At 45.4% G+C, this 144,179-nt stretch overlaps 1 protein-coding gene across 1 annotated transcript; it reads right to left on the bottom strand.

Annotated features, from left to right (window-relative positions):
• Positions 1–56,900: 56,900 nt before the first annotated feature.
• On the bottom strand, positions 56,901–125,601 carry Prrx1 (paired related homeobox 1). The gene is made up of 4 exons (XM_042674664.1): positions 125,358–125,601; positions 74,597–74,772; positions 70,057–70,238; positions 56,901–60,180 (listed from the first exon to the last, which is right to left on the bottom strand). Exons 1-4 carry the CDS (start codon positions 125,596–125,598, stop codon positions 60,042–60,044), a joined length of 738 nt encoding a protein of 245 aa, XP_042530598.1. The 5' UTR covers positions 125,599–125,601; the 3' UTR covers positions 56,901–60,041.
• Between the last annotated feature and the right edge of the window lie 18,578 nt (positions 125,602–144,179).

The following is a 144,179-nucleotide window of genomic DNA, read 5'->3' as shown; positions in this document are numbered from 1 at the left end:
GTTATGCACACATATGAAAATACAACAATGAAGCTCACCGAAGCCTGAATGTAGAATGCGTATGACTGGAAGGATTCACTGGTAGGAGGAGAAGACATAAATATTTCTGAAGTACATTATATGTATGCAGGAAAAAATAGCATAATGTTATGAGGAAAATATTGTGTTATCTGTAAGCAGAAAGAGAAGATGATAAAAACAGCATAATGGAATTATTAAAAAGAAATCAGAAGGAGAAATAAGAATGAGTGACAGAGTGAATTTTGTCAATATGGATTATACGCACGAGAAAATAATCATATGTTACGTGTGCAATAATAAATACATATTGTGGAGGGCTTGAAGTTGTTTAAATAATAATATGAGGGCTAGAAGAAAGTGAAAATGTGGAAGGAGGGAGAGGAGACATTTTCAATGGAACGAAGTCAATGAGAATTGAGGAGAAAAGTTATGTCACCTGGGTTGGGTGAAATGAGGTGTCTTGGGAAGAAGGAAGATTCCCACTTTTCTCCTCACATCAAGAGAAGAAAAAAAGAGATACAGAGAACTTTCTAGTGTAAACATAAAATGCTAGGCAAGTTTGTTTTCTGATCATTCCATTTTTTTTCTGTGAAATTGTGGGGAGGAAAGGCCCACGGAGGTCAATCGAATGTATTGGGGAAATTCTTAAAAACTCCTAGGAGCTATCCAGATAAAAGGCGCTGTGCTTAATGTGTGTCTACTGGGCTAGAACCAGCTGACCGGATTCCCACCTGTTGAATAGAACGAGCCTTTTCATGTTAAAATAGAGTGGCCTGTCTTGAACAAGGTACACTTGTCCCTTCCAGAGCCTTCCACAGAGATGGAAGTCTGAGTTGGGATGGTCATCATGGCTGTTGAGAAGTGAACAAATCTGAGCAGTGACGGTTTTAAGTCCATTTTCGCATAGCTTTCCTCTCAACCCTCTTGTCTGAGCTTTAATAATCAAATGTTTGGAAATCGTTAAGTAGCTGCCTTGGCTTGTTTAACGTGATGGCCGCAGACATTTCATTGAGCTGACACAGGATTTATGTCTCAATAACACAACAACATTGAGTGAGCACTGTGGTTTCAAAACGATGTATGCCTAATCTGCCATTGGAGAATGATTTCTACCCAGTGCGGGGCAGAGTTACGAGAGACTGCTGACCGGGAGGACAGATGGCAGTATTCACTCTGACATGTTTCTTTGATAGCTTTTTCATTAGAAAGAAATCAGACGTCTGAGCTAGCTCCCCTCTCCTCTGCGAGGTGTTTCCCATCACTCTGGTTCCCATGAGTTACTTCGCTGAACTCCAGCTCGATGCTGGGCAGTACCAGGATGCAAACAGGGACAGGAACTAGCAGCAGACAAAGCCTTTTCAGCTTTCCCGCCACCAATCTGGCCTTCGTGAGAGCACGGGGCAAGGGCCAGCGTTTGCTCATCCATCTGCCCTGTAGCTTGTCTCAGAGCCAAGATCACTAGGTGCTTTCCTCAAGCCTCTGTTGATTCCCACACCGACTCCTCAGCCCTCATCATTCCAGAGAGGTCACAGTGCACACAGGATGGCCCTCTGGAGACCTAGACGCAGAGGAAGTCCCTAGTCGTTCTGCGGATGAACTCTGGAGTAGATGCGCTTGAGCGTGCATCTTGGCCGCTCGGTTATCTACTTCTGCAACCCAGGATCCTCGTCTCATCTCTCATCAGCTTGATCATTGCTTTGTCTAACCACTGACAATAGTGTACTCCACAGAGATAGTCTAACTGCAAAGAGCTTCCACAGTGTCAATAGTGGACTAATTGAATGACAGAGAGGAGAAAAGGCCCGGAGTCTTGGCGAGAAGTAAGTGGATTCTTTAAATAGCAAAAGGAGAACTGGACTGGAGTTAGCCGTGGAAGGGTTTCAATCTGATTTTCCCCCAGTCTGGAAATGTGGGCTTGCTGTGTGCTGACAGGAGGAATGCGTAAGAAATCATTGGGCGTTTTCTCTCCTCTTTCAAGCAAGTAGAAAGCGTGGCTGAGCTGAGGTCTCGACCGTGCGTTTCACGGGCCCGAGGCAGCCCCTGCACACACCTGCACAATGACCGCAGATGTCCGCTTTTCCTTTTCTAGCTCAGGGAGGACCTACCTCCTGCCTCCACACACAGGTTTCTTTTGAACTAGTATCACAAGTGAAAAGCCGTGCTTAGCGAAGAGGCTACCTACTAATGATGCCCACGGTTATGAAAAGCCACAGGTATTAGAATGTTGACGCAGGACTCTAAAAGTAAGAAAAGAAGCAAACCTTGAAGAAGCCCAGGCCCAGCCCTGCTCAGATGAGAACAGACTTGTAGAAAGGCTTTGGCCCAGGCCTTTCCCCGCGTTTCTCTCCATGGTGGCATGGGGCCGGTAGCTGGAGGCTCTACCCTTCCACAGGTCACGCCATTTCTCATCAGCTGGTTCTCGCGTGACCCACAGGCACTGGTCCCTTCCTAAGAAATCTCTGGTCCTCCCTTGCATCTGTCAGTAGGTCATTCAGGACAAGGAGATCTATGTTGTCATTTTCTTTCCCCCTTTTACCTCTACCACACGCTCATCAAGTGCCCACACAGAGTCCAGTTTCTTGTACTGTGAAGATTCTCAGTGCTTTCAACTGATTTATTGGATTGAAATTCCTTTTTACACCTAGTTCTAGATAATAGCTTTTTTAAAAAAAGGTTATTAAAACAGTTGGCAGCTTGGAGTACTAGCTACTCAGGAGGTTGAGCTGTGATGATCGGGGTTCAAAGCCAGCCTGGGCAGCTCTCACTTAACTCTCAGCCACCAAAAAAGCCAACAATGGAGCTGCGGCTCAAGTGGCAGAGGGTTAGCCTTGAGCACAAAAGCTCAGGGACAGTGCCCAGGCCCCAAGTTCAAGCTTCAGGATTGTCACGAAAGAAAGAAAAAAAAGAAAGAAAGAAAGAGGAGAGAGAGGGGGAGGAGAAACGAAGAAAGGGAGAGAAAGAGAAAGAGAGAGAGAGGGGGAGAGAAAGAAAAGAAAGAAAGAACGAAAGACTTAGTGCTTTCTACTTTAAGAGAAAACAACATAAATCACTGAATTTAAATTTTGCTCAAGTATTTATTTTTCCAAACAAGGAAATAGAAAGTTGAAAAAAACATATGGTTTAAAAAAAGTGCTTCAAGGTTACCCAGTCTTTTTTTTTTCAAGAATATTTCATTTCCTTTAGATCTGCTGGAATGTCAGTAAGATTAGAATTGGTTTACCTTAGGCAAAAAACTTTTAGGATGAGAAAAATGGATCAGAGTTCCTTATATGCATGTAATGAAAGTAGAATGGAATCTGTTAACATTTTCTATTATTGTTTTTTCCTGTCAAGGTGATATGCAGAGAGGTTACAGTTACACAAGTAAGGTTATGAGTACATTGCTCATAACCTTAGGGAAAAGAAATGCAGGGGTGAATTGGATTAGGTTCATTGTATACAAGGATGGACATGTCACAAGAAACCCCTCCCCTAGCACAACTAAGACATGCTATTAAAAATCATACGTAAATGCAGAGTTACAAAGCTTCTTAGTTATTACATACCTGGTACACATGTCTGGGACTCAGCCTAGACTTGGTGTCTACTCTGAGAGAATGACCTCTCTACATGCGCCTAGAATGCGAGTTTCACCAGATTGTATTCAACTGACTCCCTTAGCCCGTCCAGTTCCTCTAGACAGGCTGCTCTGAAGCAGGTACAGGACTTAGCTCTCCTTGGGGCTTGGCCATGCCCTTGTCTTCTCTAAACACTTCAAGTCAATGTTGATGTAGATTTCAATTCCCAGCCCTCAAAAGCATGATCAAACAACAGAGACTCTGCTGTTCTTGTAAGAGAGATTAATTTGGGTGTTTAAGTCATAAACCCCACAGCAAACTTTTCAAAGCTTTCATAAGGCATTGGGTTCTTTTTTGTTTAGTTCTGTTTTGGTTTGGTTTGCTTTGTTTGCTTTGTGTTTTGTTTTTTGTTTTGTTTGTTCTCCCCGCCCCCAAATTCTTGGTATTGCCTTTCTGTCAATGTAGGACTTAGCTCTGAGAGTACTGCATTGTGCCAATTCAGCACTTAGGGCAAAGAAGGCCCGAAACCCAGCTCTTGCTGCCCTTTTACGAGCTGAACGTTCAGGCCTGCGCTAGAACTAGCTCTTTTCCCCTGTGCACAGGCTCTGCCGGCTTCATTCACTCTTTGCTCCGAAGAGCAGTCTCACCTCATGAAAAGATTTTCCTACTTGGCCTCCAGCAGATGAGTTACAGGCACCGGCGATTCTCACACCGCCCCTTTCGTGGTGCTCAGCTTCTTCCTTATGCTGACACTTCTGACTGCCTCCTTGCTAGGCACAGAGGGCTGGCCAGGAGAACACGCTTTTGTTACATTTGATTCTCTCCCTGAAACTACATCAGTCTACAGAATAGGCACTCAGTGGGTGCCGTGTGAGGACGAACCTCCCAGAACACAAGTTTTATAAGAAGCAAGTATAAAACATTACCAAACCAATACCAAAATAGCCTCAGTGACAAAGTGTATAGATAAAGATATAGATGTAGATATACACACACACACACCCAATATACAATAAATATCTCAATGGGAAAAATGCATCTTGACAAAAGTTGCAGCATTAACATGATTTGTGTGGAAGACCCTTTTTTTAAAATCACAAATAGCTTATCTTTTGTATAAACTCATAAAAATACTTGCATTGTGTCTCTTTTGTTGCTAATGTAATTACATTTAGAGCACTTGAAATGTGGATTGATACAGCTTTCCAGTTTGTTCTCTGTGAGCAACTGGTATGAATTATAAACTGTGTTTGGAGAAAGAGAATTTTTTTAAACCTCCTATTACTAAGCAAATTCTAGTTAGGATGACAGAGTTTCTCCAAGTAGAGAAACATTGGCAAACTGTTTTAGTGACTACATGAAAGTTTGTAACTAAAACACGAATTGCTAAATTGCAAAGAGGTCTTATTAAATTGTGGAGGTTTTCTCTCTCATCTTTCTTTATGTTTTCATTGAAAGCTAAAATTGTACAACTTGCTCATAAGCAATTTAGGAGTACATTTTATTTTCAGTCCTGTATAAATGATCATTTTTCTCACTTTCTGAGGCTGGCAATATCAGTATTTTCCAGCTTTTATTTTTCAGTATGGTTGTCTATGTAAGATGGCTATTCCTCTTACTACATCCTCTGGTCTGTTGCTCTCTCTGCCTCAGATACACACACACACACACACACACACACAAACACACACACACACAAACACACACACAAACACACACATATACACACATACACACATATACACGCATACACAAACACACACACACACACACACACACACACGCTATTTCCCCTTCTAAGAAATCTTCCAGAGAGGAGACTGTGGAAGTACTACTATTGGACATAGTCAAGGTTCATAAACAAGAGTTAAATTTCAGTTACCTGGAAATGCCCACATCCTGCCAGGGCTATACTCATTCTTTTGTTTATAAATTCGAAGTTGAAATTAAACCAAATCCCAGTCTTTCTTCATTCCAAATTTTCCCTTTTGGCAAAGCTTGTATTCTCAGTTCAAAGCAAAGAGAGGCATTTCTTTTTGTTTTTGTTTTTCTTGTTTTTTTTTTTTTCCTTTTTCAGGGGCTCAAGGCTCTTGGACACTGAATGTCTTTACAAAGTACCATTTTGTTGAGTGCAAAAAATAAAAGTAAGAAACAGCTGGGTTACATTTCCTTTGAAATGCACACTTAGTTAAAATTAAGGACAAAAAAAAATAAAAAATAAAAATACACTAGCGAAAAACACTTTTTGTTTTGCCAAGACCCAAAATCCGTTTAAGTAAAGGAGGCTGTAAGGAAAGAAAAGCGATTCGTGTAAAATGTTTTTGCCAAACCAATTCCCCCTTCCGAGGCACTGAACTTCGTTAAACCCAAAATCAAATGGTGCAAGACACAGAATTAGTTTGAACTGGTTTTGGAAACAGTTATGGGTCTGGCCAGCATAGAGGTATTAAATAAATATTTCCTCTCTCTGCTCCCTTCCACCCTAAGAATAGTTGAGGACAGTCTCTTTTTGTTCTTCCTACTTTCTCCATGATAGAAGATTCTCAAGCAGAGGGATTGAATTTAAGTAGAAAACTACATTTTAGTTACTGAAGTTCCTGGAAACATGTTTGTGCTACAAATAGTAAATAAATAATAAAAGTGATTCCATGGAATGAAATGTTGCGGATTCCTGCCAACTGGCTTTCGTCACACAACAGAAAAACAAAAGCCCATCTTGCCCTAGAATTGCTGGTAAAGTGGGCCCATGTGTTGACTTCAATGCGATTGATCAAATACCAGTCAGCACCAACCGTGTTTGAGTTAGGAAACCAGGTGCTACAAAAACGTTAAAAATGAACGAGGATGTCGATAAACGGATGTAGGGAAAAACTACAGAAAAAGGGCCAAAAAAACCATCCCATAAAACAACTCCCATTGATTAATATGGAAATTATTCAAGAGTTCTCAAGATGCAACACTTCATGAAATTGTTTCTCCTAAAGTAGCTTAAAATCTGGGTATAGAAATGTTCACCAACAAATTGCTTGAAAGGGATTATGTGATTATTCAGTTGTACCAATCGAGAACGATGTCAGAATGGCCGAATTGGCAGTGATTGTGTATTTTAAAATCTCCCCTTAGAATTTCCAGAACCAAGCTAAGTAAGAAGAATATCATTATGGTGTTATACATTTGTTAAGCAGCGATTTACTGCCTCATGCCAGTGTTGACAAAAATTGAGAAACAATAATTTGTCCTTGCAAATCTTCATCTTTTCAGATGTCTTTCTACCCCAACCCCAACCCACAGACATAACATTTGTCTTTGTTTTTGTTTTCTGGCCAGTACCAGTGTTTTTATGCAGGTCCTCGCACTTCGGTGGTTACTTGGTTACTTGGCTAGTGCTCAACCCCTTGAGCCACCCTCTAGCCTGGCTTTTTTTTGCTGGTTATGTGGGAGAAGGAGTTTGTTGGACTTTTCTGCCCAGGCCAGCCTCAAATTTGCATCCTCTGAATCTCAGTCTCCTAAGTAGGATTGAAGAAGCCAGCCACCAGCACTGGACTCTAGCTTTTATACCTATGCTGCCTGTGTTTTTTTTTCACTGAGGGAAAAGACTCTAATAACACTAGAAATCTAATTAACACTACAGCACGGCTTCCTGCCCCCCCCCCCCCCACTTGCTATATAGAACAGGGTGACCTTGTGTTCTTGATTCTCCTCCCTTAACCTCTAAGGACTGTGAAAACAGACAGGAGTGTTCAGCTAGAGCTCGGCTCTTGTTATTGTTAAGAATGTGCTTGACACAGAGCTTCATAACGCAGAAGGCTTATTTCTCGCCAGGGTTTTGGGATGGAAGTCATCAGTAAGATATGGACTCCAAGGACAAAGGTGGCCAAACACAGGTGGCATTCTGCCAACAGCAGGAGCTAAAAAGCATGGCTCTTCATGCATAGAAGATATGAGCATTACTACAGAATTCTAGGCAAATGGTTGGCGCCAAAGACACAGCATGCTGCTGCAGGGGAACAGGACCCCACAGCGAAGGACTTGGGTGTGATCATGTTCACATTCCACAGGCCCCAAACATCCCTGAGGCTCTCCCAACACTACCCAAGGTCCAGTCTTTGGGCTGGGTTTAGGGGACGAACACTATCATCTGGAGAAGTGAGGACAAGCAAGCCCTGGGAAAACGATGTTCCCAGAGTAGAATCTCCAGTGTGACTGGGAACCACCAGTAGGTGGGTCCCATGGTGTGTGTGTGTGGGGGGGGGGGGATCGGAAGAGTCATACCATGCTAGGAGAGACTCAAGCTCAACAGGAAGCATCTGGGGCTTCCAATCTCCCATCACCTGTACTCATCGCCGGGGAAGGAACAGGAAACAGAACACGGAAGAAAGCCTTCTAGCCATTTTTGAAACACACTAGATCAATTTAGACCAAGAATCAAACCTCTGGCCAGAGGAAGGCCAAATCAAGAAGAGAAGGCAGGAGCTAGGACAAACAGATTTCAGAAACAGTGGGAGAAACAGACCAGGATGGAGAGGCTGGGCTGCCTCTGTGGGCCAGAGGTACTCTTGGCTAAGTGGACGTTTATCTTGGGGACATACTGACTTTCACGTTGATTACAGTCCTGCCCTTCCTCCCTTCAGCAGAAACCTCTGCTCTCCAACTTCCAGAAGGGCAGGGAGTGATCTACATAGTCTGATAGAGTAGGATTTCCATGTTTCCTAACGAGGGCAAAGCAACTGTTTTCAAACACAAGGAGAGCTCAAAAACTTTAGAGTAGAAAAAGAGTTCATCGTTGCACAAGTTCCTGCGAGTTGATCAGAGCATCCCAGGAACGGAGGAGGTCTTGGGTTCGCTTGGGCTGGTGAAAGCCTCTCCGCGTGTGCCCCTCAGCCTGGCTGCGGAGGCTCCTTAAGCTCGGGCAGATGGAGTCATGGCGCCCAGGAAGACACTGCTCAAGGGTCGGTAGGGACTGTCCCATGACGGGCCTTGCTTGCCTCTCAGTTTGTCTTGCTAAAGACTCCAGTCTACCTTGCCCGCACTCTGCCCGCCAGCCCTGGCACCTTCTCTCCCTGCTTAGCCTTCCTGGCAAAGACCCGCCTTCCTTCTAGTCTCTAGCCAAGTCCGGTAACATCCTAGTTGCAAGATCGACCTCGTTCTAGAGTTTCCTTCTCTAGAAGTTCAGCATCCTTCTCTTGTTCTTTGGAGAGTTCTTGGCACTTAACAAAAATGCCAAATGAATCAATTTAATTTGAATCTGGCTGTACCGATATTAAATACAGCCACACAGAGCAAGTCTGACTTCAAGTGGGATTAGTGACATCGCTCGGTTGTTGTGAGGACCAAAATGTTCTAGCGAGGATGGGTGCAACAGCGATGTCGAGATTTATGCGGTCAGTCCTTATGCAGGCCCACTCTCATCTGAAAGCGTGCATGTGTGTGCGGGAAGTGTGCATGTGTGTGCACAGCCCGTGTGTGGAAGCGTGCATGTGTGTGCCCGGCCCGTGTGTGGAAGCATGCATGTGTGTGCACAGCCCATGTGTGGAAGTGTGCATGTGTGTGCACAGCCTGTGCATGGAAGTGTGCATGTGTGTGTACAGCCTGTGTGTGGAAGTGTGCATGTGTGTGCACAGCCCATGCGTAGAAGTGTGCATGTGTGTGCACGGCCTGTGTGTGGAAGTGTGCATGTGTGTGCACAGCCCATGTGTGGAAGTGTGCATGTATGTGCACAGCCCATGTGTGGAAGTGTGCATGTGTGTGCACGGCCCGTGTGTGGAAGCGTGCATGTGTGTGCATGGCGCATGCGTGGAAGTGTGCATGTGTGTGCACAGCCCATGCGTGGAAGCATGCATGTGTGTACACTGCCTGTGTGTGGAAGTGTGCATGTGTGTGCATGGCCTGTGTGTGGAAGTGTGCATGTGTGTGCACAGCCCGTGTGTGGAAGTGTGCATGTGTGTGCACAGCCCATGCGTGGAAGCATGCATGTGTGTACACGGCCTGTGTGTGGAAGTGTGCATGTGTGTGCACGGCCCGTGTGTGGAAGTGTGCATGTGTGTGCATGGCCTGTGTGTGGAAGTGTGCATGTGTGTGCACAGCCCATGCGTGGAAGCGTGCATGTGTGTACACGGCCTATGTGTGGAAGTGTGCATGTGTGTGCACGGCCTGTGTGTGGAAGTGTGCATGTGTGTGCATGGCCTGTGTGTGGAAGTGTGCATGTGTGTGCACAGCCCATGCGTGGAAGCGTGCATGTGTGTACACGGCCTATGTGTGGAAGTGTGCATGTGTGTGCATGGCCCGTGTGTGGAAGTGTGCATGTGTGTGCATGGCCCGTGTGTGGAAGTGTGCATGTGTGTGCACAGCCCATGTGTGGAAGCATGCATGTGTGTACACTGCCTGTGTGTGGAAGTGTGCATGTGTGTACACTGCCTGTGTGTGTAAGTGTGCATGTGTGTGCACAGCCCGTGTGTGGAAATGTGCATGTGTGTGCACAGCCCATGCATGGAAGTGTGCATGTGTGTGCATAGCCTGTGTGTGGCGCCGCTGCTGTTCGCATCGCTGTGTTTGATTCTGGCTTTTCATAGAACAACAAACTAAGTGAGACTCTGAGTCCTCTGGGCATGGGTAGCCGGGGGAGCGTGGCCTCCAGACCCTCCTCCTCAGACTAGAGCACGAGAAGCCTCCTCCATGGCCACCGTTCCGCTTTGTGGCAGAAGCCGAGGCCAGCTGTCTTTGGGACAGCTCATGGCTATTGCTGTGGCTGCTGCTTGATTCAGAATCTCCCCAATGGAACCGTCTCTTACTTTCCACGCCGGGCGGTGGAGCCTCGGCTTCCCTGTGCCACGAGAGGAGCCCCTCTCCTGCCCGGTGCGCGTGTCCGCGGGGCCCTGTCTCTTAGAGCAGTCCATTAGGACAGCACACGCTGCCGGTGGCCTGGCATGACACAGTCAATGCAAGGCTGGAAAAGCATCTTCCAAGTGAAAGTCAATCTTTGTTTTCAAAGATCCAGACCACTGCTCTTCCAGACTGACTCCCGAGCGTGTCTGCAGTGGAAATCTCTCTGGGGAAGCTTCCTACTGCCTGAGTAGCAACACCTAACTCTTTCCCGGGGCCTCAGGAAAAATGGACTCCAATTCTTCCGGCAGCCTATAGTAAGGCAGCCTACTGCTACGACTACTATTGTTGTTATTGAGATTTCTGCCTGGCATCCTCTAGAGAGTATAACTTACTTGAAGTACTCAGGGGCTATAAAATTAGAATCCTCTTTTCCCCCTCCAGTCCTGGGGCTTGAACTCAGGGCCTGGGCACTGTCCCTGAGCCTCTTTGTGTTCTAGATTAGCACTCTACCACAGGAGCCACAGCGCCACTTCCGGCTTTTCCTGAGTGGTTTATTGGAGATAGAGTCTCACAGATTTTCCTGCCTGCCTGGCTTCCTGCCGCACTCCTCAGATCTCAGCCTCCTGAGTAGGTAGCATTACAGGTGTGAGCCTCCAGCATCTGGCTTAAGATCAAATTTTTAAAAAGCGACTTGTATACTAAGTATCCCACGTCCAGCCCTTTCCCAACTATAGGAAAATGGGCGTCTTGGCAAGTTTGATATTGCCCTGGGGACTCAGGCCTGGCAGACTCACACCTGAGAGATCTAGAAGACAAGACATGGCAGCCACCTCGCTAATTTACAACAGGGCTGACACGTAGGCCTTGGGAATGACGGAGGCCTCCATTCAGTCCTAACCCGCGCACCGGCCTTCCTGACATCAGACCTAGAACCTTCTCTCTCTGCATTTGAGTTGTCTCACCGCCTTCTCTCCTTGATGATGAGTCTCATAGATTTGTGGTCCCTCCACAGTGTCTAACCCAGCCTACAGGGGCCTCCAACAGCTAGGCATCGTCTTCCAGAGCACCTCCCTGTGAACATTTCCCTCCATTTTGCTTTAGGATTCCATGTGTGTCAAAGCAAAGTAAGATACCCGTGAGAGAAGTAACACTTAAGTTATTGCCTTTCTTTTGCATTTCCATGTTAATAAGTTTCAGACCTTTCTTCAGAGACGATGTCCAGGAGAGTTGGAGAACTAAGTAGCATGGAGCCACGACACTCTCCTAAGAAAGGAAACGAGACTTTGGGAGGCACAGTGTGAAACCATTCATTTTTTTTCCTGTTCCTCACTTTTGCTTTGCACCCACATTAAACTGCAGCATCTAAACCTTAGTAAAGAAGAGGATTTCCTAAAGAGCACCATGGATCACGCCTGTAGTACTAGCTACTTAGGAGACTGAGATCTGAGAATCACAGTTCAAAGCCAGCCCAGGCAGGTAAGTCCAGGAGACCCTTAGGTACAAAAAAGCTGGAGTGGAGCTGTGACTCAAGTGGTAGAGCAGTAGCCTTGAGCACAAAAGCTCAGAAGTAGGGTTTAGGCCCTCTGGGTTCAAGCCCCAGGATCAGCACAAATAAAAGGGGGTGGGGGAGGAGGAGGAAAGAACAGAAGGAATGAATAAATTCAATAAGGGAAGAAAGGAAAGTGTTTCCCAACAGAAAACACTTGCGTTGCTGCTGAATATTTGGGAGATGGTGTGGCATGCCACCAGCCTGTGGCATTTATTAGTCTCACTCCCTGAAAGTGTGTTCCCAGAGTTGCTGGGCGCCATGTTGAGACAGAGCCTGGCCATAGTGTTCTACGCCTGCCTCTCAGACATGAGCGAGACATAGCTCAGCCCCAGAGCTTCAGCCCCAAGCACATCTGTAATAAGCTCAGGTCAACGTCCCAATCAAAGCAGACAGCCTGACTTGTTCTTCCCCGACGAAAACGTGAATCTATAAAACGTATTCACTTCTCATCATTTAGGGATTTATGCCCGCAAGTCCTCTGTCGTTAAAGAGTTTCGTGCATACATTCTCCTTCCCGGGGCAGGGATTACAAGCTCCTAACGATAGTAAATTATTCTCTTCTGTGCTGTAGACTACGATTACCCTGTGGAATTTTCTAGACGGTTCTGCAAAGCACCACAGCACTAATGATGTGTTATTTATACTGCACACTGATTTTCTGCTTTGTTTTTCTTGAAGTTTCTCCTCGGTCCATCTTTTTTGATTTATCATACATTTAGCAGACCTAAGTATGAAAGTCATTTTTCTGTCACTCTTCGAACTTTCAATGAACAAGACTTTATGGAGTGTAATTTTTCAATAACAATGAAACATTAGAAGTCCTACTAGGAGTTCCTGATTTGCTTTCGGCCTGCATTTTTCTCTCTCCTCCACTTCCCTCTCTCCCCTCCCCTCCTCCTCTCCCCTCCACCTCTCCCTCCCTTTTCTTCCTCTTCCTTCTCTTCTGTCTTCTGCTCTCCTCCCCTCTCCCCTATACTCCCCTCCCCTCCCCTCTCTTCCTTCTCTCCTCTTCCTTTCCCTCCCCTCTCCTCTCCATTCCTCTCTTCTCTTCTCTTTTTTTCCTGTTTTTTCTTTCCTCCTGTCTTTTCCTCCTCCCTCTTTTTCCTGGCTTCCCATCGCGCCACCTGCAATTTCCATTGCCTCTGATCTATGAAAGTACATATCTAGCAGGTCGGAAGCCTTGGCTTGTAAACCATTGCACAGCCTTAAAGGAGTGAAAGATGGATACAACAGGCTGTGCGCACTAGAAGATCAACAGCGTTTTACTGTTGGACTTAGCGTGTTGGGGAAGTTGGGGGCATAAGGAGGCACAGGAGAAGCTTTCTAAAACACGGCACCTTCCCGCTTTTCCTTTGATGCTCATCTCTTTTATATTTGTATCTAAGACGTGCACCCTCCTACCATTTTCCCCTAAGAATGAACAAAGATATACTTTCTAAGTAATCAATTCGGATTCAAATAATCACTGCCGTGTTTGGGCTCTGTGATTGAAAAGTCTCAAGGTTTTCTAGAAAATGGGTACATTTCCACGTAGTTTCTTCAACATTCCAGTTGAAGAGCATTTGGCAAAGGATGCACACGGCGTGAGTTATTTATGTCCTGGGTGCATTCTCCTGCATCTCCTCTGTGTCTGCTTCTCTCCTCTCCAATCATTTCATCCCATCGTTCTAGAAGCCAATGAGTCCCTTCAATAAGAAGCTGGTGCGGCCCTCATGACAGCCGAATTGATTCCTTCCAAGAACCATGGCGGCAGCCCCTCGCCTTGCTTGCTGAAGGAGGCTGACTCCTCTTTCAGACTCAGAGAGGAATCATTATTGATCTCAGCCAGTCCTAGTACTTCTCTAAAAGTCTGAAATGTGATTTACCTTTATGCCTAAAAATGTGACTTAAAACTAGCCAGTGACACATGGGGAGAAAGCCCCTGGGAATACTGAAGCCAAGATGATTTTCTGTCATGAGGGATTCAGGATTGAAGAGACTTTCGTCCAGGATCTATGGCAGAGCTCAGATACTTGCCCTAATGTCCCGTAGTTCCCAGTTTAAGTCCCAGCTCTGTGTGGATGTCAGTTGGGCCGCAGGTCCCCTGGTCATTTTCCCCACCTCTGAGGCTGGCATCCCGTAGGACAATGGGAGTCTTCGATAAGGGATCCCTAGAGCAATTCTAAACATCTCTGCAATTCACACGCAGATACCCTGGACATGCTCTTAGTCACAGATGGCAGCTGGTGCAGAGTGGTTTGGCTGAAAATCTCAGTGGCCTCTGTATTCGACAGTGCTACTCCGAATGGCTGCCTGACTGTTCTCGCCAGCTTCTGTGTGTCTCCAGGCCCAAAAGATGATGGCTGCCCATGACAAATCCTCAGACAGCAAAGGAAACGTGCATGTGACCTGGGTCAAGAACCTGTGGCCTGGCTTTGAACATGCAAAGCCTGAGCAGGATTTTTCATCAGGGGAGAGGGGCAAAGAACTGGAACTCTTCATTTCCGTTTATAATAACTCTTTTTGACACAGTGCCCCAAAGTCCCCTCTTCTACTCTTCGTGTAACTAACCCTATTATTCCTCTTCTCTGTGAATCAGAATTGCCAACCTTACGAGGCATTGGTTCCTGGGTTTTCTTATTCCTGAGCACTATACGAAACTAAATATTGTTTTCTCATGAAGTTTCTTTCCTAGACATCTTATTTCTCAGACAAGAGTCTCACTTGCTTGCCCCGGCTCCGCTGGAGCTTTCAAACCTCTGCCCGTGGCCTCCTGCGCGCTGGCTGCCCAGTGAGTGCCACCATGCCTGGCAAGAAGTTTTTGTTGGCCGGGTTTAAAACTAGAACTTCATGTTTGCAAGGCAGGCGCTTTCCTGCTTGAGACAGGCCTGTGGCCCTTTTTGTGAGACATCATCTCACATTTTGCTGGTCAAACAATGCTGCAAGCCTCCTATGTTATGCTTCTCACGATAGCTACTGTGAGAGGCATGCGTCGCCCATGTCCAGCATTTTCTGTGAGATGGGGTCTCGTGAACTTCTTTGCTTAGCTAGGCCTGAAGCTACCATCCTCTCAAGGAAGCCCTGGGAGGGGCTGGGATTACAGGTGTGAGACTTAGCACCTGGCTAGATTTTGAATACTTGAGGGTTATGCCCCTTTCTTCTTCATTTTTCTAATTCTTGAGATTTTCCCCAAGTTCTTTACCTGGAAGCTGTCATGCCGTTCTTCTCCATTACCCAGGAAGCTGCACAGATAGATCCCAAAGTTGAATACTTTGTTTCCGTTCTTACACTGGTAAGTTGCTTTGGGTCTGAGCGCAGCCAATCAGAACAGGGGGCACGGCATCCCCTTTTCTTAGCTTCTAAAAGTGCATTTGCTTGGCAAAGCCTGGCGGTCTAGGTTTGAGGGCCATCCTTGGCGCCACACCTGGTCATACAGCTGCGTCTACGCCTAAAACTGCAGCGTTGTCACCAAATGGCCAGGCCTGCCTGGCCTCTGCTTTGACGATGGGATTCGGCGTCCAGCCGGCCGGGGAGGTGCAGCGGTGCTAGTGGGGGCCTGGCATCCCTTCCAGCCAAGACTCCATGGATGGAGGAGCTGCAGGTGCCCTTCCAGCCCTCCCGCCAAGGCTCCGTGGATGGAGGAGCTGCAGGTGCCCTTCCAGCCCTCTAGCCAAGACTCCGTGGATGGAGGAGCTGCAGGTGCCCTTCCAGCCCTCCCGCCAAGACTCCGTGGATGGAGGAGCTGCAGGTGCCCTTCCAGCCCTCCAGCCAAGACTCCGTGGATGGAGGAGCTGCAGGTGCCCTTCCAGCCCTCCAGCCAAGACTCCGTGGATGGAGGAGCTGCAGGTGCCCTTCCAGCCCTCCAGCCAAGACTCCGTGGATGGAGGAGCTGCAGGTGCCCTTCCAGCCCTCCAGCCAAGACTCCGTGGATGGAGGAGCTGCAGGTGCCCTTCCAGCCCTCCAGCCAAGACTCCGTGGATGGAGGAGCTGCAGGTGCCCTTCCAGCCCTTCCCGGGGCCTCGTTAGCCAGCCGTTTCTGTTTCTCTTGCTTGCATCTCCTATCTCATGGTGTTCTATACACGATGGGGTCTTTACAGTGCGAGGCATGGGATCGAATCCCGCCACCCATGTACTGGTAACCTTGGCAATGAGGTCAACACATCGGGGCCTCGGCCACCTCCTGGGGAGCAAAGGGGAAAGACTATCCAATGCATGACGCTGGTATCATGGAAGGAATAGTACTTCGTATTACTGAAGGAATGAAATTTTATGTGTAAACTTTCTCTCACCTGGGTTGAAGTTAAAACCTGACTCAGTCGGCCAGGAATTCAGTTTAGTTGGGTAACTGGAATGTGCACTTATTACCAATAGGTCCCATTTATATTCATGCAGAATAGCATCGTGTGGGCTGTTCTACATCCATGGCAACTGCATTTATTAGTGGACTTAACCTTTGCAATAACCCGAGAAAGGAGATATTATTCCTCATATTTTATAGATGAAGAAACTAAAACTTCTAAAGGGGTCGAATGTGAAAGATCACACAGCTGGAACTGAAGCCCCAGGCCTCGGACACCGGAACCTGGGATTGTAAGCAGCTCACGCATATGAGAAACAGGCTTGGAGGAGAAGCTGGGGGTACAGAGGAGAGGCTGGGGCTCAGAGGAGAGGCTGGGGCTCAGAGGAGAGGCTGGGGCTTGGAGGAGAGGCTGGGGGTACAGAGGGGAGGCTGGGGCTCAGAGGAGAGGCTGGGGCTTGGAGGAGAGGCTGGGGCTTGGAGGAGAGGCTGGGGGTACAGAGGAGAGGCTGGGGCTTGGAGGAGAGGCTGGGGCTCGGAGGAGATGCTGGGGCATGGAGGAGAGGCTGGGGCTCAGAGGAGAGGCTGGGGTACAGAGGAGAGGCTGGGGGTACAGAGGAGAGGCTGGGGCTCAGAGGAGAGGCTGGGGCTCAGAGGAGAGGCTGGGGGTACAGAGGAGAGGCTGGGGCTCGGAGGAGAGGCTGGGGGTACAGAGGGGAGGCTGGGGCTTGGAGGAGAGGCTGGGGCTCAGAGGAGAGGCTGGGGCTCAGAGGAGAGGCTGGGGGTACAGAGGAGAGGCTGGGGCTCAGAGGAGAGGCTGGGGTACAGAGGAGAGGCTGGGGTACAGAGGAGAGGCTGGGGGTACAGAGGAGAGGCTGGGGGTACAGAGGAGAGGCTGGGGCTCGGAGGAGAGGCTGGGGGTACAGAGGGGAGGCTGGGGCTTGGAGGAGAGGCTGGGGTACAGAGGAGAGGCTGGGGGTACAGAGGGGAGGCTGGGGGTACAGAGGAGAGGCTGGGGGTACAGAGGAGAGGCTGGGGCTCAGAGGAGAGGCTGGGGCTCAGAGGAGAGGCTGGGGCTTGGAGGAGAGGCTGGGGGTACAGAGGGGAGGCTGGGGCTCAGAGGAGAGGCTGGGGGTACAGAGGGGAGGCTGGGGCTTGGAGGAGAGGCTGGGGTACAGAGGAGAGGCTGGGGGTACAGAGGGGAGGCTGGGGGTACAGAGGAGAGGCTGGGGCTCAGAGGAGAGGCTGGGGCTCAGAGGAGAGGCTGGGGCTCAGAGGAGAGGCTGGGGGTACAGAGGAGAGGCTGGGGGTACAGAGGAGAGGCTGGGGGTACAGAGGAGAGGCTGGGGCTCAGAGGAGAGGCTGGGGCTTGGAGGAGAGGCTGGGGGTACAGAGGGGAGGCTGGGGGTACAGAGGAGAGGCTGGGGCTCGGAGGAGAGGCTGGGGGTACAGAGGGGAGGCTGGGGGTACAGAGGAGAGGCTGGGGCTCGGAGGAGAGGCTGGGGTACAGAGGAGAGGCTGGGGGTACAGAGGAGAGGCTGGGGGTACAGAGGAGAGGCTGGGGGTACAGAGGAGAGGCTGGGGGTACAGAGGAGAGGCTGGGCCTTGGAGGAGATGCTGGGGTTTGGAGGAGAGGCTGGGGCTTGGAGGAGAGGCTGGGGTTTGGAGGAGAGGCTGGGGTACAGAGGAGAGGCTGGGGTACAGAGGAGAGGCTGGGGTACAGAGGAGAGGCTGGGGCTTGGAGGAGAGGCTGGGGTACAGAGGAGAGGCTGGGGCTTGGAGGAGAGGCTGGGGTACAGAGGAGAGGCTGGGGGTACAGAGGGGAGGCTGGGGGTACAGAGGAGAGGCTGGAGATATGTGCAGCACATTCTGCTGAGACCGCAGGACGGTGTTGAGGGGACCACAGAAGCGTTTGGAGAAGCGGCCGCTCTTCTAAGACATCAGGCCACAGCACCACTAGAAACCCACTTCACATAATGTTCTCATGACTTTCGTCCTCTGCCATGCCCTCATCAGCCAGAGCCTAACTAGATCTTCCTCATTCTGAAATGCAGCAGACGTCATCGCTCTAGAAACACTTCTCTGCCTTTCCTTGGCTGAGTCGCAGGGCCTTCTATCTCCCCGACACAAGCCCTGAACCTATGGGCTCCTGTGTCTCCCAGTTACTTGCTTGTGGACCCTGTGGACACAGGAGCATCAGGGGCCTTATTCTTACCCACTGTTTGTGTTTTCGTTATGGAGCACGTGCGTTCTTACCCAGTGTTATACTCACAACTTCGACCACCGTGCCTGGCACATGGTAAGTGCTCGACCAGTGTTTATTGGGTGAACGTGGCACAAGGACCTCCAGAAGAGAAAGCCACGAATCTGGCCAACAACCGAATGTCTGGAGGAGGAAAACGTTTGCCCGTGTCAAAACTTTGCCAGCGTCAAAATATTCTGGCCCCTTCCAGACCTTGATTGTGAAATGACACGTGAAGAAGGGTTATGAGGGCATTAAATTGAAGAGGGACGGGGGATATTCTAATTAAATGAGGAGAGAGGGTGTATATGAAAGAGACACATGGATTACCAACCTGAAGAAGGGAAACTACCTGCGTGAGCTCATCGCCAGCCACGAGCTTTGAATCAGCGGCGATTGGGAGCCCAAGGCCTGTGCCTGTGTGTGGCTGAGTACGTGTGTGTGTTTTATGTGCAGTCCAGTCTTCCATGAAGTTTTGCGATGAATCATTCTGTAGACGATGGAATTCCACACGCACTGGTATTTTGTCCCAAGCGATCCTCCCCAAAGTCTCACACTCAGAAAAATATTGGATCTTTTTCCAACATAACATTTTGATTACACCGGCTCCAGAGAGTCTGGGTTTGTTCTCTATCTGCATGCCTTTTGAGGGAAAGAGAAAAAAAAAAAACCACATTTTGGTTGTGACAGACCAATGCATGCACCTGAAACATTGTCTGGGTAATCTAAGTGTGTTAGGGTATGTGCCAAGAAGAGGAATGTGTGGAGGGGTGCAGGAGTCAGGGCAAGGCAGGCAGAGCGGGGCAGAATCAAAAGCAGGTCCTCAAGGGTAGGAGAACAAAGGTCATGAAGGCCTTTCAGGGGCAATTCCTGTGAAACAGAATAGTTTTCCTGAATTGTGCAGTGCAGACTGAGAGGTGGAGAGGATCACTTTGGAAAAGGAAGACGGTGGTCAATAGAATGCAAGAGCAGGAGGAGTCATTAGTGCCACAAATAAATCTGAGGTTTTATTATGGATCAGCATACAGTAAGACAACTTATTCATGTGCACATGAATTAGCACATGTTCGGATTCATGCGTGGCATGGAATTGTTCTATCATCCCTAAGGACTCTTTGTGAGTCCCTCAGCAGCTCGCCTTCCTCCTTCCTGGGTGGTTGCCCACCTGCTACCAGCAGGGTGCTGTCTTTTGAAGAATACCATCTTGCCAGTAGAATTATGCAGTATGGAAAACATTGACACTGCTTCCTCAGTCAGCATAATACCAATGAGATTCCACCAACAGTTTATTCTTTTTTATTGCTAAATACTATATCATTTCACACCTTACTGGCCCCCAGAAGTGAAATAGGCTACATTAAATGGTGGCTGGTTCTGGAGAAGTCATATATTCACGCAGTTGCTCACAAAAGATCATTAGCGGAAATCTAAAAGAAATTGCACGATAAACACCAAACTTACCTCTTCCGTCTAATGCTGTTAGATCCAGACAGGAGTGGACTAGGTTTGATGCAGGTTTCTGGTTGAGACCACTGATTTTCTACACAAGACCTGAATCATTGAAACCCTGAAAGACAGAGAGAAATCGAGCTACTTTCATGAGTGATGTTGGGACCCAGGTCCACACAACATTCTTACGATTAAAATTTAATTTTTGCATATGTGTATATGTTACAAATCAGTCAGGGAAAAGAATTTCTTTGTATAGCGACTATAGATTGGGTTAGCTGGTCTTAGAAATAATGGGAGAAAGAAATTCCTTTTACTAACAAAATTACTGAAAACACAATTGGTGTCGTTTCATTATCATAGAAGGGTATCACTATTTAATTATCTGTGAAATATTTTGCCTTTCACATACTTTTGTGCTGATCTACCACCTTGCCTGGTTTAACGATTTCTTACGGACTCAATGGTATTATTAGGAACCTTAATGGCTGGATTTTTGTTTGGCATATGTGATATCGTGTGACAGAAAGTGTAATGCAGAAGCTGTGGTTTATTCCCTCAAACCAGGGTGACAGGCAATGCTGCCACACTCACACATGGGCTGAAATGGGTTCTTGCAAACTTTTTGACGAGGCTGGCCTTGAACGGCAATTCTGACCTCCTCAGTAGCTGGGACTACAAGCATGAGTCACTGTACCCGGCACACCTGACCTTGTCCCCCAGTCCCCATAGATCCCTAAGGGTGTGTCAGCCAGTCAGTATTAACGGGATGCTACTGGGATTTGCCTTTTGTCACCACTCAGACTCCTACTCGTACTTCATAGGCTTCTCAATGCTACCTTCATGACTCTGGGCGTCTAACACGTAAGCCAGCCTATGGAAGACACTTGGTGTGTGTGTGTGTGTGTGTGTGCGTGTACATGTGTGTGTGCACACACGTGTGTCCCTCGTCAGAGTAATCCAAAGCAGCTTTTACTCGTGCCATAAAGTTCTAAAAATACTCGAGTAAACAACTCTTTCAGTTTTTATGCTCTACTTAAGATTTGGTCTTAAGTTCAGTGGAAACAAAATTGGGAGACAATTTCCACTAACAGACAAACGACTATCGTTTTTCCTCCTTTCAATAATTAAGACTTTTCCCATTTCTTCTTCGCTGAGCCTGAGCTTTCTTCCTGAAGACCCCCCATTCTCCCATTCCCTTGGGAAAAGATGTGCATCGAAGTTGTCTCATCCGTGAGAACAGAAGATTCCAAAGGCGCCCTGTGAACCCGCGCCGGGGAAACCTAACTTCCAATTAGACTCCTGCCCAAGTGCAATTTCTTATAACCCAATGCCTCAAGCATCGCAAGGAAGATGATATCGATGGCATCAAAGCTAGGGCTCAAACCCATTAAGCAACTTCCAAGGGATTTCTGGAGCCAAGATTTAAATCTCGATCTTCTAACTCCAAATACTATTCCTATTTGTTCCAAACTACACACAGAGGAACAGAAATCATCTCCGTGACAACTGCCAACCTGTTTACCAACACCAATTGGACTCAGCTAATCTTTCAGTTCCTGCCTCATGCTTATCATGGAAAAACCAAAGCAGGATCTGAATACACATCTGCTAACCACAATGTCATAAAACTTGACAGAGCAATGAGATATTATAGTCACATAGATCGCTATTTGAGTTCCACCTCTACCCCTTACGTGAATATGTTTCTTCGACTCTCTAAGGCTCCGTTTCTCATGGACCAAATGCAAGGAGTCAAAACTACCCGTGAGGGTCGCTGAGAGGAGGGAAGGAACGCATCTTTAGTCCACTTCCTAGAATGAGGCACTTCCTCACTGAATGGCGGTGGTAAATTATCACTGCTGTTGACGTACTCATTATCATCTTGGTACAAACATATTAGCTAATGAATTACATGTACATTTGTGAATATAGTAAGTGGTCTCCAGTACCTCTTCTTTCCATGCATAAGAACATCCAATCATGGGTAACAAGTTCCCACAGTTTAAGTGGGCCCCTCATTTACAATTAGATTAATTTTGGAAACAGCACACAGGGTAGCACCGCACTGGATTACAGAGCAGGTCTCAGGAAATGAGATGTAAAGAAGGTTTCCTCAAAGCAATGAATTGAAATCTTGGTAGGATTTGTGCTATTCAGAGTGTATTGAAATGGTAGGGGATTATATTTCTTCCAACCTTCTGCTAAAGAAATACATTAAATAAAAAGTTAATTAGAGATGCAATTTCCAGAGATTTTTTTAATTTCAAAATTAACATTCTCATTCTGTTTACTTCTGAGAAGTAAAATGAAACCATCAACCTTTTCCATTATAACCAGTTATTTATTCTATTTTGGTAAAAACTCCGAATGGAGGGTTCTCCCGAGGCACATTTTCTTTTCCCTTTCTATTTTTTTTAAATAAGACAACAGATTAAGAAACAAAAATAACACTTTTGCCACAGTCATATTTAGAGACTATAACTATTTTAAGAAGATAATGTTGGGAAACAAATCTAACATAACTTATCAGATGCTTCTTTTATGTGGAGCAATATGGTGAATTTAGATAAATAATTACAAAACATTAAATTGTGTCATTAAGACAGAAATGAAACACATGGGCAATAATCAACAACCAATTTCAAAATTAAACACTGATGGTAATTACATAAATGTAACACAGAATGACAGCATTGGGTCTCCATGAAAATAACGAAGCAACTGAGGAACTACTTAATGAATTATTATAAAATATATCCATGTTGTTATGTTTCTTAAAGAATAAAATGTAAATTCAGAAGTCTATTATAACCTAGGAAGGAGTCTAGAAGGAAATAGTAGGCTGCATCAGTGTATGTATCAGGCAATAGTACCAAATTTCAGTGGCAGATGCATTGTCAATGATGATGTTTTCTTATTCATTTCTGTATCTTCTTTATCTATCTATATAATGTTTTGCTTGCTCTGTTCAGATGTCTTTTTCCTGAAGAGATAGATAGATATTAGATGAGGTGATAGAATATTAGATATATCAGAAGAATACATCATAGATACTATCAAGGATGGACTTAAATCCTTCCTGAGAAACAGTGATGAAGTACATATTCCTAAAGACTGAATCTAATTAAACTAAGAAGATGGAAATGGTTTGTTATTATAAATATGATGGTAATAAATATAGTAGACAGATGAGAGATAAACACCAAGCACTCAGAGAACTTTTAAGAATAAAAGAATATATCCAGTAGTGATGACACCTATAAAAGGCTGTATAGGAGAGAGAGACAGAGAGACAGAGAGACAGACACAGAGAGACAGAGACTGAGAATGTGTAGGCACACCTTATCTGAGTAGTTGAATGATTATTTTGAGAAACACCCGAATGGCAGAAAAGCCAGCCAAATAAAGGTCTGGAGAAGCATTATAGCCAGAGCAGCCAGCTAAAGCAAAAACAGGCAACAAGTGTAGTGTGGTGGAGAACAGAAGACAAAACTCTCTGAATTGAATGCACTGGACAAGAAGCGATATGAAATGAAAGATACATCACAGAGTCTCAGTCCATTTGAAGTGCTATAACAAAATACCACAGTAATTTATAGAGAGCTGGATCATTTTTCCTACTTCTCGAGATTGGGAAGTTCAAGACAAAGGGACCTTTATTTGGAGAGGATCTTCATCATCGATCGCATGAGGAGAAAGAAATAATAGTATCAGTGCATTCATGAAGGCAGAGCCCTCTCGGCTTAAGCGGCTCTCTGATACCATTCTTGAAACTTCTTCTGGATTAAGATGACAATTTTGAACATGAGTTTGGGAGGAGTCAAGCGGACACCATCTAGGTCTTTACAAGAGGAAGTCAATTACATGGGCAGTGCTCTGAGGTGACTGTTTCTAAACTATTGCTCCAGCTAATGTGTGGGAAGAGGTTCACAAATGTGCAAAGGAAGAGGAAGGTTCCGTTGTGAAAGGGAAAACATGGTCACGGAGACAAGAATAATGGTTTGTTGAGTAAGCGTGGTACTTAACACTTATTGGTAGCTAGTATAGAGAAGAAGAGAATCAAAAATTAAAAGGTAAGTGGCACGTGGGAGAGCGAAGCGTGGAGACGCCGTGAGGTCGTGAGATCTGAGTAGAAACTGGCCTTGGAGGCGTTGAGACAGGAGAGGTGATGATCGATCTGCCTAAGGAGTCGTCAAGGACACAAAACTGGAAGTAAGAAAACCTAAGAAAATGCAGAAGCGTTAAATTCCAACAAATGTGATGGAAAAATCTGAATGCGAGGAAACTTAAAGGGACAAAGCGAACTATTTTCAGAATGTGTTGGACCCCTCAATCAAGGATGTTAATTAACACGCCAACTTGCAATCGCGGCTTTTCTTCTAGGTGAGCCCTGTAGCTGGATGACCGGGAGGGCCGCACTGGCCCGGGAAACAGGGCTGGTCATTTTTCCCTTGTCCTTCATTCATACCCTCAATTTACCTCAGGGCTGGGATGTGTCCAGTTGTCCTCTCACAAAACACTAATTCTTTAGTATGTAGATTTATAGTTCATTCATTCGTATAGTCTCTGAAGTGTCTAGCCACACGGCTATTCTGATAGGAACAAATAATAAATATTGGTTGACTTCAGTGGACGCAGATGACTCATCTGTCTATCGTACATTTCTATTTCATATTGCATTCTAAAAAATGCCTGTCTTCTATCTTCTTATATCCCTAAGTATTTGGCATTCTTTGTATGGCTAGCTTTTATTCTGTATATTGTTACTCGAGTTAAACTACAATAGTCACGTGTCACTTGTGTTTCAGCCAGTGAATATTTGGCTTTATGCTCTCCATTTCTTCACGCCGGGAGCACTTTGTCCACACATAAAACAAATAATGCTGTCTGAGAGTTTATCCTAATAATTAACTTGAATTTATTACTCTGAAAGCACTGAATCCTTCATAGGCACTGGAAAGTGTAAAACGTTTGTGCATCATTACGCACAGCCCTCTTGAATTATGTATAATTGGGAAGAGTCGAATCTCTCATTATTCACGACATTCCTGTTTTTCTATTTATTCTCTAGCAGTTGCTCACATTGAGGTTGCACTGAACTGTTTCAACTTGTTCAACCAGTGCTGCACGTAGACCCCTATTCCTTTCCTAAAGCTCATCACCGCTCTTCCTGTTCTACCACATTGTGACCTAACGTTCCATCTGCTACATGCTATAGATGGTTTCCATAATCCAGATTTCTTGGTGGATCTCAGGATGAAAGGGACCACATTGTTTTGCTGTAGACAATGAACTCTAATGTACCCATCTACCTTCCTTTTCAGGTCTGCCACATTTATTTTTTCAAGGGATTATATGTATTTGTACATATAGCTTGGAGATATTCCTGAAACTCTTCCCTGAACGATGAAGTTAATGTGGTTTAGTTCTTGAACCCAGTTCCAGGCTGTATCAATAGACATGGTCAAGTTAACTGCATCTCAAATAAGATTAAGCCCTACTTGACATGACTTATCAATTCGCTAGTAGGGTTGGGATTCCATTTAAATGTATCCTTTAATACTGGCGAGCTTATTCAATTGAGTTGGCCTCATGCCTCATTGCAACATTATCTCTTGGTCTTGCTTTTCTTGGCAGAAGCTCTCACCTTGTGACACTGTAAGAGCACTAATCTTTTAAAGTACAGTCAGATGACACACCAGGGTTTGAATTCTGTCGCAGTGACTACAGTCGCATGCTTAGATCTTTGTTTCTCTTGGAAATTCATCCTGTTCCAAATATTCTGACTAAAACTTAAAAACTAAGAAATTTTTTTTTTCTCAGCCTTCTGTCCTGACCCACAGATAAATTTGAAAAGTGTAAGTTGACTGATGGCCACAAAGTCACTGGTAGAATGCAATCTAAACACTTCAAGGAGAATAAAATCTGTGGATGATCAGCTTGTTACTCGAGACTGTGAGACCTAGCCGGTGCCAAGTGCGAGGCGCTCACAAACGCTCGCCACATACCTGACATCAGAATAAGTCACTCAGAAGGCGTTTGGCCAACACCACAACTTTCTCTAAACATTTCCCCCAAAGCGTCCTTCGGTGGAAGTTTAAATTTCACATCTTCAGGCTAAAATGAAATTCCTTAAATCTTTCCTTGCATGACTTGTTTTGAAACAGAGTAAGCTTTCTCCTTGATTGACCAAAATAATTATGCCTGTGTGCAGTTTCCAAGATTCAAATTGGAAATAAATCTTAGCAGGATAAAATGTCTGGCATGGTTCTCTGCTGGGTATGAAGAAGTGGGGGTCGGGAGCGTACTCTGAGAAGATTTGGGGGAGAATTCGGTGTTTTAGACTCGGAATGCAGCTAAGCGCATCTAAATACATCGATTCCCATTCACACCACAGCTTCTGTGCTTGGGTAGTACCTGAGCTGCCCTGTGCCCTGGACAGAAGGGAGATCTCATTGCCATCACATCGATGTCACCAACGACATTGATGACTCTGAAAGGCTTTTCCCACCCTCGGGTTTCTCCTGAGAATTTCCTTCCAGATTTATTTCTTATGATTCCTACTGTGTATTAACTTTGAATGTATTTCGAATGTGCTTTGCCTGTGGTAGGGGGAGGAATGGAGTTGGAACGCAAGGCCTTGTATTTGCAAGGCAGGCACTCTACCATTTGAACCACATCTCCAGACTTTCTGCACACCATTTTTCTGGTCATGTGTCAGGGTCCTGCCCAAAGACAGCGTCAGACCTTGCTCTTCCTCCCTACAGCCTCCTGCGTGGCCAGGGGGATAGGAATGTATCATCATGACTAGTTGGTTTGTTGAGCTAGCTCTTGCTAATATTTTGTCCCAATTGTTTCTTTCAGCTTCAAACCAAGACTCTCCTATCTCCACCTTCAAGTGGCTGGATTCCAGACACAGAGCACTCACTACCCCGGCCTTACCTGCCTTTTGATGTAAGGTAAGAATCCAATACGCTTTCCTGAAATAGTCAAGTTCAACACCATTCAACCTTTCATTGAGTGATGTTTTTACTTTATAGATATCAAGGTTAAAACCTATCAGTACTAGACTAATCTCAGGGTCATGTGACCTACTAACCTATCAATTGAAGCCTTTACTAATAGCATAGGCTAAACAACTACCTCTCAGGATAAAGATGGTTGAACAATAGTCATCTGTGCATATGAAGGGTTGCATTACTGGGAAATAGTTTTAAGGTGAAAACTTCTGAATATTACATATCCAGAGGCTAGAATGAAAAAACAAAAAACAAAACCTGTCTACCTTCCCTGCGTCTTGGATTTCTGGAGAAATCCTCGTTTCTGCGCTTCCTAGTAAACAACTGTCTTCTGATTCATGGATTGCACCACATTTTCCTCCTGAATTCCTGTTCTCAAGTTAGCCAAAGTCAGTTTCTATTACTTGCAACCAAAGAATCTGAACTAATAGAATCCTCACTCGATTGAAGTGAAGCTTCCGAGACCAAGTAACTTGAACAAGATTCCACAGCAAGCATACACAGAATGTGAGCCCAGACCGATGCGGCACCAGAACACACACGCCACTTTTGGTCTCCTGAGGTCCCTATGCTTAAAGGTAATGTATCGGTGCCAACATTTAGGGAAACAAATGTGACCTCAGTAGCAAGCAAGAAAGCAAATGATGCTCATTGGAGAATTCTCTCTCCAATAGACCGATGTCTGGCTATTGTATATATTTTCTTACATCTGTGTACAGATGAGTAGACTGAGTTTGAGGAGTTTGGGTTTGATATTTAACTACAGTATTTATCCCTTTGGCTTAAAATTGCTTTTGAAAATTGAAGGTAAAAGCCATAAAGCCGAGCAAACACTTTGATGATGTACCCTTGAGTTTCATTTTCACACTTATCAATGGGATATTAAAAAAAAAAAAGACCATCTCCTCTCTCGATCAAATCCTGCACACTTCACCTTCCTTCCTTTAGTTAGTTAACCCTTTTGCAATTAATTAACTTGTTGCTAAGGGATGCTCTAACTTTTGTCTGTATCTGTAGATGCTTTTTCTATTGTTATTGTTGTTGTTGGCAGTACTGGTGTCCAGACTCAGAGTTTCATACTTGCTAGACAGGAGCTCAGCTGCTTCAGCTATACCCCCAGCCTCTACTAAGTGATTCTTTGGGATGTTCTGATTTATCCTATTGTTAAAAACTCAAGTTTCCCACAAAACAACTCCATCTATTGATTTTTGTCTTTCTTCCCACCACAACATTTTTCAGACTTTTGTTTCTGGATCTATCGAATTGATTCCTGTAAGTGGTTTGAGACAGAGCTCCAATTTCATTTTCTCCCTCATGAATTAACCCTGTTTCAGCACCAACTATTAGTCTCTTCTTTCCTCAATGATTTGTCACAGTACTTAGATCATGCATCAGAATGCCATATGTGGACACCATGTTTTGTGAGTATTTTCCTAGCTAACCACAATATTATCATTGCCCTAGAAAAATTCAAATGTAAACTATCTGTATAATATAATCCTAGTTCATATCTAAATATCTCCACCTTGTCAACAAAGTATCTTTTTTTGCTTTTTTCATAAGCAAAAATTCCATCATTTAACTCTAATATTTACTTATTAAGGTATTTTAGTGTTTACTAATTGAGAATGGCATTGCCATCTTTTTCCTTTTTCTTTTTGAAAGTCATTTTCGTTATCTTTATGTCGCTGCACAAAGTGTTCCAATCCCACATGTCAGTTTGCAAGTACAATGCGATGCCTCCCCCTCCGCCTCTCCAGCAAGCTAGCCCGGTCCAGTGTCGCATGTGCACATTGAGCATTAGGACTGTTTTTCCCACCCTTCCTCTCTCTACTTGTGGTTCTGCTCCTTTTCACCTCCCTGCCGTCTGACAAACATGTTTCAGCTTTTCTGAAAGCTATAATTCCACCCCAGCTTTTTAACTGTTTATTTTGGAGATGGAGTTTCACGGTCTTTTCTGCCTGGGCTGGATTCAAACCTCAACCCTCCAGGTTAGTAGCTAGGATTCCAGGTGCTAGCCACTGGTACCCACTCAATATATTTTTCTTTTTGATCACTCTGGCTCTTTAAAGAAACGGAACCAGTCATCTCATTGAAATCCTACAATCAAAATTTGGCTGGCCGAGGGTTTCCATCTAAATGTCATCCTTCTTGCTTCTTTTATCTCTTATATTGATATAAACTGAAAGTTTGGTTTACTGGGAAAATGAGTTTCAGGTTAAATATGTCCAAGACAAACACATTATAGAGGATGTGGTGTGCTTTGAATTATATTGCATCGAGCGACCCATAAAATCAGACTCTCTTGTTTCTGATAATAGCAAATTTCAGGACTTAAAATTGTAGGAGTTAGATATTTCCATTGTTAGGTTTTAAAAATCCTTGTAATTAGAAATTTTATGTTTTGGCTCCAAGTACATCATATATCATTCCCAAATATTTCTTCTAATGGTCTTAGTACATTTGATCGTCATTACAACACCCAATAATTTCATTATGGAGTTAAAAATGGTAGAAATGTCTCTCTATATAAAATTTATGTTGTGTTTTTTTTTTTTTTTGTCAGTTGTGGGGCTTGAACTCTGGGCCTGGGCGTTGACCCTCAGCTCTTCAACTCAAGGCAAGTGCTCTACCACTTGAGCTACAGCACCACTTCCTGTTTTCTGGTGGGTTTATTGGAGATAGGAGTCTCACGGTCTCTCCTGCCCAGGCTGGCTTTGAACTGCGATCCTCAGATCTCAGCCTCCTGAGTAGCTAGGATTATAGGCATGAGCCACCAGCGCCCGGCATAAAATTTATGTTTATTAGTGGTCATTTATCTAAAAAGAAAAGTTTTCTTTCACGAATTAGAAGAAAACTATAGTCCTTTCTAAAATGATTATAGGCTCGTTTCCTTTATTTACCAATTTTCACAATATCCGTTGCTATAGAAAGATCATTTCCAAAGATGATTTGATCCATAAAAATGCCTTCCTCCTGACACATCCCAACTAGAAGACTTTGAACTCTCGTTTTCCATTTTGACAAAATGCCCCCAGATAACCTTACTTTTTCTTTCTAATCCAAACCATCAACTCAATTATTTAACTAAACCATTATGATTCCCTTAGTCAAAATTTGTAGTGGAGACAGAAATCAACCCAGTTGCTTGTTTACTGGGAAAGTATATTTTTTAGTCATCATAACTGAACAGAGCAAAGAAATAACCTTTAAAAGAAAGTCTAAATTCCACACTTGTCTTTTGGGCCAAGGTAGACTAATGAGGACCAGACTTTCACCCTCTTCCTTGAAACAACCAAAAGCACATTGGACACTCCACATGGAATGATTTTCAAGACAATGACTGCAGAGTGACCAAAGACAGTGTTCCCTATAAACAAGATGAATTTTAGGATTATTTAAATTTATTCCCTTAAAAGTTTTTAGGGAAATAGCCCAAACAGCAATGTCTCGAGCACTTCCTAAGGTGAGAGATGAAGGCAGCCAGAATTTTCAAGTCAAATGACTAGAGTTGAAAGGCTGCACAGAAAGGAGACTGTAGTCGAAGTGGCACACCGAAGACAGGGGTGTAAGATTACCACTTAGCTGGCACTAGCGAAGATCGACACGCAGGATTAACAATATCAGTCCACGGGACACAGAGGAACTGACAATCGTACCTGTTCTCACCAGGAAGATGACAAAACCTCAGAACTTACAGGTCACTGAGTGAAGTATTCAGAGAAGGCTTGTCTCAGCCTTACAGAAGCAGAATCATTAGTCTTCTTCTGCACCAACCTAAACAAACAATACTCCAAAATTTTAAGTCACTTCCACTGAACTTAGCAGTATCTCAGGATAAATTTCAAGGCTCTCGATAGGAATGTAAAGATTTCTAGCACCCAATAAGTTGAAATTCAGACTGTGATGTAAAAAAAAAAGCAAGAATATATGACCTCTCATGAACTCTTAAATAAAAAATGATCCCAAACAAATATATGTTGAAGATTTTTAGGAAAGTGTAAAATAATAGTTATCACAAGTACATTCCACATATCCAAAAAAGTAACTAGAAATACTGAAGGGATGATACTGACAATAATCAACTTCTAGAAATGCAAGGTATGCTGAAATGAAAAAGACACTGGGTGAAATAAGACACAGTGAAAGATGCAACCTCACAGAAGAAATATCAGTGAGGTTGAAGACATAAAAATAACAACTGTGCAATATTAACTACAAGGGAAAATAATTACAAAGATTAAAATGACACCAATGGGGCATTAAATCACACAGATGCATATGTGTGTATGTGGGGGGTGTATTTGGAACACTAAAAAGGCTACAGAGAAAGTATTTGAGGAAATGATGTGTAACACTGGGAGTTAAATGACAGTCTCGTGCACTTCCCTCCCGGGGCTGCCTTCTAACCACCATCCTCAGACCTCAGCTTCCTGAGTAGCTAGGAAGACAGGTGTGAGCCACTGAAGCTGTGCTACAACTTCTACTTTATACCTTCTCTGTTGCTCATTACCATCCAGCCCCATTGCCACTCCCTCATTTCCACGCTTATTATTTTTTAATTTTGTGCTTGGCCTGGGGCTTGAACTCAGGGTGTGGGCACTATCCTTAAAATTCTTTTTTTAAATTAAGTTTTGTGTTGTGAAAATACTGTATAAATGGGTTACAGTTACATGAGCAAGGTAGTGAGTATGTTTCTTTTGCTCAAGGCTAGCACTCTACCACTTGAGCCACATCAGTGAGTTCACAAAGATACTTTTAAGCAAAACCTCCCAACTCATTTTTGGCCTTTACAGATTGCAGTTGATTGGAGTTAATTGCAGTTCATTCTTCCTGGAGGAAGAACAGGAGCATTAATTCATCTCTTCTGAGAGAACTCTACCTCAGGTAGAGTGTGAGGAAGGAAATATTCCTTTATTTAAATGAAAACAGTTGTTTTTATTCAACACATGGGAGGTAGACCAACGTGTGGGCACCCTGATGAACTAATGACGCTATGGGCTCTCTGATCTTAGGCAAAGTTGCCAGGGACTTGGCAGTACTTGGAATACTATCACGTTAACACTGGGAAAAGGGACACAATCAAATGTTGTCTTCTGATGCTACTCAATACAAAAATGCCACAAATCAAACAAAATAGAAAATGAAACTGTCCCGTCCACATTCCAAGTCCTTCCCGGCCTCCCAGGCTTTGAGTCACCAGATCTGATTTGCTTCCGGAGTCCCCGTCAGGGCCGGTCCCTCCGCTCGGCTGGGCTCTCCTCTGTGCTGCGCCACTCCCGGAATGACTCAGAGCACCACTGTGACAATGCCCAGTGTGTCTCTCCATTTACATGCCAGTTAGACTTCCTATCTCCTCTCCTGCCTTAGGACAGAGTAGGTATGGGACAGGGGTGATTTTGACTCTCTCTCTTGCGAGAATATCCATCATTCTTATTAGCGTGTGTAGTCAGATGAAGTTTGAGTTGCCACTATCTACATGAGTCCTTCTGGTCTACCTCGCTTTCCATTTATTATTCAACGATACGCCAGGTAGCTTTGAAGCTTTCTAGTGCAACTGTCTTAGCAACGTCATCGGTGTCTTTCTCGCAGACTTTAAGGGACATGTGGCAAGGCTTTCCTTACTTGATGCTTCTGTGTGTTTGGATATTTTAAGTTGTTCCCCAATTCTTATATAACATTCTTCTGGTTTTCTTTACTTTCTCCTTGCTTCTTGGTCTTGTGAGTTCTTCTACTTATCTTTGTCTGATTCCAGGTCTGGGCTAGATTGTAACCACTTTTTACACTAAACCTATTTTCTTCTATGACTTCCCTTTTCATCCCTCTACTAATGATTCTCAAAATACTTTCCTAAACAAGATCTCTCACCCCACATTCAAACTAGGAACTTGCCTACTGAATATTTCTATTTTATTCTATAAAGTTGCTTCAACATAATCATGTCCCAGGTTAAATTCTGTACGACCTAATTCTACCCAATTCATTCCTACCTAATCCTTCACTTCCCAACTCTACTCTTCTTAAACCGTGTAACAATGATTCATGACCAGCCTACAGTTCATCCGAACCATCATTCCCACCCTTCTCTCTCCCTCTTCTTCAGTGTCTTGACGAGTCTCCCTCTTCATTAACAAACCTATTATAATTACTGTTATCGCAACCTTAGTTCTAGTCTTATCATCTCTTACCTGGATTATTCCATAGACTTCCATCTTCCTGCACAGAGTAATGTCCCTCATCCGATCAACTACTCATGGCAGTCAGAAAACATTTTCTAAACTCTGAACCCTATCTCCGATTCCTTAAAATTCAGTGGCTCGGTCTGCCCCTCCGACAACGTCGTAACTGCCAGCATGCCTTACAAACACAGCCCTTCAGCCGTTCTTCTGACTCTGTCCTTTTGCGTCCACATTCCAGGCATATGCAACTCTGCTTCACTTGGAATCAATCCCAGACTTCCTGCTCACTGTCCCCACCTCTTAGGTGGAATCACAAATCCCACTTCTTCTTTGAAGGCCTCTCTTACCCTCTTGTGCCTCGAGAATGAATTAAGAATATCTTCCTTTGGCTTTGTGACACCAAGCACTCATCCCTCACACACATGTTCAGACTGTAACAATAACTTCTTATTCCCAGGTCTATAGCTCTAATAGATGATGAGTCATTTAGGAAAAAAAAATCTTCACTTGAACTAGAAACTGACATATGACAAGTACTCAATAGGTAACAGTTGAAGGACTACATAGTTTATGCATACAAACACAAATGAATGATTTCTATGGCAATGCTTATTCTCATTTGTTAACGTATCTATTAAAATTCATTTTATGGGATTAAAATGTGCAAACATTGCTCTCAGGTGGATATGATTCTAGTATTTGTAAAATAATACCCATAAAATTCAAAGTTATCTGTATTATTTTAGGCTGAATGGTTTTCAGATCCCTTGAGAACGGCAAGTGGATAGTAGTTCCAAGAATTTTTCTGGATTTCACATTTTTAAATGATAACAGATTATACTTAACAAGCACTCCATGTGTGTCAAACAGTGATCTGCGAGTTGTGTATTCGATAAATTAGCGATTCGCCCTAATAACCCAGTAAGATTACTACCACCCCCTTTTGTGCTTTTTGTGTGCACGGTGCGTTACTAACTCTTCCCAACAGCCCATTTGCTGCTATCCCATGTTACAGCTGACAAACGAGACGTTGTGTAGTTTAGTAACTTCCTGGAATAGTCAGAGCTGAGATGCAGCCCAGAAAGTCTAGTTGCACAGCATGCTCAACTACCAGGCTTCCCTGCCCCTTGCTCGTTGTGGTCAGGGAACTCTTTCATACGAGAATTCTGGCTATCCTTTGACCTAAAAACTAACTTTCTATGTTGACACATGTAAATAAGCCATCTGTTCATTTGTATTCCACAAAATCACTACAAATTAACTTTATCTTTTGAAATCAAAAGCCCCAAAGTGAATATCTATGTCCTTCTTTCCTCCTTCCTTCCCTTCCTTCCCTTCCTTCCTTCCTTCCTTCCTTCCCTTCCTTCCTTCCTTCCTTCCTTCCCTTCCTTCCTTCCTTTCCTTCCTTCCTTCCTTCCTTCCTTCCTTCCTTCCCTCCTTCCTTCCTTCCTTCCTTCCTTCCTTCCCTCCTTCCTTTCTGATACAGGGCTTTGCACTCAAGGCTTGCATGCTTGCTAGGCAGGCATTTGACCTCTTCAGCCACTCTCTCAGCTATACCTACTCTTATTATAACATAAAATAATGCCTCCCTTTAGGTGCTTTTGTTTTCCCATAAATTTGAACAAGCAAGCACGTAGCACTGAATTTCCTTTCTAAGTCTCGGAAGTAAGTGTTTTGCAGGACTAAGTACAAAATGAAAATGTAAGGCCCTGACTCAAAAGTTATTAAGCTTCTCGGGGCGTTGACAGCGTAACAGTAATCTAAGCATGAAACCCTTCTAAGCACCAAGCCCTCTGAGACTGCTCAGGAAACGCATCAGGAAGCTGGTCCCTCTGACTCCTCCAAAGAACACCTACACGTTGCGTGTACTTGATGCTCACTTGAGAACGGTGTTGCTTAGCTTTGTATTCTTAGGTTTAAAACACCACCTTTCAGGTCATCCTCAACATCGTATCACAGCCATGGACTCTTTATAAAATCAAAGGAGAAGCTATTAAGCACAAAGTGTCTTACATGTTTTATCCACCCTGATACCCACTGCTTCATAACTCTGTGCAGTAGAATTAAGTTCTTATTTTACAGAAGAATAAACACACTGAAAGATAGCTAAGCAACTCCCATAAAACCACTTAGCTGGTAAACTAAGGAGCTACTAGTTAAGCTAAGAGCCACCTGCCTCTAAATCCCCTGGTTTTCCATTATGCTAGGTCATTTCTTTTGCAGCAATGGAAAAATATCTTAATCAGTCGTGGACTAATCATTTGAATCCGAGGCAGTGAGTGTTGCTTCAAGAAAATGCAAACTTGCTCATCTTTTCCCTGTGTCTCTCTGTGACTCCCGGATTCCTCACCCATGGGCGCAATTACGGGTAGGCCCAGGACGATGTACGATTTTCTTTGAAGGAATGAAGCTATCTTTTGAGGCTTGGTCACCTCCCCCTGGGAATGCTGTCATGGTCCTTCTCAAATATCAGGGCAGATGTAGTCTATTAGGAATTACAAGGCCAGCTGTTGTTTTACATCATTAGACTTTTGCAACCAACTGGGAAAAATCCACTTCTGCCAGGAGGCAAGTCTCCAGGCTCTGCAACAAATATCAATTCTAATTTGGTTGAAGTTGTGCAGGGTCATTTTTTTCCCTATTTCTCAGGGTTTCAGAATTGATTCCCTGCACACTCGTTGGAGGTCAACCTGAAGTATGTCACATTTTCCATATAGGTTTAAGAAGATGTGCATTTTTCTGACCCCCTGAAATGAGCTGGGTACACGTTTTCCATCTAGATGGAGACATATACCCTCCGAGTGAAACTGTCTGAGACTTTAGCTAAGAGCAGCGCATGGTTTGCAAAACCAATCATCTGGCCTTGGAAAAAGAAAAGAAGAATTCTAATTTGTTCTTCTCTCTCGTGAACAGTTATATTGTCCAGTCAGGGTTATTAGCCATCTAGCAATTCACAAGTGGCCTTCCTTGGCAAAGCTGATTTGAGGCTGACGGCAACCTGATGATTTCATAGCATTTTAGAATCATGAAGTGTTAGCATTGGAAAGGACGTCGGCCATCCCCTCATGTAAATACCTCATTTTCCAGATGAGGACACTGATATGCAGAGATGTTTCAAGGTGGCTGAAGTCATGAAGCCAGCCAGTGAGTTTGTCCATGAAATTGGAGCTTCTGGTTCCAGGCTAGTTCTCTTTACTTTACCTCATAACTGCCTCATTTTATCTCGCTGATGTCAAAATCCACTTGCTTTTATTCTGCAAACAGTTACCAGTCTGGCAGGGGTGTTATTGGAATAAGACCACTTAAATGAATCATTAAAATAAGCACATACTTAGCTTATAAAAAATATTGTAGGACGCATCCCGTGTGGCCTTCATTCTCCTCTTCACTTACTCAATCAATTAATATTTATTAAGCATTTAAAAAGGCATAGTAGACTATGCGGTAGAATTCACTGCTTATTTTTGCTAAGACAAGTGATGTTTAATTTTTGACTGAAAGGACATGCAAACAAAGAATTAATCATTTTAACACTATGTAATTTTAAATCTAACCTTATAGAGTTTAAATTTCACATTTTAACTTAAATGAAACTAGTAGGACAGATGTACAAACAATTTTTTGTTTTAGTTAATAATCATATATATCTCTCTCTATATATATGAAGACATGAAAACACCATGGGAAACAGGATACACTTTTATTGAATATGTTATCTGTAATGTCATTGGATTGATTCAATTGGGAGAAAGCAGCAGCACAGGCTGGGGGAGGAGCATGAAGAAGGCTTTGCGCAGAAGCAGGAGGGTCGCGCTTTGTCTGCAGTTGTGGAGAAAAGGCTGCTCGGCGGGGGAGGAAGGTATGGAAGTAGAGCAAAAATATTACCTCTGTTATTGGAGGGTTCTGAACATCAGGGGATGTTCTTGGGTAGCAATATTAAGGTAAAGGCATGGAGATGAGTTAATCTGTATTTGTGGATGGTGTGAAAGTTGTGCTGAAAAAGCAAGAGAGCAGAAGTAGCTAATCACCACAAATGTGTAAACGAGATGATCCATTACCAATTACGGTGGGTGACGCTGCTTCAAAATCGTTCCTTGCTGTCACTCACGTAGAATCTGCATTTCACTATCTGAACTCAAACTGTCCCAAACCAAACCCCTAAATTTCTTGGCTGATACCCTCAAATCCGTCCCTCTAAATGTGCTGCGTGGCTCTGTGCGGGGCAATTCCATCCTTTCCCAACTCTGGAGCCATGCCTGGCCCTTTTCTCATGTCCTCCATCCAGTATCTCAGGAAGTCTGTTTTTCTTTCCCTCCACAGTCTCTCCAGAATCAAACCACTGCTCCTCGTCTTTGCCGCCACCCTAGTCTAAGCCCTAGGATCTCCATGCTGGATCATCACTGTAGCTTCCAAAACTCTTACCCCATTCTATTCATGTCTCGTTAGCCTGTCCAAGGAGTGAGGGATGGCTGAACTTTTACACTCCCATCCAGGGATATTTGGCAATATCCGAAGGTATTTCTTATTTGATGATCACAACTGAAAGAGATGGAGCTACTGATCTCTAGCAAGGAGAGGGCAGGGATGCGCTGACTGACCATGCGTACCTGCAAAATACAGGACTGTTTGATGGAAAATGTCAACAATTCTGAGCTTAAGAAGTTCTTATCTCCAGCATCACCGCTACGCTGGGAAACAAACTAGGTTGGGACACAAAGCTAATGTGGAGCCCACTTCTATTTGAAATGACTAGAGATTATCTATTGCACTTGGAGTAAACCTGAATGCCTCAGGAGGACCTCGAAGGTGGCGCCTTGGCGTAGCATCCTGATGTCACCTTCTGTCACCATCTGCCACACTCCCTTTGCTCCAGAGACACGGCCTCCTGTAAGCTCTCAGACTGGCAGTGCTGCCGCTGGAGGTTTTTGTGTTCCTTTCCTTCAGTCATTCACAATGCCTGGGTGGTTCCTAAGGCAGTTCACTAAGTCTTTACCTCCCCTGACTCTCATACACTCTTCTAGTTAGCATTACAATCTGCTCCCTCCCGGGCAGTTTCTGACTCTCCTTGTTCTGTTTTCCATAGTCATGATTTACCTTCTGTTGTACTTCTTTATTGTGAGTACCGTTTGTTGTCTGTCTCTGGAAAAGCTCCATAGGGGCAGAGTTCATCAGTGTACCTGACCGTGGAGTTTATCAGTGTACCTGACCGTGGAGTTCATCAGTGTACCTGACTGGGGAGTTCATCAGTGTGCCTGACCGTGGAGTTCATTATTGCACTTGAATGTGGAGTTCATCAGTGTGCCTGACCATGGAGTTTACCAGTGTACCTGACTGTGGAGTTCATCAGTGTACCTGATCGAGGAGTTCATCAGTGTACCTGACTGGGGAGTTCATCAGTGTACCTGACTGGGGAGTTCATCAGTGTACCTGATCGTGGAGTTCATCAGTATACCTTACTGTGGAGTTCGTCAGTGTACCTGATCGAGGAGTTCATCAGTGTACCTGACCGTGGAGTTCATCAGTGTACCTGACTGTGGAGTTTATCGGTGTACCTGACTGGGGAGTTCATCAGTGTACCTGACTGGGGAGTTCATCAGTGTACCTGATCGAGGAGTTCATCAGTGTACCTGACCGTGGAGTTTATCAGTGTACCTGACTGGGGAGTTCATCAGTGTACCTGACTGGGGAGTTCATCAGTGTACCTTACTGGGGAGTTCATCAGTGTACCTGACTGGGGAGTTCATCAGTGTACCTGACTGTGGAGTTCATCAGTGTGCTTGATCGAGGAGTTCATCAGTGTGCCTGACCGAGGAGATGTGTTTGCACCAAGGAATCAGTGGAACCAAGGACTGTGAACTGAAATCTTCAAAGCTATGAACTCAGATAGATCTTTCTTCTTTTTATAGTTTTTTCCCCTGCCATTTTGGCAGTGCTGAAAAGTCTAATACTTGCTGGCTAAATACTGATGCTGCATCTGTTTTAAGGAGACTAGTTTCGATGTGTGTCGTTGGTGGATACATGTTTAAAGAACACACTCGAGCAGAGCTGTTCTTTCTACAGCAACTCAAAAGTGTTTTCTCTAACCCCTGAGCATCTCCCCTGCTGCTCCCCGGCTTTAATAGAGCAAATAGGCATGTATTCGGGCACTTGATCCTATTACACACGCACATGCGTGTATTTACCCCTCCCCCCCCCCCCCCCCCGCATGCCAGGGACGTGTGCTCATGCCCCAGATTGGACTCCACTCCACCCATGGGTATTCATAGCCTTCAGAAACGGGCGGACTCTCCAAGTCTCAGTGGGCAGCAACTTTTGCCAGCCAGATTCTCTTCTCAGTGGCCAGCATGTCCCTGGCACCACAGAGCCATTCCATCTAGCTGCGTGACGAATAGCCATGGCAGCTACAAAATAGACAAAGGGGCCCGTGAAGAACTCTCCGTTGGGTTAAGTTTTTTTGGATTAAATTATAAATAGATTACTAAAAATATGAGTGTCTAAAATTAATTTTCAATATAATAAATCAGAAACTGCTTTTTTTTCCCTTGAGGGGCCAAACTTCTTGATATATTACACGAATTCCCACTAGTTCTTTTTTCTTTTTGCCAGCATTTTTACCAGCGCACACTGATGGTACAAGTTCATTGTGAGAGTTCCATATACACATATGACATAATTTGATCACACATTTCCTCTTATCTACTCTCTTGTCTCTTCCCCCAGCCCTTTTTTCTTTATGATCTTTTCGTACCTGTACACAGTGCGTTACATTTTCTGAAATGATGCCATAGCCACAAAAGTCAAGATGAAAAGCAGAAGCAGATGTTAGTTGATTAGATGTTAGTTTCAGTTAGTTGAATTGTTCACAACAGAAAATATGAATTGTTGTATATTGAGAATGGTTGGCCCCCAGCTTATCTTCCTGGTCATGACTGTTTGAAGCAGTTATTCTCACCCCCTTTCCAGATCAGGAAAATGAGCTTCATATGTAAGGAGCTCAGATCTGCATTTCACAGACACCCCCCCCCCCCCCCGTGACCTGTGACCTCAAGGGTCACCAGCACTGGGTGAGAAAATCAAGTGAGCTGGCGATAAGTCTTTGAAGCATTTAGGAAACAATTTCTGATATTCAATTTTTTTTCTTTTCCCATGTGTGTTTTTTATTGTAAAGATACTGTACAGAGGGGTTACAGTTACATGCGTAAGACGTTGAGTCCATTTCCTATGGAGCATTGTTGCCTCCTCCTTTGTTTTTCCCCTTCCCTCCCTTCCCTCCCCACCTCCCCACCTCCTCCACCCCCACCAAGTTGTAAAGTTCCTGTTCAACATAGTGTCTTGTACGTCTCATTGTTGCAATGGGTCATCCTGCATCCTTGCTTCAGCATCTGATTTTTAACTTCACCTGTTTAGTGAAATTCACACAGCTCCCTGGAGAGGGTAGCTGCACACAGAAAAATCTAGTCCTGGAGCTTTTCTCTTCTTAATGCAGTTATTCCCGGAGCCACCCTGTGGTTTTGTTGTGCAATGAAAAACTCTGCTCGGCTTAGCAAGCTAGTCTGTCCCTTGAGTGGTTTTCATGAAGGAGCGTCTTTTCTGTATATTACTCTGTCAGCTAGCCTGTAGGTGCTGACGCTTCCCTTTTCAATGCGTGGAGCTCACATTTCTCCAGAAGCTGAGAGAAATGACTGGTTCAATATGCCCACGTTTCACGATCTGATCACATTCACTGTTAACTATGTTGGTATATTTTCTTGTATTAAAATGTGTTCGAGCACATATTTTTACTTTGTAGTCAGTGCATATTTTTCAACTGGATTGTATTGTCCTGATGTCTATTATAAACATGTAAATGGCTTATGAAAGAAAAAGGCCACCAAGGTATATTTGCACGTGCCATCGGCCCAAGGAAGAGCAAGTCTCTGTTTGTTGCCTGGCTAACTTTGATGTCAGCACCCAGGGACAGGAACCTTGCCGGGCTTGGGAGAGTGCTGTACAGGACTGCATTGCCAGGACACACTGCGTGAGCCTGGGTCTTTGATGCTGCCCAGCTCCTCCATCCTGACAGCCACATAAGAGCACATGGAAAATTGAGTCTCGCTTTAGAATTCCCTGCGGGAAAGCGGTCGCCGGGGGAAGGAGCACTGAGGAGCACACTGAGCTGTGGATTTACACCTGCAAGCTCTGGCATCACCGGGAAAAGCTGTGGGAGGTGTCAGCCCTCCGATGGTGCATCTGTGCTTTAAAATAACATCTTCGTCCTTACACCATTCGTGTATGTGAGGCTTTTTTTTGTTTTAATCTTTTGCTATTTTTCCTCATACCCAAAGGTCAATTTCTTAACACTCCAACTAAGATGGTTCATCTAAAGATGAATGTGAGGCAAATGAGTAGATGTTAGTCATGCTCCGAATACTTTTTCACACGTTATCTGATGTCATTTCACAACTTCTCTGTAAGGCAGATATTGATAATCACAAGTCGCCAAACCGAGTGTGTGTGTGTGTGTGTGTGTGCATGTGTGAGCGCGTGTGTGTAGAGGGGTGCATGTGCACATGTGTGCATGCTCATATGCCAATACTGGGGCTTGAACTTACAGCTTCACATTTTCCCTTATCTTTTTCATTCAAGACTGGTTCTGTCACTTGAGTCACACCTTAACTTTTGACATTTTGCTAGTTAAGTGGAGATATGAGTCTCAGATCTTTTTCTGCCCAGGCTTAGTTCAAACCCAATCCTCAATCCTCAGATCTCAGCCTTCCATGTAGCTGAGTGTACAGGCGTGAGCCGCCGGCGCCTGGCTATGAGGCTGAGATTCCCAGAGGCCAAACGACTCCCTTAAGTCACCGAATGATGGAAGGGGGTGGAGCGCAGATTTGGAGTTGTGGAACGTCACCACCAGGTGCACACACAGGGAAGAGAACGTGAGATAAAAGGCAGACAAGTCAAGTCATGGCAAGTAACTGGAAATTAAGGAAACACGACTTCCACGAAGCGAGAGGATGTCCAGTGACCCAAGGATAGTACGTGCTTTAAACTCCCCCAGGCAGAACGTCTTTAAAATAATTTAGTAGGTGTCCAGAAAGTTGATTCCATGGTGTAAAAAAAAAATTAAGGAAGGGAAAAAAGCACGTCTTATCAGCTAATGTGTGTCAGGGTATCTTTCACTAGAAAATGTGCTGTGCACATGTGAGGACTAATAATCATAATGACAATGAAACTGATGAGTTGAAGTCACCTTTGGCACTGCACTTGCCAGTGCTCACATAAGTAGCGTATGATGAGGAACGCTCTGCCCCATTACCAGTGTGCTGAGCATTTGGGTCTATAATAAGAGCTTTTTGAACCCAACACCCCTTTGGTGGGGGTCCAAGGGCTAATAGCACACAAGGCCATGCACACATCATGGCCATCATTCCAATGAAAACTGAAAAATTGCATCAATCATCTAGGGATTTATCCACAGGAGACCAAACATCTGGATGACGGCGTGCTTCCCGGTTTTCAATGAGAAGATGCTTGCATCTGCGCGTCACGCTGCAAGGTGAGTAAGCGTCTCTGGAGCTTGCCACTCAATGGGTCACCAGAATGCCTGTCATGCATTCACTCCGGTGACATCGGTGGGAGGGAGTACTGTGCGTGGCCAGCCACTCCTTTGGTATCAGACTCCAACTTGCAGCCTAATGGAGGCGGACAGTGAGGTCGGTGCAGAGGAAAGCAGTTTGTCCTGTGTAAGGTAAGTTGAAGAGGTAGCTGGTGAAGAGAGCACTGTGCAGTGTTCAGGCAGGAAGACAAGTTTATCGCATTACCGAACTGCTGCGCGTGGTGGACAGGCGCATGGCTGAGGGGACAGAGGTCCCACCTGGACTTGAGTATGATCCCAAACGCCGGGAGAATAGGGAGCAGCAGTGAACTCTGCCCGAGAGGCTTGCAAGAGTGCAAAGAGGAGGTGCCATTCAATAAGCATCTCATTCTTTATTTACTTTTTGTCAGTCGTGGGGCCTGAACTCTGGGCCTGGGCGCTGTCCCTCAGCTCTTCAGCTCAAGGCGAGTGCTCTACCACTTGAGCTATGGCACCACTTCCAGTTTTCTGGTGGTTTATTGGAGATAAGAGTCTCATGGACTTTCCTGCCTGGGCTGGCTTTGAACCATGATCCTCAGATCTCAGCCTCCTGAGTAGCTAGGATGACAGGCGTGAGCCACCAGTGTTGGGCAGCATCTCATTCTTAATATATGCATGCTGTAAGTAGAAGAGAAGTTTCAAGGGAATAACATAGGTGAAGACAAAGAGACACTGACATCAATGGTGCACGAGAAAGGAGAAGTCAGGAGGAGCTGGAATGTGATGCTATGCCAGCTCAGCTCTCTTGCAGCCGCAGCCTTCCAAGACACAGGGAGAAGACCGTAGGCCAGAGGAAGAGCTCCACCCAGAACCAGCCCCTACCCTTTGCCTCCACCATGTAGTTTCCTGGGGTCCAAAGTGCCCCACCCCTGTGGCCCCATGTGAGTGCCGGCACCGGCCTTGCTCCCCAAGGCAGATGCTGTGGCTGATGTGGGCACTGGTAGCTGGAGAGCAGCCATCTCCACCTTCCGTGCCTGAGAAGAAACTCCTGGAGTCCAAGAACCCTCCATAGGATCTTCGTTTCTTCAGGGTGTTATACATGGAGGATGTCAACACAAGGTAGTGTGATTGTCCATTTCACAGCTTGCAGCCTGGCTTTATAACTTTAGCCCGTGTAAATGCATGCTATGCATGTCTCCATGGATACTGTGACCCAGGTATTGTAAAGTTAGGGACAATTCTTATCAGATATGAAGCTGGAAGAAGGCTGGAACTAGGCTCTGAAGAGTTAGTTGTCCGTGACAGGTTTGGCCGAGGTCCACTGAGAACGTTTTTATTATCTGTGGTTGCACAGAGGAGCCATCATTCAAGAAAGCCATTTGAGTCCAGACCCCGTGACCCATACCCCCCCCCCCCCCACCCCGGGACATTCCCACCCAGCCCCCAGCCCAGCCCTTCTCTCACGTTCCTTAATCTTTTAGGATGTGTATTTATTGAATGTTTTCGCCATTCAGCAAAGCAGCGTATGCGTACAGTGCAGCCTGATTCCGCCAGCGTCTCGTCCGCATTTCGCCTGCCCTCTGCCCACCCTGTCCCTTATTTTTCTTAATTTTGTGTCACACAGTGCATTCTTCACTGCATGGTCCCTCTTTGCCCTGTTCTTTTGTCTCCCCCTCTCCCCTCTCGCAAGCACCCCGCCACTCACGAGCATCCATTTCTTGTTACATTCACTTATTTTGTTGGACTTTGGCTCCATTTTGCCAGAGAACTATACTATTTGAGCTCTCCATTCGCAGAGATAGTTCTTCAATGGACACAGGTGGCTGTAATCCTAGCTACTTAGGAGGCTGAGCTCTGAGGGTCACAGTGCAAAGCCAGTCTGGGAAGGAAAGTCCGTGAGACTCTGGTCTCCAGTTAACCAGCAAAAAGCTGGAAGTGGAGGCTCACGCGATAGAGTGCGAGGCTTCAGAACAAAAGTGCCCAGGCCTTAAGTTCTGGCCTTCATACCCACATACATACTCGAAAATAAATATCTTTAAAAAGCTCAAGTCCTTCCCTTTCATACCCTCTCCAACTATCCCAACCCTCAAGATGCCATTGCTTTAAAATGAACATTTTAATTACCCACAATATCCTGTTTATCTTTTATGCCTAGAATGTATCACATTACATTAATGAAGATAAACTACAGTAGGTAATTAGAAATACTAGATAAAATGCCTAGCATTTCCTTTTTCATCTTGCATAGGTATCTTACACAAAAGATAAACTACAGTAGGTAATTAGAAATACTAGATAAAATGCCTAGCATTTCCTTTTTCATCTTGCATAGGTATCTTACACAGCATTTGAACGCGCATTTTCCTAAAACTACTTAATGATTCATCAGAAAGGAACTGTTGATGAAAACCAAATTTTGGTGTCACAACTGAACCATGTGCTGTTGCCAACCTTTTATATGTCTGTGTGCCTTCAGGGCTGGCCACGTCATTTTCAAGAATTGATTAAAATTAAAATGTGGAATCTCCTGTCCAAAAATTATTCAGACTTTCAGGAAGGTAACAGCAGAGTATTCAATGAGGGCTGGGGCCTCTGAATTCAGGGCATGCGTGTCTGCAGGGTCCGTGTCTCTGAATTCAGGGCATGCGTGTCTGCAGGGTCCGTGTCTCTGAATTCAGGGCATGCGTGTCTGTAGGGTCCGTGTCTCTGAATTCAGGGCATGCGTGTCTGTAGGGTCCGTGTCTTTGAACTTGCTTGGGACAGGGTGCTTCTCCTTCAGGCTTAGTCACCCAGTGACAGAGTCTTTTTTCATCTCCAGAAGGGCAGTGCAGCAGTAAACGAGATGGTGCCCAGATGGTCACTTGTTTAGGGTCATAGTTATGTACCATTGTGTTATGATATATGTAATAGCTATGTAAATGTGCTTTAGGGAAATACAATTTGTACATCAATCAATAATTTATTGTTTATTATATTTAGGGACAAGGCTAAGTTTAAAAATGGGACAAATGAACAGAAAACTATTAAGTAAATAAGGGTGCAGGTGGTATACAGATGTGGAATGAAGGATAACATAAGAACTTAAGGGACTAAGATTCGAAGACAGTGGAAAAGCTGGAAGATTCAGATGTCCTAATGACTTTATATGTTTGGTAACTTCTTGGGCCCTACCTGACCTTTGATTTTCTGTTCTGGTTGATCCCAATTTCATGTTTTCCATTAGGCTGGTGATATGTTTTGCTTTGTTTTGAACCAAGGCTGCTAAAGATGGAGCCTAGAGAGAGGCAGTCACAGACCATTTCCTGCGTCTCCTAGTCCAACTTGAAGACTGGGAAGACATATACAAAAGCTGTTTCTACAGTTTGCCAGTCAGCTTTAAAGTACTTCCAGTGTTCTTCACTGATTATGGTAGATATCTAAAAATGTTTGCTCCATGGATAATAGTTACTGTTTATACCAGTTGTTGGCCTTCCCAAATGTATACATGGACACATAAAATTGAGCAGAGATTGTATGTGATATAATTGGTTGAATTTATACTATTTCTCTAGAGTACATTAAATGGTATAAAGTACAATTCCTAACTTTACATGATGTTTTCAACAATCCGTACATATGTGCCTATGAGAGATGAGTCCCAGAAGGCCAGGCAGACAGCGTATTTCTGGCTCTTCTCATTCTGAAGTTCAAGACATTTTCACCTTTCATTTGCTTGGGTGCTTAAGACCAGGGGCCCAATATCCCATTCTAGAATGCCTTTTCTTCCTGCATTCATGGAGGACTATTGCTTCATTGCTGAGAGGTGTTAATCTTAGAGATGTAGGGAACAAGAAATAAGAAATTCTGGGAATTCCCAGGAATTCCAATAACCTTAACTTAGTCTTAAAGTACTTTTAACCTTGGCTAGAGTCTTTGCCCATTATTATAAATACCTAAAAAAGTTAAACAAATTATGTTTATGTTTATATCAATATTAATAACTAGTAAAGAATAAGTATTTGGTACTACTAAAAGGAACTAGAGCCTATGGCTATTATTGAAGTATTGGAAAGCACCAGAAGACCTTATTAGAGAGATAGTGTTAAATAATGGAGCATTCAAATCATCCAACGAGATGCATAGCAGTTTAGAGGATCACATGTTGGCATTACTAATTTAAGTATGTATTCTGCTCTCAATCCCATTATTTCTTGAAACACTACTCAGAGACTCTGTATAAAATATTTCATGCCATTAAACTTAACAATCTTTATTTTATTTTCAAGAATGACTCACCCTGAGCCTCCTACTGGGACAGGCTCATGGGGCAAAACCATGGTAGCATCCACAAGCAGTACTGACCAATTAGAGCCTGGTCCCTTCTCACTGTATGGGCTCCTAGTCTGGGCTCGTTAAGTGCCAGCCTCAAACCTTTGACTGAGGGCATCGTTTCCTGAGACGTTGGTGATTTAGCAACTTCTCTTTGTTAAGTTGAACTCTCCCAGAAGATGATATTTTTTTTAGGTTTTCCCAGTTTCTCAGCTGATTTTGTTTGACATTCGGGATTAGAAAAAGCGAATTAAATGTAAAAGAAATGCTAGGGGGAAAAGTTTCCACATGGCAACATAACACAGAGCAGGGCGCAGCCGGATCATGCGCATTTGGGTGGGGAGCAGTTACACTATTTGTATTCCAAGAAAGAGAAGGGCAACAAATGAGATTTTTAACGACATTTCCTTTTTGAAACAATGAACCTTCTCGAAACTTGCATTAGGTCAGGAGTGTTCTATATGGAATTAAAATCCATTCTCTTCCTGGGAAGAACTATTAGTTAGGAGTTAATTGCTATTGCTTGTTTAGACTTTGTGTGGCTGTCAGATTCTTGCTGAGTGGAGACCTTATGAACAAGCAGCTCCCTAGCATGTCCTAGCTAGACCAAAAGGACATGTGTTTCCCATTTAAACTTTTCATTGCCCCAACTGAAAACAAATCAGCTGTGTCTTTGAGATCTTAAGGGGAGAAGGTTGGGATTTATTCCTGGACAAGCCTGAGGAAAACATTAATGAATGAAATATGTTTGTACAAAAGACTTCTTAAAAGTATTGCATTAGTCTTTCCTAACTTGATCTCCTGTTCCTTAAAGAGAGAAAAAGAAATGCAGGAGGGAAAGAAAAAAAGTTCATGGGTATTAACCTGGCTTTGTCCTCAGCTGAGAAGTAATGGAGAAACCTGGCTTTGGTGCAGCTAAGCTTCAAAAAGTAGTGTCTGTCTCTGGGGATTACCCACACACCTTCAACAATGTGGCCTCAAAAATCTCATTCTCTTGGCTTTATATAGCAGTAGAAACCCACTTCCTGTTTTCTTAAGCCAAATTCCTCCACCAATGCAATTTTTCCCAAGAAAGTATTCACTGATTTCTCAATGCTCAATGTGGTCAGCAAGAAAATTGGTTCTGGAAAAAAATATTTGCTTTTCTGCATTCAAAATAATAGTCTACTTAAGACTGCAAGCCCACTGAGGAGGAATTTTGGCTTATTTTATGTTTTGAACCCTGATGGAGCTCAGGAAATTGGAAAATGAATTTATTTGCCTTGGCAAAACTGGGGAATGCTTGGTTTAGTAATTTGACAGTTTTTAAGAGTTCAAGGTGGCAGCACATGAAACCACTCTCAAAGCTGCCTGTCTGTCAGAAGATGAAACCACTCTCAACGCTGCCCGTCAGAAGCACCACGCAGACCTGCACGTCAGATTCTCACTTGTAGTCAGGAAAATTCATCAACACTAATGGTCTTATTCTGAATTCTGTGTGAGAAAACTGCCCTGAAAATACGATCTGTCGTCCTCCCTCCTTCCCTTCTTTTTTCCTTCCTTTCCCTCCTTCCTTTTCTTCCTTCCTTCCTTCCTTCTTTCTTTCTTTTCTTTCTTTCTTTCTTTCTTTCCCTCTCTCTTCCTCTTCTCTCTTCCTCTCCTTCCTTCCTTTTTTCTTTCTCTCCTTCCTTCTTTCTCTCTCTTTCTTCCTTCATTTCTTCCTCTCTTCTTTTTTTTTCTTTTCTAAGTTTGATTTTGCCATAAGAACATTTCAAAACTTGCATGTTGCAAGGTTTGTGAACCTTGTATACCAGAGCTGGCCACTGTATTAGCTCACAAGAAGCTGGCAACCTACTTGTTCTGGTACACACCACTCAGAGTAGAAAAAAATTGAGAATAGTATCTACAAGGCATATGATAATTTTCCATATATAGTGATATATATGCTAATATATAATTTTCATATTTATTATAGTTTTTCATATATGTATATATGTCTGAATCTATAAATGACACATTTATATATACATTTTGTATATTTATGTATATTTGAATCTTATATATATATATTTATACATATTTTTCACATATAAGTTAGAGTCAAGTTTAGAGTGAGCTGTAGAAGTCATTGTTCCATTACTCAGATTGGTGGTTTACCACATGGAAAAGTCTGAAATATAGTGCTTTTTCTTTTATGTTTCCCTCCTACAACCAGCCAGACTGGTACCTCTTAGTGAAGAAAATTTTAGTAGAATTATCTGAGCTACCTCTGTGATTTTTTTTCCCAGTCCTGGGACTTGAATCTAGGCCTGGGCGCTGACACTGAGCTTCTTTTGCTCACGACCCTACCACTTGAGCCACAGCACCACTTCTGGCTTTTTCTGAATAGTTTATTGGAGATCAGAGACTCACAACCCTTCCTGCCAGGCCTGGCTCACACAGCAGTCCTCAGATCTCAGCCCTCTGAATAGCTGGGATTACAGGCGTGAGCCACTGGTGCCCGGCTGACATCTACGATTTTACCTAAATTACCTTCTGGCTTTCATAGTTCATGTACAGAGTCTCCCTTTTTAATGTTGACTTTTTAAAGACTCCAAGGTTTTCACCTGATTGTCATTCTTTTTTCTTTGGTATATATTTTCTTTAATTTACAAATGAAGAAAAGACTTGGGATAGGCAACTTGCTCAATAAGGCACTAAAAGCAAATAACAATGCGAGGTCTTCAGGCAGAGTCCATGTTTATCCTGTTACATCATCATTCCCTCAAAGTTCCCTCCATAGTTCCCATTTTTCCCCTAATTCTTTAGTGAGAGTCTCGTACCCCATTCATGGACTTCTCTCCTGCATCCATCCCAGGCCTCTTGTGGATCAGAACTATGCACTGTTCCTTTAAGACCATGTAGCCCTGAAAACAGCTCCTTACCACGTCAGGGCAGGGTTGGGGCCAGGCTTCTGGAATGGAAGACCCTGAAACAAGCAATAGAGGCAGAAGAAACCCCAGCCCCGCCAGTGGGGATTTAGACAGGAGGACAGACTAAGAGAGAAAGAGTTGGTAGGAATCTTTCAGACATCAATCCCTCTTTGTAGAAAGCTTTGATTGGATGAGTAGAGTTATATATAGAACTTTCCTTGGCTTCTTAAAAAAATGTAATATAGCATCCCTCTTCTCTGTTTGGCTAGAGCAAAGCTGATAACTACATAAACACATCTCCTCCATCTCCAGCCCACATGTGGCCCTGCCAAAGTCGGAAGAGTAGCACGCCCAGCATTTTTCTATGATTAAACCTTGAAATATAACAAGCACAAAAGCACACAGATAAATGCGATGAATGTGCTATTCTCACGACCCAGATATCTATCTCTATATAAGTAGACACAAACATACATAAAGCCTACATATATAGATATATGTAGATAGATAGATCTCTATATGTAGATATCGTCTCTATAGATCTATAGATCTCTATATAGAGACTATATACAGAGATCATCTATCATCTATCTATCGGTCTATTTATTTATTATATTGGGCAGTCCTGGGGCTTGAACTCTGGGCCTATACCCTGTTCTTGAGCTCCTTTTGCTCAAGGCTGGCACTCTACCCATTGAGCCACAGCTCCACTTCCAGCTTTTTCTGTGATTAATTGGAGATAAGAGTCTCACGGACTTTCCTGCCCAAGCTGCCTTTGAATCTTCATATCTCAGCCTCCGGAGTACATAGGATTACAGGTGTGAACCACTGGCACCCAGCTGAACTCATATTTTAATTAATAAAGTATTTCAGATGTATTTCATTCACCCAGAATGCCTATCTCAATTTTATATACTTTCTCAGAAGTTGAAACAATTCAGGGGTTTTCTAAGGTTAAAGTTACTTCTCATTATTATGCATCCTATTGTATTTTCCTACATGTATTTCCTACATGTGATGCTGGCTGCATTTTGAATTTATATACTGTGGAATACTTCTGAGACATATCCAAGTGGATGCATGTAGTAGTGGTTCATTCATTACTTATTTCTGATTAATATTCAAGTGCATAAACATATCATATTCTATTTCTCTGACCATTGATGGACATTTTGTTTATTTCCAATATTTTGCTGTTGTGAGCCATGCTGCCATAGAGTTTCTGTTCATGTTTTCCTGTACACATATGCGAGTTTTTCTAGCTCTCCAGGATTGCTAGGCTTATTTTACCTCCACTAATCTGGGTGACATTAAGCAAATAAATACATAGCTCTGAGAGATCATTTTCAGATGCCTTCAATTTGTAGATGACCTAGATAGCTTCCTCTTAGGGATGCTGCCTTGTTATCGCTAGAATAACATGAAGGGATATTTTCCAGGAATCCCAGAAAGTCAGGCATTACTCTTAGGGGCATATTATTTAGTGAATTCATTTACTATAAAGTTCAATTATTTTACTAGGTTATGATTTAAAAGGCAGGATGTGCCATGTAACTATGCACCGTATATTTCAATGGTCACTCTGAAGGGATAGTCTCATCTGGTGGTTGAACCTCTAAGTTTATAAGCAGGGAGCCTGGAAGGTAGATATTGAGATGTGGAAGCAATGTGTTTACGCCTCACATACTAATTGCAGATCTGGTGAGGTTTGGTAATGTGGAGAACCTAGAGGGCCACAGTGCGTGCATGGTTAGCTCTTCAGTACCAGAGGCGAGACTGAAGGTCAGAATCTGCCCAATTACAAACGCATTTTCCCTTTTAGAGAAAAGGCACGACGTTTAAAATTGAGTAGAAAGTACTGAGGCTTAGGATACATTAGAGAGGCCAGGTGTAGTGGTTCACATCTTTAATCTCAGTGCTCGGGAGGCTGAGCCAGGAGGATCTTGAGTTCCTGGCCAGCCTGGGCTGTAAGGCAAGACCCTGGAGAGAGAGAGAGAGAGAGAGAGAGAGAGACAGACAGACAGACAGACAGACAGACAGACAGACAGACAGACAGACAGACAGAGACAGACAGAGACAGACAGACAGAGACAGACAGAGACAGAGACAGAGAGACAGAGAGAGACAGAGAAAGAGACAGTGAGACAGAGAGAGACAGATGGAGAGACAGAGAGAGGGAGGGAGGGAGGGAGGGAGAGATCCCATGGACCTGTTAAAAGGTAACACAACACTACCACCACTACCCACTGTAGATCCTGACTTGCCAGGGTGCTGGGGGAGAACACAGTCATCATATCTTCTCTGCCCAAAACCACTATCTCACTCTGTGCACAGCAGAAGACTGGGATGATGCCTTGAAACCAAGGTCCCAAGGGTAAGCAGAACTCTTGAATACCATCCTGACAGGTGAAAAATGAACTGAGAGCCAGGCGCCGGTGGCTCACACCTGTCATCCTAGCTATTCAGGAGGCTGAGATCTGAGGATCACGGTTCAAAGCCAGCCTGGGCAGGAAAGTTCTTGAGACTAAATTTGAATTAATCACCAGAAAACCAGAAATGGAGCTGTGGCTCAAGTGGTAGAGCGCTCACCTTGAACTGAAGAGCTCAGGGACAGCACCTAGGCCCAGAGTTCAAGCCCCACAGCTGACCAAAAAAAAAAAAATACGATTTATCTAGACTTTTGGCATTGTTTATTAGCAACAGAGTCAGAAAGTTGAGGCAAAATGCAGTTGAGCCATGCCTTGAAGAGGCACACGTCGGTCTTGCACTCACTGTCATTCGCGGGTCAGCTCTCGGGGGGACTTACGGGCAAAAGTTGAAAGCGAAGGCCAACACAGGCAGAAGCTGAGGAACTTCCGTCCGTGGAGTGAGTCCCCCACGCTTCCCGTCCCCTGCTATCCACAAGTGAACGCCGCATACCATTTTCTCTCTGCGTCGCCCTCAGTCGGAATTTTACTGCTGCTCATTTCTCTTCTCCGTACTCACCAGGGATGGTTAATCAAGCCATTTGGCTATAAGGTGCAGAGTCATCAGAAACTACCTACAAATGTGCTTGAAAAATCATGTTTTTAATGTATTTATAAAGTACCCTGTGATTTTTGTTTCTTTTGTATGTTCTTCCCCCATGGTAGATCCCCTGTTGTCACTGTATTTGATTCCGGTGCCCTGCATTGTGTATATACATTTTTCTAATTTGGGGAGGAGAAGGGAAATAACAAAACCCTGAAATAAGGATCTAGGTTGACCCGTTGTAACAATGAGATGAACTTTATAACTTTGGGGCTAGGGGAGGGGAGAGTCGGGAGGTGGAGAAGGAAGGGATGGTAGGGGAAAAACAAAGGAGGAGGTAACAATGCTTGATAGGAAATGGACTCATGACCTTGCTCATGGAACTGTCGCCCCTTGGTACAGCATCTTTACAATAAAAAATATATACAAAACAGTTAAACAGTCATGTGCCTCCCAGCCCCCGGTAAGTGCTTGGGGCGTTGCTGGTACAGGTCCGGCAGGGCATGGTGAGGGTGCCGGGAACTGGACCTGTGTCATCTACCAGCCTATTGTCCCTTTCCAGCTGATCACAGCAGTCCCTTCTTTTAGAGACTTTTCCCAACGCATAACCAAGTATCCTGCAAGTGGCAATCTGGCCAATCAGAGGATGCCACTTTCCTGACTTCCAGACTGTTTCAAAAAGGCCACAATAACCCAAGCCAGGCCACATTCGTTCCCTGGGATTATTCTGCTTAGAACCAGTGCAGAAAATTCTTTCTTTGCCTCTTGCCAGAATGCAAATCAGCTAAAGCTGTTACTAGCCCTGTTTTCTGTCTGCCCAAAACTAATGAAAACAAGAGAGAAAATGGGGGTTGGGGCGGGGAGGGAGATAAAAGCTCAGTCCTTATCTGTTCCCGGGCTCAGCACAAAAGTACCCATGAAACATCTGGATATTCATTTCTATTTTTTTATGTTACAAACCATGCTAATCAATCGTAAAATTGCATTCTACTCTCCTCCTTTAGCAAATACACCTCCATCCCAACACCTGAAAAGCCAAGTTTGTGTTAGAATGCTCAGACTTGGAAAAACATGGGAGTACAGGGAGGGTCAGGTCCCAGGAGTCTACTTCTCCTCATCCAGCACCACGTGTCCACCAAAAAAGGACATGTAAAAACATGTACAAACATGCATGGCGATTGTGGAATGCATAACCCAGGTCTGTGAGCACCCCAGACCCCCAGGCTTGGGATAATTTGGTCAAGGGTCTCGAAAGCTCAGATGCTCGTGGTGTGGTCCAGGACTGGAGGTAGAGCCTCCAGGTGGGCGTCTGGAGGAGTGCAGGGCATCTCGGAGAGGGAAAGGCAGGAAGACTGTATCTGGCCAAAAGGTATGTCTGCATGTTTGCACCCACCTAAAATTTGCATATTGAATCAGCATCCCCGCCAGCTGGCTCTGAGGAAGGTGGGGATACTGGGAAATCATCATGCTTAGATGAGGTCAGGAGGGTGGAGTCCTCAAGACTGTGGCCCTATCAGTGGTAGAGCGCTTGCCTTGCATGCTCGAGGCCCTGGGTTCGATTCCTCAGCACCACATAAGCAAAAAAAGAAAAAAAAAGAAAAGAAAAGAAAAGGAAGTGAGCTCACGCTCTCCAGCTTGTGGGCTGTGACAAGCAGAGAGCCGTCCGAGACTCCGAACCTGATGTTATTCTGATCTGGGACTCTTAGCCTCTAGGTCTACAAGAAATATTTCTCAGCTACCCGCTTTAGAGTCTCTTATTAGGACAAAGTATGGGCTTCATTCCAAGATCTAAAATTCCTAGTGATGGTGTCCTGACTCTGGCAAAACTTGGAGACTGAGTAAACCACCCTTGGAGCCAAGCCTTTTTGACAACTAGTTTGATAAGCTTAGAACGTGATCTCCAACTTCCATCCGTATTCTTGGTCAAGTCCCATTTTCGCGTCTTCACAGCCTGGATGATTGTATTTGATTTTTCAGGTTTAATAATGTATCTAAAACTTCAATTGCCATCCCCTGTGACTGGACCATTCTGTTTCTATTGTTTTTTTTTTTGTCATTCTTTAAAATCAGGGATGTGTTCTTCTACTTATCAGTTTTCATTGGTTTTGACTCTGTTCCTTCTACTACGTCCTGTTAACGCTTTCCTTACAAGATCTCTCCCCTCTTGCTCTTTGTTTTTTGTTTCCCAGGTAACAAGTTTGATCTATTTCCCATTCTTGTGCTGCTCTAGTTTACCTTCATTCTTTAAAGGACAGCCTTACTAAAACAGTAGATTTTGCATGGCTTTTTTTCTGCTTAATAACCTTGACTAGATCTCCGTGGCCTGAGGAAACGCTCAAACTCCTTTCTCCCAGGATGAAGATTCAGCCTCAGCCTTCAGAACTTTGCTCAGCTCCGCTTTAAAATGAACTTTCCATCCCATCAGCAATCATCCTGCCATGGTTCCCTGGGCCAAATTCCTCGCATCTGTATCGCTGCCCTTATTCTGTTCTTTCTATTTCCCACTCCCCGGCCAAATAAAAGCTTGTTGATGACTCCCAGTTTGGCTATAAAATGCTTCTCCCACTCTCGCTCATGTTGTCTTTCTCTTTCTGGAATCCTTCTGTCTGGTTTATTTGTTTTGCTATTTATTAATTTATTGTCCTGAACTGTTCTGTAAACTTGTTCAGGCTTGAGTTGTCTTTTGCACCAGATATTGTGTGCAAACAGAACTTGTGTCTCACAACGTGGCTTTACTCTTTCCGTCATTACACCCCATGCTATGCACAAGGGGCACTTACTATACTGCATGTTGCTACGTACATGCTCCAACATGCTTTATTGTCTTTTGTTGGTCATAAAGTATCTACTCTTACTGTTACTTACGATGTTGATTTTAAAAACACTAAGCTTTCATAAAAATCCTGCCATACATTTACCCATGATTCTAAAATCCCCTTGTGATCACCACTGTCATTACTTTTAAAAAAATAATTATTTTCCTTTTGTAACAGGAAATATCGTATTCTGATAAAATTCTTTTTCTCACAAGTCCTTCTTACCTTCACTCATATGAATGTCATCCTGTGTTCTAGCAGATGTCTTTAAAGTTCAAAGAGTTTACATTGATCCAGAAGAATATGAGTCATGGTATAGCAAAGACACTTGCAAAGATACTACCATAAAAGACACTATCTAGGGCCCGGTGCTGGTGGCTCATGCCTGTAATCCTAGCTACTCAGCAGGCTGAGATCTGAGGATCTCAGTTCAAAGCCAGCCTGGGCAGGAAAGTCTGTGAGACTCTTACCTCCAATTAACCACCAGAAAACCAGAAGTGGCACTGTGGCTCAAGTGGTTGAATCCTAGCCTTGAGATAAAGAGATCAGGGACAGTGCCCAGGCCCAGACTTCAAGCCCCACGACCTCCCCCCCTCCCCCAACAAAAAGACAGACAGATAATGAAATTTTGCTCATTAATCAGGAAGAATGTATTATGTAACTTGCAGGAACAAGTCTGGACTTTTAAAAAGTATGTTAAGTGAAATAAGTCAGGCTCAGAGAGAAAAAGGATGCGCGTCTCCTCTCATATCTGGATGTTAGATCTAAATTACATATTTGTCTATATACATATAAACATATACAGGGTTATATGTGTTCATACACAAATTAGCTAAAATATGGTATATGAAGTGTAGGATTCCAATGGTGTAACTCCTTTGAGCAATTAACTTCTCCTTCAACAAAATGAATGCCAAGAACCTGGAATGCGTGCGGTCGGGGACGTGCGGTCCAGGGGCTCAGGGGAGGTGAAGGGCGAGGAAAAGCGTTGGTGAATGCAGTCATAATATTCAACATCTGCATGTGAAACTGGGATTAGGAAAATTGAGGGCATGACGGGTGGCAGGAGGGAGAATGGTTTGCCATTTGTTCCCACAAACTGGCGTGTTGAATGGAAACCCCTTTGTACAGCTATTTAAGGATAACAAAAAGCTAGCTCAAAAAGAATGAATCAGCCGACTCCAATGTGTATAACAAAAGACATGACTGCATTGTTCTTTCATTTTATTGAAAAGGAATCATTTCTACTCTAGCGCAAACAATGTATATTTTACATCATAAAGCAAGATATAATTTACATATTACATTTCTTACGAGATCTTTATTCATTCCATTTTTCTTTTAATTAGGTCACCTCTTCTGGCTTAATCTGCCAAGTGCCCTACAAATCAGCATGTTTAGGGAGCAACTGGGGGCACAGATCGTTCATAGGTATTCATCTGCATCTGGGAATGCTGCTGGTGAAGAATAGGGCTGTGCCTGCAGTCTGGGGCACTGGGACCCTCTTCTGCTGCCTGGCTGCAGGGACAGAAGTCGACTCCTCCAAATCACTTATCCAACTTGTTTCTAGATCAATAATAAGCAGACCAAAGTGAATGCTAGGACGCCATGTGTACTTCTTGATCACATGCTCAGATAATAGATGCTCGTGCGCTGACCTACCAGCAGTGAGCATTCTCGTGACTAGCCAGCACCATTGCTCTGAGAAATTTCCAGACATTGCTTGTCCAAGGCACGAGATGAAGGTTTTCCCGACTGTTAGGGTTTATAGGCACAAACTTTTCTGTTGGCCACTGGACATGGGTGTCATTGTGACGGTTTCAAATGACTTGTTTCACATGACCCTCTACCTTTCCTCTCCTGCTTCTAAGAGTCACCTCTTCTGAGCAAACCCTTTGCACGTGTGATTTGTGCCTGCTCTCCAGAACCCAAAGCCTCTCTTTAAACTCCAACCCCCTAAAGTTTGGATTACACTCACTTCTCAAGTCAAAGAATGTTTTGATCTTCAAGGATATACTGTTCCTTCCAAACCTGATAAGCCACAGTGATCAATGGGACAAAAGAACAACAAATGGGAGATTTCTTAGAAGCAAATAGTGCATGCTGCACAGTGTTTTACATGAACCTCCATAAAAAATGTTTTCATTAAAATAAGAGTCAGTGGTGAAAGCTAAATGCAAAAGATGGATGCCCTTCTTATTACTGAAAGAAGTTCAGAATCGTTAGAAATACATACTCAGACTGGTAGCTGTTAGATTGAAAACAAAGTTACTGTCAGCTCCATCTGATCAGAAATACTAATAGTCATTAAAAGTGCATCTTACACCCCAAATTCCTTGCCTGTCACTCAGAGTTCAAAGCTGGTATATTTAGCCAAAATCAACCTAAAGCTTTCTAGCAACTAATAATTGAAATGACTAGAACCAAGCTGGTCAGGATGAGAATAAGCTAAAAATGTGTCTATTCTGTGTGTCCTTAGTTATTCTTTAATCAGATGGCATACTTTATGAGACATCTAAAAATATAAACCTATTTCTCATTTCCAAATACAAGATTGTGAGTTTGTACAACATTGTAGCATTCCCTTGCTAGAAGACAAGCCTTCCAGATACCCTATCATTCCATTGGTTAGCACTGTACACCTTTACAGTCCCTTCTTCCCATGGCTACAAAGTGCTGGCCACACCGAGAACACAGGAAAGCAAAGATGAATACAGCCTCACAACAGCCCTGTGAGGTAGGTAAGAATTGCCAAGCCCTTCTTTTATGAACAGGTAAACTAAGGCACAGCATGCTCCAATGCACCTGGCAAGTAAGTTAGGAAAGCAGGTCTGGGAACAGAGAGAAGAAGCAAAGAAGTCTCAGCTGGCTCTCTCACCCCAGAGGCTAAATTTTATTTCAAAATACTAAGTATATGTGTGTGTGTGTGTGTGTGTGTGTGTGTCCATAATTGTATTTAAAATGTTGGGAATTACAGCCAACTGTTAAGTACTCCACTTGAACATGTTTAGTATGTTTTGTCTGTTACAGTTCCAGGGAGTGGAGAAAGAGCAGATGACTGGACATCTTTTCCTCTTCTTAAGTGGAATTCCCTGGCCAGGTCGGAATGGATCAGCATTTCATCAGCGTTCTGACACCAACCTCCAGGACATCTTAATAGTCAGACCTAACTTCTAGTGACTGAACTCTCTAAGGTGAGGAGTCCTAGTTCTCAAACAACACCCTTGCCAACTGCTCTACCACCTTAATGAGAACATCTGTGTAGAAAAAGAAAACAAGCAAGATGCCTAATTAATGTCCCACCGCTGTGGCAGTGGGGACGGGGAAGTGTGAGCTTTGCTTTTTTGCTATGTTTGAGAAACTGCAAACCCCAGCTTGCAATATTATATATATAAAATATATAAATATATACAGTATATATATAAATGTGCGTCTGACTACACTGAAGGCACCAAAGAGATGTAGGCCATGCATTTCACAATTCAGTCTTCATTTTCCTGAAGAAATTTCTGTCCCTCTCAAGTGAAAAAAAAAAAAAAGGATTTTCTCCATCAAATAGCCCTTAACAGCAAATCCTTGAAAGACAACCAACAGTCTTTTCACGTAAGACTGCTGATTGTTTGCAGGAAGGTGTGAAGTATATCTACAGTTTAGAGCTTAACTCTGTGGTCGAGATGTAGAGTTTACAGCTTAGAATTAGCCAGATTGAGCCAATTGGGTTGATCAGTCCATCCAATAATAGGCCAATGATCAGAACTTGTCCACAATTATTTTTTCTAGTAGCTGATTGGAAAACCTTCTCATAACCCACAGACGTGGAGACCACGAGAAAGACAATCATGTCCGGCATAGATTCTTCAGAAAGACTTTGGCTTTTCCAACGTTCTGAGGGGGAACTGGGAAGATGATGGAGTAAGGCACTGAGGTCAAACAGGTTGATGAGAAATTACAGGTTAATCGCTTTGAATATGGATATATGTATATATAGGATTTCTTTGGCTACTGCACATTGTTTTAAACCTCATACAAATTATGAGAGTGGGTGGGCTAGACCTAACTGATGAAGCTTGGAGTATATGAAGCAAAGCATAAATAGAAAGAAAAAATGAAATAAACACACAGAGAAACAAATGGTGGTAGTGTTCCAGAGAGAAGAGGTACATTTGTTAACTAATTTTCATTTTGTTCCTCTCCTGCTTTTCTCTGCCATGGTCCCAATATTTTAGTTCTGTCTTTTGTTTGTTTATACTTGTTTTCCTCCAGCGGATGAAGAAATGACAGAGCAGGACAGGTGTCTCGTGGTTTGTGCTCTCTTCTTAGGCCTGTTAAATCATTGTGTTTTCCTCAGTTGACTGTTGACACTTGGTTCCTCTGTAAACTATATTCCTTGGCCTTCAGTCTCAGGTTGGCAATGCTGTTGGCCATGTTGATGCCCTGTGCAGGGCTATTGTTGGCACATGTGGCAGAATAAGTAGCCATGGCGCTGTAGGGACAAAGGAGAGAGCAGGGGGAATAACAGACATTAGTTTCACAAAGCTGCAGGTCTGTGTTCCAGGCGGATGTCCTTGCAGGATGGGGGCAGGCAGGGACAGGCAGGCTGGACCGGGGTCTGGAGGCTCTTACAGCCCCAGCTCTCCATGCGTCTATGGCGTTTGGAGAGAGGGTGGTCCTGTTGTGCAATGCCAGGGAAGGCGGAGGAGAATGAGACAGAGGGAGGGAGAGGCATCTGCTGCGCTGGATACAATGAGTCATGATTTATTTCTGGGGTGAGAGAAAAAGTTGCCTAGTAGGTTTGTCATCAGCTGACTAATTAAAGCAGTCTTTAATCTCATTTTCTGCCTACATCACCCAGCCTGAAGAGGGTGGGGAAGTGAAGAAGGAAAGCAAGCCATTTGACAGAAAATTGAAGCAAATATCGCTTCTGTACTCGAGATGGCTGTACTTTTGATGATCAGTTAAATACCATCACCAGCAATGTGTTTGGAGAATCAAATAATCCAACATAACTTATTTGCTTCTCTTGATACACTTATTGATAGCATCAAGTACTGCAAAATCAAGAGGCTCCTACCCACTTGCTTTGATTTTCCATAGCCTCTTCTCCAAAGAATGTGAGCAGTAGCTACCTGCCTTCTGGATCCGTTATCGTGGGAATGGTTAAGTTTCCTAAATCAGCGACACAGGGCTCTAGCTTCACACGCTTGGCCCTCAGCGGTAACACTATCTCACTCTACATTGCTGAGAAAAACATGAAGTTGATTTTCATTGTCAGGAACACTGCTGGGCTAAAATTCATCAACGGTGGACTTTCTTTATTATTAATTGCATCCATGGATCTCTTATAAAGGAAAAAAAGAAATGGTGTGTTGACATTGGATGCAAATTCTCCTTTACTTTATCCTAAATCATTAAAAGGAGTCACATTTTAACGAAATGAAAACATTTCTGGATGTCTCTAAGATTAGCAAAATCCCTTTCAACCGAGGGCTGGAAGGAGATAGACTTATAAATGGAAGGGCATGTGCTTTTCTGCCGCCTGCCTTCCAGTGGAATTCTGTCACCCACACAGGACTTTGTGGTTCGGGGGATCAAGTGACAAGATCAGAAAGAGAGAACACTGAAGCTGTTCTACAAATAGAGAGACCGTATCACTGATACTTATCAGAGGTACCACATCGTCAAGACTCACAGTCAAAACTCTTAATAGTCTATTTAACCTCCGAGACTAGCAATTAGGAAAAATCAAGTTAAGAAGGTATAATTTGTTCCAGATCACTTGATCTTTCCAGATACACTCATCTTTAAAAGCCTTAGAGCATTGGTACAAGTGTGTGAGGGAATGTGTGCACTCCCATATGGACCTGAGTTACTACAGAAGGGTGGAGAGGTGAAAGGGTTATAAAAAGAATCTGGGGCACCAGTGGCTCATGCCTATGATCCCCACTACTCAGGAAGCTGGGATACGAAGACGCCATTCCCTTGCCCAAAAAATTCAGCCGAAAAGCAAGGAGAGAGGCATGGCCCCAGTGGTAGAGAGAGAACTTTACTTTTTTCTTTTCTTTTTATTTGCCAGCTTTACCTCTTATGGCTAATTTCTGAGTCAATGAGCTAAACAAGTGGAGGTTCTCCTGAACTTTTGGTTTTGTCATATGATTCAATTTTAATTAACAACTTGTGTATCACTTTAATTAGTAACTTGTACACTATGTATCACTGACCTAAAGCATAAGCTTTATCAGTCTGATGTCACACCTGCCTGTTCACTATGTCTTCAGGTAGAGCCGATGAAATACCTAACGTATGTTTGGTGCTCAATAAACCAGCGATCTATAGCTAGAGTATGATTAAAATGGGTTCTACGCAAGTGCATTTATCACTATGCTCTGAGAATGACTTCTGTAACCTATCTGACCAGTATTCTTTCATTGTTAAGAAGTAGTTCTGTAAATTTCACTATCTTAGTAGAAAGAACAAAAAAGGCCATAGCAAAAGAAGAGCTGATGGTTACATAGTTTGGGGTTCATAGTAAGTCATTTCAAAATAAAAGAAAAGCATACCAGCAGAGGTAAGTTATGAAGTAGGCTATCACTTTTTACCATTGTCCACCAAAGACAGAAGTGGTAGGTTTAGATTAGGAGTGAGATGAATGACCAGAATGGCACACTAAGACAAAATCTTTTTCACCCCCCAGAATGTACCAACAAATATCATTTGATTCAGAAATTCATATGCATATAGTCACTTAGATGCTTCCATCCAAGAACCCTAATATTTAAGAAAAGGTATCTTTAGTGCTTGGGAATCCGACTGGTAGATTATTATAAAAAGCAATCAAATCAGCCTTTCTTAACCACATGCTGGTGAGAGAATTAAGTTGTAAGAGTGGTCATTTCAAACACAGACGAGCAAAGTGAGGTATATTGTCTGTTGGGGGCTTATAATAAAGTGGGGCGATTTCTCTATACACAAAGTGAAAAGTGTGAGAACATTAAAAAAAAACCTCTGGTGGAAAATTGCAGATTGTCATGGAATTTGTGTTGGGTTCTTGGCTGAGTTTCTGAGAATTGTGTTTTCCGTCATTTAAGAATCAGGACCACCAAAAAGTCCTATTTCATAGAACCCCACACTGCCTTTGGTCATCAGAGATGGGCTCTCTTTCCTTAGCAGACAAAAGGAAATGGAACCGTGGGGATTATTTTGGTTTACTGAAGCTGTTGTAACTGTTTTCCAGAAATGTCTACCGTACTAGTGACCACACTTCTCTCTCCTCTGCACCAGTTACTTCCGGCTTGACTAACTGCACCATCTGTTAGTCTAGTCTGGGGACTTACTATGGTAAGAGCTGCCTTAAAAATATTGAGTGCATCTCCCTATGTAGGCCAGAGAGTAATATCTGAAGTGAGATGAATGCTTATCACCTTTATTACACAAAAATTAACGGACATTTGTATTCCCTATTGCACAAGAGACTGGATATTCACCGAGACATCTTTCACTTAACTGACAGACTACTCCCACAGCCGAGAACAGTGCTTCTGTCCAGTGACAGGAAGGATGGTGCTATCAGGGAACCACGTTGTAGCAGTGAGTCTATGCACAGCTTTGTAGGAATTCCTCAAGTTAGTGGGGCTTGCGGGTAAGAAAAATCTGTTCTTATTGGCAAATAAATTTTGTTATGTTTTAAGGTCTCAATAAATAATAACATTCTCCCTTGATAAATGTTTAGACAAGTTGTAATAACTGAACTTATTTCAGAGTTCCACGGTCAGCACACACAGAATGGAAGAGCAGAGGCCAAGCGAGGCGCTGGTGGCTCCCGCCTGCAATCCTACCGACTCAGAGTGCCGGGATCTGAGAATCACAGTGCAAGGCCAGCCCGGACAGCACAGCTCCCATGACGTGGAGAGAGCGTCCAGGACCTGCACTCAAACCCCAAGACTGACACAAAACAAAAGAACGGAGGCCATCTCAACGTATACCCTTTCACCAAACATTCAGAATATATAACCGTCCAGGAGGGGCGTCTGATGGTTTGTCCATATGCTAAAGAAAGCTATGGCTCGCTCGAATGATGTGCTCTGCAGCTAGTTTTACAGCGTGAGCTAAATATGCCATCTACTCAAGTGATAGGCCGTCCTTGGACGTAACAGGGACACGCAAGCCTTGTTACAGGCCAGAAAAAAATAGAACGAATGTGTGCATAGTCTAAGAGCAGCTTAGGCGTGCTTCACACATGACATTAGAAGAGGGAGAGGACTTTCTTCCCGAGGCGACAACAGATGTGAAGCGCCCTGGAATGGCTGCCCACCCGAAGGAGTGCTCACGAGCACCTGTTCGTCTTGTCATGGAAGCTTCTAAAGCTGCTTCAGCACAAGGAAGAGAACCCTAGAATAAATGTCTTCCTCAAAGAGCAGGCCACTGGGGGTAATTAGCTATCTTCAGCTCCATTTATGAGCCCTTCAGACCACGTAAAATGACCGCTCCTTCCCAGCTAGGATTAAACATCCTGGGATAAAAAGCTAAGGCTAACACCAAGTGATTAGTGTATGCTAGGGACAGGACAACAATAAGAATCTGTTTGACCACCAAGTTGCTGCCTGCTGGTCTTGTGTTCCCTTGGAAGGAAGAGGTCTGAGCTGAGTCAAGGCTGAATGTCTGGAGGTGATTGATGGCACCGTTTCTACTCAACTTTTAGGAAAGCTGCCTTGTGCCTGTGACCAAAAATGACACTGCCAAATCAAATGCATTGAGATATTAGAGATTAAATTTTTTAAAAAGGCTTGTGTTCCATGTGTTGACTCCTCAAGTCTGTCCTGGGACTTTCACCGAGCTGACACATTCAAGAAAGCTTGGAATTTTTTCCATTTCCTTATTTGGAGATTCCTAGCAGATGCAGGCCAGCTATGGCCAGCAGCATACCAACCCCACCAGCAGGACTGGAATAATGTTTGCACTGGGGACACGTCATTTATAATCCATTCAACCCATTCTGAAAGGTTACTGTGAGGAAAAATGTGTTACAATAACTGCCAACACCAAGAAAATACAAAAAAAAGCTACTAACCAGATGATTTTGAAGGCAGGAAACAAATGGGCATCTACACATCTGTTTTCTAATCACCCTTAATGTAAATCCTACAAATCACCAAACAGTTGATGATAACTTTTTTTTGGTGAGGGGGGGAGTAATATTTGACTCTGTTTCAACTTTAACATTGTTTTCGATTTGGCTTGTTTTGATAATGATCAATTGTTTAAAGTTTCACCCAAAGTCAAGTGTGTGGGCTTTAGAAGTCTGTGGGTCTCTCTGAGGATCTAGGGTTTCACCAGCTCTTTAATTTCCCCCAGAAAGCTGTAGAGCTTGCAATACTGAGACACTGGAGACCTTTGGAGACCATCTCTTTGGTTTGTTCTTTTCTCAACTCAAAAATAATAGAAGCATACTTGCTCCATCTAAGAAAACTCAATGCCAAATGTTGTAGGAAAACTTACTTCTAAAGAAAGATCCCATCAATGCTTCTGAAAGAGATCTTGTGTGACTTAAAAAAAAAAATCATTTCTCGTGGAGGATCCGTGGCTCACGCCTGTAAATCCTGGCTACCGAGAAGGCTGAGATCTGAGGATTGCTGTTCAAAGCCGGCCCGGCAGGGCAGTCTATGAGACCCTTTTAACCAATTAACCAACAAAATGTTGGACACGGATCTGTGGTTCAAGTGGTAGAATGCTAGCATTAAATGGAACAAAATGCTCAGGGACATGGCCCAGGCCCTGAGTTCAAGCCCCAGGACAGACACAGACACACACACAGACACAGACACACACACACAATCATTTCTTTCTCTTAGTTTAAAAATTCACAAGATGATTTTTAATGTCTATTAGCTCTTCTGAGTGGACGCACCGGGACTTGATTTCACAGGTTAGCCCTCCGTTTTTACTGTGTGTCAATGATCCCTTCTGCAATGGTTCATCTTCCTAGGAATGTTTGTATATATAAACTCCGTGAATCTTACGTCCTTCGGTTACCACCAGCTCTTCTTCTTCTGTCTGCCCTTGCTCGTCTATAGGTTCCAAACACTCTTGTGAGTGAGAGGAAGCTGTTGCTAGCTCAATTTAGGTAGAAGGTGACACACAAAGATCAGTGGTCTGAGAAGCCAAAGCAGCCAGGACAAGAACACACTGAGGTGCACCACGCTAGTCACCTAGAGCTGTGCTGTGCAGTGTCTGCACTGAGGGTGAACAGCGCTGCACCCCCATTGTAGGGGGGCAACTCAGAGACGCAGAACCCCAATCCACCCCGCCTTCCTTCAGCAGAGTCTCCGATCCTGTCTCAGCCATGCTGGAGGGCTGCCGAGGACTCTCCCGCTCCCGCTCACTGTATGGACACATGTCCTCAGGGCCCTGGCTTCCTCGCGCATTCCCTGCGTGAGGACTCACTTCTGAGCGTGTCTACAGCTTCAACAAGAGAAAGGGTTCCCCCCTAGCCCTGCCCCCAGCAGCCACTCCCGCCCTCTGACAAATTACCTTTTCGGGGTCCTCCGTTAGAATCCGTTATGAAGTCCCTCGTGTAAACAACATCTTGGGAGGGACGAGGATCTATTTTTGAAAGTGTGAAAGGGAGAAATGAGCCAAATGCGTTCAGCAGATGTCATGCAGCACCATGACCGCGACCAGACGGGGGGAGGAGGAGGAGGAGGAGGGCCAGGAGGAGGAGGACGGGGAGGACGGGCTGGGGGAGGGGAGACGCGGACAGGGACTTCAGCCTCTCTTCCACTTGTCTCCAGCTTTCTTTGAAGTCTGCCCTCCCTCTCAAAATAGCACTCTGAACCTATAGTGCGCAGCCAGGCCGTCTGCCAGCTGCCCTCCGAAGGGCAGAGATCTCTAGGGATGGGGTCTTGGCTACTTTAGCTCAAGTCCTAGTCAAAAGTCCATGTCTCGATTGATCACTGATACCCAAAAGGCACTGCACTGTAAAATCAGCAAGTCGTAATGATTCTCTGGCTCCTGTGCACTTCTTTATTCTCACAATTTGCTGTGGGAGGACAGTTCTGAACTAAGAAGCAGGCATGTGTTCCCAAGGCAAGCGTCCTTCCACTGCCACACGTAAACCAAGGAGACACCTGCCAAGGAACTAGAGCCGTGCTGGGAGATTTTGCTTTGGGAAGCGCTTTGCTCTTGGGAGGGACTCTGCTTCGGGGCTGACACTGTCACCCGTAATAGGCCTCAGGGAAGGAGTGGGGGCCACGCAATCCTGTCTTATACCTGTGGTCTACTATTAATTAGTAAGACCACTCCCCTTTTTAACTCTTAAAGTGCTTTGGCTTGACAAGTCATATCGCCACCACTCTGAATTCATAAAAGACGCCCATAAAAAAAGGTTGGTTATTTTCCCCAAACTTCAGACATTTTGCAAACGTGCCCTGGTTTACTGTCCTTCTTCCAAGAAAGCACCTGGAACTCAGTAAACTGTTCTGTCTGACAGAGCTGTGTCTTTACTGACCCTGGGATGCTGTTTCGGACCTGACACAGACCCTCCGTCGGAAAGGGTTACTGAGAGAGTTGTAAAATCATATACTTCTCATTACTGCCAATATAGTGCAAGGTTTAATGGGAATAAAATACGGGTATATGTCCTCATGTGTTGGACAGGAGCAGGACTCACAAAGCATGCATTCTAATTCTGCTCACTGAAGACTTAAACTTGAACAAGTGTTCAGTCTCCTCTCGTTTGGAGCCAGAGCAAGGAAACAGCTACCACACAAGAGTGTCCGAAGATAGGAAGTGGCGCTGTGGCTCAAGCAGTAGCGCGCTCACCTTGAGCTGAAGAGCGCAGGGACAGTGTTCAGGCCCAGAGTTCAAGCCCCATGACCAACAAAAACAAAATACAAAAAACAAAAAAAAACAAAAAAAAGAGTGTCCGAGGATTAACCATGAGAAATGTCTTTTAATGAACGTAACATGTGATGTAACTAACTTGACATCGTAGTACCAACAGAGAGAGTACATTTTCCATCTCACTGAAGGTCCATTATTTCTTTTGTTTCCCATTACTTGTTTTTCTTTTATATTTTATTAACAATAGTTATATTCCCTAGCAAGTTTCAAAGTGTAAAATTGTAATGAATATTTCTAAACATAGTAGAAAAAAATCTCCAAGGAACAGAACCATTTTTGCCATTTTTAGAAATGAACCAAAATATAAACACTTCAGCCAACATTGAGTCGGGGACGAAAAACATATTACTGATAAATAACTGTTTTAGACCATTGCTTTTCTACTCATATTGGAGATTAATTTATTTCTCATACATAATATGAACCATCAGTTTCTATGGTATTGTTTTAATTAATTTTTACAAACTCTGGATCTAAGAGAGAAATGATATAAATGCATACTGTGGAATGAGTAAAAAGGTTATATGATTTTAAGAAAAGAGTAGAATACAAAAATATGTACACTAAGGCTACATCTACATAAAATATTGACCACTAGCCACAAATATGAACAAACTAATATAAAGATGGTCAGTTTAAGGGTGCTTTTGAAAATGTGTCTAGAATTTTACATAAAAAGTTCAGCTAGTGTAGGATATCTCCAAAAAAGGCACTCAGAAATTGTCATTTGGATAGCTTCAGTTCGATGCCCATGTACGGAAATCCTATGATGCAGGCACTGAGGCTGGACTTCTGCTTTGGTCCAGGCCGTCTACCACAGTGCCAGTTCAGGGAAGGTTTCATCTCCATCTGTGCACTGGCCGCTCTTAGCACAGCCTTAAGAAGGACCACACGGCAGCCCTCTGGACTGTGGATAGCTGCTGTGAAACGTTCCCAAGGAGAACACAGGGCTGATACCTCCTGGTTACTCCCAAGTTCAAACTAGGGGTCTTAAAACACCCTTTTGATCTATGCCCATTTCCCAAGGTGTTTAGTGGGTCTGTAGGATACCAATGTTTGTAGGAGAGACGACGTGGCCTCCCACTTATTTAAAATACTACAGAATATATGGTTTCATGCCGTCTTCTAAATGTGCTGCTGGTAAACCTTCTAGAAGAATCTAAATTGTAAGACACACAGATATAACTGACCTCTCAAAATCAGCAGAACCAGGGAGAACACAGATCCAGACCAGGACTTTGCTGTACAAAGACCAGACTTAGGTCATGCTTTCATTAGTGAGGTTTCTCTGAAAGACTGACTTGGGATTCAAAACCAAAAGAACCATTCGGGTGGGGCTCTTGGCTTTGACCAGAGCATTTACGTTTCACAAGTGTGTCACTTCACATTAGGGAGGGGCCTCCAGCTAAATCGTATCTCCTGTAACTACTTCGTGGCCTCTCTTTTAGCCAGCCATCAACCTTAATAACGAATAGGTAAATAAAACCATAATTCATGAAGTTGTGAATACTTCTTCTCCCCCGGGAGGGAACTGGTAGCCTGAACCTGGTTTTCTCGGGGCTAAGGAGATCTGTGTTGACTGATCGTGTGTTAACCACAGGCATCTCAAGCTGTGTGGCTGGAATAGATCTATGGTTTCTGATCACATAATAAATGGAGGTTAAAAGCCTCACAACAAGACTAAAATATTCCTCTGGTTTGCTTCTTCAGAAGTTTTACCTTTTTCATATAAAAGTTAGGTATAAATTGTACATTCGTCTTATTTGAAGACACACATATGTTCACACACACATCTCCCCCATACACACACTCAAACGCTGCTGTCCAAAGAAATCTTTAGCCAAGTAGACAAGAATTAGCTATAGATACGAAGGCATTTGGGGCCCTAAGATATCTCCAGTTAATAATAAAAAAATGAAGGTCACAAAAGTGATCAGAGTGACCTTGAGTTTTCTTTCCTTCTCTCTGCCATTTTTTCTCTTTCCTTCTCTCACTCTCCTTCCTTTCTTTCCCCTCTCTCTCCTTTTTTTCCCTTTTAATTCAAAATCAGTTTTACTGTGAAGTTCACCTAAGTGCCTGTTTGAATCATTACACAATAAGAGCATAATAACTCAAACCTATCTTAAATTTGGGAGTGGGGTAGCTTTCTTCCAGAATGGTTGTAAGAGGGACACGGGGCACAGCTTAGCAATGATCTTTTCCTTTAGGCTCTTTCCCATCTTTTCAAGAGTTCCCGAGTCCAAGAGGAGATTGCTGATGGGCTGCCCCCTCTCTCTTCTGCCCCCAAACCCTGCTCCTGGGGCAACGAGCAATCTCCTGTGAAAATCTGGGGGTGTCAGCAAGTTGAGTGTCTCTGAGGAGGTTAACCCAAGAAGAAGCATCAGCCCGATGCAAAACCAGCTTTGAGCATGGCTGATGGCTGGGCATTATGTGGGGTGGAGCGAGGGGGTGGAGCGGCATTCACCTGTACGGAGAGGCTGTCCCCCACGAGAGGTAATCCGTGGGCCGGGGAGCGGGGCGGGGCACGATGGGCTGCTCCACGGCCGTCACGTCTCCTGAGTAGGACTTGAGGAGAGAAGCATTCTTATTGGCCAGCATGGCTCGCTCATTCCTGCGGAACTTCGCTCTTCGGTTCTGAAACCACACCTGGAAGATGGTTGGGACAAGGGAAGGACATATTCAGAATGTGGGGAGATGGGAGAGACAGACAGACAGACAGACAAAGTGGCCACCTGAAGGGAATTCTGGTTGTTTTTACTATACAATACTTTCTAAGGAAGACATAGAAAAGGGCTGACATTCTTCCTAGAACAATAAAACCATGACAGGGCCCCTCCCGGGTGGGTAGCTAGCTATACAGCTCTCAGGGCTGATTGTACAGGGCTGGAGAGTCCCTCAGTGGTAGAGCATGTGCTTAACACGTATGAAGCCCTCGGCTTAGTCCCTAACACACAAATAAACAGACAAAAAGCAATGATGAGGCACTTCCAGCGATCAAGACTCCGGAGAGGAGGTCTGTGACTAACCAATGAGCAACAACGAAAGCCACATCCCCTGTGGTGACTGCAATCCAGAAAAAGAGGAGGCGCCTGGGACGCCATGGTCATTCCAAAAAGCCTCTGGAAAATTCCTCAAAATGTGAAATTGTCTGCTCTCCGTATGCGTACTGACGTTTAAAGAAGTTTCTGTATCTCCAGAACCAGAGAGTCAGACAAGGATGTGGGGCTGGGGCCAGCTTTGCTTGGGTAGTGCAAGGACCACCATCGGTGGAAAAGAAGGAGCAGCAGCGCTCCCCACAACCAGACTGCAGTCCTCCCGGGACTCTGGACCCGGAGGAGGAGCGCGCCCTGAGCTGTGTCTTGCGGAGAGCGGGCATGCGCACGCTGCTGGCTGCTGCCCACTGCTGGCGCGAAGGCACACAATGATCACATGGAGAGTCTCTTGACGTTCTAGAAAGAAATCTTTTTGCAGAAAAATCCAGACTTGAAAGGCAAGGTGTTGACTGGATCACATTTATTTGTAGCGTATGACACGGATAGTATTTGCCATAATAGTACACATGGCACTTTTTTAAGTGCCAGTGCTAAGAGCCTTTGGGTGCACTACCTACAGAATTTCTAGTCACCATGGTCTTTCCACAAGTTAAGTTTTATCATTCTTAATGTAGAGCTGAAGGAACTGTTTCACTGATGTGAAGCAGTTGGCGCAAGTGACCGATGGCTGATTTTTAACACAACGATGTCCAACTCCTGGCCCTATAACTCTTGCAGATGACAATGCAGTTTTACCCATCTGTTTGTGTACTCAGGAAGTCTAGGAATACTGCGGCTCAGACCCCGTCCTACATGCTGAAAGAAAACGATGAGGAAGACTCGGTCTACTGCTTTCCTGAGGCCCACACTCCAGCTGAGGAAGGCATGTACATTGGAAACACGGACAGGTGAATATTTCAGGTGCTGACAACGAGGTATGCAAGAGGGAAATCCTGCTGTCTGGCTGCATGACGCCGGGGCAGCGTCCACCAAAGCGACCATGTGCTCAGTGCCTGCTCTGCCACGTCCGACTGCACACTGGACACCCTCCCCCACGTCCCAGACCTCCACCTCGTCTTTCTGTCGTGTCTGTTACGTTCTTACTAAAGTTATCATTTTAAACGTGAGTATAATCATACCAGTGCCCTGCTGGGTATCATCTACTGGCTTCCCATTAAAGAATGAAATAAAAACTTCTCACCATGAAACAGTGACATTCAGAAATCAGCTCCTAGTCCAATCACAAAGTCATGCCACTCTCACCTACCCTGGCCATCGATCTTCCTAACTCCCGTCCGGAGCCTGAGGACCCCAGGACTCCTGGATGGAGCAGGCCACGCACTACCTACGTATAGTCACACACACGAAGCCCCCTCTGCCGGCCATACTCTCCCCTTCCGTCCAGTGGTCAACATCTTCTAATGTTAAGAGATTTGAATTGCACGCCACCCCTGCTGGGACGCATTGGAGTGGAAAGAACACAATTTTAAAGTCTAAAGGGATTGGAGAAAATACTTGCCACACTACAATGCACACTTATTCTTGGAAGGTTATTCCTCTTTCCCTTTGGATCCCAATCAATTGGAGGTAATGACATTTACAGGGCAGTTGTGAGATCATCAAGACTGGATGGTTAATAGATATGTACTCCCCTCCCCCCCCCCCACCCCCGCCCAGGCATCCCGGATCATTATTTCCTCTGGAAATTCCTTTACCATAGGCTTATGATATCATAATCTGATGGTTTGTACATCTGTCTCCTCTACCCTAGACCATAACACCCTTAAGGAGAAGCCTAGTGTCTTATTCATCCCAGAAAATAAAACACAGCTCCAAATGTACAAGAGGTACTCATTAGGTGTTTGAGGGAAATGAGGACAGAAAAGAAAAGAAAAGAAAAGGGGTGAAATTACTCTTGCAAAAAGGAATAAAATCGGGCCTCTCTATAAAGGGACTTTGCCATCTAGTGGGGGGTGCTGATCCATAAGCAAGTCCATACAGTATATGTCCCAGTATAATAACTGCTCCGAGTATTAATAAAAGCAGAACTAGATGGATTACTTCACTCTGGAAAGGGTAGGATTTCACGATGGGAGAATGAACTCAGGGAGGAAAATTCTCCCTACTCAGGAGCTAAGAATCCACAGCACTGAAAGTCATCAGTATGTAGTGTGACATGAAAGGGAGAAGAAAAAAATCTGTCCCCTCTCCACAGACAGACAGACAGACAGATGATAGACACACAGATGAAAGAGTTTGTCTGATGTGATAGGGACAAGGTAGTTCCCCAACTCAAAATTAACTCTTGCACATTTTTGTTTAATTTCTCTCATTTTGTCTCATTTCTGTCTCCTGAGGAGTAATTTTCGGCGAGGCTTCTCTTTGCCTCAGGGAGGAAACAGTTCACACTTTCTTTTCAGATACCTCCAGGACCTCCCCACCTACCCAACAAGTCTATGTTCTCAACAAGTTGCTCCTACATGGACGGGTCTCCTCACTGGTCAAGATGTTTGCTGCCTGACTCAAGCCCCCTTACTCTAGAAAGCTATACTTTACAGCAAGAAATTCCTCTGACTCATAGTGGACATAAATATGCAAATAATAATTTTTGTGGGAAGACATGACAGATTTGTCACATGTGTTTTGTTAAAACAGCAAAGCACTACTTTTAAAAGTATTTGGTCAAAAGACCATTATTTATTCAAAGTGTATGTTGTGCGTGTGTGTGTGGATGTGTGTGTGCATGCACACGTGCACACATGCACATGCTGGTGATCAAATCCAGGGCCTTCAAGATGCTAGGTGAGTGCTTTGCCATTGAGCCTCATTCCCAGCTTCAAAGGCCTGAACTCTGGATTGACAGTCCATCATGCATATTCTATATTGACTAATTTCTAGCCATCTGACGTCATGTTCAATGCTTTAACCTCTCTCACCTCCATTTTTCTCAGCTGTCAGATAGAGGATAACATCCATATGATCCATATTAGATCAATCATATCAAGAGCATTTCTTTGCCTGTAAGGGCTTCGTCAGTGTTAAGTATCAGATGAGTATTACAACAATGACTGGCTATGTATCAGATGAGTATTACAACAATGACTGGCTATATTGTTCCTTACGTGTCTAGCTTGCAGCTGATACGTTGATGTGAGTTTTAGAAGGATGTGCTCTTTTCCCTTTCCCTTTGCTTGCACCTTCTTTCACTTCCTCACTCAGAGGTGGAGAATATATAAAAATCATCTGCTTGAAGGTGTTCGTAGCTCAGGTCCACAGTCCCTGTTTTCAACTTCGACCAGGGTTCATACATGACAACTGTTTGGAAGATTGCATCTCCAAAGGTGAGGGGGAGGCTAAGAGGAGGGAATGCTAAAGCTCAAAATGGCCCCCAAAGCTCAAAATGAAGGCCGGGGGGGTACACAGTAAAATATTACCACATGTATAACCTGAATCTGGAGGGGTCAAAGCAATGGGGCGGGGGGGGGGGGGGCAAAGGGAATTGTAGTGGGAAACGTTCTGACCTTTCAAAAGTATTGAGTCTGAGTTTTCACCTTCTATGCAGCCCATAGAAACACATCTAGACCCTGGAGTCTGTCCACATGAGGTCCACAGGTAACCCTCACTAGCATGGAGTGCCCGAAATCTATGACTTGGTTTTGCTTGCTAAATAGATGCGTATTTCTTAAGTACGGTGACTCAAATATTACATTAAGGGATTGTAACTCATTAACTATAACAGAACTGTATGGGAGATGGAACGGTTCCTTTCAAGCTAGAAAGTTCTACAATGCAACCTGCCAAAGAGCCTTGTGTTATAAACATGATTTTGATACAGTGAATCGATGCTTTGAGCACTTCTGGCCTGCGTAACTAGTTCACTTCAGAGTGATTATTTTGACACAGCTGACTTTGAACAACACTTGGAGACGGGCCTCCAGACTGCCTGGCGCAGCCCGCAGCAGCCTGAGTTACCTGCACTCTGGCCTCAGTCAGGTTGACCCGGCGGGCGAGGTCTTCCCGCACAAACGCATCCGGGTAGTGTGTCCGCTCGAAGACGCGCTCCAGAGCCTGCAGCTGGCTGCTGTTGAAGGTGGTCCTGTTTCTCCGCTGCTTTCTCTTCTTCTTTTCCTCTGAGTTCAGCTGATCATCTACAATATAAATGTGATGGTCAGGAGCCCCATTCACTTCAGAGATCCCAGTGAACACTTAACAGAGAAAAGAGAAGAAGACATCTCTCGTGAGGGTGGCTTCATTGCTCACATCCTTATCAAAGTGCTGCAGCCTAATGCAGCTTCGTGCTGTGCAAATGTTTCTCTCCGGAGATGGAAAAAGAAGAATCGGTCATTTCTTACCATTCTTGTGCTAGACGATAGGAGGTTCACGCAGTGTTTCATAACCCCCCATTTCAGCTACCTCCTGGTCATCCTCCACACGGGAGCGCAAGCGCACAGCTGTGAGAGGAGATGCCAACTCACGGCCATTCTCTCAGCGGCCAAGACTGATTCCTGCCAGCATTCTGCCAGGCTGCTTTGCTAAGCTGAGTTCTCAGGGGCTCCTCCCCAGATCAGAGCTGAGGGCCCCACAGGAACAACCCACACTAACATTACTCCGGGACTCACCCTAAAAGAACCAAAGAATGAGGAACCAGATCCTGAGATTCCTGAAGGGATCCAACTCAAGGTTGAGCTCTCCGGTCCTGAAAACAGGTTTGCGGAATCACAAGCCGGAGTGTTTACCCGCCAGCTCCCTCCCGGGTTTGTTCCTGGTGCTTCCAGAAGCAATGTAACAAACAAGCTGAGCGTTCAGCCCCCTACGGCAGCCAGAAAACAGTGGGCTCAAGTCTTGAGTCCCCACCCAGCCGCAGACAAGAGGGATGGGTGGTGAAGCTGACTGCCAACACCAGCTGTGCGGACACCACCATCAAACCATCACCCAGAGGCCCAAACTTTGGAAGAGTCTGTGGCTCATAGAGACATGCAGCATTGAGTGCCCACACCCAAGGCTGATGGGCTAAATCGACATTCTCAACCACTTCTCCCCACAGAGGCTCAAAGGAGTTGGGGTGAGGATGGGAAGAAAGGAGAACTTGGAGGCGCTGGGAATGTGGCTTGGTGGTAGAGTCCTTGCCTACCATGCATGAAGCCCTGGGTTCGATTCCTCAGTACCACATACACAGAAAACGCCAACAGTGGCCCTGTGGCTCAAGTGGTAGAGTGCTAGCCTTGAGCAAAAGCAACTCAGGGACAGTGCCCAGGTCTGAGTTCAAGCTCCAGGACTGGCAAAAAAGAAAAGAAAAAGGAAAGGAGATCTTGGACACTTGCTCCGTATTAAATAGAATAGTAGCTCTCATTGCTCCATTTCTCCCATGCACAGTCTCACGATCTTCTGTGATTATAAATACACAACACATTCAACAACCACTGGCTTGAATCGTGGCGTCCTAATTGAGCTACCATGTTGCTCTTATTCCAAGTAAGAACACATCCTAATTTGCACGAGGATTCAAAACACACCTTAGATTCGGGATCCTAAGCCAGATCTTTTGGTACCTGATGCCTGAGGCCTATCTTTTGGGTCAGACACCTGCAGGGCTGCCTCTCTGCACATGCCTAGGGTCTTAGAATAGAGACTGCATATTTCCGGTTAGTCATAAAAAGCATCAGACACAGTAAGCATTTGCTGGATGTGTTTCATCAGGGCGCATGAAACGTTGCTGGTCCTTAGAAAGTGTTTTATACGATCTCACCAGGTTCCACCAGCCAAGGAGCTGCAGCCAGCCATTGCGTCTGCTAGATGAATCCTATCTCTGTGCGTTCACCTAGAATGCCAAATCAGCCACATCTCGAGAAGGGAGACAATTCGATCCTGATTCCTGGGCTCTGTCTCCACTGGTGTCACTAAGTATGACACTATTTAGCTATTAATTAAAATTTGCTTCCAGTAATATCTGCAGCAGACTGAAAGCATGTAGAAGCCAATGGCTTAAGGCAGTTGCCTTGCGCATGTGTTCCTCTACCTGTTCAAATGTCTGGAAGAATTTGTCTTGTTCTCCCCTTCCCCTCTTTTCCCCCAAATCCCCTGTGTACAGTTCTACATACCTTGCTCTTCAGGCCTCTCTGATCTTTCAAGACTTTGAGACACTACCATAACTGAATTTCAGGCTTCCAATAAATAAAATCTGCAAAACACCCTCAGCTGCTGAACCTTTATGAAACAGAGACCAGTCAGGCGCGGGGCTGTACTCTTTCCATTTAAAGGGTTGCTCTTAGGAAGCCAACACGCCATGATTTGTTGCTTTCCTCCAAGAAACTCTCAGGTTTAAGAATAAATTCTAAGTCATACGCTGCTTTCTAAGCCTCTTTCTCCTTGCACTGCCAAACTGTGATCAAGACCAAGAATACTTTATGGTTTATTCTAGTACTACAACCTGCTACATCATCTCTCGGTAGTTCTTTGAAATCTTTCCACTGTTCATTCAAATCCCACTGGCTGTCCACCATAAACCACCAACTCCCCTGACGTGGGAGTAAGGGAAATGGAGAATTACAGTTTATGACAGGGAATAAATAGCTCTGATGACCTGAACCGATTCCAGCGAAAGTTTCCCAGTGAATGTTCTTGTTGTTTTTAACAAATGAAAACATCAGTCCAGATCATGTTGAAGGTGAGAAGAGACATTCAAATAACAGGGCTCCCAGGGGTCTCGATCTGGCAAACGTCCTTCAAAGTGCAAACATAATACGAAGAGACAAGGAGCGGGCATCGGAGGCGGCTGGAGCGGCAGCCTGCGCATCTCTGCCTTTGCTCACTAATCAGACTCTCAGCTCCCAGATCTCCTGAGCTCAGAGGAACAGGCCAAGCACGGTATCTTTTGCTGCTTGAGAAGAAACATAAACACTGAAGAAGGTTACAAATTGAGGGCATCTGAAGTACCTGGAATAAACGGATTTATCAGAGTCCTGGCTCTGCCTGCACAGAGAGCTTTAGCAGTGTGCTTTTACCATTGCCGGAAGCCCCTCTTTCTTGTGACAGCTGATTTCGAAACTCGGCGTCTAAGGATACTGATGTAAAATTAGGGGACTCAATGTATATTGTTCTTCAGCACTCGGAAGTGACTAGGTCTCACCACACTGCATAACAACCATGAATTAGGAATGTATTTTTAAATTGAGATCATAATATTTCTAATTCAATGTACCTTTATAGTTTTATCGAACTGAACAAACTTTGGGTCTGCGGTTTTGCCACTCTTTCAATCCAAACAGACAAAATAGTACCGTGTCACTTAGAATCGTGATCTATGAAATACTGGCACCAAATACCACCCCCCCAAATGTGTAAAATCCAACCCTATTATTTAACGGATGAAGTTAAGATCTAGAGGAACAAAGTGGCTTCTTTAAAATCATGATAAAAGTTTGAAATCTGAAATCTGAAGCCATGACACCTAATTCCATTGTGGTGTGTAAGAGAGAAAAAAATACATCAGAAGTGTAAATAGAAACTACTACCTAGGGACGATGTTTATGGGAAAGAGACATTTTCACAAGAGCTATAATCAAGAGGCACTGAGGAAGAGGATCCATGTGTACCATATGGCAGTCCCCCAAGAATCACCATTACAAAAATGCACCCAAGGGGGGAAACTGAGGGACAAGAAAAGATGGGCTGACATTGTCCAAAAAAGGAAACTTACTCATCACCTGCTTTATAAGATAGTAATCCTTCTATTTAACACCTTAATAGGAATAATAATAATAATAGTAATTTTTAATGCAACCAGGGGCTGAGGCTGTGGTTCAAACAATACAACATCTTTCTAGCAAGTACAAGGTCCCGAGTCCAAAGCCCAGTCGTGCCAAAAGAAAGAGAGAAGAGAGGGAGAGATGGGGGGGGAGAAAGAGAATGCAGTTATTCTCATTTGGAAGGCCCTGTTGGTCCAGATGTTCTCCCATCTTCTTTTTCAGCAGTCTTCCCAAGTATGTGCAGCTCCACCTTAGCATACCCCCTCCTCACAGTCATAATGGCACTGGTCTTCCTTTTTAACACACTGTCCAGTATCTCTTCCTCTCGACACACCTCAGATCTTATCTCCGCTATAAGATTTTGCCAACAGCTCCAGTCCATATTGATCTCACTCTAAAATCCCATGTATGTGTGCGTGTGTGCATACATCTATGTATTATCAAACACTTTTAAAAATTACGATTCAACTTTTGTATATGCTGTTTGCCATCTTATGCACTCACGCCTTACTAAGAGATGGGACCCCTTGTTAAATTAAGTGACCAGAAAAGCTGGGAGATTTTAGAGCAGTGTTGTAATGTAGAAGCAGTCCCAGAATTTTGGAAACTTGGTGATTCACCTGAGATCCTAGAGGGTGGATAATTTCTGAATTTGCATTATTTTTACTAGTGCAAAGCAAATAAGTAGATTCGTGTTACCTTCATCTCTAGATCATTTGAGCTGCAAGGGGAAAAAAAATCTTTCACAGCATTTTTTTCCAGATTTTTTTCAGATTTAGAGACAAGGAAAGTTTTGTAGTCCTTGTACATGTAGGAATTGTTCCTTCATTTTTATCCTTTCCATAAAAATAGCCCGATGATAAATGAATTATTTAAGCAGTCAGAACACATACTAGAAAGAAATGCTCGAGTGAATGGCACCTGCAATGGAAGTTAACGTATACATAAAATGTTTCCCAAGGATAAAGGCCACACAGCCCTGTGTCTACCCCTCTATGACTTAAAGGGCACAATAGCACTACTGTTGGGGCTAGCCTTGGACTCGCCCTGTGAGTGCGGAGGCTGTGCTAGACGAAGTCATGAAGTCATGACATCTTTGAGCTGAGGGCCACCACCGTGGACTGACCCTGACTAGGATTTGGGCCTTGGAGCTCCCGAGTCAATGGCAGCCCAATGTAATTTAAAGTTACAATAAAAACATATTTTAGGAATATAATCAGAATACAAATGGGTTTCATTTGCTTGAATCACATCAATTTAAGAAGAAATCTGATGCAAGAAGATAAAATGCCAGCTTCAGTAGCAGAAACCAACCACCACATCAAAGCTAGTCATCTGCCTTTTGGTTAAAAATATGGCAGGCAAGTGGATCTAAAGTACAGCCCGCTGATCATTTTATGGGCACTGAAGAATGTTTTCAAAGGAACCTATATTGCACAACAGCCACTTAGTTTAATGGGATTTGTGTGGGTCAGGCCCTGTAACCTTTGGAAAATTGAAAGGAAGTATAATTGCAAAAGCCACTAGAAACTGTTGAGCTTTTATTGTACGGCCGATGAAAAGCAGGGAATACAGCTGTGGCGTTCAGCTGCGTCTCTTTGGTTCCACTTAGCTTTCACTGAAATGAGGAGAGCATCCTTTTAGAATATGCCCTGATCATGGGCACACACATGGGTCGCTGAACTGGGAACTCTATGGCCATATCCATGGCGCTTAGCCCATCACAAGGACAGCCAATGCATTCTCCACGCCGGATCCTCCCCTGTCCTCCACCACCGAGTCTCAGCAACTGTCCAGAGGGCCCGGGGCCTTCCAGTGCCAACACCCAGCTGCACCCTCCAGTTCTCAGACGGTGCATCCACCAGCTCCTACGCTGTCAATGCGACATGTTTTTGTTTTGTTTCATCTGTTTTGTTTCACTTAAACGGAATTTGGGGAATGATATTCCTTGGAGTAAAATGATTTTAAATATATGGGGGGGGGGGAACCATTATTTTAAATGGTTTGAACCAAAAATATGAGCCAGTGGCACCGTGCGAAGTGACTGTAACTGTAGACATGCCTCAGTGTTTAGCTCGCTCATGGTAGTCAGGCTTACTCTGAAACACAAACCACGGGAGACTTCACGGTACCCTAATGCGATCAGTATTTCTTCCACTTCCTCATTCTACTTCTGTTTTTTCACCTTTCTAGGACAAATAGGTTTCCACAGAGCCAACATTATTAATGCAATCCATGGTGCTTTCTCTGCTTTAACTCCTTAAGACATTTCCCTTAAGGACATTCTCGATCAGAACTTCCAAGGTTGTCCAACCAAAAGCAAGCCTTCCTGGGAACTCCTACTTCAGGGCTCTTGCCTTCCTCTATGGCTACATTGATAATATCCCCAAGAATGATACTTTCCCTGTGATGGTCAGTCTATCTTAAACTGCAGCTTCAGGATTTAATATTTCTGTTTATAGCAAATTGAACTTCTCAAGAATGCTCAGTAAATAAAATGAATTATCATGAAATAGTTATACGTGAATATTTTTGTTGGAAATGGGGTATAGGCCAATGGTAGAACATTTTCTCAGGATGTCTGTATATAGGAGGCTCCGTGTCTTATCCTTATGAACACAGAACAGTCAAACAAACAAACAAACAAACAAGCCTTGTAGGAGTTGAATTGTGCTGAGAAGAAAATGCCTTTGCTTTGACTAAGATACAAAGTTCAGGCTTCAGACATGTGTGCTACCTGTAATTTCTCAGGCTTCTGACATGTGTACTACCTGTAATTTCTCTATTGATTAATCACTTATTTGTTTCATCCAATTAATTGCAACACACAAGTAAAGAAGAAAATAAAAACCTTTTCCAGAAAGTGGTAGAAAGAAAGCCATGGAAGAAAACCAGGATAAGTGGTTTTGCTACAGTCCCTGCCCACTTATCTGTGTGGCCTGCGGAAATATACTTTGAGACTCAGGGCCTCAGTTTTCACACCAACAATTTGGGAGAAAGACTACTTACTTCTTGGGATAGTTTGAGGATCTAATCAACACATAATGGGCACCTAGTCTGATCCCTGGCAGGAATCTGTAAGTAGATTTTACTTCTACAGTTGCTGCTGTGATTTCTCCTGGAGAGGAATAGACTACATATAACCATCCTCCTGTTCACTGCGGGCACGGAAGCATCCCATAGAAGAATAACGGGAAAGAAAGCAAGAACCTCCTATAGGTATGTTGCTATTGCTTTAGTGAGGGTTGATGGAGAGCATAACTGAGAATTAGGACACTAGAAACATGAATGAAAGGCAGCAGGAACTGAGGCAGGTGGGAGACCCAAAATTGTTACAGGAAATCACGCCACAGATGTGGGTTCCCAGAGCTCTTCAGGGACGCCCTCGCTCTTTCGCTGTTCGTCAATTTCTTACAAGCCAAGTTTTCTTGTAAATGGAGATTTTGGAAAGAAATATTTACAAAGCAAGCAGAACTTAGCACTTACAAAAGCAAGGAATCAATCCTTGACAAGCAATATCACTAGAAATTAATTGTTTTTAATACACAGGAAAAAGGAGGAAGGCCAAGGGCTAACGGCAGGCTATGAAAATTCAATTATTTCCCAGCCCATTCGTTTGAGGTTAGCTAATTTGGTTGCCACATGACTAAAAAAAAAACAAAAGTTGCCTCAAATTACTCAACATTTATTCACTGGCTTTTCTTTTTAAATGTCTGAGCCCTTTGGGAAAATCCAAAAGATAAAAAGAAACCAGGGAAGGCGAAGTTTGGGGAAGCATTCTGAGTGAGATTGTCAAGCTCTCTAAGCCTGGCTATTCCAGGTGTGTGGCCCTCGTGGAAGCGCCTGGTATTTGACTAGAATCACAAACAGTCTTCAGGAGGTAGGAGCTGCTCCTGCCGTCTCCTGATGGTATTTTTCCTTTGTAGTAAGACTGTTGTCACATTGTAAAAGAGAACACATCAATCACGACATTACCGGCAAAAACGGACACCTTCTTATGAAACAACTGCCAGACGCCATGTTTTAAGATGATTTGCTTTTTTGTTGTTGTTGTCGTTACAATTTTAATGCTATTTTAAGACCTGGGAAAAACAGGTTTAAGAAAATACTCCTGGAAGCAGATAGCAATGAAGTAGACATCTGCAATTCATGAGTTAGCATGCTCAGTTCATGGAAGGCAGGAGTCATGGAACAGGAAAGGCTCTTCTGTTTGAATAAAAAAAATAACTATGAGGAATTTGACTCTTGAAAATAGACGTATGACTTGCATTTTGCAAGTTTTTCTTTTTCACTTTAAGTAAAAATGGGCAAGGTGCTGCAGCGGAGAATTAGCTTTTTGCCCCAATAAGAGACAGAAGCAGGGGTCCTCCTGTAACTCTGTGTAAGCGAAGTCGTCTGAAGAGGAAGCTGGTATCTCACTCCTTACTCTCCCATCTTGGAGACAAATAATCTGCAGACAGGAACGTGCTAGCACGCTCAATCTAACAGGCTTTACACTCAAAATACTGTGTAGGTAAAGAAAATGAAACAGCGGCCGGCATAATGATATTTTGTGAGGAGAATACCATTCTGTCAAATCCCCAGGTTTTCAATATTCAGCTCTGTAACCTGGCTTCCTGTCTCAGTCTTCTCAGCCTGCCAAAACAACATGCATCTCGCCCAGCTAGCTTAAACAACAGAAATGTGTTTCTCAACCGTTTGGGGGGCTAGCAAGTCTTAAGATCTGGGCCTGGCCTATTCCATTTCTGGTGAGGGTCCTCTCCCCACTTATCTTCCTGGCAGAAAGAGACAAGGGACCAAGACAGAGCTCTCTTCCCTTCTCACAATAGTACCAGTTCCCTGATGAGGACCCCACCCTTATGATCTCATCTAGATCTAATGACTTACCTCACCTTCAAACCGCGCCACATGGAAGGGTCTAGTTACATCACGTGACATTCAATTCATGTCAACTGCTTTGAGATCAAAAGAATACAATTCTCTCTAAGGATGCTAATTTTTTTAAAACAACAAGTTACATCTAGTTCCTTCTATTTTATTTGTACACATATCAGTGTGGTGGGCAGTGTGGAACAACTGTGGACAGGGCAGAGACACAGGAGGTTCAGACGGGATTCGGGGGAGGGATTCGGGCCAAGTCGGTGAGGTCAGCACTGGCTGTGTCACGGGCTGGAAGTCATGAGCTGTGTCACTGAGCGCTCTTTCTAACCCGTCCATGTGGAGACACGGGATTATTTTTACATTTCGAGTACCTAGCCCTACTCAAAACCTCTCGACAATTGTTTAAGTGATGGCTGAATGGTGTTATTTTGGCGGTAGTGGTGGGGAGCCTTTGGCTGGGTCATAAATCGGATGAGAACTGTGCTGCAATGACTATGCCTGGAGGAAGCCTGGGTAGCTGACAGAGCCCTGCGTGCCGAAAGCATTCTGCAGGAACAAGTCTCTAGATCGAAATTAACGTGAGCTTTTAAATAAGAAATTAGTTCAACTTAGATCTAGAAATAGAAAAAAAATCTGAAGTTTCTAAGGAGCAGTTATTCCATCCTGAGTAAAAGCAAACAATATTTACTGAATACTTCTCTTATCTTCCACCCTCTTTGCGCTCCTCATTGGGTTGGTAGCATTAATCTTGCTGCAGACACGGTCCAGATCAACCACCAGAGGCTGATCCCCAAACTGGTGTCAGTAACAGTGGTGGAAGCCAACCTTCATCCCCATGTCCTCCTTGTCCATCCAAATATGTATCTATGGAGCCCTTGCTACCTGCTACGCAAGCGGTGTGCTCAGTACCCAGAGCCATTATCGAGTCTGCTAGCAACAGACTTTATAACTGATTTGCTAAGTAAAATCACAAGCACTGGAACAGTCCAGTAAGCATAAGTGAAGTGTTGTCTAGTAGAACTTGTGGCTCTCTACGTCAGCACTGGTGCCCTAAGAACTAAGTCAGAAGGTAAACTCAGTCTGAACCCTGTCTTCCATGGACCAGCTTCAGCATGCCTTTCTCAGCTACACTATTATTTTCATTTCTTGTCACTCCATTTTCCCCACCCTAGTTAAACTGTTAATAGTTACGAAACATGTTTTCCTTATCTTTCATTTATATTTTCATTTGATCTTATCTTTTGTCGAACAACACATCCTAGACTTTACCCTTGCCCATTGACTTTACATTAATGACTCTTTCCTCTTCCAAGTCTCAGCTTACTTGTCAAAATAGACTTTTCCTCATTATTCTCTTGGGTATTCTAACCTGCTTTCTAACCTTGGCAGCAATTTCCAATTGTTTGTATTAATTGGCTGCATACAGCTTATAACTTGGACAATAATTACCCCTATGGACCTATTTGACCATCTTGCTCCCAGTAAACACAAAAGAAGTCTTTCAAAAGACATAACTTAGAGGAGAATGCAGCCGTAAAGTCAGTGACGACCCTACAAAATGAAGAAACTTGAGGGAGGGGTAGTGTTGGAAGGGATCAAAGAGTGATAAAAAGGGGTGAAATTGATCAAGATGCATTATACTCATAAACTGTTTTATTGAATAGCAACTCCTTTGTGGAAATACTTAAAGATTGTATATGTATGTATTCATCATGCTTATCAATTATGAAACCAAAAAAAAAAAGACATAATGGTACAGTTATTCCTAAGTTCCAAAAAGAAACAAATGTTTAGCTTGAGGTTCTACGTTCTTCTTGTTATCCATTCCCATTCACTGGCAAAGGATCTTAGGCAAAGGTTTGGTTAATTCATTCTCTAACGGGCAGGAATGTTAATTGTTCACACCCAAAGCTTAATTATAAGGTGATCTCCAGGCATATGCAACTGTTTTAACTAGTAAAGAAGTTGATGTGCTAAGGTTGTATGATGGGGGGAGTTATATTTTGGCAAAAGTATGTAAAAGTCCATGTGGAATAATCTCATTCCACTGAATCATGTCCGTGGATGCTGAATGGCTCTAAGGAAGTTCTTGCAAAGAGGTGATTCTGTCTGCTTGGGTGGAGATCTCTGAGTAATCTCTGTGTCACCATGACTCACGCCCTGACCACCACTGTCAAACCCCAGTCATCTGAACGCTGGCCAGAAAAGAGTTCCGACTATGCATTTCACAACAGGAAGAAGCCAAGATGGACAAAAGACCAAAATTCTTTTAAAAAGTTGTGTTTTTGAAAATGAAAATGATAACTAAGAAAGAATAACTAGGGATAAGAACAATAACTTTTTCACCAGCGTGGCGATCTTTCCTTTGACTTCTGTTCCCGCATGCCTTCACTTACAGGTAGACTTTCCTCCATATCCTTTGGGATGTATTTTTTTAAAAATATTTCCTGTGTTTAATGGATTCAACTTTTAAATTGCTTTAAAGAAAGGCCTGGGAGGATAGCATGTTGAACCCAGAGCCAGGGACAAGCTAGGATAGGCTTGTGTTTATTAATGTTACTACACCCAGTGCCCAAACATTGGCAGTACTTTCATTTGTCTGCTTTTTCATTTCTTTTTCTTCTTTGCCTGATGGATTGAAATGGCATAGAGCTGAATGCTATATGTGTTGTACTTAGATGTCGGTATGTTTAAAATAAAATATTTCAGCGATCATGTGAAGAGCGTATGAACTCAGAATGACAGGAAAGTAAAGCAGGCTCTGTTGGGGTGGGCTACCAGCTGCATGGGGAAAGATGACAGACAGGGTAAAGGAGAGTGAACATTAGCGTTTTACTGCATATGCATATATGAAAATAGAACAATTAAATCTGCTGAAATTGTCCTCCGAAGAGTCAGGTGAGGGAGAGTAATGGGAGACTTTGGTCAGGGTGTATTATACACATGTGTGGGAATGTCACAACGAATCGTCCCTGTGCAACTACTAATAAAATACCAATTAAAAAAGGAAAACATTTGGATTAAGTAACTAGCTAGAAGAGATTTGAAAATAAAATTTCATAAACATTGTTTGCCACTGATCAAAGAGAAAGATGTCTACGGTAACTGATGTGAATCAAAGTGACAATACCCTGAAGCCGCATTTTAACTTCTGCTTTCCAGCCAAAGGGAAAAGCAGAGTGCTTTCAATGATGTCTTCCCTTTTCTTTCTGTTTGCAGGTATTCTGCAGACTTCTGCGGGACGTTTTTACGTTGCTGTATTTGGTTGTTTCTATACTGGGGCTTTCTACCCTTACTTGTCATCATTCTTTGATGCCATTCAGCTTCCTTCTGTGCTCAGACCAGCTAAGTTTCCCTACTTTGAAGGATAATTACGATTTTACACGATGTCTTTGCTTCTTTCTTTCTTTCTACCTTTCTTTCTTCCTTCTCCTTCCTTCATAATTTTTATTTTTATTTTTTTAGTTCTGGGGTTTGAACTCAAGGCCTGGACGATCTCCCTGAACATGTTGCTCAAGGCTAGCACTCTACTATTTGAACTACAATTCTACTTCCAGTTGTTTTGGTGGTTAATGGGAGATGAGGGTCTCACAGTCTTTCCTGCTTGGGCTTCGAACTGTGTTCCTCAGATCTCTATCTCCTGAGCCACTAAGATTATAGGCGTGAGGCATCAGTACCCAGCCCCCTATAGATTTCTAATTTAAGCATCAGTCTCAAGTCTTCTCAGGGCCATGGGACACTGAATTTCCCTAGCCACAAATCCTAAGAGGACACCAAGTGACCTAAGTACAGTCAACTTACTGGCTGGAGAAAGTCCCCCACCCCTTTAATATCAAAGCTTATTTCTGGTTATAGCCCCAGGCCAGATTTACACAACTGATTTGATACCCTTTTTTATATTTTCAGCAACTCCATAGTATTCCATTTTTTTCCATAGAAATTCATAAAATAATCAACTTTAAATAATGGGAAGAAGAGGGTCTAGTTGATTAGAAGTCAGACAACCTGACTTCTTCTTACCTTGTCTCTCTATCCCTAAAATGTCATGTCACAGGAAGAATATAACTTTGTCAATCAATCTGGGTTTCTATTTGTGCTGTGGCCCAAAAGCACATGGCATCAGATTGCTTTTAATAAACTTTCCAATTTTAAATTACAAAATGCACTTGACAATAGATAAGCCTAGACCATTAAAGAGGTTTATAGTAAAGAATAATGTGCTTATTTGTTAATTGTCTCCAATTTTGGATCCATGCATGAAAATAATAATAGATTAAGGACATATCATGCAGTTCCATGTACATATATATTTCTGAAAGAAGTTCGCAATGCTCTTGATATTCAAATAACACTAGCAATGATCGTAGATGTCAGTGTTATGTGCAGCTTGCATGGATGCTTTTATTCTTTTAGATAATTTTTAAGGAAACTAATGAGGTGTAAAAGTTGTTCAAATGTTGGAGAAGAGGGGAAAGATGAAAATACATTGTAAAGTTACAGGGTTGTAATGCAATCACATTTGAAGATAAATAATTTTTGTGTATGTGGGGTGTCTGTGTGTGTGTGCGTGTGTGTGTGTGTGTGTGTGTGTGTGTGTGTGTGTGTGTGTCTGTCTGTCTGTCTGTCTGATGCAGAGAATCCTCAGCTGAACTGATAACAGCTAGAAACATGAGAACTAAGGGTAGATCCAATTGCCCACGGTAGGAAGTACTGATCTTTTGCATTGTGAAAGGTTTATCTGTTCAGGCTTCCTGCATAGCCCACTAAAGCTACTGCGCTGTGTTGTCATGACCTGGTCTGGCACTAACTATATCTGGGGTAATTCACTTTGACATATTTGTTTCTAGTGGGAGCTCCCAGACAATGGTTCATATGTCACTTCCAATTGGACCTAGCTGTAAACAAAAGAAAATTTAAATAGCTATTTCCGGTCTTTGAATGTAAATAAACCAAGTGCACAGCACAGAAGGTTCTAGGTAAGGTTGGCTGCCAAGTTGTGCTGGTTGGCATAACCAGGTACTGTATCCATGGGGGTCCTAAGTAGAGCATAATGCAAGCATAGACACACAGGGAACAGTGGGGGGGGAATGATGGGGTCCATTAAAGATGAATCACAAAGGTTAACCTCTGAAAGTTTATACAAGGAGATGATCCCACTAGAACCGAAGTGATATATGCACGTTTGGAACCATTTACAGTGCATGTTTCAAAGTTAGGACCAAAGCCACTATGTAAGTTTTATGGGTCCCTCCAGAAAAAAATAAAAACGTTTCTAGTCAGGACTGGAAAAATAATAGGACAAAGCATCCAGTAACAACAGAATAGAGGTCTGTTCATAAGATTCCAAGCTGATACTCTTCCAAAAGGAAAAGATCCAGAAAAGTAATTTGTTTCCCACATGGAGTGTGAAAGTCAAGATTAGAAAAATACTGGTTGTAGCATATTACACACAGGGTGGTTGTAGCATATTACACACAGGGTAGTTGTAGCATATTACACACAGGGTGGAGATCTACTGGGGAAAATCTGTTTGCCATATTCTTTGTTCCAGTAAAGATGATCATGTAAGTAAGTTTGTCCAAGATCATCATATGTGGGGGCTCAGGACCAGAGACAGGAAATACATGTCACCAGCCTTCCTGCAGTATGCCTATTCCCGCCTCTCAAGATTCCGACAGGCAGAGCAGGCGAGTTTGCACAAAGTCCTACACAATGACCGCAGTGACCAGAGACCAATAAATCCGCTACATCTTGTGTACCTTACTTCACTTATGGATATGATGAAGATTTGGAGGGTGTTTTTTGTGGTCTCAAGCCAAAAAGTTAACCACAGCCCGGTGATTTTTGAATCTCAGGGAAAAAAAATACCTGAAAATCTATACACCCCACGTTAGTGAAGTTGGATAGAACAGAATTTCATCAGAGAATGATAATGTCATTTCTTAGACTTGAGAGGGTTTTCCTTCCAAAGATCATAAAACTCTCTCACACATGTTATTTCAGTTATACACCAAATGTCTCTGGTACAACAAAAGATCAGCTTAACACAGTTTTAATTTTTAGAAAGTATTAATATTTTAAGATAATTTAGCAAAATGAGCAAAGTCGCATTTACATGATTTAATATGCAATGGAAACTCATGTTTAGTACTATTTTAGAAAAATAGCAAGCAAATTATTTTTACCTTTTACTTACAACTTTTATTTTTTATTTTCCTTTCCCAGCTATTCTAGGCCAAATTAATTGCTCTCCTTTCTCAACTCTGAGTTAGTCCTTGATTCACACAGTATAGGACACTATTGTATATTTTAAAATTCTTTGTATTTTAGCTTCAATTAGCTGTGAGCTACAGAACTGATTCTCAATGTCACTCAACAACAATACAATAATCTTACTTCCTGAGCTGCAGTTCCTTTTCTATGTAATGAATTTTAAAAATCCTAAGTATCTTAAAGGATTGTTGTGAATTTCAAAGAAGATGGCTTCCTAAACACATTATATATTTATATAAGAAAGACATTATTATAAACTCTGTAAAGACAGAGTAATTGTACTTTTTATATGCTTTCCAGAATGTAATGTGATGTTGCAGCAATGTGATTTACCAAATAAGTATTAGTAAATATTTATTAATAACAAACAATTATTGTGTACTTTCTGTGTGCTAACAAGCACCCGGTGTTTTGCAAGATCTAGGTTGTATTTCACTGTCCTAGGATGACACTCATATTACTACTATGTCTATACTGCAGATAAAGAAATCAAAGCTTAGAATTTTGGACAGCCTGGCCAAGAGATCACAGGTGAGGCCTGGGAACCCGGCTGCAAAACCCAAGGAAAATACTTTGCTCTACCCAGCATTCAAAGGACAAGGATTCTGATCTCTCAAAGGTAATAACATTCCATTCCTAAGAGCTAACAGGAAATAGAAGAGGTCAGGCACGATGGCACATATTCAGAAGTCAGATGACAAGTTTGAGGTCAGCCTGGACAACATAACGAGAACCACCAGTATCAGAAAACAACTGTTTAAAAAGTAGATAGGGTGCCAGCCTGGGCAGGAAAGTCCCTGGACTCTGATCTCCAATGAACCACCAGAAGACTGGAAGTGGCACTGTGCCTCCAGGGGTAGAGCGCTGGCCTTGAGCTGAAGAGTTCAGGGACAGCGCCCAGGCCCCAAGTTCAAGCCCCATGACCACCACCACCAACAACAACCAGTAGTAGCTAGGGTGTCAGAGGTGCGGTTCAGCAGTAACGTGCCTCCTAGAAAGCTCAAGACCCGCAAGTGAGACAAAAATATCACCAAAATGAAACGTGTATATGAATGCCTGAGCATCTTTTGGGAGAAACTTAACCCAGAAATTGAGAGAACTGAAATGATTATGATTGGGTAGCTGTCATGTGGTTTTCACGAGATTTTTTTGTTGGAGGAATGTTTGTGTGCATTTGGTTTGTCTTTGAGAACTGGAATTCCAGCCTGCAAGATGTTTCTATGCTTTTCTAATCCATCAGTTACAAGTCCTTCTCCGAACTGTGGGAGCAGGCATCTGAGTTTGCGTGGGGTTGACGGGAGCAATGGTCACTGTGCCAGTCTGGTACCACCCATTCGCCCCAGCACCGTACATCATTGAAGTGCCACGCCTCAGCGTTCTGGAATCTCCGAGTTGTTTGAAATACTCTGCTACTGCCATCTGTGGGAGAGCTATGCTGTATTTTTTGTCTTTAAGTGCTACAAAAACAAAATTGAAAATTAAGTGTTCACCTTTCCGAAAGCGCTTATAAGCTAGAACAATGGAAAACATACAAAAATGTCAACATGTGAGCTCTTCTGGCATGAACACACACAAGAGCTCAGTCTTGACCCCATACTTAAGAAATTAGGTGCCTTTGTGGTGGAAACGCTATTTTTTGTAGAAATGCTTTTCTGCTTTCCCACATACTACCCCCACGGACTGCACAGACAGAAGCCTGGCAAAGCCATGTTTTAGCTACATCTTCGGTTCTTTTACTTTTTAATAATTTGGGGAAGGAAATTTTATCACCTCTGAAACTAATTATTGAACCAAGAAAGCAAGGCATTTGGACTGGGTAAAGACTAGACGATCAGATAGATGCCACAAATTAAATTGAATTCTTTTTTTGGGGGGGGTCTGGTCGTGGGGCCTGAACTCTGGGCCTAGGCGCTGTCCCTCAGCTCTTCAGCTCAAGGCTAGCGCTCTACCACTTGAGCCACAGCGCCACTTCCGGCTTTTTTCTTTTTGCTTATGTGGTGCTGAGGAATCGAACCCAGGGCCTCATGCCTGCAAGGCAAGCGCTCTACCACTGAGCCACCTTCCCAGCCCTTAAATTGAATTCTTGCCTGCGGGTTATAGAAGCCTTTAAGCCGTGGAATTCAAATTAAGGCATAATGGCAAAGGATACTGTAGATTTCCTATCTTGTGTTTCCTTTCTGCTTGACGTAGCGTTCGCTCAGAGTAAACAACGGCTGCTGGTAAGCCTGTTTGGTCACTGGTCCACACTACTACTAAAGCTTACAATTTGGTGGAAAAGCAGACATATAAGTAAGGAACTTCAAAAAAGGAGGGACCAGCTAATGATGAGAAAAGAGTTGTAGGAAATCAAGAGGAATTATTTGCACTGGATTTTGAAGAGGGGAAAAAAGAAACACAGTTCTTAACCAGTGTGCATGGGGGGCTACTTGTAATGGACAGAGTAGGCTGATTTTTTTTTAAAAAAAGCAGTATTACTCATCCTACTCCTAGATTTTGACTTCATTTACTCCTCCCAGCAGTCCTACAGAGGTGTCACTGTCCTGATGTTAGGGTCGGAAGCGTGGGCCCCTCAGGAGCTCAGGGCAGGACAGTGAGGTCTCAGTTCTGCAGCTACTGGGCGTCCAGGGGCTTCAAGAACAGAAGATGAAGCCTTCGGCCAGGCCACTGACAGAGGCCTGATGTAACAGGCTCCATCCTTCCCGGCAGGAAGGCAGTGCCGTTCTCCTCTCCTGACGGCACCCTGATGCTCTCACGAACTTGACTTGGGCTGGACTTTGGACAGACGTCTTGGCCTTTTACAGATTCAGAACGTATCAGGGGACCAGGCCTGCTACTTTCCACAGCCAAGATGCATCTGACTCTCTGATTCCTTAAGTTCTACCATGTTGCTCTCTGCTCCTCATTGCTCACATTCTCCTCTGTCTAGGTCCGTTTTGAACTCTCCAAGTAATCTGTCTTACCATCTGTGAAGTCTATGAAGTATCTAAGTTACTGGGGAAGCAAGGGTGACTTCGTGGCATGAATTCTCTAATACAAGGGAGGACTTTGGAGGACTTTCCAGATGGCCCGAATGCACATCCTGAAAGTCCATCTAGTCCTCTATGAGGAGTCTGCAACCATACAGTTCATCAAAAGCCTCTGAGTAACCAGAAAGTTCTCTACGCCTTCCCTAGTGGGTTCCCGAGTCCCCAAGTTCCTCACGTGAAGCAATCTGATTTATAAAAAATGACTTCCACAAGCCTAAAATCAGGCATGCCAGTTCACTTCCTTAACAAAACGCTTTACTGACATTTAAATATGTTTATATGCTCATGTGGGAAAGTCCTAAAAAACTCATCTGTTTATACTTGGGGGCATGAGAAACCTATCGGTGTATTGTTTTGTTTTTTTCTTCTATTTCTCTGCTTATCTTTCTTTCATTTTCTTTGTGGTGCTGAGGATCAAATCTATGACATTTAGCTTCATTCCCAATAGCTTGTTTCGTTTGTCAAGGTGATAATGATAATTTAGACTCAAGGAATCCCGTCTCTCTGAGCCGACAGGAACTCTGTATCTCTCTTTGTTGTTCACTCATAATCGTTTCCTACCATTTTTCTTTAGTCCTGAGGTGGGGCAGGCCTTGGGGAATCTTTTTCCTAACCCCATCTTCCTGAACAAACTGACTAGGGAGCCACACTCTTGCTCATCGGAAGGTGCTGGGTGCAAATCAGAGCTCCTGCACAGAACAGAGAAAAAGAGCAGAACACATTGACAAGCCCAAAGAACCTTCTCGTCTCAAGGACCCAAAACATTCACTCCTCTGAAAGGCTTTTGTACAGAGAATAGGGAGAAAAAAGTAAAAACAAGTTTATTAATGTTTGCTGAAGAAACAAAAAAATGTTCTTTTCCACAAGAAAAGTCCTTTCTGTACTGAAATTGGCAGCTGGAGGGCCCGAGCATTTATCTCCTGCACAGAAAGTGCTCTGTCAGGCAAACTGTGTCTAACAATAAGCTGCAAAACACACCACAGACTTCCACTGTATTTTATTTGGCAGAGAGGGATTATTTCTCAGCACAAAGTATTTGCAACTGGCATTGGTTAAACACGAAATTACAACCTTTAAAAGCCTTATTTATCATTAGCTGAAAACGTGCAGACTTCACTATCCATTCCCCTGACAAAGGACTGCAGCTGTGGACAGGCACACAGGGCAACAAGTCTCAGCCTGGGCCTTGCCAAGGGCAGGGCTGAACAGTTAAGAGCCAAGGGCACCTTTCCTCTCCACCGTTCCTCTGACTCACGCGCCAACCTCTCCCTTTCTCTCTCCCGTCACATGGGCTCTTGGAGGCTGGTGGACCACCAAGCCTTGCACAGAAACACGTCCAACTGTCTCCACTGGCATTTCTTAAAATCCATTGGTCGCATGGAGATGGCAGCAACTTTCCGTGTTCAGTACTACACCGAACGTGTTGCTGACTGAAAGTACAAGATTGATTCCTGAAAGCTAAAGGAATCATGAATGCAGTGTTATTCTTATTCTGCTGCCTCCAGTTGCTACATGGTCCTCAAAGAGTGGATTTTAATAAGCCAAAGGCTTAACCTGCGACTAGTTCTACCCAACCCCTTACTGGTGCTTCTGTGTCTATGGAAAAAGCCTTTACTGGTGCTTCTGGGTCTATGGAAGAAGCCTTTTTGGTGTGGCCAGCCAACTTCATTTATTTCTGAACAGAAAAACAAAGAGAGGTTTTCTTTTCTAGTCTCGCAGTTGTTGTTTTTTTCTCAAGTGGTTGATTTCATCATTGGAGATTGCTCTCAAGAAATAAGAAGCACAGGTAGTTGTACGTCCTCACAACTCTCCAAGAGAGTACCAGGCCGTCAACTGTGTGTCTGCCATTGTGCTGCCCATTGAGTTAGTTTCAATGGCCCTCTCAAAGACACGAAAGCTTACAGACTGATATTCATTTCTTCCTATTTTTGTTGATATTGGCCATGTTTGTCCTGGTGTACATATCCTAAGGTGTGCGAACGCTCTGGCACAATCTATCAAACCACTCACATGAGACGTGGTACAGTGTTCAGTAGATAATGGCGGAGAGGATGATGATGCTGACTGTGAACACAGCATTACCAAAGTTAAAGATAATGATGATGGACAGGGAAATGTGTGGCACTACAGGTTATACTTATGCTATCATTTTAGTGACATGAAGGAACACCATATATCATATGTACATGATATGTATGCATGTTTCTCTCTCTCTCTCTCTCTCTCTATATATATATATATCGCATAAGGGATCACAGTTAAAGCCTGACATATTTTTAACTATATTCAGCAAAAAAAGCCCAAAAGGCATTACATCCAAATGCTAACAAATTTTTGACTCTGAGTGATACAATAGTGGATATCATTTTCCTTTTTCTTCCTTTCTATATTCCTGTCTGAGTTTCCACCATGAGCTTGTCGTAAATGTATTATCATTGAAATAGATAAGGTCAATGCGAGCAAGGAAAACAAACCAGAATTATTACACGTGAGATGATATTATAAGATTTCAAGGAAGAGCTTTGTTCCCATTTTACACTAGAGTGATGGAGATTAAATGGAAGAGATGAAATGGCTTGCCCAGTGGGAACTAGACCTGTCTCACCAGCAAAGCTACGGCACTTTGATCTCCAGACCTGCCTCTCTCCCTCGAACGCTGTTCATTTCTCCCGGAATGATGCAGGTACGGATGCCCTGACATTCCATATCGCTCCCAGTTTTTAAGCAGTTAAGATACGGATCTAGTCCCATGTGCAACCACTAATCTCTCCTGATCAGAGAATGTTCTCCACAGTTGGTCTATTGGGCTCACAAAAACTGTCCTAGGCTATCACTTGTGGATGACCTTCTCAAAAAAAAAAAAATCACAGGAGTTTGAAAGCTTTATTTAGCTCTATTAAGTTCAAAGACTGTGCCAGGCAGATTGGCAGTCCAAAAATAATCTCCTTTTATTGGCACTCTAAGTTAACTCATGAAGGACTGACTCAAGCTAAATTAAAGCTTTCATACAGCAAGGCCCAGGGATTTTTTTTTTTTTACTGAGTGGTAAACGTTTTCTCTCTCTGTGAGAACTTTACTGTTTCCTTCCTCCAAGAGAGGCTGTACTTAGAGGCAAAGAAAGTAGCTCAAAGCAGATCTGTGAGAATTCAGTTTATTTGACAAAGATTATTAGTGTAAGCCCCCAGTGTGGAATATTAAATTTTTATAGGGTTTCCTAGTTTCAAAAGCAATTTACATATAAATCAAAAGATCCTGACAAATAGCAAAAAAAAAAAAAAAAAGTATTTATTGGCTTTTTTAAGCTGGAAAATTGGATTCCTAGAGTCACTGGGTGAGGTGTCTTCACTTATACGTGATGAATAGCTTGGCAAATCCTAACCACCTCCCTGTGGTCCCCCTCAGCGCCTTCTGCTAACCTCTTCTAATGACTGGAATCCCGATACCGTCATCTCTGAGGACTACACCCCAGGGACCAGGCAACCAAACATAAAATCTGAGATAAGACTCCAGCTGCCTCATTGTCACTGAGAAGGAACGCTCTGGCCGGGCCGTGGTTAACTCCGTATTTCCTGATGACACCCTGTGCGTCCCAACCAGCAGAAGACCAGACCCCATGCGCCCTCTCTCCTCTCTACCTTGTGCCGGGGATGAGTGACCAGGGCCGATGGGTAGCGCCTGAGCATTCCCTCTGTCCCACTTCCTATTCTGTTTTCTGGATGTTTCCACCAACAAGGACAGGGCAAACGAAAGGCAGAAAGCTTTACGCTGAAGTTTGAAGAAACGTATACTTATATTTTATGATTCCATAATGACCATCTAGAACATCCAAGGAAAATCATCTGAAGCTAATCTATCCATGTATTATGGCTAGAAAAGTGAGATTTGCGTGAAGGTTCTAGAAACTAGAGGAGGAAACACAACAGTTTACCTGAGGAAAGCTAAAGGGGAGGGGCGAGGCCAGGGTTGGGAGGTGGGGGTTCAGGTTTGTATTTTTTGCACCAAGAAATGTACGTGAGAAACCATGAGCTCAGAGTCCTCTTCTAGGTTTCTGGGCGATTGGAGTGGTGAGTACAACTAATTGACCTATCCAAGGGAAAACAATGCAAGAATGACAGTATAAAAACTGCTGGTCCTGGGGCTGGGAAGGTGGCTCAGTGGTAGAGCACTTGCCTTGCATGCCTGGGGCCCTGGGTTCGATTCCTCAGCACCACATAAGCAGAAAGAAAAAAGCCAGAAGTGGCGCTGTGGCTCAAGTGATAGAGCGCTAGCCTTGAGCTGAAGAGCTGAGGGACAGTGCCCAGGCCCAGAGTTCAGGCCCCACGACCGGACCCTCCCCTCCCCCCCCCAAAAAAAAACAAAACTGCTGGTCCTGATTCTAAAGAAGGAAAAAAGATTTTTTTCTCTAACTGTGACTGAGGATTACATATTTCCCCAGCATAAGAAAATGATAAACGACATTTTCACCCCAAGACCTGACCCCTTCCTCCTTTCACCAAGTGTACATGGATGGGGGGTGGGGGACACACTTGAATGTTTAGGTATGCAGGTAAATTGTGTATTATAGCATCCTGTTCTGAGTGGCTCCATCCATAATACAGCTAAAAGAAAACCATAGGCATTGCTTACAGGGCATTCAACAGGAGCCAAGGTTTCGGTTCCAGTTTTGTAGTTACCAAGCTGATGAGGTACAAAGCACAATAGTTTCCTCATTTTTGCAGACAACAAGAGGTTTGGAAGGCCACACTCTTTGCTCTAACAACGCATGATGCAGAGTTACGGCATTAGTCTGACTAATGTCATTTGTCTTACATTTTGGGCCTTCCAATGAGACTAGCAAGCCTTCCTTGCCATCTCTGGAGAGACAGAATCTACATCTCAAGTTCTGGCAACTACAAGTAAGATTAGATCGGCCTGGAATCTCTCGCCATTGTTAGACTTTACAGGTTTCCTAAAGTATTTCATGAAGAGGCTAAATGGCAAATTGGAGGAATCAATACCCCGAGTTTTCTCTTAATTTCTAAGTCTGTTATTCTAGCAACAAAACAACCCTTAGATATCATTCTTTTGATTTTTATCTCCAGATACCCTCTTCGGCACAGCTGTCACTCATTAAACTCCAGTGGCCAACAGCACTGGGTTAGTACAGGGAAAGGAAAAAGGGAAGGGAAGGGATAAAGTTTTATTTACAATCTGCTTTCACTGTAAAATGGAGATGGCCTGAATGAATAAAACGATGTACTTGGTGCTAAAAGCATAAATCTGCTCTCTTAAAACAGCAGTAAAATACTGAGTACATTTCCCAGAAATGGAGCACTCTCTCCATTCTGCATGTATATGACTATTCTTCTCAGCCCTTCTGCCTAGGTTTTGAATAGGACAAGCAGCTATGTAGGGAACAAACTCACCTCTACGAACTGGATGTGTGTGCCTGCACACACACATGCACGGAATTTTCACATCCTCTTATAACATGAAGGAAGCTGCCCTGCGAGCTAGTACATCCTTATCCATGGAAACTGCCAGATTAAAGCTGGGTCGTGTCTGGCTGGGCATCTCGGCTCCAAGAATACGTTTGGTTCAATCACTTGGAAGCTCTCTTTCAACTCTGAGCTTGAAGATTCTACAAGTTACAGTATTTTTCCTTTCACTTTCCTTTAATGTTCTCTGTACTTTATATGTTGGCAGATTCTGACCCTAACGTAAGAAAACGAAGTGTGGTGGTGGCCACATGGGGAACTGTGGCCCTGGGGCTGGGCTCACGCCTGGACCTGCAGCCTGTGGCGGGAAAGTCCTCGGAGCAGCCGCTTTCCTCTGAGGGAAGGATGGAGGGATTCGACAAATCAAATTCTGTGTTCCCCACGAACTCCCTCTGTGGGGTGAAGTGCTGTGCTTACTTCTCAGAGGGAGAAAACAGGAAAACTGAGGATCAAACATGTGTCGATCCGATGGAAAGACTGCCTTCCACTGTTTTATTTCGTGAGCACAAAACTCAGCCATTTCACACTACAGAGATTCATTTCCAGCCTGTGCATCTCGCCTGCCCAAACTGAGATCAGATTTCTCAGAGAATGGACTTCCCTTATCCATCTAATCTGAGAAACTGACTCTGAATCTAGGGCTGAGCTGCTCAAAATACATTTCTGGAGAAACTGTGAATATTCAATTGCCATAGCCACTCCATTATTTACCTTCCAAAATACTCTATGTGCTCTGGAACTTTCTATGCCTCAAAGTTTGCCTTTGAAAGGGCAGCCCGGGCCTCTCTAGGACGCAACACACACTTTGAAATGACTCAAGATGGGATGGTTAATTTAATGGCGGGGGGGGGGGGGGGGGGGGGGAGTGACAAGGGAAAAAGGGAGCCCCAGCCCAGCAAGAAAGTCACACTGTTATTCTTTCCCAGGCCCCTTCCTGAGTAAGGCAGTACTGCCATATCAAATATCCTGTTTGCTGGATGCCAACTTCTGAGATTGGTATGTGCACGAAATTACATCACGCCCCCCGGCACCCCCCAGCTCTGTCCCCTGCCCTCACCGCCCTAACCACATTTGCATGCTGCCTCCGCTCCCACACAGTCCACTTGGAACCTTTCTACAGCACATCTTGCTGCGCAAGTCATTTATCAATGCTAATTCTTCCCTGCTCACCTTTATTCCTTTGCAGTAGAGTCCTGAGATTAGTAACCAAAACAAAAGCTTGGTATTTCATTTTTCCACAGCTTCTGTCTCCTGGGAACGCCACCGATACTAACAGCACACATAGCAGTCTCCTGGAATGGCTGAGGTCACAGGCAGGGGAAGAGGGCCTTGACTAGCCAAAATGGAAGAAATCGAAGGTTGTGTTGGCCCTGGATCAAGATGCTGGTGTGCTAACATGCTTGATGATGTAGGAAAAATTCCAAGATCACTTAATGATGAAAAGCAATAAGGCTGTCAAATTTTGCCTGGAGAGTGTGTGTGAGTGTGTGTGTGTGTGTGTGTGTGTGTGTGTGTGTGTGTGTGTGCGCGTGTGTGTACATATATGATTAGATCAACTCTTGAAATTCCCCAGGGTACTTCTTGGGTCAAGGGCTTTCTGAGAAGGTAAGAGTTTTTGATGATGATATAAAAAATTTCCTAATGTCTCTGTTGCAGAAAAATATAAAGCCTCTCTCCTCTCTCTCTCCTTCTCTCTCTCTCCCTCTCCCCCTCCTCTTTCTGTAGGAATGCTTTCCCTTATTTCTATCCAAGTTCTCTATTGGACCTATATCAATCCTCAATCCTAATACAAGATTAGCACGCCTTGAAAAACAAGATCTTACAACTACGACAGATCCATTTTTTAAAATAACAGAACACTAGTAGTTTGAAATAAAAATGCAGCTTCAATTGGTCTCTAAATACACTCAGCAATTTAATAATAATGTAAAATGATCCTTTAGCAGGGAAATGTAGCTATGTTTTAGAGAAAAAGTCAACTATGAATCGGGAAGGTTATCCCATAGGCTTTACTGGGCCCCATTTGTTGAGATTTTTTAAGTTTTCCAAATACAGAATTTACTCAAAGGTGTTGAAATCTATAGAAAAATAAGAAAGTGGATTCTTAGTCCAGAAGGATTTATGTCCATTATTAAGCATGGCTTCCGGGTCCTAAATGGATGTAGATATTGTTTCCTAGAAGAATAAACTCTAATAAATCCTACTCCAGTTTCATGCAGTCCAATCCCCCATAGTTTATAGTTTGCTCTTCTCATGTGGCATCACTTCCAACTTGATATTATATTAGTATATTAGTACGTTTGTCTACACACATACACACACACACACACACACACACACACACACACACAGGTATTCTAGGCCTCTTCACAAATTCAAATTCCTTAAGGGTTAAGGAACCTGTATCTCTCTGAGTACTTAATCTGGTGCCAGGTACACAATAATTGTTCATCAACTATTTCTTGAACACATGTATAAAGCCCCTAAAGAACATGGTTTAGTGATGTCCAAATTCATTTCAGTGGTAATTCAATAGAGGGAAGTTATTCCTCACTCTTCATGTCATCTCTATAACATATCACTTTATATTTCGCTCGGGTTGATTAAGAACTATTTTCTCTCTTTCTTTTGATCTCTCAGTCACAATTTAGTCGCCACACACTGCCCATCGCTTTAGTTTCGTCCATCAGGTAAATCTTCATTTTTTATCGTCGTTAGGCAGTGATGCAAAGCAGTTGCATGTGACAGAACAGAGTGTGCGAAATCTTGTTGAGTTTGTACTTGCTTGCCAGCTCCCATCCGACCTCCTGTATTTCATGTATTCACTTAATAAATACTTCTTTTAGCAATAAATTTCCCAGTTGGAGAATGGTGCTAAGAAAAAAAGTTGTGAATAAAAGCTGGCCTCATTGGAAAGGCTCACGCTGCTCTCTCTACTGTCACGTAAACCCAATGAGGGCTACGAGCCGCGCTTCAACGTTCAACGCATCCTCCTCCCCACCATCAAGCCTTTCCCAAAGACGTCATCTGAGCCATGCACACATCTCCGTATTCTGACCGCCATGCAAGTTCCAGCGCCAAACTGACCCCGGCCCCAGGTGCTCCGAAATTTCCATCTCTCTGAATAGCTTCTAAGTTTTATTCATACCCTTCCCAGAGTCATACTTCCAACAGTCTTCTAGTGTGGAGTCCATGTCACCACATTTAATCTGTCTTGACATTCGAATGCCCATTTTACACTCTAATGCCTCCTGTGACAAAACTCTCCTGTATGAGGGGAAATGGGAAAGTCTTGTCTTACCAAATATGTATTTTCTCACATATTCACATTCAAAAAGTAGAATCCTGGTGGTAATGCCTGACTGTGCTTATGAGTACAACTGAGAGTAAACATTAAGACCCAACCAAGTTTTCTTATGTACATTGCATATGCTTGGACTATTTGTGGGGGAAACATTGTCAATTATAATAATTTCCTCCTTCCAAATCTAAGTGATGAACATCTGTTAATTTTCCAGTGTTAAACTCAAGGTTCTTATCTCCCACGATGTTTTTCCAATTGACATCTCTATTCTTTATGTTCTCCTGTATCCTAGTTTGATCTTGACTCCACCTTAGAATCCACAACATAGAGCTGACTTGGGGTTCATGTTTGCCTCTCCTAGGCCGCAGGGGACATACCCTGCCTGACATTGGATTTTCAGGGCTTATTTGACTGCACATCATCCTATGACTTCTTAGACAAAATGTGACCAAAGCTTCATGGTTTTCTGTGTTTTGATTTGCTACACACACACACACACACACACACACACACACACACACACACACACACACACACACACACACACACACACACACACACACACACACGAGAGAGTTAGATTTGACCAGTTTGCTCCCCTGTACTCTGTGCCCTATAAACCTATACATTTCACCCCATATCGCCACCTGGTGCTGAAGAGCAAGAAAAATATCTAAGAAATGAAATTTTTTTTAAAAAAACAAACTTTTAAAAATGATAAACATCAAATCTTTGGAACCATACGCTGAGAGTTGTTTTGTTTTTGTTTTTTACTGTTTCTTGACATAAATATATGGTCACAAACAAATGTGCAAAAATGCCTTAAAAGACAACCTTGCTTCCACTCACGTTGTTCACATTAAAAAGTGATAGTGACGAGGAATATTTCCAGTCTTTTCAACTCCATGGGCCAGGTTCCACGCGTAAAACCTTTCCTACGAACTAAACGATGTTCTGTGATTGCATTGAGTCAGCTCAAAATTACCCATCAGCGAGTTCGTCTAGCTTGCTGTACCTGGTGCTTGTATTCGCTCTGCTCTTGAATGTGGTCTTTCCCATTCTCAAGAGCTATACAGGGCTCTACAGAGTCCTGCGAAATTGATACCAACCCACTTTAAAAAAAAAAACAAAACAGTTTCTTTTGTCTGTAGAGAGTAAAGCATACTCTCCTTAGCTTTTGGTAAATAGGAAAAACCCTAAATAAATTGGGAACTGAGACTGGGTGCCAATGGATTAGATAGATAGATAGATAGATAGATAGATAGATAGATAGATAGATAGATAGATAGACAGACAGACAGACAGATAGTAGACAGATTCATAGAATATTAAATCTACAGGTCCTGGTGAAAAATGTCTTGAATATCTATTTTAGCTCAGGTTGTCTTTTATCTGGTTTTAAAGTAATTCATAAGTTATGAATGTCTATTAATGACACCCCTCTCACAGAACTCAGAGTCGAATGAAAGGGGTGACTTTGGTCGAGATGCATTGCACTCTTTCAATGATTTGTTGAAGGGCAACTCCTTTGTACAACTACATAAAGGAAACGAAAGTATCATTAAAAATAATAATATCGATTTTTGCTTGAACTTGAGTTACCAAAAAGTCATCAACTGGGTTTTAATAATGAAATTGGCCACTCCATAAAGTCCAGTAAAGAAAAAAGGAAAAGCAAATTTCAGAGATTCTCACTGAGAAGTTCCTAAAACAACATTTTCAAGATTCCCACAATGAAATGGGTAAGTAACTTTTCACAAATGAAATACACCCATTTTGTTTATTTTGAGAATGAAGTCATTTTGGTACTCTTTTCTGAAATGACCAATCAGAAGATGGTAGGAGACTTATTTAAATGCCCTCTCTTATCTACATGAATAGTTTCCACAGTTTTAAATACAATATTTCTGCTAAATAATTTTTATAAAATCTAGCTAAACTCAATTATGAATCTAACTAAATCTCCAAGGAAAATTAAAAGTTAGAAAGCATTGAAAGCATTGACCTCATACTGGCTCTACAAATTTAAGACATCCGATTTCTTTTAAACAGATAAGTAAATAAGAACAATTTTTCAGAAAAATAAAGAAAAAGAATTTCTTTTCCACTAGTCTAATTTCAGAAATAAATATTAAAACTATTAAAATACATTTTTCTGACCATGTTGTATGCAAGAAGTGCTGGTATCTCCTTCAGCTCTTATTTTACCCTGCTTTCTGGGGTCAAAGTCAATAGCAAGCTCTAAGATTCATGTTCTCACCTAAGACCTCTGGCTTAATAAAAAATAAACTGTTTTAGAAAAGTAACAAGAATTTAGAGTCACACAGCCAGCAAACAGATATTCAATTCTAGATGTGTTGACTTCTAAATCGCAAAGTAGGAAACACATCATTCTTGATTTAAAAAAATCTTGATGCCGAGCTTTAAACAAAATCTACTGCTCCTCGCGGTCCTTTCTCTTTCTTTTATTCCTCCCTTCTCAGCAGTGGTCTTTGGATCGAGTAGAAGTATTTGGTCACTTGCACTTTGACCTCAGAGTCCTCTGAGACTATATATTCATCTTGAGAATGAGTCCCTTTAGTTACCTAAAGTGTCCTCAGACTTAATTGTTTCCAGATGTTTACAAATATTTCAAGGAAATATCCACATCATTTTTATGGCTGGGTGATAAAGCACTCCGCAGTGTCTGTTCAGTTGTAAAATAAGGTCCAAGCACTTATTATAAAATAACTTTCAGTTGACCAGGATTTGCTACATGCCAGACACAATGCTAGCCACATTCAATCCATGATCTCATGTAATGCTCACACGTTAGTGAGGTGTGATCATCCTCAGCTGAGAGAAACAGAAGTTCTCAACAGCTTTGGACCAAGCGAGATCTCGCTCACATTTTCTATAACGGTATCCTACAGCTCTGAAAGTCACAGCAGGAGAAAACAGGGGAAGAAGAGAGAATTGTCTTTATTTTTTTTTTTTGTATTGCTATTACAAAGGAGAGGCTTTTAAAGTGTGGCGTACTCTTCATAGCAAACGAGATTGCCTTTAAGAAGCTAAAGAAAGATTGTAGACTCCTTATAGTCAACATGTTTAGAACCCAGCTCTCACATACGGGGGTTTAAGTTGGTCTGTGTAAGTGTTTATATTGTTTTTCACTGGCAATGTTCTGGCTTGTGAATGAAAGAAGAGGAGAGGAGAGGAGAGGAGAGGAGAGGAGAGGAGAGGAGAGGAGAGAGAAGACCAAGTCGACTGTTTATAAAGCTCTCATCATAAAAATCCTGCTTTTTTTTTTTTAATGTGCTGGTACTCTGGCAAAAACAGTGAGTCCTAGTAAGAAAATATAAATGCCTCACAGTCCAACAAGCGGAGAGAAGCAAAGCTTAAATTGTTTATAAGGAACTCCATGAAGGTTCGTTCCATTTCCCAGACAAGCAATAATCAAAACACCTTCTGTATTTATGCTGGAAAAAAGTTATCTAGTCCTCCATCTGTCGGTGTCTCTGCGTGTGACCCAGCTGACGGTGTTGCCTGAGTAGTCTGCCCGTGAGCTGGGATTCCTCACGTGTAGACTGATCATGAAGTGCACGAGTTTCGGGCGTTTGGGAGGATCCGTGAGAGGTGCAGCCATATGCAGACAATTAAGAGGTGCCTCTGCTTGTTCTGGAAATGACTCTCCTGGAACTGTCTGCACCAGCGGCCACAGCCAACGGCCTCCTACCAACAGGAAATGCCAACTGTGCCTGCCACCTCCTCCTCTCCTGGCATAGCTGCCCCTGAAGGCTAGAATCTGAACCAGTGTCAGAAAGTGCTGACCTTGGCAAGTCACATTTCCCCAGTCACGCTCCCCAAGGCTCTACAGAACTCTGGGACTTTTGACCTTGTTGAAAACCATGGGATTGTTTGCAGGAAAACTCTCCTCCCCACTTTCCTTCTTGACCTTCTGCCTCTCCCTCCTCCTCCTCCTCCCCCTCCTCCCCCTTCCTCCTCCCCCTCCTCCTCCCCCCATCTCTGTCTGCAGAGCTTCATGGGGATCCTTCCAAAGAAAAGCTGGGTTGTAAAAAACAGAGCTACGGTTTTGGGTCTTCTAGACAAGCTGTTTTAACAAATATCTGAAACACAAGCAGCAACTCTTTCTTATCCTGAGAATCTTCCAAGCTTAAAAAAAAAAAAAACAAAATAACATGTACTATTTTAAATCATTCCACGTGTTTAATGCTGGTAAAGGTACCAGCCCTGTAGGCCCAGGATCGATGTATTTTAATTATAACAAAGTAGGACATCGGCAACTTCCCAAGAAATCTGCAAGACCCACTCTGCAGTCCTGGAAGCGTACTTGTAAGACCGAACTGATTGAAGTCCACTCCCATTTGCTTGGTTCATGTTCAACTCACAGTATTTTGACTTGTAAAAAAGAGAAAGAAAACGGTCCTGCACTCATGTCCCATTCAAAAAACACTACCCCTTCCCACGAAGCCTTTCATTTGGTATTCCTGTTAGATACGAAAATTCGACCCTCCAACCCCCTAGCCGCTTGCTACCATCTCATTATACCAGGGCTGGGTAGAAATCTTCACCAGACCTCAAACCACCATGATTTAAAACAATAAAGTAAAATAAAGCAGGCGTGATTCTGTCTGTTTTCTCAACAGGCCATGGAGTTCAAGCGGTGGAGATCTCCATTCTTCGGATACAAATTTCAAACTCACTTATTCCTGCCCATCAGAACGAATGCATTTTAAACCTCTGAGATCCAGTGACATTTTCAGCGCCCAGCCCATCTTCGCTCTGAGTCCTGAGCTTGCCGGCTCCCCACCGGCTCCCGAGGGCCGCTCCGCTGTCCCTTTGCCAGACGCTAGTCCAGACTTGCGTCACCTTTGACAACCCCAAAAACGGGGTTCACAGGGGTGGCTCCCCTGTTCCACGCACCCAGTGCCTTCCTGCATCACATGCAGGCTGGCATAAACCAGTGGATCCTAATCCAACTGAAGACAGCTGGAAAAATTCAAAGAGATGAGCCTGAAATAACATCAGATACAACGGACCCAAAGCCAGTATTTCCGTCCTAAGTAAAAAGGTGGATAAAATTTTCTGTGCAAAGAAATGAAGAGACTGAACTACTGAACTCAGCTTCAGTCTTGACCATTGCATAACCATAGGTTTACATTGACTAGAAAGTATCATGTGCCACGGACTGCATAGAAAGCGCGAGAAGGTTCATAATGCCGAGAAAGACGACGTGATACAGTATTTCTTAATATACTTTGTCTTTTCTTTTCTCCTCTCTCTCTCTCTTCCTCTCTCCTGATGTTCCAAAGTAGCAGAATACTTAAGTTATCTGAGGCACAAAAATCTTCACATCCAGAGAGTTTATTCTGGTCATTTCCAGCTACTGGCTGTTTCGAGGTTTGGAATCCCGGGGCCGAGGTCTCTTCAAGCTCACAGAGCAGGCAGCAGAGAGGGGAGGGTGCTAGACGGTTTTGGGCCATTCCAGCTGGAACATGAGCGGCAGCTGAGTGACAGGAAGAGGAGGAGGCGCAGGCTGGAGGATGGAAGCAGGTTGAAGCAGGGAGGGAGGGGCTTAAGATCAGTGTGTTAGAATGGGACTGTGAGCTATGCGAGGCTCAGTGTTAGATTCCTCTCACCCATGCGATGGATCATGGGCTCCTTTGGCAAGAAGCCAAATGCTTTACTGTCCTTTAAAGTGCTGGGCGTGGCGTTGGAAATCACTTGTTATCAGAATGAGCAGTACTAGCAGTATTTTCTGATTTCAACCCGTCGGAAATACGATTTCACTTTTATACATTGGAGGAAAAATAAAAGCTGACTGATCTCTGGCTCTCCTCCTGGCCACACCTGAAGGGGCAGGAGCCTAGGTCTAGAAGCACAAGTAATTGCCTTGTCAGGACACTTAAGTAACCAAAGGGTTCCCGTGTCTGAATTGTAGTCTTTAGCAATACTATCTTCTGATGTTTTACTAAATTACAAAGAGGCTGCTTCTGCAACATTGAAAACAGAACCCTTCCTTTCTGAATTATGATGAACAGCACCTGAAGGGTTTAAGTCTTCAAACAGCAAACTCGAGAGAACATGGCTCCCACCTTTCACTGTTCCTGGGGGGCTGGAACATTTCAGACATCCTCTGGGTGTAGAACTAGGCGGCTAGGTGGTGCACAGCTTCAATAAGGCGCTCTGGGCCAGAAAACACCCCGTCACTGAAAATGCCCAGCACCTTTCATCTTCGAAGCTCAGCTGGCTCCCGCCAGCCTCCTGAGCCTGGGTGCTATGCACTCCGAGGGTGCATACCTCTAGCCTCAGCGCCCCGTCTAGATGGCTACTTCAAGGAACTGTACCATGGTCTTCCCATGGCTTCTGCAATAACCTCCTTTTTCTCTTCCTCCTTCCCTTCCCCCCTCCCTTCCTCCCTCCCTCCCTTTCTTCTTTCCTTCCCTCCCTGCTTTCTTTCTTTCCTTCCTTCCCTTCCTTCCTTCCTCCCTCTTTTCCTTCCTTCCGTCCTTCCTCCCTCCCTCCTTTCCTTCCTTCCTTCCTCCCTCCCTCCTTTCCTTCCTTCCTTTCTTCCTCCCTCCTTTCCTTCCTTCCTTCCTCCCTCCCTTTCCTTCCTTCCTTCCTTCCTCCCTTCCTCCCTCCTTTCCTTCCTTCCTTCCTTCCTCCCTCCTTTCCTTCCTTCCTCCCTCCCTCCCTTCCTTCCTTCCTTCCTCCCTTCCTTCTTTCCCTCCTTCCTTCCCTCCTTCCTTCCTTCCTTCCTTCCTCCCTCCCTCCCTTCCTTCTTTTTTGTGCCAGTCCTGCCAGTCCTTGGCTCAGGACCTAGGCACCGCACCTGAGCTTTTGTGCCCCACAGCTCTGCTTCCAGCTTTTGTGGTAGGTAACTGGAGGCTTGGGTCTCACAGGCTTTCCTTCTCAGGCTGGCTTTGAACTGCAATCCTCAGATCTCAGCCTCCCAAGCAGCTAGGAGGAGAGGCGGGAGCCACCAGCGCTCCCGGCAGTGAGTGTGTACCTCTCCTCCTCCTCCCTCCTCTCCTTCCACCACATAGACCCCACCACACCACAAATTCCCACAACCCGAATTTCTCCAGTGGCTCCTACTGACATCACACTCAGACCTGTAGATGGGCTTTGTGATCATACAAGTTCTTGTCATCTTGCGGCTACGTACATATGCATCCTCACCTGTCTGCAAACCCGTTACTCGCTCTCCAGGTCAGGTTGATCTGCTTCTGTTCCTAGCACATCGAAGGTTTGTTTGCTGCTGCCTTGTAGACCTCGCACCCCTCATTCCCTCTTCACCTTTCTCTCTGCATGGGCAGCTTCTTTGAATCTCATTCATATCCTTGCTCAAATAAGCCTGCTGCAGTCTCTTTGTAGCATTTGTCTTTAATCATAATTGAGTTAGTTATCTATGTATGAGCTATGTGTTCCTTCCCAGGGGACTAAGTTCTATGAGAAAACCATTTGCTTGCTTTGGTAGCTGCGGCGTCCTCAGCGCCAGGAGACACTCAATACGTATCTGTGAAGTCCATACAAAGAGTGGGGTAGAAATCTATTGGGCCAACTTCATGCTCTTAAGGCTAGACCTCCTGCTCTGCTGTGTCAGCCAGGGGGCCTGAGTACCCAGGGCTTAAATGACATTGATACAACCCATTATTTTCTATTTATCTATTATTATATATGCTTATCTTCCTCCTAGGGAGCCCCAAAGAAGTGGGGGTGAATAGAACGATGGGGGTGCTAAAGCCTCCCAGGCAGTCTTCGAGAATCCACACAGCTTGAAAGGGTTCTGTGAACGCGATCAGCACCACGACATTGCAGGCTGAGGGAGGAGGAGGCACCGGAAAGCTTCCCAGACTCAATCCACCTACTTCTAAGTTCGTTCTAGAATGGCTTCTGACGCATGATGCGGGAAGGACTATCTCTTTCCTCCTCACCATGGAACCATGAAGCTATCTCTGGCTTCTTCCACCAACCATGAAGTGTAATCTTATCATACATCTACTAGTAATTTGACATCTTGGACCTGTCATTGTATGACAGGGATTTACAGCCCAGCATCCAACCTGGTAAAAATTCAGAGCTCCGTTCCATGTCTACAGTACATAGAGTATGAAGTACAGAATACACGAATCGATCTGGGCATGCCTGATTTAATCCTCCAACTATTGCTGTTATTCCCATGAGAGCCCAGAAGGGCTCATGGCCTGTGTAAGATCACTGGGTTGGCAAGATCCACGGTCAAACTAAACTATCCACCCCCAGGAAAGCTTTCTGGCTCACTCCAATGTCTTTTCTGGTCCAATCTTCCAATTAATCCCTTCAGAGAAGTTTACTGATCCTTGTAACTGATTTCAGCTTTGCTATTTACCAGATACCAAAGTATCTAGTAGCATCAGGAAATTTTCTTTGCAAAGGTCTCATTTTCTGATGGTTTACTTGCATTTTAGAATGTTTAATCCTAAAGACATTCTCTAGAATCTAGTATGCTATCATTTTACTTTGAATAAATGTCACCGAAACATTCTTCAATTGGACTAATTTCTAATTTTCAGGCCACTGGAGAGTAAGTGGGAGGATAAATGGCATAGAAAGGGTCAGAAAAAAGTTCTGACTTTGCTATAACTTAGTTTGAGACTACACGCAAGTGACTCAGTCTGCTCTGATCTCGAAGTCCTATCCATAAATGGGAAGTGACACTATCTTCCTACTCAGCATCGTTATGAAAATTGAAACTACATAACTAGTAGAATCCTCTAACACAGTGCCTGGTCCCCATAAATCTTAGCTTCTTGCTTTAGCCCCTGTATCTCATTGAGAAATCCACTAGTTACAACTAGTAGAATCATTTCTGAGCTGCAAGGCCAAATATAAAGAATTAGGGAGGAACGTCTAGAGTCTCCTTGCTTACAAAGAAGCGTCTTGTCTCCCATGAGTTAACAGGAATAGAACCACGTTACAGTTATGGCTCAGAAATCACTCTCACATGAGAAATGACCATTCTGTGGCAGCACTGTGTTTGTTACTCAGCCATATTGAAGCCAGGAACTGTCTTTGGGAACTGTCTCTCACCCTCCCCCCCAAATAAACTCATTGGGACCGTGTGGCAGTCTGGATTCCTTTCAGGGACATCAGAGGCAAGATGAACAGGCACGAAGCTGGACACCTGACGTACTCAACAATGCAACAAGGAGATTCGCGGGAGCACAACCACAGGGCCCCGGGTTCCACACGTGATCCAATGTGAAATAAACAATAGTCAACTGTGAACTATGAAGCTGTGATTCCACCGAGGGGCTCATGATGACATAAACCACTGGGGCAAAGGTCGCGTCGCCAGAGGACCCCGGCGGGCCTGGAGGCCTGTAACGCGGCAGTTGGCTTCAGGAAAGCCTTGGGCTCTGGCTGAAGCCTCACCTCTCTGCTTTCAGGAACTCTCCTTTTTCTCGATGACTTCCTCTGAGCTTGTGCAAATCGTACTTATTGCGATTTTCTGAATGCAGTTTCTTTCTCCTACTTAGTCCAGTGGTGTATCAGTTAAGACAGGCTGACCAACAGGCCATTCGGACAGCAAAAGACGATTACACATATTTCATTAGAAAAACAAAGCCTGATTCTTAATAGAACATCTATTTAAGAGCCCTGGAGTACACCTTAAAAGGGGATATTTTAAATATAACCTTAGTATGTGTTAAAGCTTGTGCCCCACTAAGGGAATAAATTCAGCAGTTATTAAACATAATAAATCTAGGAAAGTGAAATTTCACAAAACGTCATCTGAGAAAAGGATACATGTAAAACTTGGCTTTATCAGATCAAATAAAAAATACATAATCAGAAAAAAATATGTATTCAAATTTTAAAACAAAAGTTATATTTTATCAGTAATCAGGAAGTACATTATAAAAGAATAAGAAAAAGAAAGGAAGATGGAAAGGAACTAGGAGGTAGAAGAAGAAGGAAGAGGAGAAGAAGAAAGGAAAGAAAGAAAGAAAGAAGGAAGGAAGGAAGGAAGGGAGGAAGGAAGGAAGGGAGGAAAGGAAAGAAGGAGGGAGGGAAGAAAGGAAGGTAGGAAGGTAGGAAGAAGAGGAGGAAGAGAAGAAGAAAATATAGTTAACTAGCTAGCTGTGAGGGTGTATGCTTGAAATCCCAGCTGGCTGGGAGGTAAAGGCAGAAATATTCCAAGTGTGAAGCCAGCCCAGACAGCAGTATCAATGAGACATCTCAAAAACACAATTTTTAAGGGCTGAGAGGTTAACTGAAGAGGGAGCACCTTGCCTAACATGGGCAAGGCCCTGGGTTCAATCTGGAGTACCAAAAAATGAAAGAGAGAGAATGAGACAAGGAGGAAGAGACAGAGGAGAAATAAAGAACATAAAGAAGGAGGGGGGAAAGGGAGAGAAGGAAAGAAGGAAGAAGAGATGGAAGGAAGGAGAAGAGGGGGGGGGGAAGAAAATACATATTGTAGTTTAACTCCCTGAATGCGGTGTGTTTTCATTTGAAAACTTACTTGTATATACAACTAGACTGTGAGTATCAGTATCCAGGCGATGGCCACTTTAAAATGCGCGCTTCTCCTGGAAGAAGTGTGGAGATAGCCATCAACGAAAGTTAGATTTGGTATTTTACGTCCCACAACCCTTTCCTCAAGTTGTTTGTCCTGGTGTCATGCAAAGTACTTTCTTGAAAGCTTTATGAGCAGGGCCGGGCCGGCGGGGACAGCTCGGTGGAAATGCTCTATTCTTACTTGTTCAGTGCTCGACCTCTCGGTCCCCAAAACTGCACGCTCCTGATTGGAGAACTGAGACTGGCACGTAGGGAGGGGATACGTAATTAGAGACAAAGAGTGTGACCCATGGAGTTGTCCTCACAGGAGACGTGACGATTCCTCACCAGCCACGGTGGGAAAGCGCGAGGTGGGCCACGTGTTCCTCCTGCTGCATGACCATCACCTGTGCTACGCCACATGCACGGGCTGGGTGAGTCTGGTTTCCAGAGTAGGGGCGTGGCCTAGCTTCTGCCTGTTAAAGACACTTCAGTTCATGCTGATGCCAGTGAACCAGTCAGAGAGAAAAGTGAATTGGGTGTGGGAAAGACACACAGAAAACAAGTGCAGCAAACAAAAGCCAAAGGGGCACTTCCCTGCATAGGAAGGACAACAGGAACCCAGAACTACCCACGTTCGGAAGGACAGACACTACGCGACAGATTAGAGGCAGCCTTTCAGGCACGCACATCAATGCTTTCCCACGTGTCAGAACCGCTATTCGACAGAGTTGCGAACAGCAGCAGCTGGAGAGACAGTGAGGGAGGACCCTGACAGATGGCCGAGCACCCACGGGCCGCCGGGGACGCCCACCTGGCTGCTTGCTGTCAACTCACGCTGTGGGCCTCCGTCTGGGGAGATGCTAGCACGCCAGCCCTGGTGTAACCTGTCCGTGGTGTCTCATCCAATGTCCAGTCTTCTCCTCATGCGTTACAGCTGTTAGTGCCCAGTCTACTGTCTAAGAATGCCAGGCAGACTTAATTTGGGGGAGAAAAAAGGAAGGAAGGAGGAAAGGAAAGGAAGGAAGGAAGGAAGGAAGGAAGGAAGGAAGGAAGGAAGGAAGGAAGGAAGGAAGGGAGGGAGGGAGGGAGGGAGGGAGGGAGGGAAGGGGAGAGGGAGGGAGGGAGGGAGGGAGGATGGGAGGGAGGAGAGGGAGGGACAGAGGGAGGGAGGGACGGAGGGAGGGAGGATGGGAGGGAGGGAAGGAAGGAAGAAAGAAATAGAGGAAGGAAAGAAGGAAGGAAGGAGGGAGGGAGGGAAGAAAGAAAGAGAGGAAGAAAAGGAAGGAAGGAGGGAGGGAGGAAGGGAGGAAAGAAAGAGGAAGGAAGGAAGGAGAAAAGAAAGAAAGAAGGGGAAGGAAGAAAGAAAGGAAGTTAGGAAGGAAGGAAGGAAGGGAGGGAGGGAGGGAGGGAAGGAGAGAGGGAGGGAGGGAGGGAAGGAGGGAGGATGGGAGGGAGGGGAGGAAGGAAGAAATAGAGGAAGGAAAGAAGGAAGGAAGGAGGGAGGGAGGGAAGAAAGAAAGAGAGGAAGGAAAGGAAAGAAGGAGGGAGGGAGGAAGGGAGGAAAGAAAGAGGAAGGAAGGAAGGAAGGAAGGAAGGAAGGAAGGAAGGAAGGAAGGAAGGAAGGAGAAAAGAAAGAAAGAAGGGGAAGGAAGAAAGAAAGGAAGTTAGGAAGGAAGGAAGGAAGGAAGTAGGGAGGGAGGGAGAAGGAAGAAAGAGAAAAAGAAAGAGAGAGAGGGAGGGAGGGAAGGAGGAAAGAAGGGCAAGAAAAAGAAAGAGGAAGGAAGAAAGGAAAAGAAAAAAGAAGGAAAGAAGGAAGGAAAAGAAAGACTCGTAGATACTTCATAATATAAAAATGCAGTCTGCATGTCTTCTTGGTATATCAAATTTCAAAGCATTATTGTGAAAACAGGTCACATATCAAACTGAGAGCAGCATGTTTCTATCATTCAACTGGGTAGGAAATCTAAGTTGGAGGAAGAATGGAGACCTTATGTACAATCCCGTGGAGCACGGTGAGTATTGTGCATGCGTGATAACTTCACGCCAGTGCCACAGGCTCTCGGTGGAGTTGGAAGGTTGCGTGCTGCTGGATGCATTATACCACAGACAGCATGTCGCATGGCTGGGCTCCTGGAAACGTACTGGCTATGCCAGGGCTGCCTGGATAGCATTCTAAGTTGCATCATATGATCTCCATACATTTCAGACGCTGGATGGAGGGATGTGTCTTCCTCAGTCTCTGTTAGTGATGACTGAAGCCAGTGGGAATAGAAAAGGCAGATGCCATCTCAAGTTACCAAAACTCGGTCTTGACCATTTCGTTGTGGAGAGGAAGGCTGGTCTGAAAAGGAGACCCACAATCAGGGCGAATTTTAAGCCTAACTCCTGAGACTGCCTCACACTTTTGGTGACGAGTGTCACCGCGCGTCTCTAACCGTGGATTAAAGACACACGCGGACTTAGTCACTCACATCACATTCTGCAAGAGTGTGGCCTTCTGGAGCACAGTGATATTGTCATTTCAGTAGCCTTACATGAACGGGAAACTACACTGAATATATATGCAAGCCTGGAATAAAAGATGCTTGCCAGAGGTTCTAGGAAAGAGTTTTAAGCGAGTATTTACACGTGTCTTCAGTAGGAAGAGCTGGGAGTGCTGGGCAGACACCCCCTTCCATTATCCTTTTATGACCAACAACGACCCCGCGTTATAGGTTTTGGGGTAATAGGCAGTGCGTGCACTTTGTTTGTAAATGAGGACAGCAAGAGAGTGCCTGAAGTGACTGGCGGGACCATAATCTAACACAAAGCTCCCTGGACCCAAGATAGAATAAATGGGAATCCTAGCGTTCCGAAATCCAAAGCAAAGATTTCTGTGTGTGCGCACACACTAGGGTGGCAGATTGACTCTAAAGCTTAATTCGTGTTAAGTACACACTGTACCACTGAGCTACGTGCCCAGTCCCAAAGATGCCTCATGAAATAAAGGTCATGAATGCATTTTTAGTTTGGATCTTTACTCCATAATTCATATAATTCCTCAATTGATCCCTTGGGATATGATTTGTGTGTGTGTGTATGTGTGTGTGTGTGTGTGTGTGTGTGTGTGTGTGTGTGTGTAGTCTTTTTTTCCAAATGTTTTTTATAAACACAACCTCTTTGGGGCCTCTGTTTCCCTGAAGAAGACAGGCAGAGGCAAGGCAGTTACGTGCCGATTCCACAGTGAAGAATTCGGGCCCGGTTAATTTAGAAGTATTTGTGTACTATGGCAATGTATTGTGAAGTGTCGTGCTATACTTCTACTTTCTAGCTCATCTCGTTTCATTAAGTATTAAGGGATCTGGAAGAAGCTGATTGACATCCAAGATGGTAGGATTTGATTTAAAACAAATATAGAGTCATACAAGCCACTTCCTCGTGGTCCATTAAAATTCTCTAAGCCACCATTTTCTTATATGTTCATAGAAACAAATGTGCTAGCTTTACTTACCTCCAGCTTTCTGAAATATGATATTTGTATATGTTACGTTTATGACATAGTTTCACATTCTACTTTACTCTGCCTTTCGTGTTGTTAATGTTGTTAATACTTTATAACAAAGTAAGTTGTCAGTTTCCAGGGAAAGGAATTAAATCAACCGGTGCTTTATGTATTTAATTCAATTAAAATGATTGTGCTCCAAAATCTACTCCAACACAGACTAGATTTCCTGGTTCTCAAGAGGAGAAGAAGCAGGTGAATAGAGAGGAAGTAGGTCAACTCCTGTCATAATGTCCCACGTACCTCTGTGAACACGGAAGCAGGTAACTGGAGGAGACAGGTAGTAAGTGGGGGGGGGGGGGAGATGGGGAGAAATGATCAAAAAGGAATGACCTTGATTAAGATGCACTGTGCTCCTAAATGAACATGCTGAGCTGCAACTCCTTCATGTGACTACAGGGAGATAACTTTAAAACTAAAAGGTAAACATCCTGGTTCTTAAAGGTAATCCCGGGTCTTTAAAACAGAAAACCTCCAAGAGGGTAGAAAACAGACATTCTCACTAATGTCAAGAAAGGGGAAATGGTGGCGGAAAGGGAAGGGGAAAACAGGAGGGAGAGGAGACATTTAAATAGTTAACTAGTGCTCTGGATCTTCCGAGCAAAAATGATCACACTCGGAAAAATCTCTTGGTCCCCGAGGGGAGCGAAGCAGAGACTGCGGCCACAGCCCAGCCTGCAGGGATGTGATTTTCTGTTTCTCTTGTCAGGAGGGATTCGGTCTCTGAAATACGCCTAGCGAAACTGCAGATTTCAGCTCTATGATTAATGAAGTAAATCACATTTTATTTCTCAAATGTGTGGAGGATTCATCCTGTGGTCTTCCCCCGATCGTAAGGATTAGGCTGTGAAAGAACACATCTGGTTATGAGCAAGAAGCCCTCTGGGTGTTCTCTTCCTTTCCTCCCTGAGAAAAGAGGCCGGGTGGGGAACTACAGATATTTTTATTGGGCAAGTGTGTTTTTTAATTCTCAGGAGTGGTGATTACTCTCTCCCTTGTCCATGAGAAAAGAGAAAGGCTGATTATTAAGATGCATCTAATTCATCATCTAAAGTTCTGTTTGATATGACTTCCTCTCACTTGTAAACTATTTGTATTCCTAGAGTAGCGTTTTTAAATTCCATCTTTCCTAAGAATGATTCTTAAATTGCCCTTGCAATAATTATCTGTATCTCCCTACGGTGATAATTGCCACTTTAATTAAAAGTTCATGTTTGAATAAAAATACATTACCTTTCATTGTTTTTTTTTTCCTCCCAAGTGTTTCTTCCTCTATTAAAATATACTACCATGTCCTGGGCCATGCTGCCATTCTATCTTAATTATTATCCTAGGAGCACAGAGAAATAAGTAAGGATTCTTCTCCTGTTCTCTACTGCTGTACGTGTAAGCCTTCACATGTTTTCGTAAAAAGAAATCCAAGATCCAGGGATCAACAAGAACAGATTTTTTTCAAACCCCTCTTTGTCCTCACGTTGTGAACTCGGTCTTCTCAAGTCATCTAAACACTTAATGACCGAGCAGTTCTCTAACCATGTTCCGGGAGCCTGAGCTAGGTGCTAGGCGAGCTCCGCCAACTTCCAAAGAAGAGGTGTGTGCTCTTGTCTGTCTCCCCGCCAGAAAAACCAAAGGGAAAAAGAAACTGTTTACTCTGAAGTCCTTTGGGGCTGAAAACGCATCCATTGGAAAGCGGGTGCAGGGAATTCTTCCCTGCAAGGCCTGGCTGGCAGAATCCATGGGAAACCTCTGCTGGCTGTTTATGTGTTTGTTTGTTTAACTTTCCTGATGAAAACAAGGGGGACAAATGTTTGTGTGTTTTTTTAATTTAGGGGAAACACGATATCTGAGAATGGGATTAAAAATTCCTCCACTGATTAAAGAAAGATCAGTAATCAAGGATGTTAATACAATGTAACCCAAAATTATGTAAAACTCAAAAAGAAAATATTGTAACACCAAAGTAATAACCTAGCGTGGGGAAATATAGGCAACTTGGCTTTCCTATTTTAATTTTTAGTCTAAAATTCCATACTCTTCTAAAATCGCTGGATGTCATAATTCAGTATTACTCTTATAATTTACTAAATTACTTCCAACTAGGCAGTGCAAAGACAGTAAAATCATAGTATGCCAAAATTATCAACTGAGCTTATTTTCTCACACTGTGGAGCAGTATAGTTTGTGGATATGTTGTTTTCCCCTACTTAGAAGTCTCTAGTCTTAAGAAAATCATCAAGGCAAATTAACCATCATAGAATAGTTAGCAAAATAACTCAGATGCAGAGACACTAACTTCACTAGAGTATCAATGAAGAAAGTGGTTTTGGAAAGGGATTGCTTAGAAGTGGAGTCAGGCAATCCAAGGTCTCACAAGGAGGTACGATGAGAGAGGACCTTGGAAGGGGGCATGGGCAGGTTTGCCCCAGAGGCTTGGGGTAAGGACTTTGCAAATAAGAAGTTAGAGAAGCAGAAATGAGACTGAGAGCATGGGGAAATATACCAGCTAGCTTAACCAGCCTGTAAGGGAAATAATTCACACCTGTGTGCTGTGTGTATGTGTGTGTGTGAAGGGGGGAGGGGGGTTATTGGAATAAAAATGAAAGATTAGACTCTAGAGACTGATCAGTCCAAAAAACTCAATCCATTTTTATGTGAAGAAGAATGAAAATTAATTGTGCGTTCTAAAGAGGAGAGCTAAACTATGTATTTATGGAGGAAGTGAATCTATCACTCAGCCATTTGACAAACGTGCTAAGGATGCATTGATTCTCCCTGTGCCCAGGGGAAGAAAACTATGGGTGCAGGGAGAAGCTCTGAGTTCGAAGGATGGTACCGCAGCGTGGGTGAGATCTGAGTTTGAAGGATGGTACAGCAGCGTGGGTGAGATCTGAGTTAGGATGGTACAACAGCGTGGGTGAGATCTCAGTTCGAAGGATGGTACCGCAGTGAGATCTGATGGAGCTGTGCTAAGAGACGGACTCGATACATCACAGAAGGAAAACTTGCTGGGAATCAGAGACGGGGGACGGGGGAAGGAAGAGAGAGTCAGGGACGGATCTGAAATGTTGCACCCATGCGCTGTCATGCAGGAAAAGGGAGGCATCTCAGAGAATTTGACTGGGGAAAGGGAGCTCATTAGTTCCACTTTTTATTGTTTTTGAGATTGGAGCATTTTGTGACATTCAAATGTACATGTCAAATAAATTTAAAGATTTACAGCTCTGTTGTGGGGGGGAGGTCTTAAAGCTACAGGATCACCAGACTGTAGATGATTATTACAATTGAGGGGCTAGACGGCATCCACAGGCAAAAAGCATAAAGTGGAAAGGAAAGGGTAAAGTGACTAGTACTTCGGAAAAATTAGACACTTGAGTAAAGAAGAGGGGCTCACTCTACTATATAGAAAGCACTACTGAACTCGGGACAGTTTGACAGCTGTCTGGGTGACATATAATAATCCTGACCAGTATTTTGGAGAGTAGCACCAGAAAGATACAGAAAGAAAAGTCAAAATGTACACAGCTGGTGTTACCACCCAACCTGAATTAATAGAAATATATGAAAAAGATTAAGCGCAGAGAATTAGATCAATACCTTTCTCCAATGAAGTTCGAACGAACTTTGCTGTCTATTTATAATGAGCTACTTGAAAAAGTAACAGAATGATAACCAGTCTACTAAGCCACAATTTCCCAATTCCAAAGAGGTCTCTAACTGGGCTATCATAAAATGAATTTACAAGAGAGAAAAAACAGATGTAGATATCTAGTGCATAACATATCATTGATTTCAGCAGCCTTCTCTTTTCTTTTTGGAAGATTCTAGAAAACGATATTTAAGGGGCCTTTTAAAGTCCCAGTTTCCTCTCTGTAAGCACACAGATCTTGCACAGATGTTAGGGCAGAGGATGTACAACAGAGAAAAGAGAGAGTAGATCAAGAAAGACAGGAGTCTGGAACACTGATTCACATAGCACACAGGCCCAAACCAAGTCTACCAAGCCTTTCGTCAAACAGCACCCGGCATTTGTGTGGGAAAATGCATGGAAGTTTGGTGGAATTGTGGTGCTGTGATTGTCAGGAAAAGGCTGGTTCGGCTTTACACTTTTCCCACCACTACTCTCTGACTCAACATTTGAGCTGGAAGCCTGGGCCTTGAAGAAGTTGTATGTCTGAAGTTGTATCTCTGAAGAGATTTGTCCCCTATCCACGGGCAGTAGTACCGAGAGAGCACTCATCTGATTTGCTGCTTCTTTATAATTTACACCACCTTCCCGCATTACGAGGTCTCTTAAAATATAGCGACATGACTGATGATGAGAAATTTAGTGAATGTTCTTATTATTTTCAGACACATGTCTGCGGGAAAGCGATTTCCCTTACGATTCTGGCCTCCTGCTCCAGCTTCCAGTGAACACTCCAGCTCAGATTATCCCGCGAGGCGAATACAACCATCATCTATGCAAAGAACGTCTTCACCGACCGACCCAGGGTGCGGCTCCCACAGTTACGGCATCTCCATCAGGTTAGAAGAGCAGTCAGCCGAGTTCACAATTTGTAAAGGAACGTAAGAAGTGACCCTCAATCCCTCGAGCCCGTTGCCCACATAGAGCAGATCACTGGAGATCAGAGTAACATTTGGAAACGAAAGCTGTTTTAGACGCTCTCTCTCTGGTCCACGCAAGATTTGAGGGGCCAGGGCTGCGTTTCCTTTGGGGAAAAAGGGTCACCCCAACTCCAGGACAGAGCTCTAGGGCACCAGATAATTCTGCCCAATGGGAAGGCACCAGGTACTCTGAGGCCTCCTGGGGCGGCGTCTCTCACATCTGCTCCTGTGTCCTTGAGCATCTCAAGGTCATAAGTGAAAGAATCACACCCTCATCCTCAAAGCCAACCCTTCTCTCTCGCCCAGTAGATGCGGGTGGCAGGTTTAGCACCTGTGGACTCCAAGAGACAGTGCTCCTGCCCTGTCTCCTCCTGCCCCGTCTCCTCCTGCCTGTCTCTCCACCTTTCTGGCTCACCCTGGGACCCGGTCCCCCTCACCGCGAAGGCCGCACGGACAGCAGGCCCTTCTCGCAGCCAGCAATCTCCACGTTTCTCTCCAACTGTCACCAGTGTTCCTACAGCCCCGGGGTGTCGGGGTGTCTCCACACTCGCCCCCCCCCCCCCCCGCGCTCTGCTACCTGTCTCCTGTCCTCTCTGGGTGCCCAGAGGTGGGGAAGGCAGGGTGTCCGGACCCCAGCCTGGGAGGCTCGCGCCCCCTGTCGGAAGGACCGGGCAAGAGGGGCGCGTCTCTAGGTTGGGCGGCGGCCTCCTACCTCTCCGACAGCGGCCCTGCGCTGCCCGCGGCCCGGGACCGCGTGCAGGGCCGGGGCGGGCGGCGCGGGCCCGAGGACACGCAGAGGCACGTCGGCTGCGTTTGAAAGGCTCACGTGCGCCTTGGGTCCCTCTCTCTTCTGCGCCCTCCGCACATTTCCCTGCAAAAAGGCGAGTGTGCAAAGCCGGCGGCAGCCCGCGGGAAGCGGCCCGGCGCGCGAGCGGTGCGACCCCGCTGCCCAGTTCCCGCGGCCTCCACCCGGCCGTGAACGGAACGCCCCGTCCCCGGCCAACAGCGCCGAGAAAGCGAACCGAAGAGGGACGGGGCCTGCGCCCACCCCCGATCTCGGGGGTCAAGTGAGCACCCATATTCCCGAGGGGCTCCCCGTGGGACCCGGGGCCCGCTGGCGCCCCCAGTTCCCGACGTGAGCGCAGGGCCGTCGGGGGCCGAGCTGCGCGTTCAGGGCCCCGAGAAGGCGCTCTGCGCGCAACTGGAGCCCTGGGCGCGCGGCCTGGGACCTGGAGAGGCCCGGCGTCCCGGCCCCCGGCGGGTGCCGTTCCTTTCCTGTCCTCCGGGACGGGGTGCCGACCGCCGCGTGCGCAAGGAGCGGCCGCCCAGCGAGGCTCGGCCCAGGGCGACGGACGGAGCCCTGGGGCGGGGCGAGGAGGCCGAGGTGTGCCGCGTTTGGTGGCGTCCGGGGCGCTGGTGTGGATGGCGAGTCGTTAGCCCGAGAATCCAGCTTCCGGGGCCCCCGCCGCGGCCCCGCTGTTTGGCTCGCTGAGACCCGCGCGAGCCAAGCCTGGTCGCGCGAGGACGCCGGCCCGGGCTTCCCGCGGCTCGCTGGGGGAGGGTGTTCTTCCGACGTGTGTCCTGCCCGCCCCCCCCCCAAAACCTCTCTCCTACCCCCACCCCCAAACGAGACCCCAGAGACCGAGCGACTCCACGGCCCCCCTGCTCTCGGTGCCCGCGCGCGGCCGCGGTGCCGACGCGCTGTACCCGCCTGGGCGGTGAGGTGCACACTGCGGCCCCGGGGCGCTGGGTCCCCGGCCCGCGCGGGGGCCTCGACCTCCGGAGCCGGGGTGGGCGCGGGGACGGAGCCCGGGGTGTCGCCCGGGGCCAGGCGCCGGCCAGGCTGATTCTCCCACGTGTCTCCAGTGCAAAGCGAGCGGGGTTCGCGGCAGCCGGCTTGGGGGGGGCGGTGACCCCCGAGTCAGAGCTGCCACGCCGGGTGCCGCGTCGCAGAGGACCGCGCGGGACCCGGGGTGCGGTGCCACTCCGCCCCGCGGCGCCCGGGTCTGCGGGCGGACGGGCTTCCTCCCGGGAGCCGGAGGGCCCGGCCGCGCCCGCGCCGGGGTCAGCCCGGCCCCGGGGTGAGGCCCTCGCCCCGGACAAAGCCACTTCCCCCGCCCGCCGCGCCGCCCGTGCGCCCCAGTCCGCGCGAGGCCGGGCCGGGCCCAGCGGTGCGCCGCGCGCGCTTAGCCCCGGCCTGCGAGCGCCTGTGCGCGCCGTCTAATTGACTTTCCGGCTACCTTTTTATGAGTACATGTGTTTCCAACAAAAGGTCTCATTAGGACAATCTGGTTCCACTAATTTAGAGGTTGGGAAAGAACGTGGGAGACCGGCGCGCGCTCCCCCCTTCTTTAAGAGTTTGCAGAAGTTGAGATTAAGAAATGACAGGGGATGCACTGCCCCCCCCCCCCCCACGCCGGCCTGGTTTTATAACCAGTTCCCTCCCGCTCGGGCTACCCGCCCCGTGCCGCCTGCGATCCCACTACACACCACGTACCCACAACAGCCATCTGATTCCTAACGGAGGGGGGGAGAGGAGGAGGAAGAAGAGGAGGAGTAGGAGGAGGAGGAGGAGGAGGAAGAAGAGGAGGAGGAGGAGGAGGAAGAAGAGGAGGAGGAAGAGAAAGAAGAGGAGGAGGAAGAGGAGGAGGAGGAGGAGGAGGAGGAGGAAGAAGAGGAGGAGGAGGAGGAAGAAGAGGAGGAGGAGGAGAAGGAAGAGAAGGAGAAAGAGGAAGAAGAGGAGGAGGAGGAGAAGGAAGAGAAGGAGAAAGAGGAAGAAGAGGAGGAGGAGGAAGAAGAAGAGGAGGAGGAGGAGGAAGAAGAGGAGGAGGAGGGAGAGGAGGAGGAGGAAGAAGAGGAGGAGGAAGAGGAAGAAGAGGAGGAGGAAGAGGAAGAAGAGGAGGAGGAGGAAGAGGAAGAAGAGGAGGAGGAAAAAGAGGAGGAAGAAGAGGAGGAAGAGGAAGAAGAGGAGGAAGAAGAGGAGGAGGAAGAGGAGGAGGAAGAGGAGGAGGAAGAGGAGGAGGAAGAGGAGGAAGAGGAAGAAGAGGAGGAGGAAGAAGAGGAGGAGGAGGAAGAGGAGGAGGAGGAAGAAGAGGAGGAGGAAGAGGAAGAGGAGGAAGAGGAGGAGGAGGAAGAGGAAGAAGAGGAGGAAGAAGAGGAGGAGGAAGAGGAAGAGGAGGAAGAAGAGGAGGAAGAAGAGGAGGAGGAAGAGGAAGAAGAGGAGGAAGAAGAGGAGGAGGAAGAGGAGGAGGAGGAGGAAGAGGAGGAGGAAGAGGAAGAAGAGGAGGAGGAGGAGGAAGTTTTGTTGTTTAAGAAATTTGCTGAGCTGGATAGAGGTGGGGAGGAATCCACTTTTAGAAAGGAAACGGAGCGGATAACTGTAAGAGGAGGGCGCTGCACTGTTGCTTGCTGGGTTGGGAGGTCAGTAAGAAGTCCCCACTCCGGACTTCGCTCCTCGTTGCTACATCGACTAGGCTGTCCGTCCCAGATTCTCCGAATTAAGAGCCAAATAGCGCAAAGAGAACCAAATTGCTAATTTCCTTGGAAGAAGAAACCGTAGGCAGGTCGGGGACTCGGACTGTTTCTCTCCACCTGGGAAATCAAAGGCGAGGCCGCAGGCGGGGTCTGTCGGAAGGGAAGATCTCTTCCCGGGCCTGGCAGCGATCAGCGGAGCCGCAGACGCCGCCAGCCTGGAGGCCGAGCGAGCCCCACGCCGCGGGCCCGTGGTTTTAGGGTTTTAGGCCCTTGGTTTTAGGGAGCCCCCATCTGATCTAAACAGCTGAGAACCAAGGACGCCAGCAGCCCGGCCGCGGGCTCCAGCCTGGCTTACCCCAGACGGCGGCCGCGGGGACTTCTGCCGGCAGCCGTTTGTTCGAAGGCCCCGGGAAGCGCGGCTCGTGTCTTCGGGCTCCGGGCTCCTCCAGAGACGGCAGGCCGATCCCTCCGCGCGCAGCCTCCATCCGGAGGCCTCGGAGCCTCCCCGTGCCTGGAGTCGAGCATGGCCCAGGCAGGCCCCCAGTGTTTCCCCATCCTCCCTGGACAAAGGACCCCACCTCTGTCCAGTCCGTCCCTGCCCCTCGGGGTGACCCAGGGCTTGGCAGCCACCGCGGTGCCAGGCGGGGTCTCCCACAAGTCCGTGCCCAGCCCTGGGTGCCCTGGCCAGCTCTGCTTGGTGCCCGGTACAACGCCCTGACCACTCCCGACATCTCGCTCGTCCTGGGGTTTGCTCGCAAAAGACCAACAGCCACGGCCGGTGGCGGGTGGCCGGCGACCCGGCCGGCGGCGCGTTCCATCTGACTCACCCTCGGTTTCAGGCTCGCCCCCCCCCCCCGGCCTTGTCCTTTGGCCCGTGGCTTCCCCGGGCCTTGTTTTCTGTCGGAGTCCAGCTCTCAGTGCCCGGGATCACGGGGGAGGGTGCGAGGAGCCGCCGGCCCCCGGCGCGACCCTCCTCGTTCCTGTGCGTTCTCTGGTTTCTTTGGCCCAGGGCGCGCGATCCGCAGAACTCGCTGCGCGGACGGCGCGCGGGGCTGAGCGGGGCTTCCCAGCAGCCCCAAACCCCAAACCCCAAACCCCGTCCCCGCGCCCAGCGCCGCCGCGCTTGGGGACCCGACCGCAGCCCGGAGCGGCGGCCTGGCCGCCGGAGCCAAGGCCGTGCAGGGGCGCTGGCGCCGGGCCGCTCGCGGCGGAGCGGCCGAGGCTTCCCGGGCTCGCGGAAGAGCCGGGTGGGGAGCGAGGCGCCTCGTGGCGCGGCGCAGGGGCGAGGGCGGCCCGCTTCCCGCGGCGCCTCCAGCCCCGGCGGCGGCTCTTTTCTGAGTTCGGAAACCGCTGCCGGCAGTCTCTAAGCTTTTTTGTTTTTTAAGTCGGGGGTAGCAACGTCTTGAAGCCTGAGCATTGGAAGGCGCACCCCAAGTCCCGGGTCTCACGGGTGACCAGCACCGGCTCAGATCGCCCCAGGGAACCTCCCTCCCCCCCTCTGTCACCTGGGACGCCCAGGGCGGCGCCCCGGCCGCGTTTGTAAGGCAGAGTGACGGGGAGCACCGCTTTCATCGGAGAAGGGGCTGGGGCGAGGCCATCCCTGGAGAGCCAGGCCCCCGAAAGCCCCGCTGCTCGAGGTGACCAGAGCCCCCGCGATTCTGGGGCGCAGCGGGAGCTCGCAGGCCCTGTGCCTCGGCTGCCCGGGGTGTCCGGGACGCCGGGGCCGCGGGGCCCGCGCAGGGCGCACCGCCCGGGGCTCCCCGCGCGCCCAGCCTCCCCAGCCCGGCGCGGCCCGCCGCGGGGCCTGCGTCCCCGGCCGCCCCGGCCCCGGCCCGGCCCCGGCCCCGGCCCGCACTCACTGTCCTGCTGCGGGGTGTCGCTGCCGCTGGTGAGGCCCGGCGACTCCAGCAGGCCGCGGCCCGCCTCGCCCGCGCCCTCGTCCGCCGGCGCCGCCACCATGTCGCCCGCCTCCTCCAGGTCCAGCAGGTGGCTGACCGAGAAGTTCTTCTTGGCCTGCAGCGGGTCGAGGCCGCCCGGGCCGTCCAGCCGGCCGCCCAGCGCCGCGGGCCGCTCCAGGACGTGCGCGTAGCCCGAGGTCATGGCCCGCCCCGCTCCGCCCCGGTCCCGCTCGCTCCGCCGCGCCGCGCCGCTCCGGGCCCGCCCGCCCCCCTCTGCCCGCTGGAGTCCACACGCGGTGGGCGCGAGGGGGGGAGCCGAGCGCAGCGGGGAGGGGGGCGAGGGACGGAGGGAGGGCCAGAGAGAGAGAGCGAGAGAGGGAAGGAGAGAGAGAGGCCAGAGAGGGGCCCGGAAGGCCGGGCGAGGCGGCCGGAGGCGGGGCGCGGGGACCCCGCACCGAGCTCCGCACCGCGGACCCCGCGGCGGCCCGCGCTCCCGCAGCCACGTCCGGCGCGTGCCGGACAGGGAACCGCACCGAGGAGTTCACCTAACACTGATAATGATGGAACGAAAGTGAGCCCGGATCAGAAGAGAGGGACAGACGGGGAGAGAGAGACGGAGAGAGAGGGAGAGACGGACAGGGAGAGGCGGACAGGGAGATGGAGAGGGACCGGAGAGCGCGCAGCCCTTCGCCCTCGCAGCTTTCCAAAACCTTGCCCAGCGCTCACTAAACAGAGGAAGGAGGAGGAGGAGGGGAGGGGAGGGAGGAGGAGGGGGAAGGGGCCGGCGGGCGGGGCCGGGCGAGCAGGGAAGGGGGAAGGCAAAGTCGGCTTCCAAAAAAAAAAGAAGGCCAAGACGGCCCCGTCCTCCCTCCAGCCCGGCCTCCCTCCTCCCTCCAGCCCGGCCTCCCTCCTCCTCCCTCCAGCCCGGCCCCAGTCCTCCCTCCAGCCCGGCCTCCCTCCTCCTCCGCCCAGCCCGGTCTCCGTCCTCCCTCCAGCCCGGCCTCCCTCCTCTTCCCTCCAGCCCGGCCCCGTCCTCCCTCCAGCCCGGGCTCCCTCCTCCCTCCAGCCCGGGCTCCCTCCTCCCTCCCTCCAGCCCGGCCCCGTCCTCCCTCCAGCCCGGCCCCGTCCTCCCTCCAGCCCGGCCCTGTCCTCTCTCAGCTGGGCTCCGTCCCCCCACGGGGCCCAGGAGCCGCCACCCGCCCTAACACTCCCTCCAGCCCACGCCGCCGCCGCCCAACCCGACCAGGAGCCTCTGCAGCTCCGGAGCGCGCAGGTCCTGCGGAGGGGCTCTGCATACGCGTGTATAGACAGGTGTGCCATGAGTGTGCATGTGCAGTATACGTACAGGTGTGTGCATGTGCATACGAGCGTATACAGACATGTGTGCGCATCTGTGCGTACGTGTGCATACATATGTATGTGCCTGCCTGTGTATACATGGGTGTGCGTGTGTATATGCTCAGGTGTGCACACACGTATATGTGCATATGTATGTGTGCATATGTGCATATATGTATTTACACATGTATATAGGTACGTGTGTAAAAATAGGGCTGCCGAAATCCAAAGGGCAGTAGCTCCTCCCAGCCTCTCCCCTGCCCTCCCCCTCTCCCCTGCCCTCTCCCTCTCCCCTGCCCTCCCCCTCTCCCCTGCTCCCTCCCCCTCTCCCCTGCCCTCCCCCTCTCCCCTGCCCTCCCCCTCTCCCCTGCCCTCCCCCTCTCCCCTGCCCTCTCCCTCTCCCCTGCCCTCCCCCTCTCCCCTGCTCCCTCCCCCTCTCCCCTGCCCTCCCCCTCTCCCCTGCCCTCTCCCTCTCCCCGTCCCTCTCCCTCTCCCCTGCCCTCCCCCTCTCCCCTGCCCTCCCCCTCTCCCCTGCTCTCCCCTGCCCTCTCCCCCTCTCCCCTGCCCTCTCCCTCTCCCCTGCCCTCCCCGCCCCTCTCCCCTGCCCTCCCCCTGCCCTCCCCCTCTCCCCTCCCCTCTCCCCTGCCCTCCCCTGCCCTCCCCTCTCCCCTCTCCCCTGCCCTCCCCTCCCCTCTCCCCTCCCCTCCCCTGCCCTCCCCTCTCCCCTGCCCTCCCCTCTCCCCTCCCCTGCCCTCTCCCCTCCCCTCTCCCCTGCCCTCCCCTCCCCTCTCCCCTCTCCCCTGCCCTCCCCTCCCCTCTCCCCTGCCCTCCCCTCTCCCCTGCCCTCCCCTCCCCTCTCCCCTGCCCTCCCCTCCCCCTCTCCCCTGCCCTCCCCTCCCCTCTCCCCTCCCCTCCCCTCTCCCCCTCCCCTCCCCGGGACGCAGGCCCTCGCTCTGGCACTTCAAAAGGCGCGGAGTGGCACGCGAGGCTTTGTGGGAACACGAGAAAATTGGGGCCCCGGGAGGGCGGTCTCCACTTAATGGGAGCCTGCAATTACCCAGAGCCTTTGAGCCGCCTGACGCTCCACAGACCCCTCTCCCCCCTCCCCCCTCCCCTCCCCACCCCACCCCCCCCCCCCCACCCGCCTCCTGCCCGGGCACAGGGGGATCCAGGAACCCCTGTGGCCGGCAGCAGGGGGGGTGGGGGGGGAGGGGGGGTGGGGGGAGGGAGGGAGGGAGGGGGAGGGGGGCGGATCTTTCCCCGGTGCAGGTCCAGTTCCCACCCCTCGCCAGACGGACGGGGGCGGCACCCCGGAGCCCGGGCCCTTCCGACGCCCGGCGCCGCCGCCTCCGCCTCGCTCGGGACCGGGGAGGGGCCGGGCCGCGCCGGGCACCGGGGAGGCTGCGGCTCCGGGCGCGGCCCCGCCCCGCGCGCGCTCGAGGGCAGGTTGCGGGGCGCGGCGGGGCGCCGAGGCTGGGCGGGGGGACCCGCGGGGATCCCGACGGAGCGCCCGGAAACCGCCCGCCCGGACGGCCGGGCCGAGCCTGTGCTCGAGCGCGCACGCGCACGCGCCCCGCCGGGAGGGGGGACGGGCGGGAGCCGGCGCCCGTCGGCGTTTGATGCCATCAAAGGCCGCGGATTGAAACCAGATGTGCGCCGGCCTCGCGCATCCCGGGGGGAGGGGCTCCCCGCCGTCGGCCCGCCCCCGTCCCCCCCTCCCCCGTCCTCCCCCTCCCCCGCCTTCCCCCCTCCCCGTCCCCCCCTCCCCCGTCCTCCCCCTCCCCGTCCTCCCCCTCCCCCGCCTTCCCCCTCCCCGTCCTCCCACCCCTTGGCCCCCGTCGTGTCGCGCACCGTCCCCCCGACGGGGAGCGCCCGGGGTGCGGGGCGCCCGGGCTCCCTGCAGTCAATGTCTTCCCTGGCCAGGCACGGGGTGGGAATGGGTGAATCTGGGGCCCCCTCCCCAAGAACTGAACGGAGGTCCCGACGCCCCCCCCCCGCGTCCCGGGGCCCCCGCAGCGGGGACCCCCCCCCCCCCCCGCCCAGGGCTCCCTGCGCCTTCACCCCAGCCCGGCCCCGACCGCTCTGGGGACAGAGGTCCCGATGGGCAGGCGCTGGGACGGACAAGGGGCGCGGCGGGGGGGGGGGGGGGGCCGTCCCCGTCCCAGGGCGGGCGGAGGGTCGGAGGCCTGCTGGGGAAGCAACAACCAAGCAACCACGCCAACCGCCCCGCGCCGGCGGCCCGCCCCAAACCTGCGCCCAGCATCGCCCCAAACCTGCGCCCAGCATCGCCCCAAACCTGCGCCCAGCATCGCCCCAAACCTGCGCCCAGCGTCGCCCCAAGCCTGCGCCCAGCATCGCCCCAAACCTGCGCCCAGCATCGCCTCAAACCTGCGCCCAGCATCGCCCCAAACCTGCGCCCAGCATCGCCCCAAACCTGCGCCCAGCGTCGCCCCAAGCCTGCGCCCAGCATCGCCTCAAACCTGCGCCCAGCATCGCCCCAAACCTGAGCCCAGCATCGCCCCAAACCTGCGCCCAGCATCGCCCCAAACCTGCGCCCAGCATCGCCTCAAACCTGCGCCCAGCGTCGCTCCCAAACCTAGAGGCCCGAGGCCAGGGAGAGGGAGGCCTTTGTAGACTGGGAGGAGGGTCCCCCACCCAGCAAGGGTTCAGGGGTGCAGGGCTCCAGGGTGGCCAGGGAGGGCCCCGGGCCGGGGCAGTCCGGGACCCTTCGCCATGCGGAGCAGCTGCCTCCTCTCGGGATGGATGCCCGTGGGCCTCTGCAGCTGCAGAGGCCTGGTCTCAGCTGCCCTTCTGCCGGGTCTCCCAGGAAGGAGGCCGCATGTTGGGGCACAGGCTGGGGGAGCTCTGTCTCCCTGGAGCAAATCTCCTAAGCAAGTAGCACCCGTAGGACTGACAGCTCTCCCTCTCTACCTGCCCCCTCCACCCTCCACCCTCCAGCCTCCACCCTCCACTGGCCACCAGCCACCCTCCACCGTCCCTCAGCTGTTTTACATATATTATATATGTCTATATATACATACACATATATACATATATGTATATATAGATAAGTCTCCATAAGAAGGGCTTTTTCCATTGGCTTTACTCTTTAACAATTACCACGGGGTTGGATGTACACTCTGATGATGTTTATACATATCATTTGTAAATCGTTGAGATTCTGGATTGTAACTGAATGTCACCAGAACAACCCTAAATGGGGAATTTATCACTAGCAGAGGGGTGTACTTATTTCCGGAAGCCTAAGGGGTGCTAGGGCCAGAGAAAGGGGGTCCTGGATGGCTTGGAGGCAGTACTCGTCTCTTCTGCTGTGTCTAGGCTGAAGCCCAGCTCTTATAGAGGGGCCGGGCAAGATGAGAAATTGGTGGACTGAAGTTCTCTGGGCTCAGGGTGCAGTTACCAGGAGAGCCAAGCACCTCCAGAATTCCAGAGCAAGCATCTGGCAGAAAGATGTCAGGCAAAGAGACCAGGCAACATTGTAGCTAAGGGCCTCTTCCCTCACCTGCAGCTAGCCGGAGAACTTGGAAGGCCCCAGGGGAAATGGCCTACTGCTGCCCCTGTGCTTCTTTAATCTCTAGTTTGCTTTCCCCGTGTGACTTCCTTTTAGGAAGAGTTGGAAGGAAAGCATCTCTAATTCCAAATCTCCAAACATGTGTAGGTTTTCCCTTGGCTTTAGCTTCAACTCCCATCCATCAATCAACATTTATTAGAGTTTGAAGCCTTAGATGATGTAACCAATCAGAACCTTCTTCCTCATGACTCTCCCAGCAACTGAGAGTGACTTTCCAAATATTCTTTGTCTCAGCTCCTTTAGAACAACCATTTTGGGATTCCTTCGCAAGTAAGTGAGAACAAAGCTAGGACTAACAAGGAGAGTTGCCAAGAGATCCGGCCCAGGTAGGAAGGCGCTTTGGTTAATAGCCATGTACCCTTGGGTGGTCCTATTCATAGGTTTGGTATTGATTACTATCCAGGGTTTCCTTGGCACTGGAAGCTGGCAGAACTCTGCCTCATCTGGCTAGCAGAATGCCCCCCCCTCAAAGCAGCTTCCCCCTCTGAGCTAGAAGCCAGGAGTTGTAATCCCTGACATGTTAATAAGCTGACATGGTAATCACACGTGACAGGTCACAGGTCCCATGACACAAACAGAAACTATGCTACTCTCGTGGCAAACAACACAGTGTGGGGTAGAAATTCCTCCTGCTCATGGTTGACAATCTAGTACATATTCATCAAATGAAATGCTAGATGGATTCTGCAGGATTGCTTCATATTCTTGAGAAGGAGCTGTAATGTCAGACTTCTCCTTTGCCCTTCCAATTCTCCTTCAGTGGCATTTAAAGAAGATTCCTTCTGAGCATGGGCAGATGCTTTCCGAACCACCCCATTCTCCCTCAGATAGTGCCATCAACTCATTTTGAAAGATGGCAGTAAAGGAAGGAGGTAGGTTTAAAAACACACCATTTCCAAGGCATAGGCTGGTGATGGGTCTTTTCTATTACGATCTATATTCAGGGGCCTTCCAGGGCTTCCCTGGACCCATTTACACCTCTGACACCTGGATGTTGACTCTGCATCCCCTGGGACCTGAGCAGTGGCAATGCAGGAAGTGCTGGGCAGGCTTCCTAGAGACCCGTGCCTCTGTGCTGATCACAGAGGTCTGCGCCGCCGACAGTGCTGAACCCTCCGACTCCTCTTGGCCTTGTACACTATTTTCCCTCAGATATTGATATTCTCCAGAGTTCTGTCTATCACACCTTCACAATAAATAGGTCACTCATGAGACTAATTACCAACTTCTTTGTCAAGGAGTCAAAGATTTGAAAAGAAAAATTTCTAGCCTGGAGCAGCTGGTGGCTCACACCTGTAATCCTAGCTACTCAGGAGGCTGAGATCTGAGGATCAAAGTTCAAAGCCAGCCCAGGCAGGAAGTCCTGTGAGACTCTTATCTACAATTAACCACCAGAAAACTGGAAGTGATGCTGTGGCTCAAAGTAGTAGAGCTCTAGCCTTGAATGAAAGAGCTCAGGAGCAGTGCCCAGACCCACAACTGATTCTCTCTCTCTCTCTCTCTCTCTCTCTCTCTCTGTATATATATGTGTGTGTGTGTGTGTGTGTGTGTGTATAAATATAAATATAATATATATATATATGAGACAGGGGCTTGCTTAAACCTTGCCTGAAGCTTGCTGCATAGCCCAGTTTATCCTCAAACTCATGACCCTGCTGTTTCACTCCGAGTGCTGCGATTATACAATCATGTCACCCCACCCCACTGTAGCACCATCAAAGATGGTCCCCCACTCTTAGTACTAGGGATGAAGAAAGGCCTCGCTCATGCCAGGCAGGCGCTCTACCACCGATTCACATCCCTAGCCTCAGTTTTAAATGAAGTCACCTCCTGCAGCCTCATGGGCAAACTACATGAGTTACGTCTCTCAACTTCCTCATCTCTCACATAGGGCACTTGCCAATGTATTTGTGACATTCGGATATGAATACATACATGCCTAAGCCTTGAAATGACAGTCCCTAAACCTCTAATGACAGTCCCTATCATTAGAGGCTTGGTCCTGTAATCCTAGCTAGCTGCTTAGGAGGCTGAGATCTAAAGGACTGTAGTTTGAAGCCAGCCAGGAGAACAGAAAGCCCAAGAGATTCTATCTTCAAAATGACTAGTAGAAACCTTGGCAGGAGTCATGGCTCAAGTGCTAGAGTTCCGGCCAGGCAAGCTGAGCAAAAAAAAAAAAAAAAAAAAAAAAGATAGTTATCTCTTTGCTGGGTATGCACACCTATTGAAGAGACTTAAACTCAACAAGTCTAAAACTGAACTCACCACCTTCTGCCCATACATATCCATTTCCCCCAGTAAACCCCTAGAAGTTAACTCAACTGTCTCCTCTCTAAAACCACCCCAAGTTTATCTAGTTAACCGTTGTGCTCAGCCTATTGTACCTAGCTATCAGCAATCCTGCCATAAAATAGGTAACAAATACTTGTGGAATGGAACTGGAGACTAAACAATAAAAGGAGCAGGTAAATTGGCAACTCTGAGTGTGGGTATTAGGATAGATTTATGATATATAGCCATGACAACAGTAATCAAGGTGTCGGTGTCTCGTCAGAAGCTCTCGGAGGAGACAGTATACGCTGTACCCTACAATCTCTGCTCAGAGGAACCCATCTCACTCATCTGTTTGATCGGGTTGAGTCGGGTTGGATTGGTCTACAAAGGATCGTTGGGGGGATGGACTGAGAAAGGGGGAAAAAGGAATGACAAAACTCATGTTTAATCACAAATCAGAGGGTTCTTAAAATTGGGTTCTTTTTCTCTTGTATGCCCTACCCTCTTCCCACCGGATGCGCCAGCACTGGGGCTTGAACTGAGAGTCTCATACTCTTGGCTTGGCTTTTTCACTCAAGGCTAGAACTTGAGCTTTTTGAGAATCTCGCAGATTTTTCTGCCTGGCTGATTTTGAACCATGATCCTTAGATCTCAGCTTCCTGAGTGGCTAGGATTCCAGACCATCAGGGCCTGTTCATACCTTCCCCCTTTGGAGGAGGTTGGTTCCTAGCTTGCCATGGAAAACTCATTAGCCATGCAATAATAGCAGGGTGCTATTATTATGTTCTTCCTTAGTATGTTCTTCAGTGTTCTGAAAGTAGCCTCTGGTTCTTGGACAGAAAGAAGACGAGTCTGCTTCTAGTGAAATAGCTTCTTTCTGGAGATACGGATGCAATGGGGGAATAAATCTGTAGTTATGCAACAGTTGCTTGAGTGATCTATATTTTCAGATTCTAACTATTTCCCTCTTCAGGCAGAATTTCACTTCTCAGCAAGATGACTGTCTCCATTGGACTTTTCATGTCTGTTTATCCAAACACCTAGCCAGAAAAATGGGTAGTTTAGAGGCGATCCTTCAGAGCCTGCTGTATTAGATACACATGCCATTAACCCTGTAGATTTAATAAAGGAATAGAACCTCTTCATAATGTACTCAGTGCCTCAAAGTGGGGAACGCAAACTGGTATTTGTGAAATGATTTGTGTAGCAGGGTGAATACTGAACACTTTATCGCTCAAATATTACAAAAGCAATTTCTTTAATTTCTCTGCGCCTTCAAGTAATGAAAAATTGAGTTATAAAAGCATATGGTCGAAAATGAACTTTACAACTTTGGTGCGGGAGGGGGGGTTGGAAGGGATTGGGGGCTGGGGGGAGGATGGGATAGGATGGGGAAACAAAGGAGGAGCTACAATGCTTGATAAGAAATGTACTCATTATCTTGCCCGTGTAATTGTAACCCCTCTGTACAGTATTTTCACAATAAAAAAAGTATATGGTGTTGAATTTAAACTCCTTTGGACAACCACTTAAAGATAATATTTAAACAAGCAAAATGGGCTTTAAGCCTAAGCATGGTTAAAAGTACAGTGTTTAGAAAGTTATGATAGTTCTCTGGTAATGGCAGAAGGCTGAGAAGACAAATCCAAAACCAAAGGAAAGGAAGACTGGGGATCCCCAAAGTCTCGAGAAGATCAGTCTGTTCTGTTTCTTCTCTTCCCTCCCTCTCTTTCTTTTCCTTTTTCTCTCTTTCTTTTTCTATGTTCCTAATTTTACTACAATTGAAAGGAGCATGGGCCTGACTTTTGCATCTCCCCGAAGACTGATACGCTTCTTCTCAGGTTATTTTTCAACTTTTTTTAAAACCATGATGTCTTACTCCCACGCTCTCTCTGACCCATTTCTGAATAGGTCATTTGTTCACGTGTGATATTTGTAATTTTTCACGAATAATTCCAAAAAGCAATCGTGAAAATGGGGGACATGGAATAATAATAATAATAATAATAATAAATGACGTGGAAAAGAGAGTGTGGAGTTAAGTGATTCTAAAGCTTTTGCATTCCTCCGAAAATGTATAAAGTGATTAATTATAGACTTCTTAAAAGTTAAATTAAACTCGCTTGCTACAAATTTGAGGTTAACCACTAAGAGAATATAAATAGAAGATATAATTTCAAAACCACGAAGGGAAAAAAAGAATTAAGAGAAATTATTAAAGTCAATAGAAAAAAGGGGAACAAAAACACACAAAGATGCATGGAAAATATACACCACAAAACTAAGCATATCAGCACTCACAGAATTAGGCACAGATCAAGACCATCATTAAAAGTAAGAGTTGGCCAGACAAACTTTAAAGGAAAAAGTCAACATTGTGATACCAAGAAAAGATACACATGAAGTAACATTCCTTCAGACTGAAAAGTAGGAAGACAGAGTTAATAAGAGATTTTGAAACCTAGTTTGTTACATGATAGAATACCATACAACATCTAAAATCAAGTGATCTCTCCATATTAATATGTACACATATCTATGTTAATTGATGCAGATCTATTAATAAAATATTTGAAAATATAAATAAATATGAAGATATGGAAGTATACTCCAGTATAATAGCATTTTATGGGTCTTTCAAAATATACCAACATTGTTCAATATTGTTCTTGAGTTTATAGACTTGTAAGCTTATAAAATAGAATGTTGACAAATTCACAAGTTTATTATGCCTTTATAGAAGAAAAGAAGAAATAATTGAACAGAAAATTAAGGTAACTCCAACTTTAAATATTTGATTTTTACAAAAAAAAGTTGAGAGAGTGAATAACATTATCAACATACTAACAAAGTAGTAATAATAATAGACACATTTATTGATATAACTATATAGCCGTACAACAGGGAAGGAGAGAAAAGAAAGGAAGAAAGAGCTATCTCTATCTGAAGATGCAGCCAAAGCTATATTTCTACAAATTACCACAAAACTAGGAAGAATGGTTATCAACTATTTATAATTAGAAAAGTAAACAGAGCTAAGGAATGTAAAGGGATAATGGCTGGCTAGTAATTGTAGCTATTCAAGAGGCTGAGATCTGGGATTTGTGATTCAAAGACATTCTGGAAAACAAATCTGAGACTTTTATCTATGGTACAAGCCTTGGTTCTGGCACGAGTGTGTGTGTGCGCGCACACACACACACACACACACACACACACACACACACACACACTCAACCCAGAATTTAATAATTTACAAAGAGATAAAGAACAAACAAGAAATGGATTCAAGAGCTGGTTCCATGAAGAACAAAAAAAAAAAGAGATAAAACAGTCATGTATACATTTAATAGCACCAGTGACCACTCAATACCACTTTAATACAGCTCAATAACCTCAACAAATAATTGAAGGTTAAATTCATTAACATTTCCAACATTAGTGGTTGCGCAATCCTCTGAACTGGCCTTCGGTTTATGTTTCATTCGAGGACAGGGACTGACACTAACTTGATCTCCCTCACCTCCTCGGGGATAGAGGTTCTCTGGCGTTGACAGGACCGTGACAGATGGCTATCACCGTGAAGTGAGAAGCCCTGGTTCTGGAGCATCCCTCCATTTTCTTCCTGCATGGCAGTGATGTTACTTACTGGGTTTCATCTTCACACAGTCGTGCAACCCGCAGATGAGCAGAAAACAGCGCTGGCTGCAGGTGCAGAGGCGCTCCTATAATGAGTGATTGCCTCCTTACTGAGAACCTAGCCAGACCTGCTGCTTCTGCCACTTCTGAAGTATTAGGCGATGTCTGAGGGCACCCAAGATTTCTACTCCACACACACTCCAGAGCAGGGCCAAGTGCTATAACAGTTGTGTGTGTGTGTGTGTGTGTGTGTATGTGTGTGTGTGTGTTTTCTTTGAGGCAGATGGAAGCCAAAGAAACCACAAAAGTCTAAATCACAGCTCTTCCCCAACCTGCATAAGGATTACAGAGACAAGTACCTCCAGGCTGTTCGTTTCATCCACGTATGACGAGCCCTCGGAGAGTTTTTCTTTTTCTTTTTTGTGTTGGGAATTCCATGTAGGGCCTCACATTCTACCACTCCACCATGCCCTCAGTTCTAAGTGTTCATAGTATTAGTGGATATTTAGCCTGCTATGATGGTACACTCCTACAACCTCAGCACTCAGAGTGACAGACCAAAGGATTGTGTGTTCAGGATCAGCCTGGCCCACAGCAAGTTCAAGACCAGCCTGAGCTTCATAGCAAGACCCTGTCTCAAAAAAAAAACCCCAAACATGAATAATTCATATTTAATCATTTATATTTGATTCAAAAACTGCCTTGAGTTAATCTCTCTTCAACACCTCTGAACCAGAAGCACTCTTGGCCTTGATTAGAACCAAACTTTAAGAAACTGTCCTATTTCAGTAAGAACGGAGAAACTGGACCACTTGTGTAGTATTGCTAAGAAGGCTCACGTAGACAGACATTATGGAAACAGTATGGTGGTTTCCCCCAAAATTAAAAGTAGGACTATCATGTAGAACTCTCTATCAGTCTTACTAGTGGGTGTGAATTACATCCATTTACATGAAATCAGGATCTTAAAGATACAGCTGTACTCTTGTGTTAGTTACAGGGTTATTTACAATACCCAAGACATTGGAGCAACCTTAGTGTCTATCAACAAATGTCTATCTATGGTAGGGGAGTATTATTCAGCCTTACGGAAGGAAACCTTGTCACCTGAGACAGTATCACCCAACCTAGAGGATATGAAGAAGTGAAATAATCCAGGCACAGATTGAGAGAGAGAGAGAGAGAGATGCCACAGACCTGAGTTAAATGTGGAACGTCAGGAAAGTTGAACTCACAGAAATGAAAGTAAATGCTTGTTACTGGAGGCTGAGGTGCTGGAAAGATTGAGGATATGTGGGTTCTAGAACACAAACCTCAGGGAGGAGAAAATAAAAGGATCTATTGTATACTATGGTAACTATCATCAAAAGCAAGATATTGGGTATTTGAAAATAGCTGAGAGTAGACTTTAAGTGTTCTTACCTTTAAATGATAAGTATTTGAAGCAATGCACCGGTCAATATGCATTGTTGCTTTTCAAATAAAAGACAATATAAAGACGCTGAGGGAAAAAAATCTCACAAATCACAAGTAAGCCTAAAATGTTTGTGATATGTGTGTCACGAGGGCCATCTTAGCTCCATTAAAAAACTGCTTCAAAAAACAACCATGCACCAGTTTGCAGCAAACACTTATGATCCCAGCAATGGGGGGCGGGGGGGGGGGGCAGGCAGGAGGATTTGGCCTCTAAGCTCTTCTTGAGATCCATAGCAAGATTTAGTCTCAAAATAAATGAAACAACAACAAAAGTAGACATGCACAGCGTGCATTTACGGATGTCTCTGTTCTGTTTACTTGATTTATATCAGTGTTATCCATGATCCTTAACGTTATTGCTGTATTAATTACATTTGTGGACTCACATAGTGAAGGGTGAAAGTTATGTGGGATAATGAGGATTGTGTTAGTGTGAAGTCGTTAGTTTTAAATACACTAGATTCTAAGAAGTTCAAAAGAGCAAATAAAACAGTTGATGCTTTAGAGGGCATGATATCATTCACTTTTAGTATAGTTGATCTTTCTGAGCTCCATATTTGTTCATTTTTTTCATTGTTTCTTTTGATTTCCTGTAGTTTGATGGCCAGTTTATCTGAACTGGGTCTAATCTGCAGTCATTTTTGTCTACAATAATGTCTATTTTGTTGAATCTGCAGTCATTTTTGTCTACAATAATGTCTATTTTGTTGAGGATTTTGATATTCCGCGTCTATTAATTTTCTGAAAATAAAAATTCTATTAGAGGAGACTTTGAGAAACAACTCTAAAAGTAATTTCGATGCTAGTTTTGTTTTAATCTGGGTTTAAAGAACAGCATAAGGATCTAATAAAAGTGTGAATATGTCTACAAATTCAGGTCAAGAAGAAATGTTAAACCTCTGCACCAAATTGATTTAATTTTATTTTAAGCCCTCAAGCCACAAGGCAAAAATCATAAGCATTAGTGGTTCCTGGATTTCTCTGTCCTGGGATCCACCAACAGTTCTTAGATCTTACAAAGGGTGATGACACTGGAGGTGGGCATCTTGTCTTTGGTCTCTCTGCCACGCTGATAACCCTGGGAATGTCTGCCTCCCACATGACTCAGACCCACGGGGCTTCACTGCTTCTGTACGTGTGTAAAGCCAAGACTCTTAATGCTGCAACTGCACATGCTCCCATTTGCTTGAACATGGTTCAGCTATTTCCACTGGGGGAATCTTAGCATATTCCATGTGGTGCCCTGAGAAACAGGGCCTCTTCTGTTCTCAGGGAGGAGGAAAGCAGAAAAGAAGGAAGGAAAGAACAAGAGAAGAGGAAATGGGGGAGGGGAGGGAAGGGGAGGGAGGAGGAGGGAAGGGGAAGGAAGGGAAGAGAAGGGGAGGGAAGGAAAGGGAAGGAAAAGAAGAGAGGAAAGGAGAGGAGGGGAGGGGAGAGGAGGGGAGGGGAGGGGAGAAGAGAGGAGAGGAGAGGAGAGGAGAGGAGAGGAGAGGAGAGGAGAGGAGAGGAGAGGAGAGGAGAGGAGAGGAGAGGAAGAAGATCAGAAATTATGGTTCCCTTGCAGAACCTAATGTTCTCCGGCCTGCATGCCAGGAGTGTCTGTTTAAAAGACTTAGTGGGGAGGGAGCTATACTTCTGTCAGTTTGCCTGCAGGAACCCCACAAAGTTATCACAGTGAAGATCTGATCCAATATCTCCTGTTTCAGGAAGGAGAGGAGACAAGGTGCTATTTAAAATGTACTTGTTATTTTTGTTCTCAATAAGGCCTGCTCTCCAGAGAAATGTTAACAGAAGTTAAAATAGTAGCAATAAGTAATCATGAAATGGTACCTCCTCTTTCTAAACACACATAAGTAGAATAGGCTTAGTGGTTGTAATATTTAAACGAGGTGTACATATACCACCTTATGGAACGCTCCACAGGGGGGACAGGAGCAGGAAAGGCGCAAAGCAACGGAACACCACTTAGTCAGAGTTTTAAAGCACACAGACACTATTACCTAACAGCACACGCGTGTATAGCAAAAATGAAAACAGCAAAAACATGCACACAAATTTCAGGCTACATCTACCCTGAGTGAAGGGGAGGAAATGGAAACATGGAAGAAGCCCAGTCTTCCAATGTCATTTGCAAATGTATTTCCCACATCATCTTACTTACCAGGAAGTGGATGCACAGCAAATACATCCGTCCATGGATGTGTGTCTGATAGCGCTGGTGTGAGCACAGCATTTCTGGGTGCATTTGAACCGTCCATAATCAGTTTTTAATGTTAAATATTAGAGATACTAATTAATGAAATATTACCATTTAAATCTTTTTGGTGAAACAACTAGCAAAAGTGACTTGTCCAGCTGTGGCCGCGGGAGCTGTCTGTGTCTCACCCGTTTGGGACAGATTTCTCCTTCCGTAATTCTTCTCTGTATCTAATGAGCATCTTGTCCTGTACGTGGTGATTTTAACATTTTATTTACATACATGAGTACTTCAATACGAATTCGTATTAAATACTAATTGGGTGCATCAGAGGTAACAGTAATTTCTTCCGATACGACTTGGTTCAAATTAGTACTACCAACGTTTTCTCTCTTCCTCCTGTCAGATACGAGGTAAGCATATTCCTGACTAGCTCTAAGCTTCTTCAGGGTGCGGCTGGAGGCTTGCTTTCTGCCAGGCCTAGTGGGATGCTTGCTCACAGTGGTCTCCAGATGTGCACGACCCTGTCCTGTCTCGGACACCGCACTACCACGTGACCTGTGCCGAGTCACTTCTTTCTGCTTGGCCAGAACAGACGGTTCTAATCGTGATGCGCTCCCTCTTAGAGACCTGATGAGAAGCTACTGGAAACAGAGACCATGACACTGCGGACATGATGGAAAGGTTCTCGGCTGAACATTCGTTTCCTCCCTGGCTCTGTGCATCTTTTAAAATGTATCTGTTAAGAACGAAAAGAATAGGGGCTGGGAGAGGTAGAGCGCTTGCCTTGCATGCATGAGGCCCTGGTTCGATTCCTCAGCACTACATAAGCAGGAAAAGCTGGAAGGGGCGCTGTGGCTCAAGTGGTAGAGCGCTAGCCTTGAGCTGAAGAGCTGAGGGACAGAGCCCAGGCCCAGAGTTCAGGCCCCACGACCAACAACAAAAAAGAAGAATTACTTGATTAGGCTTTTCTGTTAATTCTGTCTGATATATATTTATACATATATGTGTATCTATACTATTTATAAATATATGTGTGTATATATTTATACATATGTGTATATATAGATTTATGCATATGTGTGCATGTGTGTATATGTGCGTATGTGTGCATGTGTGTATGTGTGCATGTGTGTATATGTGCGTATGTGTGCATGTGTGTATGTGCGCATGTGTGTATATGCGCGTCTGTGTGCATGTGTGTATATGTGCGTATGTGTGCATGCGTGTATATGTGCGTATGTGTGCATGTGTGTATATGTGCGTATGTGCATGTGTGTATATGTGCGTATGTGTGCATGCGTGTATATGTGCGTATGTGTGCATGTGTGTATATGTGCGTATGTGTGCATATGTGCGTATGTGTGCATGCGTGTATATGTGCGTATGTGTGCATGTGTGTATATGTGCGTATGCGTGCATGTGTGTATGTGTGCATGTGTGTATGTGTGCGTATGTGTGCATGTGTGTATATGTGCGTATGTGTGCATGTGTGTATATGTGCGTCTGTGTATGTGTGTATATGTGCGTATGTGTGCATGCGTGTATATGTGCGTCTGTGTGCATGTGTGTATATGTGCGTATGTGTGCATGTGTGTATATGTGCGTATGTGTGCATGTGTGTATGTGTGCGTATGTGTGCATGTGTATATGTGCATATGTGTGCATGTGTGTATATGTGCGTATGTGTGCATGTGTGTATGTGTGCATGTGTGTATATGTGCGTATGTGTGCATATGTGTATGTGTGCATGTGTGTATATGTGCGTATCTGTGCATGTGAGTATATGTGCGTCTGTGTGCATGTGTGTATATGTGCGTATGTGTATATGTGCGTATGTGCATGCGTGTATATGTGCGTATGTGTGCATGTGTGTATATGTGCGTATGTGTGCATGTGTGTATATGTGCGTATGTGTGCATGCGTGTATATGTGCGTCTGTGTGCATGTGTGTATATGTGCGTATGTGTGCGTGTGTGTATATGTGCGCATGTGTGCGTGCGTGTATATGTGCACATGTGTGTATGTGTGCATGTGTGTATATGTGCATATGTGTGCGTGTGTGTGCATGCGTGTATGTGTGCATGTGTATATATGTGCGTCTGTGTGCATGCGTGTATATGTGCGCCTGTGTGCATGCGTGTATATGTGCGCGTGTGTGCGTGCGTGTATATGTGCGTATGTGCATGCGTGTATATGCGTGTATGTGTGCATGCGTGTATATGTGCGCGTGTGTGTGCATTGCTCTGACCCCAGTGTGGATTGGCTTTTCAGGTATGGGAGGTTATCTTTCCATTGTCCTCTCATCAGGCACACGTGTTTCTCTCTTCTTTCTCAGGAACACTGAGATCACGCAGTGCATGTTCACTTGGCAGTGCACTTTTGTTCGGTGCCAGACCCATGACCCGGTCTAGGAGCTGTCTGGTCTTGGGTCTGGGATCGTATTCCCTTCCATCCCCAATATATGTTCCAAACACTTGTGAGTGTCCTAAGGACAAGAGTCTGGCAGAGGCGAGGCCAGGCCGGGCTGGCATCCACACTGTAGGATTCAGGGACAGAGTCACATTTCAAAGTGTTGCAGGGCAGTGATTGACAATGCCCCCACATTGTTCATGGGCGGTGGGCCCCTGTTTTTCAAGTTTCTGTCTATCTTCCATCTGCGGCCTCTCTAGCAGCCTAGGGTTGGACGTGGACATTGAAGCATTGCTCACCAACGCCAGAGTCGCAGGAACATCCTGCTGTGCTTTTGATCTTCCCATATGACTGAATTTCCTGAGTCATCACGTTACCCTGTGTGCGCGCACATGTGTGCACACGTGAATCTTCTGGCACATCTCCCAGAAGTGCTGGTACTGGGACAAAGGGTCTATTGGTGCTCTCAGAATGTAATATCGATCACTTTGGCTTTCCTTGGCTCTGAGCCAGCGACTTCCTCTTTCACCAGCACAAGATGGCTGCCGAGTCCGTTGGCTCCTCTCCTGTGACAGCCTTCGACGCCCCTTCCTGAGCAGCTCTGCGACTTTTTAGAAGCCTTGAAAAATGCTGTTTAAAACGGGAACTTTGTGCTTTACCAACTATGGGCAGGAATGTGGTTCTTTTAACCCTTGTGCTCAGTGGTAATGCTATATTTAGTCACCCCGTGCTCTCCAATATCCAATGGGGCAGGAAAGTTAATCACACGGAATTAACTCAGTCGGGCTTTCTTCTCTATTTTTGCACAATTTTCTGTCTAGGACCAGGTTTAGTCATCTCTACAATTTAGGCTTCAGACTTAATGGTAGTTCAAAGGTCAAATGCACAAGAACAGGAGAGAGAAATCTAAGATTTCAAAGTACATTTTTTGTCTATTGTGTTGTCAAAACTATAAAAATAAATGATAGAGAAGAGACATTGAGGCCAATGCTTCATCTTTTTTTTTTTTTTTGGGTCCGGTCATGGGGCCTGAACTCTGGGCCTGGGCGCTGTCCCTCAGCTCTTCAGCTCAAGGCTAGCGCTCTACCACTTGAGCCACAGCACCACTTCTGGCTTTTTTCTTTTTGCTTATGTGGTGCTGAGGAATCGAACCCAGGGCCTCGAGCATGTAAGGCAAGTGCTCTACCACTGAGCCACCTTCCCAGCCCCCAATGCTTCATCTTTTAAAAGATACCAGCTAGGGGAGAGAATGATGAACGATGTGACAATGATAAAGATGCACTGTGCTGATAAACTGATTTGTTGGATGATAACCCCTCAGTACAATTAATGGTGATAAAACTATAATTTCAAAAAGATTCAAACTCTCAGCGTCCACTAGAATAGCATAAAAACACCATAATTATTTTCAGGCAGACGTCTTTCAAATCAGAACATGCCTATAAAGTTTAGACCTTTGATTTCTCAATGGGACAGAATCATTTTTTTTATTTCTTTTTCCTCATTTCCCAAGCACTGTGTCTAGGACTTCACCTAAGCAGAAGGATAAATAATCCTTTTAAACATTTTCTTTCAGCCGGCCCGGCAGGGGCTGCCGGAGCCACAGAGACACAGGGGGCTGCTTGCAGATCACCAGGTACCGGATTGCAGAACAGCGGATCGCCAGGAACAGAGAAACCTACCAGCCGGGAGTCTCCAGGAGGATCCCACCCCACCCATCACTCTCCACCGGAGCGGAGAGGCTCCATCCCGCCAAAGCCGCCCGGCACCAGCAGCGCCACAAAGGGACCTTCCGCAGACCACCCGCCCAATCGCGATCGCAACGACCCGGCGGGGGGCCGCCCAACCCAGCCCG

Source organism: Dipodomys spectabilis, unplaced genomic scaffold (genome assembly GCF_019054845.1).
Source record: "Dipodomys spectabilis isolate Male_0828 unplaced genomic scaffold, ASM1905484v1 ptg000019l, whole genome shotgun sequence".
Taxonomy (NCBI): domain Eukaryota; kingdom Metazoa; phylum Chordata; class Mammalia; order Rodentia; family Heteromyidae; genus Dipodomys; species Dipodomys spectabilis.
This window is presented reverse-complemented; position numbering and strand designations above follow the sequence as displayed.

Excerpts from the sequence above, each read along its gene's own strand:
- Prrx1 (XM_042674664.1), bottom strand. The coding sequence starts at position 125,598 with ATGACCTCGGGCTACGCGCACGTCCTGGAGCGGCCCGCGGCGCTGGGC. Across the intron at positions 74,773-125,357 it reads CGACACCCCGCAGCAGGACA|ATGATCAGCTGAACTCAGAG; the intron begins GTGAGTGCGGGC and ends TTTATATTGTAG. Across the intron at positions 60,181-70,056 it reads GGGACAGCCTCTCCGTACAG|CGCCATGGCTACTTATTCTG; the intron begins GTGAATGCCGCT and ends TTGTCCCTACAG.